Source organism: Mustela putorius, unplaced genomic scaffold (genome assembly GCF_011764305.1).
Source record: "Mustela putorius furo isolate JIRA1106 unplaced genomic scaffold, ASM1176430v1.1 tig00003983_pilon_pilon_pilon, whole genome shotgun sequence".
Lineage (NCBI taxonomy): Eukaryota > Metazoa > Chordata > Mammalia > Carnivora > Mustelidae > Mustela > Mustela putorius.
In genome coordinates this window covers 4,188,591-4,319,351 of record NW_025422123.1, presented here as the reverse complement: position 1 = coordinate 4,319,351, position 130,761 = coordinate 4,188,591, and the positions used below count along the sequence as shown (strand labels likewise).

The 130,761-nt window shown below is 44.3% G+C and overlaps 3 protein-coding genes across 5 annotated transcripts; 2 read left to right on the top strand and 1 right to left on the bottom strand.

Annotated features, from left to right (window-relative positions):
- Window positions 1–11,065: 11,065 nt before the first annotated feature.
- Window positions 11,066–86,343, bottom strand: TBC1D22B (TBC1 domain family member 22B). 3 transcript variants are annotated; one of them, XR_198536.3, is made up of 14 exons: window positions 86,147–86,343; window positions 71,091–71,147; window positions 60,710–61,017; window positions 58,053–58,232; window positions 57,447–57,517; window positions 55,931–56,059; window positions 54,690–54,755; window positions 51,176–51,290; window positions 34,742–34,848; window positions 34,205–34,280; window positions 31,591–31,718; window positions 31,225–31,320; window positions 12,726–13,104; window positions 11,066–11,800 (listed from the first exon to the last, which is right to left on the bottom strand). XR_198536.3 is itself a non-coding variant. In XM_004740018.3 (13 exons), the coding sequence occupies exons 1-13, from the start codon at window positions 86,200–86,202 to the stop codon at window positions 12,976–12,978; spliced, it is 1,518 nt and encodes a 505-aa protein (XP_004740075.1). In that variant the 5' UTR covers window positions 86,203–86,343; the 3' UTR covers window positions 11,066–12,975. The 3 variants fall into 3 exon arrangements, 2 of the variants coding, with proteins under 2 accessions (XP_004740075.1, XP_044926997.1); XM_004740018.3 differs by having other exon boundaries at window positions 11,066–13,104; XM_045071062.1 differs by lacking the exon at window positions 58,053–58,232 and having other exon boundaries at window positions 11,066–13,104.
- A 126-nt stretch (window positions 86,344–86,469) lies between these two features.
- LOC101689254 lies at window positions 86,470–125,999 on the top strand. Its single transcript, XM_013062833.2, has 2 exons — window positions 86,470–86,554; window positions 125,132–125,999. The coding sequence occupies exon 2, from the start codon at window positions 125,159–125,161 to the stop codon at window positions 125,711–125,713; it is 555 nt and encodes a 184-aa protein (XP_012918287.1). The 5' UTR covers window positions 86,470–86,554; window positions 125,132–125,158; the 3' UTR covers window positions 125,714–125,999.
- Window positions 86,481–118,343, top strand: LOC123386902 (transmembrane protein 217-like). Its single transcript, XM_004740019.3, has 2 exons — window positions 86,481–86,554; window positions 117,561–118,343. Exon 2 carries the CDS (start codon window positions 117,572–117,574, stop codon window positions 118,148–118,150), a length of 579 nt encoding a protein of 192 aa, XP_004740076.1. The 5' UTR covers window positions 86,481–86,554; window positions 117,561–117,571; the 3' UTR covers window positions 118,151–118,343.
- Window positions 126,000–130,761: the final 4,762 nt, after the last annotated feature.

The window sequence follows — 130,761 nt, the reverse complement described above, 5'->3', positions numbered from 1 at the left end:
GTGAATTAGTAGTTACTATTTATGAGTACCTATTATATGCTTCTTATATATTACCTTACTTGATCCTCACTACCATGCTGCCAGGTAGCTCCACTTACCTATGAGGAACCTGAGACAATTGGGTTGCACAAGATCTCCCCACCATAAGCTTCTTGAGAGTGATGTCTTATTTTCAGTTGTATTCCTGACATTTTTATTGACTGACTAAATGTAACTCAGTTCATTAATGGCAGTCCTGGGAACTGAAGCCAGAGTTGTGAGCTTTTACCTGTCTAGCCCCAAAGGCTGTACTCAATATGGCCCAGCAGTGGTCTTTAAGGTGGACTGGCCATTTCCAGAGAGTATACAAGATGAGCCATTTGCTTGTGGGAAGGATATATTTGGGTATCTACTTACGTTTTTATCCCATCCTTTTAAAAAAGTCCACTTTTGTGGATATTTTATACTTACATAAAAGGACAACACAGAGGATATATAGACTTTATACAAATAAATAAATATGCATATGTTGGGCTGTATCCTCAGCCCTTCTATTGTTGCTAAGAGTGCATGATCAAAATAGTTTGGAGATACTGCCTTCCAAGATTTGGGGGTTTTATTAACTCTGTCTCCCCTGTTTATTCCCCATTTTTAAAAAAAGATTTTACTTATTCATTTAATTGACAGGAAGAGAGAGAGATAGTGAGAGAAGGAACACAAGCAGGGGGATGGGAGAGGGAGAAGCAGGCTACCCGCCAAGCAGGGAGCCAGATACGGGGCTTGATCCCAGGACCCTGGGATCATGACCTGAGCCAAAGGCAGACACTTAACAACTGAGCCACCCAGGCACCCCTGTTTATTCCCTTATAATGGTGAATCTCATCTTGGGGCTGTCCCCCAGCCCCCTAGGACAGGTAGCAATATCTGGGAGCATTGCATTTTTTTTATTGTCCTGACAGGGGCAGGGGTGCTACTGCCCTCTAGTGATGAGAAGCCAGGGATGCTGCAAACATCCTACAGATCACAGGACAGCTCCACAACAAGCATCATCCAGTCCCAAATGCCAGTAGTGGTAAGGCTGAGAAACCTTGCATTATACCCATCTCAAGAGGGAACATGGAGGGGAAAGAGAGAGCAGATGCAGGGAAGGAAGTAGGGGTGTTTATTGTATCTGTGGGTCTGACACCTGTCTCACTACATACACTCAATTAATGTGAATTGAACAGAATGTTAGAAAGGGTTGACAGCAGAAAGGCTTGGGAAGTGGGAAAGGAAAAAAAGAGGAGGAGGAGGAAGCACAGGGCAGGAAAAAGGGAGGGAAAGGGAGGAGAGAACCATGGAAAGGCAGACTGTTTTCCAAGATAATTACAAGATCTCCCATCCCACACACTCTTACAACAGGACACTGACACTCCTCCCATTGGGAGATGGCATCTACATTTCCTCCCCTAGAAATGTGGGTGGGCATGCAACACCAGCAGAAATGATGTCATGCCATAAAAGATAATATGGCTTCCACCCAGCCTTTTTGGGATGCTCTTGGAACACAGTCCCCACTAGGAAGTGGAGAGAACAAACACACAAATGGGCCACAAGTAGATGTTCTGGCAAACAGCTCCAATCGAGGTCCCACCTGATATCCAGCATTGACTGGCAGACATGGGAATGAAGGTGTCCTTAGATGATAGCAGCCCCCAGTAGTGAGTCACCCCTAGCCTTTGAGTCTTTCCAGCTGAAGCTCCAGACCTTGTGGAATAGTGATCCCTGAATTGTCACCACTGTTGTGCCCCACCTGAGCTCCTGCCCCAGAGTCTGTAAGCATAATACAATGGTTGTGCTAAACCACTTAGTTTTGGCATAGTTTGTTCTACAGCAGTACAGAACTGGAACAGGAAAGGTGTGGGGGAGGGCAGTTGGACAGTCATTGGTTTATCTGTTTCTATATTAGTTAGGGCAACACTAGCTGCTATAACATACAAACCCCAAGTTTCAGTGGTTGAGCACAATAAAAGTTTATTTCTTACTCACTTAATTGTCCACCGGTGTTCCTGGACAGCCTTTCACTGAGTCGTTCAGGAACTCAGACTTCTTTTATCCTGGAGGGCTTAGAGTCCTCAGCGGTCTACAAAGCAAACCAGGGGAAGATAGAATGGGGAAGGCACACCAGCTTCTTAACTGTCTTGTCCCCTGTGTGACATGCATTTCCCTGGGCTCACATTTTCTTAGAAAGAACTGGTCACATGACCCCACCTAGCTCCAAGACAGGTTGGGGAACCTAATCCCTGGCTGATCAGCCAGTTCCCAGGAACTACTCTATTCCTTAGAAAGGGGAGCATGAATTTTGGTGGACAGCTAGGTCTCTCTGGCAGACTTTAGAACACGTGCTAATGAACAGAAATGATGATCATAACAAAGCCCTCTCTTCCTCTTCCTCTCTCCCACTTCCTTTCTTTTTATCTCCCCAGAATAGAGGTGGCGGGAAAGGGTGGAGTATAAGCGATCACATTTTGCTCATTTTGTGGCTTTTGTGTAAGGTCAGCCCTTAGATGAGTGGGAAACTTAGAGGCTCCTGGCAGTGGAGGTGTGTGGCATTTGGAGCCCGGTTGCCTGAGTTCGAATCCTAGCTCAACTACTTACTCGACAGGAGATGTTTGGCAGGTTACTTGTCTTCAAACCTCAGCTTCCGCATTTATAAGAGAAGGGCGATGATAAGGGTAACACTCAACTTGTAGGATTGTTAAGAGGACTAATCTGGTGAATTCCTATAAGGTAGTTTTGCTTGGTACGTAGTTAGTACCTAATCACTGTGAGCTATGATTGTAGAAGGATGGAGCACCAGCGGCTGCAGAGGCCACGTCCAGCAGGTATAAAGTTTCACTCCCTGGGTCTTCTCTATGTTCTCTGGTCTAAAAGATAGAAAACAAGGTGTCTTCTCCTCCTTAAATTGGTTTATTATAGAGTTAGAAATCCCTTCAATCAATTTTAGACTTCTATTACCCATCTGTAAGCAAGATGGGTTTTTAAAAAACATCTAAAGCAAATAGTTTTCTCTGTGAGCAAGGGTTGATCCATTTTGGTGGCATGGCTCTGCCCATTGATTTGAAGCGTGGTTCCCCTCAGTGAGGTTCAATAGAGGTGAGGCAGAACTTTTTCTTATTATGTTTTCAAAAGATCGAGCAAAGAAAGGACTCTTGATGTAGCATCTCTAGCGAAGTCCTTTGTTTCTTCTTTGGTACTCTCTAATCCTGAGATCACAGGCCGACTTTTCAATAGACTGTTGCATTTTGTCATCTTGGGGGTGGGGTGGGCAGTGAACACAAATGGGTTCTCTAGACTTGGAGGATTTCAGCGTGTCTGGGGGGAGGTAAGATCCCGGATGAAGTGATCCAGCCTTGGGGTGTGTGTGTTGGGGGGGGGTTCATGGCTCCACATTCTCACTCACTCTTCCTTTTTTCTTACTCATTTTTTTTAAAAAGATCTTATTTATTTATTTGACAAAGAAAGAGAGAGCAGGAGCGCACAAGTAGGGCGAGCATCAGAGGGAGAGGGAGAAGCAGATTTCCCACTGAGTTGGGAGCCCAGAACGGGGCTCAATCCCAGGACCCTGGGATCATGACCTGAGCCAAAGGCAGATGCAAGACAGATGCTTAACCAACTGAGCCACTCAAGAGCCCCTCTTGTTTCTTACTCATTCCATCATCTCTTCTCTGCCCATCCCCAGCTGTAAGACTCTGCGCTGAAGGAATCAGGGAACGACGCCTTTTATTTTTGAAAGGGAAATGTTTTAGAAAACCAGAAGTAAGTGAGGAGGGAAAAGGGGACCATCTGCTTTGGGCAGCTTGTGTATTAAGTGCTATTTTGTGTAAACAAAGCGCTTTCAGTACACAGTTGTAAGATATTTCTGATACCTTTAATCAGGTTTATTATATTTTGGAAGAAGGTATTATGAGTCATCAAGTTCATTCTATTCTGGAGATAGCTTAATCAGTAATTAAGGTGGATGTTTCAGGGTGCCTGGGTGGCTCAGTTGGTTGGGCGACAGCCTTCGGCTCGGGTCATGATCCTGGAGTCCTGGGATGGAGCCCCGCTTCGGGCTCCCAGCTACATGGGGAGTCTGCTGCTCCCTCTGACCTTCTTCCTTCTCATGCTCTCTTTCATTCTCTCTCAAATAAATAAATAAAAGGTGGCTGTTTCAGAGGTCCGTGAAAGTAGTACTGGAGGAAACTACTACATTCCTTTTTGGCTGGGCCTTGGGCTGTTACTTTAAGCGCCTGCATCCTTTAACTTGCCAAGGATCAGTACCCACTTCAAATATTTATTACCTGTCTGATTTTATTGAGGAGGAGAGGGAGGGAGGAAAGGAGAAGATAGGCAAGACGGAGGGAAAGAAGGCTGTGGGAATCAGGTATCAATAATTACTGCCTTGTTTTCTTCTCCTTACAGAGCTGGCTTCAGGCTGTTTATTTTGCAACTAATACTTGGTATCAGGTGCCTAATATAAAATAAGCTTGGGGTGACTTACAACTGAATCCTATCACCCTGCGCTGGCTATTTTTGGACTACAAAAAACATAGAAATCTCTAATTCAATTCACCTTTGTCTAGAGTTGGGGAATGGTGGGGAGGGAGTGGGAATGTTTCTTACACAGAGAACCTTGAGCTCTATAATCCAAGGTTATAATGCAATTCTCATCACATTTTTTTGACTTACAAATTTATTGCATTATCAGCTGTGATATTTATTATTCAGGACTTGTTGAAACGTGCTCAAGTTTATTTCAGCTAGCAGCAGGCTTCTCTCTCCCATTTCAGTAGTCACATGCAGAGCTGTGTTTTTCAAAATTCAAGTTAACACTCAGTAATGAGCCTTGATCAGCATTTTTGAAAAGTGGAATACAACAGAACAGGTCCTAGGCCAGCACACAGATGAAGGGGACATACTGATCGTGAAACATTCATTATTTGTGTGTCTGTGTTTGTTCTGTGCTGGGCTCAATGTAAAACGTGTTTTCAACTGTAGGTTGTGGACGAAAACCTTCCGAGGATTTCTGGTGTTAGACAAGGTGGGGTAAGCCCACTGAAATCTCTCTCTGCCACTAATGATGACCAAAAATGCTGGACAAAATAGAACTACCTGAGAATTCTGAAAAGTAAACAAGCAGGCAAATTAGGGAGAGACACAAAGCTTGAAGAAACTATCCATAGGGGGTTAGTTTCTCAAAATATTTCCGTCTAGTCTTACAGCTTTGACTTGAGAGGTGCTCCCAGGTAAGGGGGCCTCGCAGCAGCAGAGGCAGCAAAAGCTGAGAGACACCTAAAAGAATACCTGGATACCAACCAGTCCAGTGGGCATCCAGTTAGACTAATTCTGACACCACCTGGAACTAGCACAGAACCACAAGGGCTCAGTCCCTAAAGACTGCCCCTACTTCAGATGCCAGTCCTATCCCCCAGGTTGTCACTGCTATACTGACCAATTGGCTCTAAATTGGGGGGTTCCCTTAACCCCTTCCTTGGGTTTGATAATTTGCCACAATGGCTCACAGAACTCAGAGAAAGAGTTACAGACTCCCCATTGATGAGGGAGCCCAACTGGGACTCCATCTCAGGACTCTGGGATCATGACCTGACCGAAAGCAGATGTTTAGACCAACTGAGTCACCCAGGCGCCCCTCTTTGGTAAGGGCTTTTTTTTTTTTTCAACTAAATTTTTTTTCTTTGATTTTTTTTAAACATATAGTGTATTATTAGCCCCAGGGCTACAGGTCCGTGAATCGCCAGGTTTACATACTTCACAGCACTCACCATAGCACATACCTCCCCAATGTCTGTAACCCCACCACCCTCTCCTTACCCTCCTCCCCCAGGCAACCCTCAGTTTGTTTTGTGAGATTAAGAGTGGTAAGGGCTTTTAAGGGAGGTTTCATCACTTAGCCATAATTGATTATTAGCTCAATGTCCAGTCCCTCTCCCCTTCCCAGAGGATGGGGCTGAAAATTCCAAACTTATGAGGATGGCTTGATCTTTCTGGTGACCAGCCCCCCACCCTGAAGCTATCCTGGAGCTCACCATGAGTCACCTCAAAAGAGGAGGTGAACAAAAGATGCTCCTACCACTCAGAAAATCCCAAGGGTTTTAGGAGCTCTGTGTCAGGGACCGGAGGCAGAAACCAAATATATTTTTCTTCTTCCTTTTTTTTTTAAAAGATTTTATTTATTTATTTGACAGAGACACACAGCGAGAGAGGAATAATAAGCAGGGGGAGTTGGAGAGGGAGAAGCAGGCTTTCTGCCGAGCCGGGAGCCCGTATGGGGCTTGATCCCAGAATGCTGGGATCACGACCTGAGCCGGAGGCAGAGGCTTAATCCACTGAGTCACCCAGGCATCCCAGAAACCAAATATATATTTCTTATGTCACAAACCACATCTCTCTGACCAAAGGACTTGGGAAAAGTGGCCCTGGGAGCCAGAGTGTGTGTTGGGGGTGGGGGTTTACAATTAGTTCTTTTTCTGTCTCTCCCAGACCTGCCCCAAGGGGAGGACTCAATTATGTTTCAGTGTCAGCACTAGTCTGGGCAGTAGAAATTTCCAGAGAAGCACTGTCATTCTGGCTGACTAGGAAAGAAACAGAGCACCAGAGAGCCAGAGCATATAGGGGAAATCCTAAAAGAAGCCAGCTGGAGAAGGGGAGTCCATTCTGTGTATGAACTGGCACAAGTTTTGCATGGTCAAAACAGACCCAGCATAGCAAAACCTCTGAAAAACCAAAATGACCTTGGAACAATGGCCCACAGATGTGAGAAAACTTGAAGGTGGAACCTAACTGGGTAGATTGCCTATTAAAACAAAACAAAACAAAATGAAGTCAATGTTTTCTAGAGCAGAGATCAGCAAACTTTTTCCATAAAGGGCCAGATAGTAAATATTTTCAGCTTTGAGGGCCATCCAGCCTATCAGGACTACTCAACTGTGCTGTTGTAGAGTCAAAGCAGCCAATGACAAGATGTAAAGGAACAAATACTGCTGTGTTTCAATTAAACTTTCTTCATAAAAAGAGGAAGAGTTGGATTTGGCCCATAAGCCATAGTTTGCTGACCTTTGCTCTAGAGGATTTGGAGAAGACTGAGTTCTCACATGTACTATTCAAAATGTCAGGATACAATCTAAAATGACTCAACAAAGACCTAGGAAAAGTTGGTCCATTTGTAGAGGAAAGACCATTGAAAGATGCCAACCCCAAGATGACCCAGATGTTAGAACTGCCAGACAAAAATGTAAAACAGGTATTATAATTATGCTCCATGTGGCAAAAGGAAACTCACTTGAAATGAAAGGGAAAAAATAGAAATTTTCAGTAGAGAAACAAACTATAAAAAAGGATCAAATGGAAATGTTAGAACCTGAAACCACAATATCTGAAATAAAAATTCACTATGTGGGCTTAATAGTAGAATGGAGATGACAGAAAAGGAGTCAATGAACTTAATGAGAGATGGAGAAAGTCCCTGATTTGAAGAACAGAAAGGAAAAATAGTGAATTAATAGAACAGAATTTGAGGATCTATGGGTCCAACATTCATATCATTGAAATCCCAAGGGAGGAGTGAGATTGGAGCAGAGAAATATGTATATATTTGAAGAAATAATAGCTGAGGGACACCTGGGTGGCTCAGTTGGTTAAGCAGCTGCCTTCGGCTCAGGTCAGGATCCCACCGTCCTGGGATGGAGTCCCAAATCGGGCTCCTTGCTCGGTGGAAAGCCTGCTTCTCCCTCTGCCTCTGCCTGCCACTCTGCCTGCCTGTGTGCTCTCTCTCTCTCGCTCTCTCTCTCTCTGACAAATAAATAAATTTAAAAAAAAAAAGAGAGAGAGAGAGAATAGCTGAGAGCTCAAATTTGGGGAAGGACATAAAATTACTGATTCAAGAAACTCAAACCCCAAGGGGTGCTTGGGTGGCACAGTCACTTAAGCGTCTACCTTTGGCTCAGGTCATGATCTCAGAGTCCTGGCATCAAGTCCCCCATGGGCCTCCTTGCTCATTGAGGGGCCTGCTTCTCCCTCTGCCCGCCACTCCCCCTGCTTGTGCACTTGCCCTCTCTCTGTCAAATAAATAAATAAATAAAATCTTAGGGGGGGAAAAAAGAATCTCAAACCCCAAACAGGATAAATGCAACAAACTCCAAATACACAACAAACTCCAAACACAACTCCAAATACAAACAACACCCCCCCACACTCAGATACACAAAATCAAACTTCTAAAACCCAAAGAAAAAAATCTAAAAAGCAATCTGAGAAAAACCATGGCAGTTTCTCAGAATATCAAAAATACAATTACCAAGTAGTCCAGCAATTCTGCTTATGGGTATATACCCAAAAGAATTGAAAGCAAGATCTCTAAGTGGTATTTATTTATTTAATATATCTATTTTAGAGAGAGAGAGAGAGCAAGCGAGCAAGCACAGGCAAGTGGGAGGAGAGGCAGACTCCCTGCTGAGCACAGAGCCTGATACAGGGTTCAATCCCAGGACCTCGAGATCATGACCTCACCTGAAATCAAGAGTCAGATGCTCAACTGACTGAGCCACTCAGGCTCCCCGTTAAGTGATGTTTATATACCCGTGTTGTTCATAACAGCAGTATTCTCAAAAGCCAGAAAAGGAACTCATCTGACCATCAACAGATGGATGGAAAAAAAGTGTGTGTGTGTGTGTGTGTGTGTGTATGCGCGTGCGCACGTACGTGCATGTTCCAGAGTATAATTCAGCCTTAAAAAATGGAAGGAAATTCTGATATATACTACAACATAGATGAACCTCAAGAACATTATGCAAAGTGAAATAAGCCAGCCCAAAAGCAAATACTGTATTGTTCCACTTACATAGGTTACCTAGAGTAGTCAATTTCCTAGAGACAGAAAGTAGAATGGTGGTTGCCGAGGCCATAAAGAGAAGGAAATGGGGAGCTGTTGTTTCTTGGGTACGGTTCCAGTTTTGCAAGACAAGATGAGTTCTGGAGATGGATGGTGGTGATGGTGGTACAACACGGGAATGCACTTGAAACTGAATTGTACACCTCAAAGTGATCAAGATGACACGCTTTGTTATATACATCTTGTCACAATTTTTTGAAAAGGAGTCTGAGAAAAATAATGAGTTAAATATAGAACAGTGTGGCGTCAGGGTGGCTCAGTCAGTTTAGCGTTTGACTTCAGCTCAGGTCATGGTCCCAGGGTCCTGGGATCAAGTCCCGTGTTGGGCTCTTACCTCAGCAGTGACCCTGCTTCTCCCTCTGCCTCTCATCTCGCTCTCACACTTTCTTACTCTCTATTAAATAAAGTCTGGGGCGCCTGGGTGGCTCAGTGGGTTAAAGCCTCTGCCTTCGGCTCGGGTCATGATCCCAGCGTCCTGGGATCGAGCCCCACATCGGGCTCTCTGCTCAGCGGGGAGCCTGCTTCCTCCTCTCTCTCTGCCTGCCTCTCTGCTTACTTGTGGTCTCTGTCTGTTAAATAAATAAATAAAATATTTAAAATAAATAAATAAATAAATAAATAAATAAAGTCTTTAAAAAATAAAAAATGTATAGAACAATGATTTCAAAGGCCGTGGCGTGCTCATCAGAAACCGGAAGAGACAGTGGAACAACAGTTTTAAAGTGCCAAAAGGAAATAACTGTATCTAGAGAATACATATTTGGGACTGAAGGTGAAACAAAGACAATTCTCAGATGAAGGAACACTAAGAGAATTGCTCAAGAGTTTTCAGGCAGAAGGGAAATCAGTTTCAGACGGGAAGCTGGAGCTTCAGGAATGAAGGAGAAACATACATGGTAAATGTCTCCTCCGAAGTTCTTTAAAATATGTAGAACTGTCAAGAGCAACACTTGTTGATTTTGAGTGAGGCCTATGGCTGCCTGGACCAGACTAATCCTCCAACCTCCCTTTCAAATAGGTGTGACCTACCATGGGACTAAGTTCTGTCTGTGAGTTGTAAAAGGAGATTTTATGGGGCAGGTTTCTTGAACATTCCTTAAAACACTGACACTTTTTTTTCATTCCTTTTTCCTGTCATGGTCTCTTCTTTATCCATCCTGTTGCTTTGTCAAGTGGATGCAGTGGCTGGAGCACCAACTGCCATCTTCCATCTTCCCCATGAAGACCCAGAGAAGGAATCCAGGTCCATAAAGATTTTGTGATTCAGATCTACTATACTAGCCCTGGGCAACATCCTTTTGGATTTTAATGGGAGGGGAAAATAATTCCCCTGGTTTTCTTTCTTTCTTTTTTTTTTTAATAGAGATTTTATTTATTTGAGAGAGAAGGAGAGGGAGGAGGGGCAGAGGAGAGAAAGAGGGAGAAGCAGACTTCCTGTTGCGCAGGGAGCTCAACACAGGGCTCATCCCCGGACTCCAGGGTCATGACCTGAGCCAAAGACAGACGCTTTAACCAACTGAGCCATGCAGGCACACCACCCCCCTCTTATTATTTCTTTTAGGATTTTATTTGGGGGAGAGAGAGAGAACATGAGCAGGGGGGAAGGGCAGAGGGAGAGGGAGAAGCAGACTCCCCGCTGAGCCCTGAACCCCATACGGGACTTGATGATTCCAGGACGCTGAGATCATGATGTGAGCTGAAGTCAGACCTTAATGACTGAGCCACCCAGGTGTCTGGTAAATTCCTCTGCTGTGTAAGCCACAGTTACTTTTTGGCTTCTGCTGCATGTTGCTGAATTTAATTCTAATATAGCTCCTAATTACTGAAACCAAGAGACACTCTCAGATGTGTCCTAGGAAGAAGTTCTGGGTGAAGAAACCGCCCCAGCGGTCATCGCAGGGCTTGCCAGGCACATGGTGATGTGCTGTGTAAACGTTAGTGGTTGGGCACCACATGCCTTATTTTTTATCTCTCACAGGACCCCCTCCCCGAGTGGGGGCTCAGTCCTCTGAGACTGCCTTCTGATTTTCTGTTGGTGCTCCGCTTGCCCTACAGCAAATGCATCCCCCATACTCACTAATCTCAGCAAGAAAAAGCTGAGAAAAGGGGATGCCCTAGGTTCTAGATTACACAAACTCACGGGAGAAAAATCAGCAGTGGAGGAGGAAATACACTATTTATTTACAATCCTTTCACTTTATCCACAATTTCCATACAAACATAAAAACTAAAAAAATAAAACCACCATTTGGGAACACAAGTGTCTTTCTTTAATTAGTCCAGGTGAGGGGAGGGTCACAACCCTCTCGCTCTGTGAAGGAAACTATTGAGGCACACTGAAGGGGTAGGGGGTGGGTTAGGAAGAATGCCTGAGAAACAGCTCCAGATGAGAAATGGAACGTGCCAGCATGGTGGGGCTTCACTTGCAGACTCAAGGGTGTCACCCACCAGGGACACTGACCGGCTTCCCAGAAGGACAGCTGCTCGCCACCATTCCTCCCGCCCCCGCCCCTGCCACCTCTCTGCTATGGAACTCCTGAAATCAAACATGCGCCCCCCTCTCATGGGCTGTGGGGGGTATGATGGTGACAGCCGGGGACACTGGATGCCTCTCTTTGAGAAGAGCCCCAAACCCCAGGGAGACGCAGAAAACCCCTTTCCTTGGCACTGATGAATCAGTCACAGCTTCTGTCTTGAATAGGATGCTGCCCGGAGGAAAAAATGAAAAAACAAAAGATCTCCCCCAGCCTCCTGGGGGAAAGGGAGGGGCTGAAAACATGCAGGAGGGCTTCCGTCTCTGTGGGTACCTCTCTGGGAGGCTCTCTGGGGGACAGGTGGGGGGTTCTGTCTACCCAACGCGGGGAAGGAGTGGGGCAGATGCTCCACAAGGACCTAGGGAGAGAGTGGGGAGGGAAGAGAGAAAAACTCTGAGACACTGATGCTGGGAAGGCTGCCACCCATTGTCAAAGCAGGTCTGTCTGCTCATTGATGCTTGCTCTGGCAGACGCCTGTCCTCCCCTGCACAGGAGGGCACCCAGAACCCAACCTAGAGATGCCAGAGCCACCTGCCTGGCAACTTCGTCTGTGCTAGTGACCGAGATTGCTTTCACATGTTGATGCACATTATAAATATAAAATCATATCTGCTACAAAGAGGACATATATTTGTACATCTTTACCCATATACATAATAACACAATTTACACATAATATCTTGGAGTGGGTCATCATGGGAAAAGGGTTTGGAGAGGTGTAAATTCCCTTCTCCCTCCCCTGCCCTGATCCTCAAGGGACGCCTGTATTCTTGGTCACCAGGGCCCTTCCCAGCTGGTGGCGACTGGGCTAGTCTGTCTGGACACAGAAACTCAGACACGTGACTAAGTGCTGATGGGTGTGTATGCCCACATACACACACAAACGCAGGTGCACATACGCACATCTGGGGAGAAAAGGAAAAATGACATCCCTAGCCCTTGGGTGCAGGCCTCTTCCCAGAGTTACAGGCATCAGCGCTTCCTCTGTGTGAGAACAACAGTCTCAAGCTGCTCCTCACTGGCTCAGACCAGGGCAGAAGGGGAAGGGCTAGGAACTGGTGGCGGGGAGAGGGAGAGTGGGAGGGAGCAGGAGTCTTCTGAAAACATAAGGCGTTTTTTTTTTTGACCTGTGATCAAATCAAACTATGTCACAAAAAGCAATGGCATCAGTTGGGGCCGGGAGGTGAGAGACAGTCAGTCCATGTAGGGACGATGTGAATTGAGACCCTGAGCCTTCCCCTTCTTTAGTCCAGTTTCTTTTAAAGGGGCAGACAACCCTGTACCTCCTTTCCAGTCGTCTCCCAGAGCTGGGCCCATCCACGCATCACGGAATACTGACAGTGGTCCGAGAAACACATCCAGAGACATGGAGTGGTGGACAGGCACGCCGAAAAGTTAAGACCTGGGCGGCGGATGGGAGCTTTTTACAGCAGGAGTGGTTCCTGGCCGGAGTCCACGGCTCGCACGGTGGCCACAGTGATCAGATTGCCATCAAAGATGGGGACAGTCTGGGTCCCCCTGGGGAGACAGCACCTATCGGCGGTAGTGGTTAGGGGCATCGGCAAACATGTACTTCAGTCTGTAGGCCTCGGCGAGAAGCAGCCCGATCTCTTCGTTGCCCCAGTGTATCGTAGGTAAGTTTTGTAGCAGCATTAGGAGACCCTGGAACGCAAGAAAAGTTTGGTTATCCCAGGACTACAGACCAAGGGACTGGTAGGTCCCTTCCTCCTGGATCACACACCCCACAGGGTCAGGCTCCTTCTTCCCAAGCAGCACTCCGTCCCCAGCTCCCAGTTCACCTTCAGGAAGCCATGAAAAGCCTCTGTTGATTCTCTCATATCCACTAACACCTGCCTCTTTTGAAAATATTACAGAGAACGACACCAACATATTAAGATATTGAAAAAGAAAAATAATCACTCATCATCCAAATATACCTCTTTATTTCCAAGTTTTCCTTTTCAGTCTTTTTTTCACAAGCCTATTTCTTTAAATAGCTGTAATCATCATTATGATTTTTATATGCTTTTTAATCACACTCTTTTACTATAATTTTAGTGTTTTTCCATGCAGCCTTCAAAAATGACTATTCTCAGTGTTAGTACTCCATCATGTGGCTATACCCTAATTTACTCAACCATTTGCCTTTTGTTAGACACTTAATTTGCTTCCTTTAAAAAAAAACCTTATCCAAAAAAACGCACCTTTATTAAAAATAATCCCTTTATGCATATGCATAATTGCATATCCTTTTTCATTTGCTATATTTCTCCTAATGCCAGTGTTCACTTCTAATCACTGTTTTTAGCTGCTGCCCTATTCTCCAAAGACCATTCTCGACCTACCTGTCCAGCTTATTTCCTATGTTCCCAATGCACATGCCTTTCTAGTTAGGTCCATTTCAGCCAGATTTATTTGTGCCTCGAAGGTTTAATTTATATTGTTCCTTTAACTTAGGAGACCTTCTCTTTTCTTCTCTACCTATCTTGGTCCTATTCAGTTCTCAAAACCCAGATCCCTCAAACAGCTCCAGAGAGACGGCCTATTAAAGAGGATATTAGAATAAAAAGAAAATTGAGAGGTTGTCTCTGTAATTTAGTTCCCCATGCTGCTGCTGCTGCTTCATGTTCTTTATCTCTCCCCCCCCTTTTTTAAAGTCTATTTACTTACAATTTATTTTTAAGTAATCTCTATATACCTGGGGGTGCCTGGGTGGTTCAGTCAGTTAAGCATCTGCCTTTGGCTCAGGTTGTGACCCCTCAGGGATCAAGCCTGAACTAAGTTCCCTGCTTAGTGAGGAGTCTGCTTCTTCCTCTCCCTCTGTCCCCCCACTTGTGCTTGCTTGCTCTCTCTCTAGTGCTCTTTCTCAAATAAATAAATAAATAATCTTTAATTTTGAAAAAAAGTAATCTCTACACTCAACATGGGGTTTGAACCCACAATCCTGAGATCAAGAGTTGCATGCTCTACCGACTGAGCCAACCAGGTAACCCCCGTCTCTCTTTCTGAATTGGATATTCTTATTTTTCTGATTATAAAAGTTATAATAGCAAGACAAAACCCAGGGACATAAAGGAGATGGGTGGACTTGATTACACGTAACTTCAATATGTCAAAAGGTGCCAAAAACCCGGTTAAAGGATAAGAAACTGACTATAAGAAAATATTTTGTAACATCTTTGAAAAACCAAATCCATTATCAAAATGCTATCTGTACTCCAATACTATCCATAATAAAAAAGGAGCACCTACTAATCAGTGAGAGAAAGAAAGCCACCAGAGAGAAGAACAGATGAGTAATACGAACAGGTCACGTGCAAAGAGCCCATAGCCCATCCCCATGCTGGGAAGACTTTTAAAAAGCCTGCTCTGAGCTGATCTGGACGCTCTAGTGATGTTTTGCAGTTTTCAGTGGAAAGGTCTTGCATATCCGTTAGGAGATTTCTTTTCTTTTTAATGAGTCACATTTTTTTTTATTATTAACATATAATGTATTATTAGCCCCAGGGGTACAGGTCTGTGAATCGTCAGACTTACACACTTCACAGCACTCACCATAGCACATACCTTCCCCAGTGCTTTATGAGATTTCTTCCTCTGGAAACAGACACTTAGCTGTGCACACTGCTCCTGCCTGGGGCACCTCACTGCTATGGATGGCCAAAAGGATGAAGATACCAATTCGGGGACAGTGTAAGTTCTGGGTTCTGCCCTAGACCTCTCCTTCCCCACTTCCCAGAAAGTGGATATGAATGGAGGAGCAGATACGGTCATCCCAGACCATAAGATGAAAGCCGCGTGCCCGAGACAGCAGAGCAACAACATAGAGGGACACCTGGGTGGCTCAGTGCGTAAAAGCCTCTGCCTTCGGCTCAGGTCATGATCTCAGGGTCCTGGGATCGAGCCCTGCACTGGCTCTCTCCTCAGCAGGGGTTCTGCTTCTCCCTCTCTCTCTGCCTGCCTCTCTGCCTACTTGTGATCTCTGTCTGTCAAATAAATAAATAAAATCTTAAAAAAAAAAAAAAAAAAAGAAGGGATCCGCATCCCTGCTACTCTGGAGGTGCAATGTTAGCCGTGGACCACCTACACCTAGGCCAGGAATTGAACAAGTAAACAACTACCTAGTTTCAAGCCACTGCTGTTCTAGGGTCTTGGTTCCAGGAGACAAGTTTGTATCATCTCGACACACAAAGGCTGTCTCTACCAAAACGATAAACGTGCATGGTCTTTGATCCAGCGACTCTACCTCCGTGTCCCTGTCCTAAGGGAATAGTCACAGTTCTGCACGAAGGTTTTTGCTGCATGCACAGTGGCTTCAAATAGTGTGGACTTGTTAGGCATCCTGCGGTTATCCACATCATGAAATACAAGGCGGCAGAGAACAAATGAAGTGAGACTACACACACCGATGTGGAAAGATAACAAAGACATTTTTAGGAGTAAAAAAAACTGCTGTAGAAAAATATAGTATGAGTCCACTTAGATAAATGAGGAAACACAATATATTGGTATAAGTGTATGCACATGTGTATATAAAAACTTTAGAAGTTGAGGAGGTAAACTGTTAACACTTCGGGGGACTTTTATTTTTTTCCCATTATACTTATGTATCATTTGAGCTCTGTGTTTTCAATTTTTACAATTTTTTCAATTTTAACTTTTTTTTTTTAAGACTTATTCGTTCACGTCACAGAAAGAGAGTGTGAGTATGGGATGTGGGGCAGAGGGAGAGAATCCCAAGCAAACTCCCTGCTGAGCGCAGAGATATGGGGAAGGGACTCTATCTTAGGGCCTTGAGATCATGAGCCAAGACCGAGAGCCGGACACTCAACCAACTGAGTCACCCAGGTGCCCCAACAGTTAAGATTTTATATATTACTTGGGTGGTGGAACTTTTTCTCTAGAGAAATACACACTCTGTGGTAGTTTTTAGTAAAAAGTAAAAACACAGAAAATAAATTACCTATAACTTCATAGTCAAGAGGAAGTCACTTTTAAACACTTTGGCATATTTCCTTCCACTCCCTTTCGGCACATTTTCCACAGCTGAGATATTTTCTCTATATAATTTTGAATCTATTTAGCATTTATCATAAGCATTTCCTCTAATATTAAAAACTCCTTGTAGATACTTTCACGGCCAAAGAATTTCTCATGACGCAGATGTACCATAATTTACTCTACATCTTCCTGTTTTGAGTACTTAATTATTTCTGTTTTTTCATCATAATGAAATTATAATGAACAGCCTTGTGCATAGAGCCACATTTTCGATGATTTCCTTGGGCTGAATTCCTAGGAATGAAATTAGTGTGTCAAAGAACATGAACATTTTAAAGGTACTTAATGCTCATTCAGAAAATGCATTCCAGAAAAATGCTCATTTCCCTAGATCTCCACCAGCACGGAATACTCTTATTGAACAAATACTGTTCTTTGTAAACCTTTTCCCTGAGATCTACAGGCCTGAGAACAGAACTCAAAAGCCTTAAGTCAAAATGGTGGTGGACTCCAGGGAAGAACACAATGAGAAAGGAATCACGCTGCACTCTTATCTGTATGTTCATGCTCCTCCCCCACGCCCACCTTGGTGGCTGGCATCTGCCTTCTCTCTCCCAAACCCTGCAGGTAACCACCCCTCGCCATCCCATCGGTGCTACTGAAATTCATTTGACCAGACCCATCACTCAATTACTAGTGATAGTCACTCAACCCACTCAGATGCTTTTTTAAAAGCGCTGTTATCAGATCTAAACATCTCTGCAGCGTACTTTTCTCATGGTTAACAACCCTCTCTCTTGGCCTCTGTTCTAGGTCTACCTTGTTTGTTTTTGTTTTCAATCTCACCTTAAAAAAAAAAAAGTTGCCCTTGGAGCACAATATCCTCCCCCATGAACTCCTGGCCTCTGGCCCCTCTGACTCTTCCCTCCAGCTTCCGTTCCCTTCCCGCAAGTGTCCTCATCCCCACTGGAACGGGAAAAGGTACTGCATCTTTTTGCCAGCATCCTCCCCTGGAAGCCAACTTTTATTCTAATTCTGGCAGACTCTCTACTACAGAGGTCCTCACCCTTTCTGTACCTCAGACTCTAGCTATGGGGAGAAGCCTATGGATCCCTTCTCAGAATGATGGTTTTAAATACATAAAATACATAGCATCACAAAGGAGACCAGTTAAATCGAAACAGTCATTGAAATATTTTTAAACAAATTTATGATACCACCATAGATGTGCTTTATTAATATATTCTACAATAACATCTAATGGCAGATTAAATACCTACCGTTATTTCAAAGTAAGAGTGAACACAATGTTTTGAGCTACCTCTAACAACTTCATAGGATAGGAAAATTCCAGTAATAAGTGACAAAGGAAGCTACTGCAAATATTACTGTGCTCTCTTGGCTACATTCACTATTGTAGGAAATGCTAACTTTGACCTTAGGGTTATTGAAAATAAAGCTGAAATTATGTTTCCATTAACTTCTACGGATCCCCTAACTTCTAAATGCAGACCCTATGTTAAAGTCCTTTGCTCCTGTAGCTTCTCCTTCTTTTGATTCACACCACAGCCAACAAAAATTCTTATACTTCTGGGGCAGCTGGGTGACTCAATTGGTTGAGTGTCTGCCTTCGATTCAGGTCATGATGCAAGGGTCCTGGGATCAAGCCCCACATGGGCTCTTTGCTCAGTGGGGAGCCTGATTCTCCCACTCCTGCTCCCCTACTTGTGTTCACCTTCTCTGTCAAATTTTTAAAAATTCTTATACTTCCCTTTGGAGGTCAGTTTAACACCCAAGTATCCATATTAACACAAATACTACATTTTACATTACATTGTACATTGTAATGTACATTGTACATTACACTTTATTCATTGGAAAACATTTTTCTGTTTCTTTCTCTCTTCTTTTTTGGTACAAATTGCTTTTGTAATTAGAGTTTCAGTCCCATTTTCAATCAGCTTGCTGGGTGAGGTCAAACTGCTATCCTATTTCCTGAGGACATACTTCATTGACTCAGAATCAACCCCTGCCTACCATGGAAGGGGAGCTGAAGGAATGGTACGTGCATAGCCTCATCCAGAACATAAGCAAGAAAATCCTGGGAACTTGGGAGTCTCGACGAAACTCTTGGAGTTTTAAGTGTTGGTCCTACCTGTCCAACCAGGCTGCAAAAGCTGAATCAACTATAGGAACTCTTAGAAATACTTGGGCCCAAGCCTTATTCCTGGAGTTTTGGATTCTAGAAACCTGGGTGGGATCTGGCACCCACAATTCTTCAAGGTTTCCAGTAGCCAACCAGGTGGGGGATTAAAAAGCTCTTAAAGGAATAAAAGCATATTTGGGATGCAGGCCTAATAGTGAGATCCCAAGGTAAGAAACACCTAGATGCTATACGGACAGTGACCTTTCATTAAATAAATTAAGGTGAATCTATAAAATAAAATATCCTTTTTTAAAAGATTTATTTATTTATTTTTAAAAATGTTATCTATTTATTTGATAGAGAGAGAGGACAAGCAGGGGGAGTGACAGGCAGAGGGAGGAGAAGCACCCTGCTGAGCAGAAAGCCCAACATGGGGCTTGATCCCAAGACCCTGAGAACATGACCCGAGCCAAAGGCAGATGCTCAAGCAACTGAGCCACCCAAGTGCCCCAAGACTTATTTATTTTAGAGAGTGGGAGAGAAAGAGCACAGTGGGGAGGGGCAAAAGAAGAGAGAGAGAATCTCAAGCAGACTCCATGCTGAGCAGCAGTCTGGTGTGGGGCTCCAACCAATTACCCTGAGATCATGACCTGAGCCGAAGGCAGAGGCTTTAACCCACTGAGCCACCCAGGCGCCCTAGATTTACAGTTTTTGACATGATAGAACATCCACTGTATTTTGTAAAGTGAAGAGTACATAAAATGTTTGCATTAATGGCTATATACACAGAGCGCGTATTTATTTGTATAGATTTGCATGGTGAAATGCCTGGAAGGAAATATATCACCTTCGTGTGATAAGTATTCAGGTACTTGATTTTCTTTTTCTCTTTGCTTATTGATATTTCTAAACTTTCTGTAATGAATGCATATGCTTGGACAACTGATAACAAAGGAGTGATCTCTCTAGCAGAGGAGAGCATCTACCTGTAACTGCCAATTCCTCTAACCTTGCTAGAAACCTCCCGGAAGCCTTGAAATAATTCTAACGCTGGCCAAGGTAACAAACATCCCTGTGTGCCTCCAGGCAGTGAGGCGCACAGTGAGGACACACTCTGCCACCTAGTGGCTACTTCTAGGAACTGGATCCTGTATCAGTGCTGGAACAATGGGAAACACTGCCCAATGCATTGATAAATTTGGGATGGAAGAAACCAAATGGCTGTGGGAAGAAAGCATTAATCACAAATCAGGTGCTTTTCTATAGCGACAGAAAAAAGATACCGTTGGGGCAGGGAATAACTGAAGATTTGTTATAAAGCCTACTCATGGGAGCACCACGCATGACATGCAGCCAAACGAAACACTATAGCGATGACAAAATAGCTTATGGGGCAAGCAGCAGAGAGCAGCTCCAAATTAATGAGAAAGGACCAAAGAAAAGCTGGAAATGGCTAAAATAGCAGAAAAAAACAGCCCGACCTAGAAATGGGCTGAGAATCCGTAGATCCTAAAGGAAAAGGAATATGGCAGAAAAGGAACTGAAGGCATGGGGGGGGGGGCGGGACAATAATTAGATAAGGGGGCCAAAGGAGAGGGGATAGAGGTTATAACCAAAGAAACCCTGTAAGGAAAAGGTATGTCCAATAGACGGAAGAACTGAAGAGGGAGAACGTCAAGGACAATAATCATTACAGTGACAGCTATTATATACCAAGCACTTATGACATACCAGATGGGGTTTCAAGTACTTTACATGTGCTCTCTATTAACTCCTTTAATCTTCACATCAACTCTATGAAATGTGTAATATTACCTCCATTTTACAGATGAGGAAATCGAGGCCCAGAGATTAAGAAATCTGCCCCAGGGCCACAGAGTAGCTCTGGCTGGAATTTGAACCCAGGCACTCTGGCTTTAGAGCTTGCGCTCATAACCACTATAATATATACTGCTTGCCCTATAGTGAGAAGACAAGTGGGGCATATTGTAGCAGGATCAAAAGGAAAGGAAGTCATAGCAGAGGCTGTTTGAGGGAAATGTGGAAGACCTGCTTGATTTTATTCAGTGATGAGAACCCAGCACGACCAAAGACAGGACATGTAATGATTAACAGCAGAAGAACAGAAGAACTTAAAGACCACGTAAAATATACACTAAATAAGATACTGTGTGTAGAATCACTTAGCAATAATCAAACATCCTTTGTGAATGTAAAGTATATTCAGACATGTAAAAATATTTTCTTAGTCAAATAAGTAGTACTTTAAAACAACCCCCCCACTTTGAGAATCAGTGAAGTAGCAAAACAATTCCTCTGGCTACAATATAAGCTTTACAAAACATATCCTTGAATGTAAACTTTTTGAGTCGAACTTATTCACTGGTTTTCTCCCAAAGTGTGTTTAGCCAGTTTCCCATCAGAAAAGGCCATGCTGGGCGCCTGGGTGGCTCAGTGGGTTAAGCCGCTGCCTTCAGCTCAGGTCATGATCTCAGAGTCCTGGGATCGAGTCCCGCATCGGGCTCTCTGCTCAGCAGAGAGCCTGCTTCCCTCTCTCTCTCTGCCTGCCTCTCCATCTACTTGTGATTTCTCTCTGTCAAATAAATAAATAAAATATATATATTTAAAAAAAAAAAAAAAAGAAAGAAAGAAAAGGCCATGCTGAGTTCCCCTCAATGGCTTGTTTTATGTCTAGCGACCGTGCCCTTTCTTCTACCAGCTTGCTTCAGGTGAAAGATCTTTAGGTTCCCAGGGTTTCCTGTGAACCCTTCTGGGCAGGATTCAAACTGACAATTCATGGGATGTCTGTTAAAGATCAGGCCTGTGTTGGACAATGTTCCAAAACCCTACCCTTGAGTTCCTGCAGAGTGTGGGTGGGTGCCTTTGGGTTGAAGGGATTTACTTACAGTTAGTTGGTCATTTAGGCCTGGGACACCTCGTAGGCTTAGCACTGTTGCACTGAACAAGTCCACCCTGCCTCACACAAGACATTTTCAGAACCAGATCATCTCCAAGGCTTTTTTCCACAGGAGGAAAGCAGAGGATTCTCAGATCAGCCGCCATTTTGCTTTAGAGTCATCAGCTGACTCCCCGGTTCGTTTCCTTTTTATGTAGAGGAATTCTGATTATTAGTCCTTGGAGTCCCCTGCATGGTGCTTCTCAAAATCAGTCTGGAGTTGCCTGAGGCCTTGTTGGTCCCTGCCTGACATCTTGTGGGGCCCCAGGCTCTTCTGGTCTCTCAGATAGGCTGCTTTTCCTGAGAGGACTTTTTCAGGTGTGGGACGAGTGGGCAGGCATTTCCTCACTCAGGCCTTCTTTCTCTGACTCGAGCACACACACTTTTCCCAGACGTATTTCTTATGGTGGAATAGTTTTCAGGCTTCCTGTGGGTTACTTTACTCAGCACAAATTTTTTCTTTCTTTCTAATATAAATAAAGGATTTATTACAAAATACAAAATGCTGGTTTCTCATTATCAGGGATTCAAGAAACTGAGGCCATGAGCCCACCCTGGGTGGGGCTGGGGGCTGGAAGCCGGGCTCAGGAGCAGGCCAGAAGGCCCTGGTGTAAAACCCCCAGCAGAAGGGCACTCTCCAGAGTCGCTGCCCCGCTCTTACCTTACTGTCTGTATGCTGCATGCTCCAAGGCATGGACCCCCTGTGTCATGTGCATGCCCCTCTTGAAATGCTGGGGTAGGGATTGCAGAAGCCGGACCTTGACCGACAGACCAACACAGGTGGCCGTGGTGTGGTGCGGGAGTGGGGGCGTTAAGGCCACGCCGCTGTGTTCTCAGTGTGGCTCACCTGAATCTGGGTTTGCTCTACTACATTCCATTCTTCTAGGAGCTGCTGCAGCTCTGGGACGCGGATGGAGCAGGTTGGATCAAAGACCCCGGGCACACCACTGCTGCTGAGAACCTGCCTGTCCTCTTCACCCACAGTCACCAAGTGTCCCCCAGAGTGCTCACAGGCGAGGAAGGGACTGGCCACTGTGCTCCTGGCCCACACAAGTGTCCCGTATACACTTTTTTCCCCAAGTACCCACAACTCAGCATAACTCATGTTCTTCTGAATGCACACTGAAGTTTCAATTCTCGGATGTGTAGCCCTTCTCCGTCCTAGCAACCCTTTTTGTTTTGGTGTCGCGAACTGGTGGTGTGCACAGAGGGCCTGCCACATGTTCCCTCACTCACAGAACTCACTCGACCGTCTCAAGTCCTGCTGGGTTTCACGGGTTAATCTGCTCTGAGAAGCCTCGCCTAAAGTCAGATGCTCACAACCTGCCCTAGACGGTGTACTCTGCCACCGGGTGGAATAAAACCATGTATTGCAGTGACCAACTTCTGTGGCTCTCCAGGCTCTTTTAACATTTCAGCTTCAGCCTTGGCCACAGGGCAGGAAAGTCTCCTCTTGCTGCTATGCTCTGTTGTTCATCAGTGCAGCATACACCCCTGCGACTCCCTAGTTCACTCTGCTGCCCATCTGGGGTGGGACCGAAGCGTCCGTCCTCGTCCCATCTCCAGAAGGAGCTGGCAGTGCAAGTGAACATTCCTGGGCCAGGCTTTCGGGCTGAGGCCATGGATACGATGTGGAAAGGGAGTCCAAGTTTCCCCCTGATTTCAGGTCAAGCACAGTCTCCTCACAGCCCTCTCTTGCAGCCCTGTCCTCCCCCACTGTGCCACTCCAGCCCCACTGCCTTCTCTCTGCCTCTTCCCTCCTCTAATACCTCAGCCTCTGACGTCTGCGGGGTCTTTGCTCTGGCTGTTCGCCTGCCAGGAAAGCTCTTCCACGACAGACCTCTACGTGACTGGCTGTAGCTGCAAAGTCCTCTCCCTGCCTCACCGCCAGGGAGACAGCCCCCAGCAAAGCGCAGGCCAGGAGCAAGCGCTGAGAAGGGCTGAGTGGGCCTCCCACCGCCCGCAGACGGTCCCTGTTGCTCACTTCCTCCTTCAAAGGCCTGTGGTGGCAACAAGAGACCTCCACAGGCCTCCGTGGGCAGACAGAGCTCTCTCGAGGCTTGCAGCTGGGGGAGAGAAGCACCCAGTCCCCTCAGCAGGGCACGGCTGCGTGTGGCAGACCTGCCAGCTACGATTAAGGTGCTCACGTCCACAGCAGACCTCATTCTCTCTGGCCACCAATGAAGGGTGTGCCACCGTCACTGCCCACGCCCCTCACCCCCAGTGTCACAGGGCCTCTTGGAGGCCACGGCCCTTGCAGCCAGCAGTCCTAAATCCTATGGTCACCCTTTTCCCTTCAAGCACCCAGGAGGCAAAGAACATCAAGATCCTCACTTCATACCAAGATTCCTATGTGAGAATGGAAGCGTGCATCCATTTCGTTTGAGGTAATTTCTACATAGTCAACTGTCTATTTAGTAGAAGGATTTTAGTGTTAGTGTGTTTTCTCCATCATTTACTTTCCTCCCAACCTTTCAATGGAGGCATCACCGCAAACTGAATCACGTGCCCTTCTCCTATCATGCATGCTCTCTGCTCACTCTGCTGTCTTTTTTTTTTTTAACTTTTTCAGTGAGGCATAGCTTGCTTACGTAACTACACAAATCTCGAGTGTACAGCTGGACGATTTTTACATATGTTGCCACCACCCAGATCAAGCTAGACAACACTTCCTGGGCCCCAGAAGACTCACGTTCCTCCACGGTCAGTACACAACCTCCACAACCGGCGACCTGATATAAACCATGAAGTCTTGCCTGTTCTTGAACTTCACATACGTGCTTTCCTACGATCTTATTTCCAAAGTGATCACGGTACCTCTGAATATTTTTTAGTGGCAAAATACTGGCTTAAGGGGGGAGGGCCTCTTGGAGAATGGTTGATTCCAAGGTGGAGCAAAGCAAAAATAAGCTGGGAACATCTCATGGCACCAGAAAGTAAGGAAATGCTTTACGAATGATGGGATCATGGGGCACCTAGGTGACTGAATTGGCTGAACATCTCACTCTTGATTTCAGCTCAAGCTGTGGTCTGGCGATTCTGAGATCAAGCCGCGAATCAGCGTGAAGTCTGTTTGAGATTCTTTCTCTCCCTCTGCCCCTCCACTGCTGATGCACGTGCATGCACTCTAAAATAAAGAAAATCTTTAAGAAAAGATTCTATTTATTTATTTGACACAGAGAGAGAGAGAGAGACAGCACAAAGAGGGGGAGAAGCAGAAGGGGGAGCAGACTCCCAGCTGAGCAGAGAGCCTGACATGGGGCTTGATCCCAGGACCCTGGGATCATGACCCAAGCCGAATACAGACGTTTAACAGACTGAGCCACCCAGATGCCCCTAAAATAAATAAAATCGTTAGAAAACTGATGAGGTTAAAAAGACAACCTGAAGAAACACCCAAGGGCCAAAGCTGGGACAATCTGAATAGCAAAATAATGACAGTGTAGGATAACCCATGAAATAAAATAAACACCCATGAATCTATACTGATATAAATAAATACTTGCATGAATAAAGGGGAGAGCAAGGATAGCTCTCTGTTAGCATAGAATGGTAATTAATAAATACAGAAGAAGTGGTAAAAATAGAAAGTCTCCATTAGGCAAACATCACAGTAATGACTGTTACGGGCAAGAACCATTAATGGATATTAAGATTAGTGAATGAAAGAATGATGAGAAACAGCGAAATTATATAGTATCAAAGTGTTTCCCCAGAAGAAACCTATTAATTATCAAAGGGAAAATAGTAACTTTACAGTGAAGAAGCCTGGTAGACCCACCTCAGGCCAGTGATCAAGGGCAACAGAAGGGGGCCCTGGGTGGCTCAGTCATTAAGTGTCTGCCTTCAGCTCAGGTCATGGTTCCAGGGTCCTGGGATTGAGCCCTGCAGCAGGCTGCCAGCACCAGGTACCTCCTGACAGCATAGCCTGAGGACACATCACCTCTGCAGTTTCTTCCCCAAAACGCATGACCCTCAATTTCATCAGAAGGAAACATCCAACAATCCCAAAGTAAAGGACATTCTATAAAATAACTAATCAGTACTCTTCAGAAGTTTTGAAAATCTTCTTTGTCAAGGAAGACAAGGACTGAGGAATTGTCCCAGGCAAGGATCCTGAATTGAATCCTGGTCCAGAAAAAGGACATTAATGGGAAAACTGGTCTACAGATTACTAATATTTTATCAACCTGAAGTTCCTGGCTGGGTAATTATAGTATGGCATATAAGCCCTAAGTGGATATGGGTGGGCTATTTGGGAACTCGAATATTTCTGCAACATTAAGCATAAAATTATTTCAAAGTGAAAGAGAGAGACCACTTTTTTAAAAACCTTGTTTCAGGGCGACTGGGTGGCTCAGTGGGTTAAAGCCTCTGCCTTCAGCTCAGGTCATGATGCCGGGGTCCTGGAATCGAGCCCCACATTGGGCTGTCTGCTCCGCGAGGAGCCTGCTTCCTCTTCTCCCTCTCTCTGCCTGCATCTCTGCCTACTTGTAATCTCTATCAGACAAATAAATAAAATCTTTTAAAAAATAATAATAAAATAAAAAATAAAAACCTGGTTTCAGGGGAGTCCCCCCTCACCAGCCCCTCCTGAGGCTGACATTCAGCCCCTCCAGCGCTGGTGACTCTGTAGTCTGACAGCTCTCTCCAGGCCTGGGCGGGGCTCCAGGACTTCACAGACAGAAGCCCACACCCTCTGCTCCAGCAACTTGGGCCTGTGCCCAGATCTCCGTTGCCTTCAGGCCTGGTGGTCATTCGGGCCCCACCTTCCCACAGAGAGGAGTGTGGATGGTTCTGAGCCCTGGGAGGGAGGGCTTGAAAAGGAATGAGGAGGCCCCAGATCCTTCTGGCAGTAGAAGGACAAAAACCCAGGAGCCAGAATAGTAGATCAAAAGGAGGACCTTGGAGCACTTGTTTTTCAGTCTTAAAACAACCAATTTTTTGTTAAACATTTACTTTGTGAGAAGAAAGCCTGAGAGGGATCGAAAATGAAAGGTGAGGAGTGGTGCAGGGTAGAAGAAACCCTGAGAGGAGAAAGAAGAGGGTGAGTGTGGGAGGGGGAGAAGCTTGGGGAGGGGAAGGGGGTGTGGCAGATCCTTGCCTGGGATCCTTGAGTAGCTACTGTATGAATTCAGCTCAAGAGCCCCAGGAGGTGCCTGGCCAGGCCCCAAGGCCAGAGAGTTCAATGCCTGTGTGTGGCATGGATTCTGGGTGTCTACCACTGACCCCCTAGGTGAACTTGGGCTAGTTACTTAATCTCACTGGGACTCAGTTTGCTCATTTGTAAAATGGGGATGGGTAGTTATGACCTACCTTCTGGGACTATTGCAAGGATTAAATTAATAGAAATAAGCATTTAGATTAGTACTCGGAACACTAAAAGTGCTATGATTTAGTTACTATTAGATTGAACCTTACTTGACAGACAGAGACCACAAGTAAGCAGAGAGGCAGGCAGAGAGAGAGGAGGAAGCAGGCTCCCTGCTGAGCAGAGAACCCGATGTGGGGCTCGATCCCAGGATGCTGGGATCATGACCCGAGCCGAAGGCAGAGGCTTTAACCCACTGAGCCACCCAGGCGCCCCTAGATTGAACCTTATGACATTGCCAGTATCTGACCATTTTGACCCATAAAAACAATGCCATAAAACTTCACCCCAACATTTCATCATTATTCCATTATACCAGCCCAGGCTGAGGGCCAGAACTGCTGAGTACCACCACCCCCATACTCCCAGCGCTGTTAGAAGGTCTCATTCCAAGAAGCCCATAGCTCTTGAGCACCTGGGTGGCTCAGTAGTTAAACATCTCCCTTTGGCTCAGGTCATGATCCCAGGGTCCTGGGATGGAGTCCTGCATCGGGCTCCCTGCTCCACAGCCCTTCCCCCTGCTTGTGCTCTCTCTGCCTGTCTGACAAATAAATAAATAAAATCTTTAAAAAAAAAAAAAAGAAAGAAAGAAAGAAAGAAAAAAAGGGAGCCCTGGGCTCAGAAGTCAGGCCGTTCTGCCCTCCGGTACCTGTGCACACACACAGAGGTCTCAGGTTCCCATGCTTAGAGGACTCAGGAAGGAACCATCCGCAAGTGATCCTCCTGTCGCCAGTTCTTGGTCCCCTCTCCCAGGCAGTGTGAGCCCAGATATGCTCAGCCGGGGAGAAGCAGGTACCCTTCCTTCTGGGGGCTTCTGCCACAGCTGCGACACTGTTCTTTGCCCCTGTGCCCTCGGACATCCCCTCTCCAGGCTTTTTTTTTCATCCAGCTTGGCGGTTTCACCCAGGATTAGCCTAGCATGGTTTACTCAGGTATGTTACACACCACTCAGATGTGGGTTCCTAAGGCTTGGTCTTCACTTCACTGAGTACATTTCAGGGAGCAATAACAGTAGTGACAGTAAGTGTCCTGTTCTGAGGCTAAGGGCCAGGTACACCATTCTAACCACGTCACATGTATTAAGTGTTCAAGCCTCATAATAGCTCTAGGACGTAGCTACTCTTATCCCCATTTCACAGGTAAGAAAACTGAGGCATAGAGAATCAAGTCATTTGCTTAAGTTTGCACACCTAGAGAGGTGGCAGAGCGGGGATTTGACCCCAGGCATTCTGGCTCCACAGACTTTGGCTTACCCACTGTACTATTCTACGGAGTCCCCACCTTTAGAAGGAGGGTCTCTGCCTCTCCCTGATACTCCCCCACTGGCCGCCCCTTACAGGGGCCCTGTCCTCCCTGCTCTTTAAGGGAGACAAATGGCTAGTTGGCTGCAACTGCCGCAACCCTAACTTTCGTATCTGTGGTGACTTCACCTGGTTTTATTTTAGGTTGCTGCAGGGTTTTTTGTTTGTTTGTTTGTTTTTAAATATTTACTGGAGCACCTGAGTGGCTCAGTTGGTTAAACATCTTCAGCTCAGGTCATGATCCCCACATCCTGGGATCGAGTCCAGATCTCGGCTCCTTGCTCAGCAGGAAGCCTGCTTCTCCCTCTCCTGCTCCCCTTGCTTGTGCTCTGTCATATAAAAAAATCATATCTTTTAAAAAAATATTTATTTATTTGAGAGAGAGCAAGTGAGCAAGGGTAGGGGCAGCGGGAAAGAGAGAATCTCAAGCAGACTCCCTGCTGAGCACAGAGCCCTGGGATGGGGCTCCATCCCAGGACCCTGGGATCATAACCTGGGCCAAAACCACGAGTCCGACACCCAACTGACTGAGCCACCCAGGTGCGCCAAGTCACCGCAGCTTTTAGCCCTAAAACTTCTCTCACCCAGGCTGGGCCAGTCTGGCTTCCTGGGATCCCAGAGCTCCCACTTCTGTTCTTCAACCACTTCACACCAATTACAGAGATGCACAGCTCAGGTGACTTCATTCCAGGGGGCTGGTTAGCAGTCAGGCTGTACCTGCCCTCCTCCTCTGCAAAGCTCACAGGCAGCCTCTCACGATCTCCCACGAAGCTCCTGTGCCCTGCTCCCCTGACTGCACCACGCTTCTGTCTCCTAAAGGACACCACCTGCCTATCTTAACATAGCCAGGCATGTGTTTTCTTTTCTGAGCCATAAAATTGTGGAACGGTGGGGTTAGGAGGAACCTTGCAGATTATCCAGTTTAACTGCCCCTTCTATAAGGGAAGAGGCGACACTAGTCGAGTAGACCAACTGAGGTCTTGACACAGCAGCAGGCAGAAATCCTCAGGGTCATTCTGTGGGCTATTGCAAAAGGACCTCAAATCTGGCAGATAATCGTATATGTGACCCAGTAAACGTAGTTTCAAAGGCATCGACTATTATGGTCCTGCGCTCTGCCAATACTGGGAAGTGCTAAAAGCCATTCCAGGAATCACCTCCACCTCTCTGAGCTAATCTGGGAAGCACGTCTATCACCCATGACAAGGCCCTCTGCGCCTGGCTCCTGATAACTAAATTAGACTTCATGCTCTCGATATCCTGCTCCACCTCAAGTACATTATCAAAATTGATCGCTTACCCCAGCTCACAGCCATTCCAGCCCCTGGTGCTCATTTATCCTAGGACGTCACCTATGTTGCTGGGCAGCAGAAGCCAAGGCTTTTCAACAGTGGCCTGTGGCCCCCTTACCTCAGCTGGTGTCCACTCCCAGGAGCCTACCCTCCCCTCTTCCTTCCAAAGTCCTAACGGGCAAGTCGGGGCCTGTCTTTCCATCCACCCACTGAACAGACTTCTGTTCTTCAACCACTTCACACCAATTACAGAGACGCACAGCTCAGGGTCACGGAGAGCTGCTGCTGCTCTCGAGAACACCTACGTTATTAGCTAGAACTCCAGAGAACATTCGACCTTCCTTGACTCTTCCCCCCTACTTTTAAAAGACACATATGTCCATTAAAAAAGAAAGAAAAAGGAAACCCCTCCATTCAAAAATGTGCAAAGCAGAGAAAGAAAAGCCCCCAGCTGCCCCCAGTGAGAACGACCGTGAGCAGCTCCAGACCTGTCCCTGCCCGGCAGAGCCTCAGAGTCTGTCTCCACAATCCCCAAGTTCCCATTCCCCCTTCCCTGGGCCTCCTGGAGCAGCGGACAAGATTTCTACTGCCTGACACACGCCCTCAGTCTTCTTCACATCCCCAGCCCAGACTTCCAGGACGCTGCCCCACTCTCCCTGGCCACCCCCTTGGCCTCCTTGAGAAGGTGTGCCAAGGCTCAGGCCAGACCTCTCCTCTCCTCTGTCCACACCCACCTCTTTAGAGGGTTCATCTACTGTCCTGGCTTTAAGGACCATCTAGCCAGGGGCGCCTGGGTGGCTCAGTGGGTTAAAGCCTCTGCCTTCAGCTCAGGTCATGATCCCAGGGTCCTGGGATCTCCCTGCTCCCACCTGTGTCAGATTTAAGTCAGATCCTGTCCCTCCCTGCTTAAGGCCTTTTTAGGGCTCTCCGTCCACTCAGAGTAAAAGCCCAACTTTACAGCGGCTCTGAAGTCCTCTGTGATCTGGGTCCCTTGTGACTTCTCTGGCTTCACCTTTTCCTCTTCTTTATCTGGACCCCTGTGCTCCAGGCCACACTGGCCACCACTGTGATTCGATAAGTAGCCAGGCACACCGCTGCCTTCAGGCCTTTGTGCTGGCTGTTCCCTCTGCCTGGACACTCTCGCCCCAGATGTCCATGACTCACTCTTTCACCATCCCCGAGCCTTGGCTCAAACGTCACCTTCTCAGTGAGCCTACCCTACTTGTTTTGAAACTGTAAACTGTCTACCACCTAATAATCTCTTTATCCTGCTCTACTTCAAAAAAACAAAAATTAAAAAATCACTTAACAATTTGTTTAATTTACTATGTTCTTGTTTATTGTTAAGTCTCTTCCCAGCTAGCATATAAGCTCTGTGGGAAGAGAGATCTCTGACTTACTTCCCAGTACATCCTATGCATTCAGTAGTGCCTAGCACACAGCAGGCATTCAGCAAATGCTTGTCAATAAATGAAACATCCTGTCTACATGCTCTGCAGCGTTTCTGGCCCTATAAGACCCCACTGAAGAACTCTGGGGCCCACTGACTTGGCCATTCTGCCCACCAGGGCGGCAGACTCTTCTGAGCAGCCTGTCTGCTTCTCTCTTCCCAGCCATGTACCTGCCGTGGCCCCGTCTATCTGTGCAGCCCCATGGACGGGGTAACTCCCGCTCTGATGCTCATCCTGGCACAGGCTGGGCTCGTGGCCACTCACCTGGAAGTCCTCCTCATCCAAGATCTCTTTTCTCCACTTGATTAAGAAGGCTGCACACACGTAGAGATGGAAGTGGGAGAACCCTTCTGGTTCAGACTGGGAAGGGAAAGAAGAGTTAGGTCTCCAAGCCCTGATAAGGGGCCGGCTCTGGGCCTCTTGGTTTCGATCCTGCTGCAGCCCAGCACTCCTTTCATGTCTGGACACACACAGAGGCCCAAGCAGATCCTGCAGCGGCCCTGCCCACGAGACTGAGGCAGACACAGAAGGAGGTGGTGGGAGAACTCCCGAGGAGGACACGCCAGCAGGGTGGGGAGTGGGGCGCTCCAGGCACAGCCCGGCAGGGAGCAGGCTGGGGCCCCTTCATACCTGGTAGGTGTCCCACAGGCGGATGGTGCAGCGAAGGGGAAGCTCCCGCATGAGCAGGTTGTTCATCCAGCGGAAGGCAAACTGTAGGTATTCGACCTCGTACCTCCTGAAGTGATTATGTACCTGCTCTGAAACAGCAAGCGTCATTGGCCCGAAGGGCTCAGCCGAGGGGACTGGACCCTGAGAGGGTCACAACACAAAGGCAGTCTCTCTCCCTGCTCCTCCTGGGGACACCAGGCACGGAGGGGCCAGAATGACATCAAACCATCCCTTATGTTTGCTCCCACCATCTCACAGCCATGCTGCCTGGTTAGCGCAGCCCCACACACAGCGAGACCATTTCAACACCCATGTTCTGGGTACCTCTCTTCCCTCACAGGCCTGCTCTCACCAGAAAGCGGCAGCTGTGAGGTCCACTTGGCTGCTTGACCCTAATAACTCCTGAGAGGAGAGGCCAGAATGGAAAAGAACTGTGGGGGTCACCTTGACTTCCTCCTCAGCAACCCTACAGATGGCAGCCAGCAGGGACTTAAACACTGCCAGAGAAAGACGTTCACTGACTCCCTCAAGGGCAACCTCTCCCATTGATGTATTAAGTGATTCACCAGCAGGTGCTTCGCTGTGTTCAGTAGAAACTAGCTCCTCCTGACTCCCACCCTCTGTGTCTGTGCGGCGCACTAGAACAACCCCAAACCAACCGATCCCTGTTCTCATGACAGCCCTTTCAACAGTGCTCAACAGCATTAAAAAAAAAAAAATTATTATCCTTCTTGGTTTCCTAATCTATAAAATGCAGATAATCATTTATACCTCTGAAGGCTTGGGGGAGGACAAAATGAGAAAACCAAAGTGCTTACAACAGCACCTGGCATGTGGTAAATACATAATATAATTTTTTGAAAGAATAACTAATAACAGTGGTTATTTCTGGGGAATAGAATTTAAAGAAGGGGGAGGATGTTTATTTTTTATTTTGTGTTTTTCCAAATTGTTTTAATTTTTCTAATGCGTATTACTTCTATAACTCAGTGAAACAATAAAGACATAACATTTATAAATCCCATATCCTCAAGTACTATGCCTTTACTGATCAGATATTTGAGAGGGCAGAAAAAAACAAGGAGACGGCAGACGGTGGCAGAAACTGCAACTTCGGCCCTCTACAACCTGGGAGGAGGGATGCAGGAGAGCTGGATATGGGCCCTGCACTGGGGCTAACAGCTGGGTCAGGGCAATGAAACAAAGAGAAAAAAACATCCTATAGACAATGTGTTGGAAATAACTGCAAATCAGCAAACAAGACAGGAAGACTGAGATCCTAAGTCATAAAAGGAAACTGGAACAAATCGGGGAAGGTTTTCGGGAAAAGAGAAGCTGGGGAAGACAGAAAGATATACAGTTTATGATGGGGTTGGGGATGGGGGACATTGCTCTGATGAAGCACAAAATCCATGATAAAAAGCCAGGAATGACACGGGGTGGCTCAGTTGGTTGGACGACTGCCTTCGGCTCAGGTCATGATCTCAGGGTCCTGGGATCGAGTCCCGCATCGGGCTCTCTGCTCAGCAGGGAGCCTGCTTTCCTCTCTCTCTCTCTGCCTGCCTCTCCGACTACTTGTGATTTCTCTCTGTCAAATAAATAAATAAAATCTTTAAAAAAAAAAAAAAGCCAGGAATGACATTTCTTAGTTGTGTAGTATCTGGTGGAATCCTAAAAAAGCTTTACCACTTGGCTGGTGCTATAGAGCCCACTTAGCAGATGATCTCGATGTGAGGTTCTAGGCTATCTTTATGAAACTTAATTCTGAGGTCTCTTGCTGGGTCTCAATTTCATCAGGACTTCCCAAGTTGCCTTTTAGCTCTAGAGTATGTGATCCCATGTCAGAGCCAAGGAATTACTGTGAGGCTCCTGCTCCTCAAAGACACCCTACTTTAGAAAGAGCTATGTCTCCCTCCCTGCTCCCCACTCATCTCAAACAGGTCATGGGGAGCTGTGGAAAAGGCCTGCCGAGATATCTGCCAGACTTAAAGACCATGCAGCAGGCCTGGGAGTCCTAAGTGATATCACCATGTCAAGGACAAGGCTGGACTACAGGCTTGCTGCTAAATGAAAGCAATGGGGAGCCCCAGGAGGCTTCCAAGCAAGGGAGAGACAAGACCAGGACAGTGCTTTTGAACAATGAAACTGTGTGGCAGAAGGTTTGGAAGAGGAAAGAATGTGGAGGCAAGTTCTTCTAGAAGGAAGCTATAGAAATCCAGGCATGCTGGACCAGAGCTGTGGCTAGGGAAATGGAGAAGTAAGGGTGAATTTGGGGGAAAAAAAGAGGGGGTTGGTTAAGGGGAGAAAAGGGGGAGGAAAAAAGGTGAATGTGAAGGAAGATGCTGAAAGAGAATTAACAAACCTAGTGACAAAAAATAAAGGAGAAAGAACTTGAGGTGCCAGCAAGTTTTTCCCTCCCCTTCCCACCAAGATGCAGAAGAATGCAGTGCCGCCAACAGCAGAGTTGGGGAGGCTCGTGGCAAGGTAGGGGGCTGAGGAGAGGCCCCCGGCACCACTGGCTTGTGTCAGAATCATACTGTGCTACTGCCAGAGAGTTCCCCCTTCCCCAACCTACCATCAATCCGGCTGACAAGCTCTTCTAGCGCCTTGACCTTCTTCTGGATCCCTGGTTGTGCAAAGGTATAGTTATCCTGCAAATGATAGAGAGGCCAGGATGAATAGCGACTCCAAAGCATGCTACCATTCTCAAGTTCATTGAAACACGTTTGAAAAGCACAGGCGGTTTTTCCAAAGCTGCTACCAGTGTTCTGAGGAACAAAGGAATCGTCAGAACAGCAGGGTGTGGGGAGAACCTGACAGAGCCTCATAATATGGGGCACACCACCTGGCTCAGGGTGTAGAGTGGAAAGGAGTGGCACACTCTGAGGACAAAGCCAGGGGAACACAGAGACTTCCTCAGACTCCAGGGGATGCTAGGCCACTGCCTTTTTGAAAGCTGTAAAGCTAAAAAAGAGGTGAAGATGGGTAGACCGAAAGCAGGAAGAGCCATCCTGGATGGGCGACCCTGCCTGCTACAGAAGGGTAAGAAGGTACTTGAAGGCTTGTGGGAGCCCCTGGACCCAGGTCACCTACAAGGGCAGATCCGGCTCACCTGGATCCCATCTAGCAGCTTGCTCATGCACCAAAAGCTGTCAGCTTCAATGCTTCGAAGCATGTCCTGAGACAAGTTGGTCACATCAAAGTTCTCCACATCTTCTTCTGTAAAACAAAAGGTGAAAAAAGTCCAGAGGTCTTCTCTAAACAATGGGGAAAGACAGACTCTAGTATCTTCAACAGCGTCCTTAAGCCCAAGGGAGAACTAGGCTAACCTGATGCCCAGGAACAAGGACCTGCCCTCCTCCCCTGGTCAGGTGGGCAAGCATGTTCCAGGAAAGTTCTTGAGAAGCTCATTACAGCATGGAACAGGCCACTTCTCACACCAGTCCCACTGGGTCCAACATACTTTTCTCTTCTGATTTTGTTCATTCAGTTTTAGAAAAAGGCATTTCAGGCCTCATGTTCAATGAGCTATATCCAGACCCTTGGAGATGGTCTGGAAAAATTCTTTGATTTCAGAAATTCAGTAAGCTGTCTGGCATACTCACACTTGTATATATAGTGAGAAAGCTGGGAACCATATGGCCCCCCTAGTTCATTTCAAAGACCGAATCTCCATATTCTGACAAGGCAGACCTACTGTCTCACCACTCAGAAGTGAAGATGAGTGCATGGCAGCAGATGGCCCAAACCTGTGGGGGCTTCTGGGATTTAATTTCACCAAGTTGGTAGTTCTTAAACGGGATTCCATAAAATATCAAAACGATAGGATACTCCAAAACAAGGGGGTTCCACGGACGAATATGGTTGAGAAATGGTGTTTCACATATCTTCATCGTGTAGATTCCCAAAGATCATAGCATACAGAAGGACGTGAGGAGTTATAACAAATTCTACATTAAGTAAATTGGTTTAAACCTATTTATCCAACACTTCCAGGCTTCCTTAGCCATGGGACCTCTTGTAAAGAAGAGCATCTATTAGCTTCTCATGGAAACCCCATACTAACGGTAGTGAGAGGTAGTCTCTCTGGTCAGAGATCTAAGTGGGGACATCAAGAGTCTTCTAGAACCCTGAAGAAGGAAAAGGCCATGGGATGTTCCCTTCCTGCCACAGAAGTGGAAGTACTAAGAAAGGCTCTTTTGCCTGCCACGATGGGCCACCTTAATCCACAGGTCCTGTGTGCCCGGCCAAGGCCCCATGTGAAAATGCTCAGGCTTGAGTTCTGTGACAAAAGCAGCTTTTCTCCTTAAACCTAGAGCCTTGTTTTGAAAACAAGACATTCACTGCAGTCCCTGGTGCTGCAGAGACACAGGCATCTGACAAAATGTATTCAGAATCTAGCCCTTTTCATTTATGAGAATTATTACTAAGACCTACGACTGAACCCCCTTGAGACAATGTGTAACAATTCTCGGATTTTCATCCTGTATAAACAGCACTTTTTAATGGACATCAGGGGCTAGAAAAACCCTTCTGGGGAGGGTGGGCTGCTTTGTGAGAAAAGCTATAATGCTAGAAACAACCTAAAAGTCTGATTCAAAGTGCGGCCACAGTTAATCCATGCCGAGTGCTAACAGTGGCTCCTAGCACATAGTAGGTACAATACAATTTCTTTTAGGTGAAGTTTATTTAGAATTTGTAATGACACAGGAAAGTCACAGTTTTAAGGGAAAAGAGCAAGATGCAAAATTATTTATGGTATACTCTCAACTACTGTACATACAATATTTATGTGTGCTTATATAAGCATAGAGGAAAGACAACATACATCACAAGGCTTACAGTGTTTATTCCCTAGGTAGTAGGGATAAAAGATTTTTATTTTCTTTAAGCTTTACTAGACTTTTCAAAATTTCTACAATAAGCATAATTTTTACAGTCAGGAAAAAAAATGCACATTATTTTAGGAAAAAGGGGTTCACTACAATTGACTACACCTGCCTTTTATCACCAATAAAGATTTTGTAAACTAACACTAAGCTTGCAGGAACTAAGACTTCAGATAATATATAAAGGTCCACTAGAGAAATCACATTAAAAACAAAAACCTTCCAAGAAATATCTTTCTCCCTTAACTTCAACACTTACTGTGTGCCATATACATACTATGAATTTAGATAAATACCACTGAGCTCTAAGTCCCAGTTCAGAATCTTCCTTTTTCTCTTTGCTTCCGTATTACATTTCTGAGATGCTCCCATGGTGCTGTGCGTACCCGAGGTTCCTCGTTCCACACATGCCTCCACCACTTTACATATCCACCCCATCCCCACCCCAGGGATGGACTCCTGGGCACCTCCAACTCCCACTACCACAGACAAGCCTGACCCACAAGTTCCGCCAGCCCACTCTCCAGGGCCGGGTCAGCAGTGTGTGAAGACAGTGCTGTTTCCTTGAGTGACTGTGGCTGCTCCAACCCACCGTCCTAAGCAGCAGCCCCCTCTTTATGAGAGAAGAGGTTATAAGAAAACTGTGAAATCCACAAGAAAGGCTCCAGACAAAAACCCCTCCTGCTACTCCCACACACATTTCCCAAATGAACATCCAGCACTCTGTAAGAATTTGAGGAATCTTTTCCAACTTGGGCACTCTAGAATTCCGGAACACTGCAGTGGAAAAATAAAAATAAAACAAAAAACTGGGAAGGGCAACGAGGAAGAAAGAGCCTGGGTCCCTGAGAACAAGGACCAGTCCTGGCAGCCTGTGGGTTTTTTGTCAGGCAAAACAGTGTGGGGCTGAGTATAGACTCTGGGGCCAGACTCAGACCCTGGCTGTCACTCACTAAGTAATGGGGCTTCGGGCAAAGGACTTTTACTTTGGTGCTCAATGCCTCCTCTGCTAAGGTGGTAACATCTACTGGTAAGTTAATACACAAAGGTGCTGACAACCGAACCTGGCACAAAAGTAGCGTTGTCTAAATGTTAGCTAGTGTCACTGTCATTAAACAAGAAACAAATCATCTTCTATCTCTTTTTAAGCCCCTGTTATTTTGGATCTCTGTTATTTGCAGCCAAACCTAATCTAATCCCAACACGTACCTTAAAAAATAAGTAAATTTTCAAAGCTTTCCATCTCCACCAATTGGCGTAAAGGAGGAAAATCTAACAACGTGAAGTCTTAAGTCGGTAAGATGCCGCTCTCAGTAACTCTACCAATTCCAAACCTTGAGCTGTCCAGGGAGCAAAGGAACCAAGAGACAAGTTGCTGATTTGGAGGGCTCCTGTCTCCCCGTGTGCTGCCCTGATGCCTGGCTTGCCCATCAGCCCTTGGCTTTCACAGACAGTGAGTTCAGCAGCCTTTCAGGGAGTGGGAGGACAGTTTAGTTCTAGTGTTCTGCCTGCTGGGAGGATAAAATTCACACATTCAGTCAGAAACTGTGAGCTGAGTGCACCGGCAAAAAGCAGCCGAGAAAGGGAGGCCCAAATGCTCTCTGAAGAGCTCCATTCAGCATAAACAGTCTGTTCAGAAGGATCATTAAACATTCCACTTGAGAAAATTCAACATATAATTGAAGCAGGAATGGGAAACCATGCCAGCAAGGCAGTCTCGAATGAGGGCAGCGTCTTTGGTTGTCATTACAGAGCAAGCAACAGCCAAGACCCAGACTGGAGGCAATGAGATTTTAAGGATATTTTATGGCTATTTTAAAAGGCAAAGCATCCAAAAAGAGGAAGCCCAAAAGCCCTTTATAAGAATCAAATTGCCCACTCCGGGCTTGACGAGAACATGCCCATTTATTAGCGGTTATAATGTACTTGAGTGGTGGCTTCAGTCGAGTGTTTATTTTCCTGAGAACTCCATGTCCTGGGCCTGAAATCAGCCTTGTATATGCCTCAAGTACTCCCCGACAGCTCTGGGAAGAACTGGTTGTGCTTAAACTGACAAGAGTAACTTGTCTCTTTGCTGCTCTAGGCACTTCCTAGGAACCATCTGTGATTGTAGGGCAATTTCTAGATTTTGTGATCTGCTGGGTCAGAATGATTCAGCCCGACCGGCAGACAGGAGAAAGTTCGAGGCATCAGACTGCAGCCTGTGTCCCGAAGCCTCTGGTTTACCTGATTCCTATCTTTATTTTTTTAAGACTAGACACATAAGAATGCCTTATGTAATGTTTTCAGGACACAAAAGTAAACTGATAAAAGGAAAAAAATAAAATCAGGGCCATACATCTAAAGAACCTCATAAAATAAGAACTTAAATATCTCATCCAGGAAAACGCCGCTTTAAGGAAAGTGTCAAGGAATTCATCTGATCACCTGCATGTAATCATTTTTAAGTGCTATATAAATGTATTATTGGGGAGCCTAGGTGGTTCAGTCAGTTAAGCATCTGTCTGCCTTTGGCTCGGGCTGGGTCTTGGGGTCCTGGGATTGAGCCCCATATGGGGTTCCCTGCTCAGTGGGGAGTCTGCTTCTCCTTCTGCCTCTGCTCCTCCCCATGGCTTGTGATTTCTCTCCCTAATAGATAAATTTTTAAAAATGTACTATTGAGCACTGTTCATCTAGCATTTTCAGGTAAGTATATGATGGCAGCAGTGGGATGAGGACGCCACCGAAAACCCTAGTACAGAGAGGGTGTAAAGGCTCCCGGCTAATCCGTGGAAGGTCAAACTACCTGAAAGAGAAGAAGAGTGAAGAGAGTTGGTCTCCTCCAAGGAGAAGGTCAGGGGAAAGACTTCTGAGGCTCCTACAGAGCAGACACATGCAGGGAAGTGGTTCTGTTTCATGAGGATCGTGTTACAGACTATGAAAGAGGAAGCATGCTGTCTCAGGGCTGACCAGGGAGCCCTTCCTGACACTGTGCCTATCAGTCAGTTAGGTGACTACAAGGTAAGGACTGACTCAGAATGATATACGACCCCTGGCTGGGGAGCAGGCTCAGTATACATGTGTCATGATACCCTGGTTAAAATTATTCTTAAAAACTAACATATTGCCACATTTTCTCCATTTTCCTCAGGTTCCTGTATTACTCTTACTTTTATTTAGCAAACATTCATGACTGCTGGTTAACTCAGCCCCTCGGCACACGCTGTTGGACCCCATATTGTATAAAAACAGACCACAGGAGTATTCAGGTTAAAGGGTCAAAAGAAGGGCCAAGTCCAGCACACACTTCCTCTTCTAGGACCTGCCCAGAGACCACCCACAGAGACAGGTGGCATGGCACCAAGACACCGTGGATGTGAACAGGCTCTAAGGAGTCCAGGGCCCCCACTGTCAGCTGCTCAGAGGCTTTTCATCGAGGCTTAAACATCTTGAATATGTTAGCTCTCACAACTTGTCCTCGGTTACAGTTTCTCCCTTATTCTGGATCAGATGCCAGAGAGACAGAGCCAGCAGGCAGGCACGCACATGCCGCTCAGCTCACTGCCAGGGGGAGATCAGGCGGGGTCTGAAAGTCCCCCAGATGATAAGCTCGGAGAACTTCCCTCCTGCGAGACAGGCCATCCAGCCCTGGACATCCCAGCACATGCACACAGCACTCTCAAGTGTCAGCTGAAAGTGGTTCAGCTCAACCCTCTGGTGTCCCCAAGAGATGTGTGTCGCTGGGAAGAGCCTCCCACTGGCACTTACAAGATTACTTACTTTATCTATGAGGATGAGGCCAGGAAGCATCTTGAGGAAAGCATCTAAATAAGGGGAGTGCTAACAACTTCCACAACAACCACACTCCCCAATTCCCTCCAGACCAACAGCATTATGATAGAAAATGGAATATCATTACTATATGATTTAATTTATAGAAAGTTTAGAAACAGGCAAAACTAAGCGGGGTGTTAGATGTCAGTGAAGTAGTCACCTATGAGGGAGGAGGGACCAGAAGGAAACATGGCGGTGGGGGGCAGGGGGGAGGACTTCAGCAGTGCTAGAAATGTTCCACGTCTTGATACAGGTGCTGGCTATTCACAGGAAATATATTGAGCTGTGCATGTAGGAGATACGTGCTTTTTATTTATTTTTTTAAAGATTTTATTTATTTATTTGACACATACACACAGAGAGAGGGCACAAGCAGAGAGAGCGGCAGGCAAGGAGAGGGAGAGGCAGGCTCCCCACTGGGCAAGGAGCCCATGTGGGACTCGATCCCAGGATCCTAAGATCATGACCTGCACTGAAGGCAGATGCTTAACCGACTGAGCCATCCAGGTGCCCTGAGATATGTGCTTTTTAAAAAGTACATTATTCTTCAATATAAAGTTTATATTTTAAAAAGCAAACAAAGAATGTCCTTTAAGCCCATAATGAAAACCCATCATTACTACAGAGGTCTGTCCAGTTTCATCCTTGGCCTCCATACCTCACGAGACAGGGAGGAACAGGATGGGCAGGGTGGGTATCACACACAGAGTAGGAGATGAGGAAGAGAAGGAAGCCTCCTGGGAACAGAGAGCACGAGCTGGAGTACAACCGCAAGAGTCAGGGACCAAGACATGGTGGCAGAGTCCATGATCCCTGAGTATGGCAGGTCAGGGGGAGTTCTAACCAACAACTCCTTTTCTCTGAAAATCTGAGTACTATCAAAAAGTAACTGCATGTCTCACCCCTCACCTCTTTCAGGACTTAGCGCCACTGTCCTCTCCTCAGTGTGACCCTGGCTCACTGCCCTGTTTGAAATCTGCTCCTGTCGCCACTCTTGCCAACAGGGCATCACCCCTGCTTTATTTTTCTCCATAGCACTCGTCACAATCTGCCAAAAACTACCTGTGATTTTATTCATTATCTGTTTCTGCTCATCAGAAGTCAGGTTCTATGAAGCGATTTCTTTTTATGTATAATTTGCATACAGTAGACTACACATAAGTGCTCAGTCCCCTTTTATTTTTTGGAAGAGAGAGGGATCATGTGTGCAAGCAGGGTGGGGGAAAGGGGCAGAGGGAAAGAAAGAATCTCAAGGAGACTCCATGCTCAGCACAGAGCCCGATGTGACCCTGAGATCACGACCTGAGAGGAAATCAAGAGTCAGACATTTAACCGACTAAGCCACTCAGGTGCCCCCACAGTCTGTTCTGACCCATATATACATCTGTGTAAGAGACACCTCAGTCCAAATAGAGAACATTTCCAGCATCCCAGAAATTTCCTCATGCCCCTTCCCAGTCTCCAGCCAACCACTGCTTTGATTTCTATTGCCATGGATTATTTCTGAACTCCATTTTTTTTTCTTTTTTTTGTTTTTTAAGATTTTATTTATTTATTTGACACAGAGAGATCACAAGTAGGCAGAGAGGCAGGCAGGCAGAGAGAGAGAGAGAGAGAGAGGAGGAAGCAGGCTCACTGCCGAGCAGAGAGCCTGATGCGGGACTCGATCCCAGGACCCTGAGATCATGACCTGAGCTGAAGGCAGCGGCTTAACCCACTGAGCCACCCAGGCGCCCTGAACTCCATTTTTAAAAAATGGAATCACACAGGGATGCCTGGGTGGCTCAGTTGGTCAGACGTCTGTCTTTGACTTATGATCATGATCCCAGGGTATTGGGATCAAGTCCCACATCGGGCTCCTTGCTCAGTGGGGAGTCTGCTTCTCCTTCTGCCTGATGCTCCCCCACTTTGTGCTTGTTCTCTCTCTCTCTCTCTCTCTCTCTGAAAAATAAGTAAATAAAATAAAAACTTTAAAAAAAATGGAATCACACAATGTATACTTTTTTGGTATCTGACTTTTGCTCAACAGTGATTTGGGGATAGTTTCTTCCACACTGTGTTTATTGATAGTTCATTCTTTTTATTGCTGAGTACGAATCCATTGAAATTTTCCTGTTCCAGATTATTTGGGTTGGTTCCAATTTTTGTCTATACGAAAAAAGTTGTGGTCTTTAGGAAACTATACAGTCTTTTGGAAACTGTAAGCTTTCATTGAATAAACATCTAGAAGTAAAAGCCACTGATTTTTGTCTACTTGATTTACTTATGGTCATATCCCCAGTGCCCAGTATAGATGCTCAATGAATACTTGCTATCCATCTCTTAGAAGAGAAAAAACTTCTGGCTAACTCAGCAAAGCATCGAAATATTGTAATTCACTGCCATCTGGTGGCCAGCCCCAGCAAAGCCATACTAATCCCCGAAAGTCTTACAAAGTTACAGTGACATTTTCATTCTGTCATTCATCTAGACATGTATGGAAGGCCTGTTTTGGACATCAGACTAAAAGCACTGGGAATATAAGATATTTAAAGTAGTCTTTGGTATCAGAGAATCCTACAGTCTGGTGGCAGAGAGCAGGAAGACAACACAAACCATAACCAGCGTGGTGGTGAAGGGCTACAAAAGAAACGTACAGTGTTATGGAAGGAGCACTACAGGGGTGATGCAGGCAAGGCGAGGGTGAGGGCAGGCTTCCTTTTGTAAAGGATGCATGAGGATTTTCCCAGGGGAGAAGAAGGAAAGGGTGCAGGACAGGCTTTAGATTATACGTGTCAATTTGGGACGGCTGAGTTGAAGGGGTGGGAAAGGAGCAGATCCCACAGGGCCTTGTGTGAGCTAGTTAACCTGGCTGCTTGAATCTGTATGTGACAGGGTGTTACCAAAGGGCTTACGCAGAGGAGGTGCATGGACAAGTTTGTGTTTGAATGGTGTATAAGAGAGAAAACCGGAGGAGGGAAAACACGCTTGGTCATTTCAGCATCCAGGGCAGTCACAGGAGAATGGAGAGGGAAGCAGACTCAGGAAACACTGAGAACTTAAAATCATCATAGCTTTGTGACTCGTTGGATATAGAAGGTTGAAACTCATGCCCAGTTCTTACCATTTCTGACTCAGGATTCAGGAAATGTTGCCTATTAAGAGAAAAGCATGGCCGGGTGTGGGGAGAAAAGGAGTTGGTGAAACATGGAGGCTGAGGAGCCTCAGGGTAGCAGAAATTGCAGGCTGTCCACAAATAATTATTCCCCTCTACTTCTTGGTGAAGGGTACTGGCCACCCCGGTTTCCAGCCTCATTTGCTGCTAGCTATGGCCATATGACTCAGTGCAGACAGAAGAGATCCAAACCCAAGCACATATACAACCTTGGGAAGTGTCCTTAAATGGAATGAGTATGCCTTTCTTCCTTTCTTCCTCCATACTAGATGGAATACAGACGTGATGGCTGGAGCACATGCAGCTATACTGGATTGCAAGAAAGAAACCAGAGGCTGAATGAAAATGGTAGCACAATAAGACAAAAGAGCCTGGGTCCCTGATATCTTAGGGCAGCACACAAGCCCTGGACTACTGACCTCTCAACTTTCCATATGAGAGAAATACGCTTTTCTATCTTCTAAAGATACTATTATTTGGGGTTCCTGGTCACACGTAGCCACGCTAGCCCTAACTGATCTTTTACAACATATCCAAGTGGAAATGTCACGCAGGAAACTGGACTCAAAAGTCAGAGGTCTGGGAAAGACTTCCCTTCTGGGGGCTCCATGGCTATGATGTTTCTAAAAACACATGATTCAAGTAAAACTTGAAATGGAAATCCCACTATACCGCTTCCTACAGAAGAGACAAGGGAAAGTGATTTAATACTGTTTCATTTTTTACTGACAGAAACCAGCAGACACCACTCTGTTTTTGAAAACAAGATCACGAACTCTGCTCTTCTGCAGGATTGCTTCATATGTATCCCTTGAAGAGTTGCCATTTAGCCATTTATTTTTATGATGGCCACACTATCGGTTATACTGGACCACTATGTTCATAGCCAGATCAGTAATATCATCTGAGCCCGAAAGTTCTCATAGATGAGAGTCATCTGGAGGTCCTCTGCAGGCCTGGGGGTCAGAGGCCCAGTGTCTCCTTTAGCACCATCACCCTGGGCCCAGTGTGACCACGCTGCTGCCTTATCCGTAGGGGACCCACCTCCCCATGGGCAGGTGGTTTCAGCAGATAAAGAAGCTGCCTGGGGGCCAGGCTAGCAAGAGACAACTTCTCTGTCAACTCAGAGGGAGTTACTTTCACAACAAACATGACACACCACAAAATAAGGCCAGGTGCTAATTTACAGAAGTGACAGTGGTGGGACCAAGCAGATCAGGGAGAGAAACAGGAGAAGCTCTGATAGAGCAGATCCTCCATGCTACAGTTCAGGGATATGGGGCAGTGGGGGAAGGCTACCTGGTGGGACCTGCCCAGGATGACAGGGCAACAGTCTGGCTTATCCCACAGGCAAAAGATATCTGAGGTCCCCTGCTTAGAGAGTGTCACAGTAAGAGCCTTTACAGCAGCTCCTTATTAGGACATGACACCGTTAGAGAAGGGAAGAAAAGCAGCATTATTACCCAGACAGGAGAATTAGTCTCATTTTTTTAACATAAGCTCTATGCCCAACATGGGGTTTGAACTCATGACCCTGAGATCAAGAATCATACACTCTACTAACTGAGCTAGCTAGGTGACCCAAGAATTCTTCTTGAAGGCAACAAACAATGTTGCATCTCTGTTCAAGAAAGATCTTGAGGCTGAAGAGAAGTCTGAATGCCTTACTTCTTTAAAACTTAATTTATAAACCTCAACTAATGAATACATACATAAAATGTGGTATATCCATGTAATAGAATATGACCATCAAAAGGAAGGAAGTACTGACAGAGACTACAACATGAATGAATCTCAAAAATGTGGTTGGTAAGTGAAAGAAGCCAGGCACAAAAGACCACATACTGTAAGACTCCATTTATATGAAATGTCAAGAAAAGGCAAACCCATAGAGACAAAGTAGATTAGCAATTGCTTAGGGGTAGAGGGAATGGGAAGCTTGGGGGTGATGACTAAAGGATTCAGGGCTTCTTTGGAAGGTTGATGAAAATGTTCTAAATTGATTGTGGTGATGCTTACACAACTCTATATACTAAAAACTACTCAACTATACATTTCAGTGGGTGAATAATACGGTATATGAATTACATCTCAATAAAGATGCTACAATTTTTAAAAGCCCACAAAACTTAACTTGTAAGTTTATTGTAACTCCAATAAAAATTCTAAAAGGTTCCTACTTCTTGAATTTGGCAAGTTGATTCTAAAGTTCATGTGGTGGGCAGAAGACATAAACAGACATTTCTCCAAAGAAGACATACAGGTGGCCAACAGACACATGAAAAAGGCAACATCACGCACCACCAGGAAAATGCAAATCAAAACCACAATGAGATATCACCTCACACCTGTCAGAATGGCTAAAACCAACAACACAAGAAACAACAGGTGTTGGTGAGGATGTGGAGAGAAAGGAACCCTCTTGCACTGCTGGTGGAAATGCAAACTGGTGCAGCCACTATGGAAAACACTATGGAGATTCCTTGAAAAATTAAAAATAGAACTCCCCAGTGATCCAGGAATAACACTACTGGATATTTACCCAAAGAATACAAAAACAGAAATTAAAAAGCATACATGCACCCCTATATTTATAGCAGCATTACTTACAATAGCCAAGATATGAAAGCAACCCAAGTGTCCACCAATAGATGAATGGATAAAGAAGATGATGTGTATGTATATACACGATGGAATATTACTCAGCCATAAGAAGGAATGAAACCTTGCCATTTACAATGACAAGGATGGAGCTAGAGGGTATTACGCTAAGCGAAATCAGTCAGTCAGAGAAAGACTGATACCATATGATTTTGTTCATGTGGAATTTAAGAACAAATGAAACAAACAAGCAAAGAGAGAAAGGGGGCAGACCAAGAAACAGACTCTTAACTGTAGAGAACAAACTGATGGTGATCAGAGGGGATGGATGAAACAGGTGATGGAGATTGAGCAGGGCACCTGTGACGAGCACAAGGTGACGTGTGGAAGTGTTGAATCATTATATTGTGCACCTGAAACTAATATTAAATATAAATTTAATTATAAATGTAATTATAAATTTAATAAATTTAAATATAAATTTTAAAAAAGAAAAAGGTGGATACATAAAGTTCACATGGAAGAAGAGCCATGACAAGTTTTTAAAAAGGATGATGAAAGGGCCCTGGAATAATGACAAAAACACACTATAAATCTCAAAACCCCAAGCTGTGTGCTGCTTGCATAGAAATGGAGATAAATGGAACAGAATAAAGAAGTAGAGCTGTGTAAATAAAGGAATTAGTATTATATTATGAAGAGGCCTGTCATAGCAGCGAAGAAAGGATGGTTATTTATAAACTGTGCTGAAATAATGAACCACTGGGTTGCACAGGAACTTTAATCTCAACCCTCACCACACGGGAAAGCAAATTAATAATGAAATTTTAAAAGCTAAATGTAAAAACAAGCCCACAAGAGAAGAAAACACGGGAGCACATTTTCATAATACTGGGATGGGGAAGGAAAGACTTTCTTTTTTTTTTTTTTTTTTAAGATTTTATTTATTTGACAGACAGAGACCACAATTAGGAAGAGAGGCAGGCAGAGAGAGAGGAAGAGAAGCAGGCTCCCTGCTGAGCAGAGCCCAACTCTGGGCTTGATCCCAGGACCCTGGGATCATGACCTGAGCCGAAGGCAGAGGCTTTAACCCACTGAGCCACCCAGGCACCCCAAGGAAAGACTTTCTAAGCAAGATACTGAATCTCAAAACCGACAGTTTTTGAGCGCTGGTTTACTAGTCATTTGCCAGCCCCTCCACTAAAGGGCTGGGCCTCACTTGTTGGCTTGGTCTCTCTCCCGGGGCCCATAACAGGAGCTCATTAGGGGCGCCTGGGTGGCTCAGTGTGTTAAACCACTGCCTTCAGCTCGGGTCATGATCTCAGGGTCCTGGGATCAAGTCCCGGAATCGGGCTCTCTGCTCAGCAGGGGGCCTGCTTCCCTTTCTCTCTCTCTGCCTGCCTCTCTGCCTACTTGTGATCTCTCTCTGTCAAATAAATAAATAAAATCTTAAAAAAAAAAAAAAAAACAGGAGCTCATTAACACCTGCTGAATGGGCAGATTTGATTACATAAAATTAGGAAATTCTACATAAGGAGACACAATAAACAAAGTTAAAAGACAAGTCATGGTCCTGGAGAAAAATAATATTAGGTTGAGCCATATAAAATTCCCATTTTGGGGGAGTAGGGGTAAAAACGGCTAAATTTTAGCAGTATCATGTGGTGGGACCTAGTATTTTTCACACATACCAAATAAAGGATGACTATATCTAATTTACAAAAGGTTCTTACAAAACAACAAGACCAGCAATCCAATAGAGAAAAATGGTAAAGAATTTGAACAGATTGCAAAGAAACAAATGCTACTGTGCACCCCTCACTGGAGGAGAGCAAGTGGAACAAAAACTAAAACACAGACCATGGATAATTTGCCAGACTGGTGAAACAGAATTAATTTAGGTATCTAGTTTTGCTAAGGATGTGAAGAACAGTGCACCCACACATTAGTGGTTGGAGTACAAATGTCTTTGGAATGTGATTTAGTAGCACTGTTTGGCATGCTTTTAGGAAGGACTACCAGTTTTACTTCTAGGACTCTCTTTCAGAGAAACATGTATTTTTTTTTTTTTTTTAAGATTTTATTTGTCTGAGAGAGAGAAAGAACACAAGCAGGGGGAGCCTCAGGCAGAGGGAGAAGCAGGATCCTCGCTGAGCAGGGAGCCCAATGCGGGACTCAATCCCAGGACCCTCAGACCATGACCAGAGCCAAAGACAGACACTTCACTGACTGAGCCACCCAGGGCCCCGTTCTGATTTTTTTAATGAGCATGTACTTCTACCACATTTTTTTTTTTTAAAGGCAAAGGGCAGTAAGAAATGAACTGCCCTCTTTGGGGCACAGAATGGAGCAGAAGGAGCCATTAGAAGAATGGGAATTAAGTCAAAATACCACAAAAATCATATAAAGAGGACACGTATTAAGGTCAAAAGACCTGGGTATGAATCTGGAAAGCTCATTAAATCTCTGAGCCTTGGATTTCTCACTTGTAAAGTGAGTTGATACACCTACCTTAAAGAGATATTGGGGCCTACTGAATGAAATACAGTATGTCAAAGTGCTTTGCAAAACAGTAAGGTGCTTAAGAACCAGGGTGTTATGGTTGGCATGGCAAAGCCCCAGGCTGAAAACTGGAAAAACAAGGGCGAAAGCTACAGACTCCTAAGGGGAGAAGAGAGGGATGGGAACTGATGGACTAAGAGAGAGATTTAAGAGACACACCAACCAATTAGAACGTGTGGACCCAATTCAAACAAATTATTAAACATATTTATGAGAATCAGAAAAATATGAATGCTGACTGTATATTAGATTATACCAAGAAGCTATTATAACTTTTTAGCTGTAATAGGGCATTATGGCTGTGCGTTTCTTTAATCACTGTCTTCTAGAAGTACATACGGAAATATCTGTGGATGAAACAATACGATATCTGGTATTGCTTCCAAATAATTCACAAAGAGGAAAGGGTGGAAATGGACAGAGGGAGGGATGGAACAAGACTGGCTGGTGAAGCCAGGTGAGATATGGAGATTAGTGGTATGATATTTTTCTACCTTTACAAATGTCTGAAATTTAACCTATTTAAAGTTTTTATTAAAAAAAAAAAATGGGGACACCTGGGTGGCTCAGTTAGTTAAACAGCTGCCTTCGGCTCGGGTCATGATCCCAGCGTCTTGGGATTGAGTCCCATATCAGGCTCCTTTCTCTGCGGTGGGCCTGCTTCTCCCTCTGACTCTGCCTGCCACTCTGTCTGCCTGTGCTCGCTCTCGCTCGCTCGCTCTCTTTGACAAATAAATAAATTAAAAAAAAAAAATGGATGGACCTTCCTCAGTCTAGGAGGAGGTACTAAGACCCTTCTGAAGTCTGTCGCAGAAGTGAAACTGGGTAGAGCGTTGCCAAGACTGGCCCCAAGGAAGGGCGGAGAAGCCCATGCATAAAGACCATAGGTCAGCAGGCGGGCTGACAAGTACTAAGATCAGAATGCAGTCACATCTATCAAAGAAAAGCAGGGTGATGGGTGGGACCAACATCATTGTGCCTACAGGAAGAAGAGGAAAATTTGGTACAAAGTGTTAAGTGGCAGCTAACGGGATAATTAAATATCCAATTAGAACTGCAGCTGCTGCGGATTATTTGGAACTGGCTTGACACTGTTACCAGGATTTCATGCCAGCATCTACACTTCAAATGTCCGTTAGCGAATGGCTTAATATCTTCCTAGGCTCATCCTTTAATACTATTTCAGAAAAGTGTTATTGCAAGAAGCAACCCCCAAATCCCGACTGATCAGCTGCACTACTCTTAATAAAGTTAAACGCGCAGAAATAAGCTGTCTCTGAAAGCTGACCTATTAATGTGAAGGAAAAATGAAAAGGCCTCTAGCAAAAGCTTTATTTATATGCTTTTGGTAGATACATTTTAACTCGTCTTTCTTTTGCTTAGGATCCCCTGGTCGAGTGAGCAAGGGTGACCTAACTCCCAGGTCTGCCCTGGCTGCTGCCACTGAAGGGGACAAGAGACGGTGTCATTCAGTTGCCTTACTTTTCAGAGTGCCTCATTCATAAAAGACCAAAACACCATCCGCTGAGGCCCATCAGAAAACAAGGAGCGAGTTGGATCGAGTGAGATATTTTTACTTCTTCACCTTCCATGGGGCTCTACTCTGGTCTACTTCTCATTAGCCTCCTGCCCTCCAGCACTGGCTTCCTCCAAAACCCACAATAACCCACTGCCTCCAGAGCCTATCTAGTCTTCGCTCTGCCACCAATAAGGAGGCATGGCATCTCATGACCCATTGGTGAAATGAGGGGATGACACAATGGTGTTCTGAGGCTGCCTCCAATGTTCTGATTCCCCCAAGAGCTCCCCCTTAACTTGCTGAGAGAACCAACATGACAGATGGGTTTTCCGGTGAGTCTCCAAGCACAAGCAGTAGAGGAAACCAAACGGAGGAGGGGAAGATCCTTCACCCCTTTCAAGACTCCGCCTAATTCAGGCCTGGCTGGAGGAGGAGGCTGGAGGTATAAGAAAACCTAATCGCCCGCATAATATCTACTCATTTTATCCAAAGTGACGAACACCTAATGGGGCAAGAGGAGAAGGAGGAGGAGGGAAATAGAGGTCCAGGGGCTCTCCTAGGCCCTTTCTGCTAGCTCCAAAGTGAGCTGGATTCTGGTGCCCCCAGCTTTCCTCCCCTACGTGGCCACATCCCGCTGCTAAGATACAGTATGTGAACTCAAGTGTGAAAACCTCATGTACACTCTAAAATTTAGCTTTCGTGAAGGAGGGCCTGTGTTTGAGACAAGTTCAAAACAATCCCCAAATGGCCTCAAATAAAGCACTGAACCAGGTATCCATTTGGCCCTTCTGTGACAAAGCAGGTCCTTTGGGTGAGATCTGTGGCCATCTCAAGAGAGAAATGAATTCCAGGCTGCTTACTGCTGTCAAAATAGGTTTAGCAGTGTACTCGAGGGCCATGATCTCTTTTTGGCAAGACATGCCTCCTGGCTGCACTCTTGGGAAAAACAAACACACTGCAGATCAGAAAGAGCAATAGTTCATTCAACTTGGTACTCATGCTTCTTACCCACATATTCTGAGAGGAAGACGACAAAGAACGGAGTGACCAGGTCATTAATTCCCTGGACATACCCACTGGCAGGGTGTCGGATGGCCCAAATAAACAGAATTCTTTCGAAGATCTAGGAAAATGAGAAAGAAGACATGACTGTTAAATCATAGGGATACCCTCTCTCCCTTAAGTTACCTACCTCACAATGTACCTCAGGGATGAGGCCAAATTTTTATTAAATTCTAGAACTACTGTGGGACAAACCAAGTATACAAAAATGCAGAAAGTTTGTAAGAAGCTGGCTGTTTTTAAGCAGGGGTGGAACGTTCTTGCCCTTTATTTCTCTTTGCAGTAGGCAGTCACTGTGATCTACAAGTGAGAAAAGGCAGGACAATGACACGAAGGACTGAGGAGAAGATCTGCCATGTATGGACTAACCAGGACACCACGATCCCATAACCACTGGCTCTCCATATCCAGAAGCAAGATGGTAGAACATCTAAGTACTAATACCTTTTCCAAATTTTTTTTTTTATTATCACAGGATGTGGAGAGGAAACACCCTCTCCACCACACGCTCCTTTCTCCCCACTGAGATGGAAAGAAATGTAGGCCTAGATGTACTTCTAGCCCAGCCTAACTGGGAGCCAGTGACAGACCTTTAATGCTGGAAGTCACTTCGTGTATCAGGATGCAACCCAGACATTCACTGGGGACAGGAAGTCAAATAACCTAATCCTACAGCTGGGAACTTGGCAAACAGAGAAATCAGCCTGGGCCTCCATGGGAAAGCTGCTAGGGATAAGAATATTAGCCACAGGAGACCAGAACCTACAGTGGGGAGAAAAAAAAATCTTTCAGGTCCCTTTTCAGCGTCTGGCCCTGGCCCCTTCAGCTACACTCCCTCTGCCTTCATTAGGCCCTCTCAGTGTCCCCTACCCCGTCTTCTCTGATGCTACTTGTCTCCTGACTTCATCCTGGTGACTACAACTTCCCAATTCAATACATTCTTTACACTGGCTCTGACTGGGCTGCCTCATGTCTCGGGGAGCCACAGGAGAGGGATGGCAGAGCTGACAGTGGTCGCAAGCAGGGGGCAAGAGAGATAAGTGGGTCTCCACAGCACATGGGCTCTGGGGGCAGACTGCAGAGGGCCTTCTCTGAGTTTAGGTGCAAGGGAGAACCTCCCTCTCCCCCAGGGAGAACAACAGCAAGGAAATGCTTGTATGGTTTTAGAGTTGGTGAGCCAGGGTAGGAGAGAAGTGGAGAATCTGGAGTCACAGTAAAGGCCGTTTCCCAGCCCCCATGTTGCATCTGCCTTCCAGCTGGCAGAGGGAGCTGAGAAACACACCCACTGTCAACACTCCTGCCCTTACAGGCAGTGAGAACCAAGCCCTGCCTGGAACCGAGCTGGCCCCTCTGCCTCCACTAGACTTGCCCACTGGCTCTCTGAGGCCCAGGGAAGGGTGTGGCATCCTCATCTGTGTGAGGCCCAACATGCCAATGGAGGCCCTTTTAAATTCTTTCCTTCCTTCCTTGAAACAGAAGTTCAAACTGGACCCACCACATTCAGGAAGATCTAAAGGAGGCCCTGCCCTGTGGTCTTTGTCTGCCCGGGCATCTCTGTTAGGTCTGAAGGACTCACCAGGGCTTCTACTCAGTTCCTTGTGAATACACAAATCCCAACTGACTGGTTTTAACAGTGGCCAAGTACATGGAAGCCAGCGGTTCACAGACAGGAGACGTGTGAGAATCCCTCTCCAGTAAGGATGGGACAGCGCAGACACACAGAAGTGAAAATGCTGAAGACAAGGGAACTGAAGAGCACCAGGCCTGGTTACCAGGGAGACCAGGGAATCTTCATTACAGACAGACAGCCTGGGATAATCTTGCCTTGCAGAGAGGAGGAAAGAGGATAATCCCTAAAGGTTTTTCGTGTACCTCTTGTACTTGTGTGGGTAATTCTGACTTGCTATAGTCAATTCTCAAGTATCTTTCAGATATGCAAAGCAAGTCTTTCAATATTCAGTGTTAGTTCTCTGCTCCTTGGCTGGCATTTCAAGAATTAAGTCATACTCTTTGACTATAGCCTGCTAGATGGAAAGATGATTCAAGAAAAAATGGAAAGAATATACTTTGAGTTTTCGTCTTTGTATTCATGTTCCGCTACTAGGAAGAGTATTTTAAACAAACTACTTTCCCTGTCTCCAAGTTTACAGTAAGTATGCACAGGTAAAAGAGAAGTAGCTGAACATCTCCAAATTAAGTGGACTGAAAATAAATAAATAAATAAATAAATAAAAGTGTGGAATAAGCCAGGCTCAGCTGTGGGGAACAATGGAAGACATGAAAGGATCCTCAGTAGCTTTTTAGCTTCCCCTGAGCTGAATCTGGAGGTAACATAATGGTGTCACCTTCAAAATCTTCTTTATGCTATTGGTAAGTCATGAGGGGTCCCACCAGTAAAATTATGAATATACCCTAAAGTCAAAGAGACTATTATCTTGAGCCATATTATCACCATCCCTCTCTATATGAGGGTAAGTGAAAACAGAGTTCATTTCAGAGAGCACTTACACCCAGTGTCCTAGCTACTGCGAAGCTGTTAAGGAAATCCCTAATCTCAAGGAAGTAATAATTACTGCTTGGGTCAAAAAATAATAGTCCCAATGAGACCTTCCATGTGCTTCACTAATCTGTTAGGTCTTCCGATACCACTACTAATTCAACTTCCCGAACGGATTTCAAATACCCAAAAGGATTTAAACCAGGCACTCAAACAGGTGTGTGGACACGCATGTTCATAGCAGCATGATTCACCATACCCAAAAGGGGGAAGCAATCCAACTGTCTATGGATGGACGAATGGATTAACAACATGTCTTGTACACACACAAGGAATATTATTCACTTTTAAAAGGAAGGAAATTCTGACACATGCTACAATGCAGATGAACCTTGAAGATATTATGTCAAGTGAAATAAGCCCGTAACACAAGGACAAACATTATATGATCCTATTTATTTGAAGTCCCTGAAATATTCAAATTCACAGAGACAGAACGTAGGATGGTGGTCGCTGGGGAATGAAGAATTACTGTTTAATAGGTGTAGAGTTTCAGGTTGGGAAGATGGAAAGAAGTCCTCATGATGGGCGGTGGTGATGGTTGTCCAAGTGCGAATGTACTTAATGGCATCGAAACTGTGCCCTTGAAAATGGTTAAAACGGCACCTTTCATGTTATGTATACTTACCACAATAAAGACCCATGCCACCCCTGCCTGATAAAGTAGAGCAAACACAGGGCTAGGAATTCTAATGTGCAAGCTCAAGTCTCATTCTGTTACCAGGGAGCTGTAAGACTCTGGGTAAGTCCCTCCACTTCCCAAAGTTCCACCTGGCCCCTGGATTTGTTAAGAAGAGCCGGCGAGACAGCCCAAGAACGTGCCCTGCAAGCACCACAGCTCCATATCTGAACACAAGGCACTACAGGGGAAGAAGGGCCCAGAACATTAAGTGCTTCCCTCACCTCCTGTACAAGTGGCTGCTGGAACAACGGAATGAGTGGATTCGTCCTTGGAATGTCAATGTGAATCTGAAAAAGAGAAGTCAGGTCTAAAAACACAAATGCCGATTTGTTCTTTTGAGAAGTTATTTTCTTCGGAACAGGGAATCGAGTAAGAGTGAGACTCACTCGATTGAGAAAGCACTGACAGACACACCAAAAAAAGTCTAGAGAAGCCCACCTGTCCATCTGGAATACATTCCCATGACAGCAACAGCTCACATCAACTAGCAATAGGCTTCACAACCTAAGAGGATCAGCCTCTTTTTCCTGGTGCTCTGGAGTCTGTTTCACTCTGGGCTGGCACATACTCAACAGGTGTGATTGAAATGGGGAACTCTCCTTCAGAATCTTACTCATCAACAGTCGCCAAGGACTGGAAGGGCTCTGATGGCTGTGCTAATAAGCCAGGACGGGGAACCTGAGGAAGCTGGCCTTCAGTAACTGGCACTGCATGTCCTCACTTCTATCACCAAAGAAGTCACTATGGTCGATTTCTGCTTCAGGATTTCTCTGCACCCAGTCTAACGACCCCAAGGACTGTGTCAGTGGCAACAGAGGCTACTTCAGTTCCTGAGGCTTGCTGAGGACAGTTGCCAGCACCGGCCTTCCCCCCCATTTCCTTCCCTTCTCTTTTGGCGGGCTGTGGGGACCACTATGAGGGTGACGGAGCACTCCCTGCTGAGCTAGTCCTATAGACAGACAGACAGACAGGGGCCTGAGAGGGCGCTGCCGCTGCCAGAAGGACATACTGATGTCACACAGTCCAGAGGGCCTGGACTACTGAGCGAGCTCATCTTTCACTCTGTGCTCCAAAACCCTTACTATTTGCGATCTGAGGACCAACAGCCTTGGCATCATCTGAGAGTTTGTTCAAAGTGAAGGTCTCATCCTAGACCCAGTGAATCAGAATCTGTGTTTTATCATGATCCTTGGGTGGGTTTTTAATCAAGGTCCTAGGTGATTTGCATGCACAATAAAGTTTGAGAAGCACTGCCAGTGATTAATGCCCCCCCCAAAAAATCTATTCAAAATGGCTAAAATCAGAGCTACCCATTAGAAAGAGGGGAAGCAGTTCTGGGAATAAACTTAATTCCTAATGAACACACCAGAGCCTGTAGACTTGGAAATCCCACACTCCAACAGTACTCCTAGGAGACACACTGAAAATTATGACTAGTAACCAAAAAAGTTGATGACTGTACCTGTCGGTAGGTATCCTGGTGATGTTCCTCATTTCGAGAGTCATAATACTGCTCAATGAAGCCAAAATATTCCTCCCGCTTGCGCTGCAGGGTCAACTTCCTCCTCTCGGTGTTTGCGGGGAGATAGCCCTACAGACAGGACTGCTGGTCAGATGGAGACACACACTGGTTGCATGAATCTTTAATTTTTTATCTTAGCCTGAGGAGTGGCTTGGAAACTGTCAAAGGAGTGGAAGGACAACTGCCAAGAGGTCAAGAGTCCTCCCTTCCTGGGTCTGGCCACCCAGTGCTTGCCCTCTCCTCCTTCAACGAGCCCCGCATGTGGGCAGATGAAGCAAGGCCAGCCTTCCCAGGGTTAGTTACCCCCATGGCCCCGCACCACATGTGCAGCACATTCTGCTGGCGAGTACTGGAGAGCTCCCGGAGTTGGCGCAGCTGAGCAATGGATGTAGGTCAACAGGAGGGAACTGGACCCAAGTTGGGGCCTCTGAGGGCTGTATGTGTGCAAAGTAACAGGTCTGAGAATCCCAGCAATACAGCCCCCTCTGTGACGCACCTTGGTAGCGTGCCGTGGACGTCTGTGCCAGTCACATAACCTTTTTCATGGTAACAGTCAGAATTCCCAGCTAAGGAAGCTGAACAGAATCTGTGACACAGCAGTGACAACCCACAGACACAGAGCTCCTAGCAGCGACCTCCCGCCTTGCCAAAGCTCCGGGCCAACTTCCCTCCTCACCCCGGTCTAGACCCCACTCTCCATTCTTGCATCTCCTGCTCCCCTTCTGTTCTCACCAAACCTCCTCTTCACAGCACCTGCCCCTCCTGGAGATGGCCCAGGCAGTGGTAACACGGCTGCGGGAGGGGGCAGAACTCAGGAGAGTGGCCCTTCCTCTTGAGGACATTTAGGTCCTACATCCCACGGCCAGTGCCTAGAGAGCAGGGACAGTGTTTTATTCATGTCCTCGTATCCACACAGCAGCTGGCACCACGCCTGGCAAACAGCAGGCCCTTAACCATTCCTGACTAATGAATGAGCGAATGTGACCAGCTCAGGAAATCCTAGCGTCCCTACCCCAGGGGCTGGCCCAGTGCTCGGTCCTTAGTAAAAGCGGGACTAGTGCAGGCTTCTGCGGGAGGCCCACTTCTCAACCCCACGACTACAGAGCGGCTCTCCACTGCTCCGGTTATCCCTGCTGGAAGAGCAGGGAACTCCAGGGAACATGGGAGCTGGCCCAAACACGTGCTGGGATTCCCAGCTCACTACACTCTTTCTCCCTGGTGTTGAGAACGTGAGATTGTGACTACAGGAAAAGCTGTGCTCTTCTATACGTGTGTGAATAAGCTTGCGAGAGTGCGTTTATCCACGCACAGGAAAAAGACAACAGTCCCACAGATCTGCCGTACCCAGTGGGACCGGAGGAGTCTATGCAGTAAGATGAATGTGTCCAGACTAACCTCAGCAGGTAAGAAGGGCTGTGTGAGGCTCACGCTTCTCTACACAGTGGGTAGAACTCACCGACAGGAGTCTCCAGGTTACAGGTCGAACCTCCCTGGGAACCCCTGGCCAGCTACACTTCCTCAGTTCATCTGCAAACAGAGAACAGCTGTGTTGGATGTGCTCTTCCCACAGGGCCCTAAAACGAACCTCAGCCGGCACTGCCTGACTCCACCCACCATTCCAGAAAGACCGCCGCCACCAGCACCAGCGGCTACTGACAAGCACAGGGAAAAAGCCCCCAACAGCAGCCCTGAGCAGCACAGTGGCCAAGACACGGCTCCGCAGTGGTGAAGCGGTCAGCTCGGAGGTCAGACTTAGAGGGGAAAAGGAAGCCCAGTGAGTGTGGATTTCAGTCCGAATCGCCTTGAGGAAGGGGAGACCAAAGCCAGGAGAGTTGCACTATGGTCTACGGGCCACAGAATCCAGTCCCACCTAATTTGGTCCCTAATTCCTAGGAACATACTTCTGACTTAATACCTGCATGTCACTGCAATGGGCACCAGATCAGGAGATGCTGGAAAAGTAAAAGAAGGAAGAATAAAGAGCAATAGCTTCCAGGTCTCTCTGGGAGAGTTCCAGTCACCAGGAGCTCCTACCTCGCCCGGGGGGTGCCCAGGGACTCACCTAAGTCAGTGTTGTGGCTGGAGAGAAGCTGCCGAAATTTTTCTAGGCGGGTTTTCTCCCGAACAGTCATCGGGGGCGCCCCAGACGCATTCTGGTCAGAGATGCGGGCAACCAGGGGAATGATGGGTCGGAGAGGGAGGGACTGCTGTTTGTGCAGTGGGTTCCTCAGGCATGTATCACCTGCGATTGTGAAAGAGAGACCGGGTGGCATGTGGAGGATGGACAAGAACGAGCCTTACGCTGGCAGCTTGGCACCAGGCCCCCTGCCGAAACCGTGTCTGTGCTGCCTGAAGGTGCCCGCTGAGGGGGGCCGGACACCCAAAGGAGGAAGGATGGGCTGGGTTGTCGATCACCCCCTACCGAGGCGCCTTCCATGCTGTCAGAGACTCTGGATGACAGAGCAACTCTGAGCACTTTTGTGGCCACTCTAGAGGGCAAGCAAATGTTTTCTTTCTACCTCAACTTAGAATGTTCCTTCATGCCTAATGTTGCGTTTGGGGGGAACACAGCCTGAGGCCATGTTTGCCTTCCCTTTCCACATCACAGAGCACATGAGAAATGATGACACGGGAAAGCGTGTGTGATAAAAACAGGTGGCTGCTGGCCTGAAACCCCAACCCCCACGCGGGAGCCCCAAGGGCTGAGAGGAACAGGAGGAGTGGCACCACTCAAAACTGTTCTCGGCCCACCCACGTGCCCTGAACACCAGGTGAGAAGCTCTGTCCCAAGGCAATTCTGTCTGGGGAGGCTAAAGTTCCTCTGTGCTCCCACATTTCCCACCCAGAGGAACCAGGTTTTAAACCTGCTGGGATGTGACTGAAGGAACAGGAGCACAGACTCGAGCAGAACCATATGTCTGGTTCTAGACATTTCTAACCTAGTGGTACAGGACTGACACTGACTGAGTCCTCACTATGCATAAGACATCAGGCAGGTCACATTTACCTGCGCTCTCTTAGATTCTCACAACACACGGTAGAGAACTGGCACTCCTTTATGGAGGAAGAAACTACAACTCAGAGGGGTGAATGGTGATTTGCTAGTGAGAAGACCTGAGATGCCACTTTAGGTCTGTGTGCCTCCAAAAGCCCTTATTTATTTTACTACCCCAAAGAAAACTCAGTGTTTTTGTTTTAAATTCTGACTGTCCTTCCATGGCTGTTCCATATTCTTTAACTGTCTGGGCCTTAAAAAGCAGTAGCCACAACCAGAATTAAATGAGGAACACACACAACTAGAGGGTTGACGGAAATGCCTGCCACAGGGTATTCGGCTGGGGAGCCTCGTGTCACATGGGGCCTAGAAAATGCGCACCACACACTGCAGAGCTGAGAGCAATGCGCACTTCTGATAGCACGGATTTTTTTTTAAAGATGTTTATGTATTTATTTGACAGAGAGAAGACAAGCAGAGGGCAGCAGGCAGAGGGAGAGAAAGCAGCAGGATCCTCACTGAGCAGGGAGCCTGACTCGACAGGGCCCCTGGGATTAAGATCTGAGGTGAAAGAAACTGCTTAGTGGATTGAGCCACCTAGGTGTCCCTCTGGTATCAGACTACTGGATGAGGCTCACAGAAGGGACCATGAAAGGAATGTTCTGGACGGTCCCAGCTGCATATGCGCAGCACCTTCACTGGAGGCTGTGGCCGGGCCTTCCTCACACTGGGACCCTTGGAGACCCTCAGTCACAGCACAAAGACACTTCCAAGAGACTACAGCTATGGGCCTCCATCAGCTAACCACGAACACCCATGTGGGCATGGCCCTGAAGGTTCAACCTGGGGCCCGGGCCAGTGATGGAAAGTGGCTGTGGAATAATTTTAAAGGCATTACGGCTTAATTTCACGACCACGTGCTTATTCTGAAACTGCAGAAGTTGTTCCCTTAGAACACAAGTCAGACACACTCCAGGACTCAGCCGTTCCTCTGCTTCCTTTTCACCCTTTACCCGTTCCTCTGCTTCCTTTTCACCCTTTACCCGCCAGCTGTTCTAACTTTCACTGGAATGATGACAACTTCCCCCTCCAAGCTCAGAATGACTGGCTTCCACAAAACCCCTTAGGGCAACATTACATACAGCCATGGATGCTTAAAGGAGTACAGTGACAGTCCCCAAACATCAGATAAAGCCACCATCACCTGACCAGTTGCTGAAAAAAAGAAACAGGAAGGGTGTCTCCTCCCACCCCACCCAACCTGATGGGCAGGGAGCTGTGACCCAGAGCCTTCAGGCCCACCTTGCTCCATCCCTCGGGAACAGGGAAATGTCAGCCCTATGCTAGTGACTGCTCCCAGGGCTGAGGAGGCCAACCAACAGTGCCAAACGTCTGCAGCCACGAGCAGTTTTACATATGTTCGTTTATTCTTAAGCCTGACCATGTCTACAGCAATGTGAAGCAACCAAACTGCAGAAGTTTGGGAAAGGAAGAAGAGAATGGCAGGCAACTCCGAGGGTCAGGAACTGAAGCCCCAGGGAGCCATTAAGGTGGGAGAAGCAAAAACAGCCTATGACCTCTTAGGTCACTGATGTCTGAGGGACTCAAGCTCTCACGATTATCAGCCAATGAACGATCTGAGTGATGCCCTAAAGAAAATCAGTTTATTTTAAAGGCATTCTGCTGAAAGGCTGAAGCTCTAGAGGGGAGCAGGATGGACTTACTGGAATTTCTGGACAGCTGAGCGTCACTGCTGGACTTGATGACCTTGTAGCTGGCGGGAACATCGGATGTTGTCGACTGGGAGCGCTCTGGCTTCACCCTCAGCTTGCTGTGGTTTTCCAGGACTTGGGCTGCAGTTGCCAGAGCAACTTTCGAGTTTAGAGTTTGGAAAGAAGGGGAGGAAAAGTCCTCTTCCTCGTCATCGCCAATGTCCCAAGCATCACTGGTGTTCCGGGCAAACTCATGGAAGCTGGAGGCCTTCTTATTCTTCAACGGAACTGTGTTGACTTTGGAGCGTTCTTTGATGAAGCTTTAAGAAAGGAAACATTGTCACCAAGGAATGATCAGACACAGGACACATGTGACCACCTTCACTTGCTTAATATTAACAGTATGTCAAACTACCTCGTACACAGTCTTTTCCTTTCTCAAACAAAAAAACACTCGCACCCACTCCTTGCCTAGATGCATCTGGACCAGCACTATGCTCCAGAGGCAGACGCAGCAAAGACACAATGCTCACCAAATATCCCATGTGCTCCCCTACGATTCCCAGGCCCCTCCAACTGAGGGGAGGCCAGATGACTAGTTCCAGCCAAAGCGCTGAGGTGAGAAGTGAAGTAATCCCTGCCAAGCCGAAGCAGACAAGAAAAGTGTGAGTTCTCTCTGTAAGCTTTCTTCTACCATGGTAACGGGCTGGAGGAGGGGGGCAGAGGGTGGTTGCCTCCCTCACCTGGGAAACAGAGGGGCCGCAAGGAGCAGGGCCTGCCCCCTTCTCTCACTCAACTCTGCTTGGGACACGTAGCATGAGCAAGGAAGAAACGTTTGTTGTGTCAATACACTGAGATTCCAGAGTTAATCTGTTATGGCAACATAACCTGAACTATTGCTTAGAGTAGAAAAGAAACCACTGGCAGAACCAGAGATAATTTTAGGTAGGTCCGTATGCAGCACTAAACACTGAGCTCCAGAATGAATGAGCTGTTCCTTTTTTATTCTGTTAAAGCCCTTCTGCTAGCCTAGAGGAGATGGTCTCATTTGGTGCTACTTGGTCTTGAAGACTATTTTTTAACAAAGAGAGGGCAGCCTCAGGGTCCACATATTCGTAAGCAACGTCAGATAGCTTTGAATTTTATTAATAAGATTGTTTTGGGGTGGCTGGGTGGCTCAGTCAGTTAAGGGTATGCCTTCAGCTCAGGTCACAATCCCAGGGTCCTGGGATCAAGTCCTGCATCAGGCTCCTTGCTCAGGAGGGAGCCTGCTTCCCCCTCTGCCTGCTTCTCCCCCTGCCTGTGTTCTCTCTCTGACCAAAAAAAAAAAAAAAAAAAAGGATTGTTTTGTTTTTTACTGTGTTTATTTTTCTAAAGTTACTTTCCATTTTTGGCAAGTGATAACTGGCTCTCTAATTCTAATTTAAAGAAGTGATAGGGTTTACTTTAAAATACAAATCTGGGACACCTGGCTGGCACATTTAGTGAGTCATGTGACTCTTCATCTCTGGGTTGTGAGTTCAACCCCACACTGGGTGTAGTGATTACTTAAAGATAAAATCCTTAAAAAAAATAATGAAATATAAATCTAACTGAGTTTTTTAAAGAGTTCATTCTTTTAAATCCATTTGGTAAATAACAGTACAGACTGTGGCAGAAAAACTATAAATATGGTGCATAATTAAAGTTTGGGAAATACCACATTAGCTCACTGATGAAAGAGAGCCTAGCTCTAAGAGTTACGCAGACCATTACTACCTTCCTGACCTTTTCCTCTTTATGTCTCCCCATTAACATCTGCAGGCTCTTATTCTGGATCCAGGGGACTAAGTGGCTGGGACATTTCTTCTTCTTTTAAAAGATTTATTTATTTTAGATAGAAAGAGTGTGCACGTGCTCATAGGCACATGTAGGGGGAGGGGCAGATGGAGAGGGAGAGAGATCTTAAGCAGACTCCATGCTGACCCAGAGCTCAAATCAGGGCTTGATCTCCTGACCCTGAGATCACTATCTAAAACCAAGAGTTGGATGCTGGTTGGGACATTTCTAACTCAGTCTTGTCTAACATCTCTTGAATCCCAAACCCTGTATAAGTTTACACCTGGGGACTGGAATGCACTGGAGTAAAGACATCATTAAATGCCTCTGTTTCCTCTGGCAACGCACAGTGACTTTAGCAGGGAAACAAAGCTCTGCCAGAAGAGCAGAAGTTCCCCCATTTCCAGGAGCTGTTTCTTCCTCCTGGGCACAGTTTGGGGGCCTAATAAACCATCTCATCTCACTAGAGGAGTCCAATGCTTATTCTGAAAGATAATGGTTATTGATACTGATTAATACAGTCTGATAACTCATACAGTTCATCAAATGTCCCTACTATTAGCATCAGAAAGGGAGTAAGATTTTACTGAGGCATTATTTTCAAACACCGGTCTCACATAGAGTAAAGAAAGAAAAGACATCACACAAAATACAGGAGAGAAAACTAGATTACAAGACGTAGCAGTTTAAATGTGACGGAAACAAAATACCATTTTCTTTTTTTTTTTTTAAGATTATTTATTTATTTATTTGACAGACAGAGATCACAAGTAGGCAGAGAGGCAGACCGGGGGTGGGGGGGAGTGGAGCAGGCTCCCTGCTGAGCAGACAGCCCAATGCGGGGCTCAATCCCAAAACCCTGAAATCATGACCTGAGCCAAAGGCAGAGGCTTAACCCACTGAGCCCCCCAGGCACCCCAGAAACAAAATACCATTTTCCACATGCTCAGTTAGCAAAGCTCTAAAGAGCAGTTCTCCTCAGTGTTGACCATCTGATACTGCCGGATGTGAGGGGGTATACTGTACAGCCTTTTGGAAAACAATTTGGCAACATACCATACCATAAGCCCTAAAACGGTTTGTAATCTCTGATACTAACAAATAACCAGAGGGTCAAAGAGGCTTTAAGGCAGTTTATCATGGTGTTACTTATTTTGGTTAAAGACTAAAAACAACATAAACATCTAGAAATTGGAAATGATGAAATAAATCACAGTTCAGCCACCAGACGAAATGTTATAATGCCCCTGAAAAGCACATCTTACAGGCTATTTAATAACACTAGAAAATGATCTCAATAAAGTGAAAATTGGAACCAAAAAATATTTTTATAATCTCTGTATTAAGAAAAAAGTACATGCATAGAGAAGACCAGTAAGATAATAGATCACAATGGTAACAGTGCTTATCACTAGGCTGTGGAATTATAGGTGATATCTAATTTCATTTTTATAGGCCTCTGAATTATTCGTGTTTCCTACAGTGAGCATAATATTTTTATTTATCAGTGGATAAGATTGTTGGCTTTCAGCAATCACTAAAGTAAGGGTATTTATAAACTTACTGAATGAACAATCAGAAATGAACATGAGCTCAATTCAAAGAAAATAAAACTGGAGCAACACATTGTGAATATATGCTGTCAAAAATCCATCCGTGAGCCAGAAAAGGCAAATTACTCCTCTGCGGACCTGGTGAGGCTGTATGTTAAGGACTTGTCACCATGCCCGCTTCTCCTTTGTTGAGGGGGATGCAGGACCCACTGCCTGCAGTACACACCTCAGAAGGTCCCCTGTCAAGAACAAATAGGCAGGGGTCGCCTGGCTGGCTCAGTTGATTAAGCATCTGCCTTTGGCTCAGCTTATGATCCCAGGGTCCTGGGATGCAGTCCCCATCGGGACAGGCTTCCTGCTCAGCAGGGAACCTCCTTCTCCTTCTCCCTCTGCCTTCTAGTTCCCCTGCTTATGCGCTCTCTCTGTCCAATGAATAAATAAAACCTTAAAAAAAGGAGAACAACAAACAGGCAGATGTGCATCAATAAAAAAACTGCATAGGAGTCTATGGTTATTGTTGTTTTCCTCTTTGGAGGCAATGTTTACCTCAAGATTGCACATCATGAACCCAACAGAGTGATATGGAATGGTATGGATACCAAGGTAACTACTGTTTTTTCCTGGCTGTTTCCTAAATACTGTCTCTTGCTTTTTTATTTCATTTGTATTTGTATACTTATAACTATTATTTTTTTTGAGAGAGCAAGAGCATGCACATGTGCCTGTTGCAGGGCACAGGTTGGGAGAGGGGTAGAGAGAACTCAAGCAGACTCCTTGCTGAACGTGGAGCCTGCCACAGGGCTTGATCTCAAAACCCGAGATCATGACCTGAGCCAAAATCAAGAGTCAGGTGTCTAACTGACTGAGCCACTTGGATGCCCCCCCTTTTAAGTAGGTTCCACGCCCAACTTGGGGCTTGAACTCACCACCCCAAGATCAAGAGTTGAATGCTCTAATGACTGAGCCAGCCAGGCACCCATCCTAAATAGTCTTTTGATATTTTGAGGATTTTAAAAATAAGCCATTAAATCAAGAAGCTGAATTTTAACTCTGGCAAAATAAGTGGCTGGATGCTGAATGAACACTGGCTGAAGCATGCGCATACTCTGGCCTGGGTTAAAACTCCACACCGAGAGACGGCGTGTGGAGCGTTGGGCTTTCTATAAGAATGAAGAATGTAAATAATTTGAGTGGTGCGTACATAAGGGTGTGTTATATTTTTCTTTACACCTTTTTATGCATTTCAAGTATTTTATTATATATATTTTTTTAAATTTTATTTATTTATTTGACAGAGAGAGATCACAAGCAGGCAGAGAGGCAGGCAGAGAGAGAGAAGGAAGCAGGCTCCCCGCTGAGCAGAGAGCCCGATGCGGGGCTCGATCCCAGGACCCTGAGATCATGACCGGAGCCGAAGGCAGAGGCTTTAACCCACTGAGCCACCCAGGCGCCCCTATTTTATTATATTTTTTGAAGCAGATGAAGATTCAGTCTAAGTCAACTATTAAGATTAAGAATTGGAATTTTCTCTGATGAAGACTTTTGCAAATAGAAATTGGAAGGACATACTGCAGCACACTACAGAGCAAAGAAGGGAGGGAAGAATGTCATTCCCTGTGACAGAAAAACGGAAATTCCAAGCAGACCATTTTGAGAAATCACTTTAGGGATACCTATTCCACAAAACCCAAAACTCAACCAACCAGTTAAAAAAGTCAGCTCTGTCCTCAGGAAGAGACCTTCGTGGGGGAGGGGGTTCCTAAAGGGGTAGGAGTCTGAGGACAGAAGGTTGGTGAGAACCATTCACAGAACCAAAGAGGCATTTCAAAGTGAAAAGGTACCTAGGTTGCCACTGAGAGAAAGCAAAAAAGTCTAGACCAGCAACAACGGGGCTGAAGTGTTTTCATGTTTATCAATTCTGTTCTCTCTGGAGGAGATAATATAAATTTACACGTACCCAAAAGTTAACATGTATTGGCTATTTATGGGGTGCCAGGTTCTGTGCTACTATATACACCCATTTTCTGATGAAAGCTCATTCGTAAGGCTATGAAGTACTATTATTATCATTACTATTTCCATTTGCAGATAAGGAAACTGTGGCTTACTGAGGTTATAAGCCAATCTAGTCTACCTGACCTGGGAGCCTGCATACACTCTTTCTTACTAATCCGCCTAGAAAAAGAGGTCTAGTAAGCTCTGTGGCCTGGGTAGAGTTGTTGTAAAGGGAACTGAGCACATAACACCACAGCTTTAATTTCCCAAGTGTGCACAGCTGAGAGTCCCAATGTTCTCGTCTTGTAGTAATCACCTCTTGTGTACACAGAACAGGATGAGTATGTTGGTGGTCAGAATGGGAAGAAGCTACATCCAAGAATACAATCCTTGGAGAAGTCTCTCTCTTCCCTTTTGACATCAGGAGTCACAACCAGAAAACCAATCCAGGTAATGCTGGCTGAGGGTACCTCTGGATAAGAGGCTGCCTCATTTTAACAAGGTCCCCCAAAATTTATAACCAACCCAAGACACCATTAGGGTGGCTCAAAGTTTAGCCAAGATTGTTTAAACAGATCTACATTAATCTTACAACCCAGGTGGCCTCTCACAGAGACCTTCATTACACTCTTTCCCTGTTCAGCAAAGAGCTTGATTCTCTCTCTCCCTCTGCCTGCTGCTCTGCTTATTGTGCTCTCTCCCTAGCTCTCTGTCAAATAAATAAATAAAATCTTTTAAAATATAAAAAAAGAAAATTAAAAAAAAAAAATAGGGGCACCTGAGTGGCTCAGTGGGTTAAGCCTCTGCCTTCGGCTCGGGTCATGATCCCAAGGTCCTGGGATCGAGCTCCGCATCAGGCTCTCTGCTCAGCGGGGAGCCTGCTTCCCCGCCCTCTCTCTGTCTGCCTCTCTGCCTACTTGTGATCTCTGTGAAATAAATAAATAAAATCTTTTTCAAAATTAAAAAAAAATAAATAATAAGCACTTTTGAGGGCACCTGGCTGGCTCAGTCAGTGGAGTGTGCAAGTCTTGATCTCAGGGACATAAGCTTAAGTGCCATGTTGGGTATAGAGATTATATAAAGATAAAATCTAAAAAAAAAAAAATTAAAAATTAAAGGTACTTTCGCAAAGACCTCATTTAATCCTCACAACAACCCTGACATGAGTCTTATTATTTCTATTTTATAGATGGGGAAACTAAAGATCAGAGAGGTCGTAATTGCCCAAGACCATGGAGCTATAAGGTGGTGAAGAAAATGAGACTCAAGAAGGGCACATGACCCTGAAACTCAGAAAAATGTAACAAATAGCACATCTGAGAGAAACTTCAGTTGTTTGGTGAATGGTAACTTGTTAAGTGGGAACACAAGCCCCAAAGGATATTTTGAGCAAGAATGGCTGCAGGTCCTACTGGTTAGGAAACAAATGACCAATCACTCTGTAATCTGATGGATACTACACTGTTTTGCTGATAGGGTTGCTTGCTTAATAGAAACAGGATACGAGTTTATTTAGAAAAATAACATCTGACACTGGTAAGGGGAGTGAAGCAAGTGGGGGTTATTCAGTAACATACAAATCCACCCAGTCATCACAATAACTAGCATGGCTTCCTGTGAACTAGTGTTGTAACTCGGAACTAGGACCTATCATGTTCTAGCATCAATTCAGAAAACAATAAATTTAGAAGCTTGTCATACCATCGAGTGGCCAATGGGGCCACTCTGCAGTAAGACTAGTTTTATTTGAGCTGTAAAAATTACTGTAGGCAATCTGATCACTAATGGTAATAATTTGGCAAATTGAAGTCACTATATCCAGACAAGGAACGGTGTACTCGGCTTGTGCAGTTTAGGTGATTGAAGAGCCAGCGTAAAGGCTTCCGCTGTGATGGGGATTAACCACACAGTAATTAATGGCAGTCTGAAGTGGAACGATAATCGTGTAGTGGAGAAAGTAATAAAAATGTCCCAACAAAGGTACTAAAATAAGGGCGATAAATGTTTTATAGTAACAATCTGGAATTGTAAAATGGTCCGTGCAGACCTAGATGCTGTCCCATGTTTCAGAGCACTAATAACAGACCTCCATGTGCATGAAAAGGGGAAGCAATTTATTCAGTGACAATTACATTCCTCCCAAATCACAGAGCTAAGTGATTACTTCTATTGAAAGTCTGATTGCAACTCTGATGAATGATCAGGGAGAACATTGGTGGTTTTATATAACTAATAGGTGGGAAAACAAAAGTGGAGAAAATGTGTCTTGGTAGCCTGGGATATGGCAAAATTCCTCAAGACCTGGCCTCAACAGAGAATCAAGGAAAACTCACTCAGTAACAGATGCACACACGGTGTGGTGACTCTGACACGAACATAAAACAGGACAGTACACTCTGCTGTCTTACGTGTGAGAGGACAGACTGATTTCTAGGTTAGCTATGTATTTATCAAAGCCCATTATAAAATATGCTGGAATTGATCTATTACCGATCAACAAATCCTGGACATGAACAGAACTGGCTACAAGGAACAGAACACTCAACTACGATGCTGAAATTGTCAAGACCGTGATGTCAGGACACTCGGGCAGGTGTCTCTTCGGGTCTCTTGGCAGTCCCTCAGGTTACAAGGTAGCTGCTGAAGCTTTCAGCATCTCATTTTCCCATTACCACACTGGAAAGCAGGAAACATGCGTGGAGACAAGAAGAGGCTCTCTTCACAAAATGATCCCTCTGGTCAAACAAGAAAATCCTTCCCAGTACCTTCCTTCAGGAGACTTTCTTTTATATCTCACTTCCAGAACCAATGAGATGAGCCCACAGTAGGCCAGTCACTGGGATTACCAAGAAATTATTACTGAAGGCTTCAAATAATATGGATACCTACTCTATGTATGTTTCTCAATAGCTGAATAAAATTATGGTTCTTGAGCAAGAAACAGCAGGGGCAGGGAGACTGTTGAGTCATGCCTGCTTCTTTGGCCAACAGACTAGATAGTCTATTACTGGTAAAACCAAGAAACAGGATCCATTCTACTTAATGGGAATGTCACAGAAAACATGCTCCCCTACCCCGCCCCCAAGAATAGCAAGGTATGAACTAGAGGCACTGAAGTAAAGTCCATGGACTAAGTAAATGCAGTGATTTCACTCCTTCATTCCAGAAATGTTTACTCAGTGCCTACTAAGTGCCACATGCTGTTCTAGGTACTAACGGCAGAATGGTGAATAAAACAAAGTCCCTGACCTCAAAGAGTTTACAGTCTAGTGGTTTCTGGTATAAAAACTGTGCATTACAGAAAATAACAGCAGTCACACTTCCACAGTAATTCAGAGGACTGTACCTTCCACACACTGGCTAAATTTGCAAAAAGAATGAGTTTGGGGGGTGCCTAGGTGGCTCAGTGGGTTAAGCCTCTGCCTTCGGTTCAGGTCATGATCTCAGGGTCCTGGGATCTAGCCCCGAATCAGGCTCTCTGCTCAGCAGGGAGCCTGCTTCCCTCTCTCTCTTTCTGCCTGTCTCTATGCCTACTTGTGATCTCTGTCAAATAAATAAATAAATAAATAAATATTTTTATTTAAAAATTTTTTTAATTTTTAATTTTTAAAAATTAAAAAATTCTAAAAAGAGTTGACAGAATTACAGAAAGTTCACCACATATTCTGCTAAGTTACTTTTTAAAATATTAAAATACTGATAATGTACATCTGACACAGTATTTTTGTGGGTATTCAAAGTATTTTATTTTATTTATTTTTATTCATTTGACAGAGAGAGAGATCACAAGTAGACAGAGAGGCAGGCAGAGAGACAGAGGGGGAAGCAGGCTCCACACTGAGCAGAGAGCCTATTGCGGGGCTCAATCCCAGGACCCTAAGACCATGACCTGAGCCGAAGGCAGATGCTTAGCCCACTGAGCCAATCAGGTGCCCCCAAAGTATTTTAATATAATCTTTCCTCCTTCCTTGACTGTGAAGGGAAAAAGGGTAGGTACTATTACACAGTCCCCAGAAGGATGAAAACCTAGGTCTCCTATACCTCTCAAATCACCCAGCTTTCGTTAAAAACTAAGCTTTCCCAGAAATAAGTCTCTAAGATTAGCATACTCAGAGATAGAACCCAAAATTTTTAGAAAATCTGAGAAGATGACCCATCCCCTCATTTAAATTCACTGTGGCTGAATGACAGCCCATGAGAGAAAGGAGTGATAAAGTGATAATTGGGGGTAGGAATACACAGCCACACATCTTGGGATTTAACCAGCATTTCTACTGTGTTTGAAAATAATCCATTAGAATTTTACTAGAGAAATAACCCCCCGGGAGCTTTTAACTCTACTGTATGGCTGGGTTTCTTTGAGGGTGTCAGAGAAAAAGAGGACCTGAAGAATGCCAGCCTTCCAGTTATATTCTGTTTGCCCTCGTTCTCATAAAATGTAAGGAACAGGTGGCAGACCTACACATATTCAGAAGCAATGAACCCCAGAAACCAGAAGAAGGTCATCAATCGTCCAATTTGGGGACCATATTTAATCAATAAAGATCCTTCCACTACAACAGAGTCCAACACCAAACCCTCTATACACCAGCTTCCGATGTAGGAAAACAAAATCTCTGATGTGAATTAGTTTCCCACTTAGTAATAGACTGCTTAGAGATAAGAAGATTGCTTATCTTCTGATCCAAAACAGAGCAGGGCAGAAGCTAGAAAAGATCAAAGCAGAAGCTGTCATTGCGGGGAAAAAACAGGGGAAGCTTCAGGAGTTTTAAAAGAAGTATATGCCTGGGGACGCCTGGGTGGCTCAGTTGGTTGAGCAGCTGCCTTTGGCTCAGGTCATGATCCCAGCGTCCTGGAATCGAGTCCCACATCGGGCTCCTTGCTCAGCAGGGAGCCTGCTTCTCCCTCAGCCTCTGCCTGCCATTCTGTCTGCCTGTGCTCGCTCTCTCTCCCTCTCTCTCTGATAAATAAATAAAATCTTAAAAAAAAAAAAGTATATGCCTGAATGGAAAAATATCTTGACTTACTTTTTGGTGAGCCGAGGATCCAGAGGTGGGTGCTGTGCTCCATACACGGGCTGGATGCTAAAAGCAAGAAAAAAGAAAGCAACAAGTTGTCAGGAAGCTAAACATGTTGGGTAAATACCATCTGCGTCACAAAATTGGAAGGGACTTTGAGAAACAGGTTACCTCAAGACAACCATATCCACGCCAAAGGATAGCAAACTTTACGAAAAAAAAAAAAAAAGTCTCAGGGTGCACCTGGCTGGCTCATCAGTAAAACATGCGACTCTTGATCTCAGGGTCGTGAATTTGACCCCCACATTGGATGCACAGATTGCTTACCTAAATAAACTTAAAAAAAAAAAATCAATCGATCAATCAACTCTCTGGAGAATGTTCATCTTCCACTGGGGCCTCAGCGCCTTACACACCTGACCACTGGAAGTTCTATCTGTAAAGAAGGCAGCATGGAAAGGTAACAGGCTTTGGAGCTAGGGAGAGCATAGTTTGAATGCCAGCTCCGGCGCCCACCACCTCTGTAAACTGGCACGAAATTACATGACCACCTTGACCCTGTTTTCTCATCTGTGACATGGGAGCATCACCTACCCCAAAGGCTCACTTGGACTAAAAGACAGTGAAGCAACACAAGATACCAAGGGAAGGGTGACCCAAGTGACTCTCACTCATGGCTGGTAGGGGTATTAGGTGATATAGTTCACTTCCAAAAACAGTGTGGCCATATCCAGGAAGAATGAAATATGCATGCCCTGAGGCCCAGTATTTTCATTCTCAAATCTATACCTTTTTTTTGGTGGGCAGCAAAACAAGGTTTATTGAACGATGGTAAAGTGATAGTGCAAGGCTCCCGAAGAGGGAGGGAGGCTGAGAGGGCTGCCCTCAAATCTGTATCTTAAGAGAAATACCTACATGTGTGTGTCAGGAGGCATATATAAAACTATTTATAGCATCAGAGTTCCTTTTGTCATAAAGCGAGAAATAACCCAAGTGTCCAAGAGAAAATAAACCGTAATATGTTCGTATCATCAAATATTATACAGCAGCATAAACATACGAAGTCGGGCTGCAAATCGTAATGCGCATGAATCTTCCAAATGTCATGTTGAGCAAAACAAGCAAATAGTACAAAAGTGAATACTGTATGATTCTACTTATATACACTTCAAAAACAGGCAAAAGGATTTCTGTCATCTAGGGATGCACCCATAGTAGTAACATCATAAAGCAAGAAACAATGAACATAAAAGGATGTGGTTATTTTGGAGGGAAGGAGAGACATGTGATTGAGAACAGACACAAGTGTGCTTCTGGGGTGCCCCCTCTGTGATTATTCATCAAGTTACATACTGCATGGTTGTTCCACGTGATAGGTCACAGTAATAATAATAAAAAAAAGAGTGACTAGAGAATACAATATCCATATCCAGCCAAACTGTTGCTCAAATACAAAGGTGACAGAAAAATATGTTGCAACGCGTAAGAACTCAGGAAGAAGGATTTCCTTGACTCCTTCCTGAAGAAACTGCTAGAAGAAAAACTTCAATGAACAATGAGCTAAATGGAGAAACTACAATAAAAGGACTGGTGCAGAGCATTGAGCAGATTTTGTCTGACAACTAACTCTTAAATTTGAGGCTTTATGGTTAGAGAAGAGAATGTAAAAACAATGTAATTGGCAAAGGTGAAAATGAGACATAGGACAGAATGAGTAAGTATGTTGATTTCCTCAGCTTTCACTGACAAAGCTCAAAAGCTACTTAAAGCTGATAGCTCAAGAGAGGTGAGTTGGGGGATAGGGCGCCGGGGTGATGGGCATGAGGGAGGGCACATGAGGTAATGAGCACTGGATGTCATATGCAAAGGACGAATCACCGAATTCCACCTCTGAAGCTAATAATACACTACATGTTAATTAAACTGAATTTAAATTAAAAAAATTTTTAAAAAGCTGAATGCTCAAGTAATAGAAGCATAAGTGTGTTTTAGGATAGAAGACAAAACTAAGAGAAATAATATAATCAACTAAAAGCAGGGGGAGGAAAGGGCAGGAAATATACTAATTTCATCATTGATCATGGTAAGCAGTCAATAGATGTCTCAAGAAATATGGCATAAAATTATACTTACCGATGCAATCACTAGAATAAAAACAAATTTCCCCAATTATCAGTATAGACACATGCAACCCCACCTCCCAAAGCAAGTACAGTCTCCACGGTAAAAATTTTTCATTCATTCATTCATTCATTTTTTTAAAAGATTTTATCTATTTATTTGACAGAGAGATAGAGAGAACATAAGTAGGCAGAACAGCAGGCAGAGGGAAAGGGAAAAGCAGGCTCTGCACTGAGCAGAGAGCCCAATGTGGGGCTCGATCCCAGGACCCTGGGATCATGACCTAAGCCAAAGGCAGACGCTTAATCAACTGAGCCATCCAGGTGCCCCAAGATTTTTCTTTTAAAGAAAATATTAAAAACAGAATTACAATAAAATGTATCAGTCATCCCAGTAAATCGAAAAGGGCCAAACTTGCCTATTAAAAGAAAAAGGATTGTTACTAAGAGGGGACTGGTTAATTATGGTATATCTGTTAAAGGATGAGGCCTGTTCTATACCCACTGACATGAAGCAAACTCTAAAACACTAATAAAAGATGCAGAGCTGTGGGGCACCTGGGTGGCTCAGTGGGTTAAGCCTCTACACTCGGCTTGGGTCATGATCCCGGGGTCCTGGGATCCAGCCACGCATTGGGTTCTCCGCTCAGCGGGGAGCCTGCTTCCCCCTCTCTCTCTGCCTGCCTCTCTGCCTACTTGTGATCTCTGTCTGTCAAATAAATAAATAAAGTCTTTAAAAAAAAAAAGATGCAGAGCTGTATGCATAGCATATCACCATTTTTGTGGAAAATCATTACAATAAAACATATCTGCATACTTACATAGGTTTAGAGTATCTCTGAGCAAATACACAAGACACCAGTGGCAAGGTTTTGGAAGAAGAACTGGAGGACTACAGGACGTGGCAGCAGAGAGATGAGTTTTTACTAAGCACTTTTTTGTGCCTTTCCGAATTAGTATCATGTACAGGTAACCACCTTTTTAAGATATAAATAAAGCGATCTTAAGGAGACATCTGGATGGCTCAGTGGGTTAAGCCTCTGCCTTCAGCTCAGGTCATGATCTCAGGGTCCTGGGATCAAACCCCACATGGGGCTCTCTGCTCGGCGGGGAGCCTGCTTCCCCCCACCCTCCCTGCCTCTCTGCCTAGTTGTGATCTCTGTCAAATAAATAAAAATTTAAAATTAAAAAAAAAAATTTTTTTTAAGTGATGTTAAGAGGACTGGGAGGTTTAAATGAGACAATGGGTAAAAAGCCCTTTAGCCAATTCCGGGCAGGTAGTAATAGTAGCAGGTAATGAGATAGATTTGCAAACATCAGAATGTTGCCTGGTTCAGCGTCCAAGAAATGTTGGCTTTCCTCCTCCCTCCCATTTGGTAATTTACTCTTTACCCAACACTTAAAAAGTAGAACAAGGTTACCAAGTACTTTGTTTGACATAACAGATGTGATCCTAAAGTTGCTGTTAAGTAAAAATGCAGCCAATTCAATCATTTTCATTTTTATTTCTACTAAAATTCCAGTGAGAATGTTCTTATATACAATCTTTATGGATATGACCATATGACCATATGGATATGACCTTTTTAGCAATTAAGAATCTCTAACTCCCCAAACTTTTCCAAAAGGTTATTCAGTAATTTGCAAACAAACCATTACATACACTACTACAAAGATAAAAAAAATAAATACAACTTTGACATGTTTAAACAGTTTACAGAGTTGTGTAGGCAGAGGAAAAGAAGAAAGAAAATGAGAGATCAAAGAATAATGGGAGAGTCCGACTTACAGAAAGAAAGCTGAAACAAAACAAAAATGAAAACACAAACAAACCCAAAAGGCATAGATGCGTGGAACAGAAAACCCAGAAATAAAGCCACAACAATTCCATGGTCACTTAATCTTTGACAAAGCAAGAAAGAACACCCAATGGGAAAAGGACAGTTTCCTCAACAGATAGTGTTAGAAAAACTGGATGGCAACGTGCAAAAGAAAGAAACTAGACTACTTTCTTATACCATACACAGAAATAAATTCCAGATGGATTAAAGACCTAAATGTGAGACCTGAAACCATAAAAATCCTAGAAGAGAACACAGAACTCTGACATCAGCTATAGCAACTTCTTCCTAGATATGTCCCCTGAGACAAGGGAAACAAAAGCAAAAATACACTATTGGGACTTCATCACAATAAAAAGCTTCTACACAGGGAAGGAAACAATCAAAAAACTAAAGACAACGTATGGATGAAAGAAGATATTTGCAAAAGACATATCTGATAAAGGGCTGGTATCTAAGATATATAAAAAAAAACTTGTAGGGACGCCTGGGTGGCTCAGTTGGTTAAGCAGCTGCCTTCGGCTCAGGTCATGATCCCAGGGTCCTGGGATTGAGTCCCACATCGGGCTCCTTGCTCAGCAGGGAGCCTGCTTCTCCCTCTGCCTCTGCCTGCCTCTCTGTCTGCCTGTGCTCGCTCGCTCTCTCTCCCTCTGTCTCTGACAAATAAATAAAATCTTTAAAAAAAAAAAAAAAACTTGTAAAACTTAACCCCCCAAAACCAAATAATCTAACTTAAAAATGGTCAGAAGACAGGCACAGACATTTCTCCAAAGAAGACACACAGATGGCCAACAGACACATGAAAAGATGCCCAACATCACTTATCATCAGGGGAATACAAATCAAAACTACAATGAGATATCTCCTCTTACCCGTCAGAAAGACTAAAATCAACAACACAAGGGTCACCTGGGTGGCTTAGTCAGTTGAGTGTCTGACTCTTGGTTTCAGCTCAGGTTGTGATCCCATGGTCCAGGGACTGAGCCCGCATCAGGCTCCATGCTCAGTTGTGAAGTCTGTTTGAGATTCTCTCTCCTTCTCCCTCTGCTTCCCCCCTCAAATAAGTAAATAAATCTTGAAAAACATAAAATAATCAAATGAAATAAAATCAATAACACAAGAAACAACAGATGTTGATGAGGATGTATGGAGAAAAGAACACCGATGCACTGTTGTTGGGGGCGCAAACTGGCACAACCACTGGAAAACAGTTTGGAGTTTCCTCAAAAAGTTAACAGGGGCACCTGGCTAGCTCAGTAGGAAGAGCATGAGACTCTTGATTTTGGGGTCGTGAGTTCAAGCTCCATATTGGGCGTAGAGATTACTAAAAACAATAAATAAAAACTTTTGTAAAAAAAAGTTAAAAATAGAACTACCCAATGATTCAGCAATGGTACCACTGGGTACTTACCCAAAGAATACAAAAACACTGATTCGAAAGGATACATGCACCTCTACCTTTACAGCAGCATTATTTATAATAGCCAAGACATGGAAGCAACCCAAGTACCATCAGTTGATGAATGGATAAAGATGATGTGGTACATATATACCATGGATTATTACTTAGCCATAAAAAAGAATGAAATCTTGCCATTGGCAACAACATGGATGGAGCCAGACAGTATAATGCTGAGCAAATTAAGTCAGTCTGAGAGAGGAAAACACCGTATGACTTCACTCATATGTGGAATTTAAAAATCAAATGAAAAAAGAGGGGTAAAGAGAAAGAGACAAACCAAAAAAACAGATTCTTAATTATAGAGAACTGATGGTTACGGGGTGGGGGGTGATGAGTTAAATAAATGATGGGGATTAAGGCATGCATTGATGTGATGCACGCCAGGTGATGTGTGGAAGTGTTGAATGACTATATTGTACACCTGAAACTAATATAACACTATGTTAACTAACTGGAATGAAAGTAAAAACTTTTTTACAAGGGTCACTGATTTGCATTTTAATGTTTGCAAATACTCTTAGGATCACAACACTTGAGCTCTCCAAGTTTACAAGCGTCTTTGTAGCAAAATATAAAGATCAGAGGATAAACTCTGCAGGAAGGTTTCAACAGGCTGGTTAGGTGAATGGGCAGAAAAAAAAGAGAGGGTCCTTAGATTCTCTTTTTAAAAAGGGTATTACCACCTGCGAGTAATCCATGCAGAAAAAAGGCAATCCTAATTGTGCAGGCTTACAGGCCAAAGGCCTTAATTACTATCCAGGAAGGGGATCTTAAAATCACAGTAGACTGTTTCTTAGATATGTCAACCCCAACGTGCTGCACAGCCAGAAATGCCAAGATAAGTGATGGACTTCCTCAGCAAAGGTATCAGAGCCCAAGCTGAATTTAACCTACTCTCAAACTAAACCATGATGTATCTATACCTAGAACACTTTAATTAATCAGTTTACTGAATCTCAAAAAGGAGAGGAAAGACATTAGAAGAGAAACCAAGATGATCACAAAGATGAAATGAAGACAGACTAAAAGCCTGGTGATGAAGGTGGTCAATTTCCTGGAATTTATAATTCACCTGTCAGTCTGAACCGTTGCTACTCCTCCCAAACCACACTCGAGAGCAGGCTGGTCTCCACTCTGCCTTCCAAACGTATCTTAGCTACTAAATCAGGCTCTTCTCCCATTTCAGTATCATATCCAATCTGAAACAGCCCCTTCCAGATCTACACCCCTCAACCATGAGATCTTCCCTGACACTAGCCCCTAGCACTCACTCACCCATGCCTTCTCTGATTCCCTAAAATACATATAAATCAGGGCTTATACTGCCTTTTTTTTTTTTAAGATTTATTTATGTATTTGACAGAGATCACAAGTAGGCTGAGAGGCAGGCAGAGAGAGAAGAGGAAGCAGGCTCCCCGCTGCGCGGAGAGCCCATTGCGGGCTCAATCCCAGGACCCTGGGACCATGACCGAAGCTACAAGCAGAGGCTTTAACCCACTGAGCCACCCAGGTGCCCCGGGCTTATACTGCTTTTAATAAGTAAATAATTTTTTAAAAATAAACTCAATTTAGATCATAACATAAGACACACCCAGGTTGGTGTTCAACTCATACATACATAAGAAATGAGACATTATGAGTTCAAATGCTACACACCCCTCCCGCCTGCCCTCAGAAACCACTTTATTGCATCTGCCATTCCTCACCCTCATCTTTGTTTTTACATTATTTTCCATGTTTGTATCCCTAAACAATATATTGTTTTCCAGGTTTTTAAAACTTTATACAGGGGCGCCTGGGTGGCTCAGTTGGTTAAGCGTGTGCGTTCAGCTCAGTCCATGATCCCAGGGTCCTGGATTGAGCCCCAAGTTGGGTTCCCTAATCAGCAGGGAGTCTGCTTCTCCCTCTCCCTGCCCCCCACCCTTATCCCAGCTTAGGCTCTCGCTATCTATCACTATCTAACAAATAAAATATTTTTTAAAACTTTATAGAAACAGTACCACACTATACACATGACTTATTTTGACTAGTAATCATAACTGCGATTTCTTTTTTAAAGTAGACTCCACACGCAGGATGGAGCCCAATGCCGAGCTTGAACTCATGACCCTGAGATCAAGACCTGAGCTGAGATCAAGAATCACTTAACTGACTGAGCCACCCAGGTATCCCTAAATACTCCTTTAAATATTACTTAATTTCATGACTGGCTAACTGGTCTCTCCAACACAAAATTTAAAAAACATTTGATCCAGGGGTGCCTCGGTGGTTCAGTCAGCTAAGCATCTGACTCTTTATTTTGTTGTGATTTTAAGATTTTATTTATTTGAGAGACAGTTCTTGCTTTGGCAGCACATACACTAAAATTTATTTATTTGAGAAAGTACACAAGCAAGCGGAGGGGGAGAGGGAGATTCCCGACTCCCCACTGAGCAGGGAGCCCAACCCAGGGGTGAGGGTGGGGGGCTCGACCCCAGGACCCTGGGATCAATACCTGAGCCAAAGGCAGATGCTCGAAAAACTGAGCCACCCACGCACTCCTAAGCATCTGACTCTTGATTTTGGCTTACGTCATGATCTCAAGGTTGTGAGATCAAGCCCTGCCTTGGGCTCTGTCCTGGGCATGGAGCCTGCTTAAGATTCTCTCTCTTCCTCTCCCTCTGCCCTTCCCTGCCCCCTCTAAACAAAACAAAACAAAACATTTGCTCCACACAAGGGTAGAAAGCACTTTATTAACAAATTTAACAGATTTTAACAGATTTAACAAATTTTAACATGTGTCACATTTCTTAAGAAAATAAAGCATTGGGGAGACCCCTGAAGTCCTCACTGCAGTTTCTCCCCAGGAGATAACCACAATCCTGAAGCGTGTATGAACTCCTTCCCATCTGTTTTTATACTTTTATACACATTCACATACACATAAACACCATACAATACTGCTTCATTTTAAAATGTACACAAGAGATTGTGCACTACTTATCTATCCATATCTTGCTTTTCTCAACAGTGTTTTCACCCAGCGGCACTTTCCAGTTTTTTTCTGATTACAAAGTAACATATGTGTAGTGGAGAAACCAGAGAGTCAATGATACCCAGCATCCTCACCAGGGGAAGCCACGATGCCAAGCAGGTTTTCAGCTTCTAGAGAGCAGTGGTGACACCATGTCTCACCACCTGGCAGAGTGCAACACACCCCAGCAGGCACTTATTAACAACAGTTAGTGAGTGAAGACGGAAGCTCTACAAACCCCAGGCCTCTGCTCTGGCCGGCTAGTGGCTCGCAAAACCTCAACACTAGAATCAAAGCCCGCATCTTGGAAAAAGCACACAGCATATGAGGAGAAACGAATGCCACAGCAGATGCCACAGCAGAGACAAAACAGCAAAAGTCCTGGTCAGCCTCCGACATTCTCCTTAATAAAACCAACACCACGGGGTGTATTGGCACAGCAGGTTTGCACAGTTGGAAAAATCAACAGGTGTTTGTTTAGCGCTGACAAAGGATCAAATGCAAACACAGGAACAGACCTATCTGATTTAAAGCCAAACGTCCTGGCAACTGATTTGGGTTCACACACTCACTTGATGGAAGTCTTCCAGAGCTGGGGTTCTACCCTCTTTCGGTGATAATTTAGTACCTTCTAGTCACTTACTTTATCAGTAAGACATTTCCAAGGTAAGAATAGGTTGTAATATAACATGCTTGCCCAGACAGGCTGGGAGAATAACCATGAGTGCACGTTATGGAAAATAACCAAATGACAGAGGTTTTAGTTGAAAATCTACAGCCTCCTAATTTTAAGTGATGAGACACTTTTCTCAACTTCATTTAATGCTAAAGAGAGCTCCTTAACTTTAACAATAAACACTTTTGGGGCACCCTGCTTGCTCAGAGGAGTGTGACTTGATCTTGGGGTCATGAGTTCAAGCCCCAGGTAGGGTGTAGAGATTAAATAAATAAAATTTAAAAAAAAATAATAAACATTTTTGCTTAAAAAGAAGGAGAAGCCTAAGCAGGGGCACCTGGCTGGTCAGTCGGTTGAGCATCTGCCTTCAGCTCAAGTCATGATCTCAGTGTCTTGGGATGCCCCGTGCTGGGCTCTGTGCTTGGTGGGGAGTCTGCTTGTTCCTCTCCCTTTGCCCCTCCTTCCTGCTTATGCACACAGATTCACATGTGCGTGTGCTCTCACTCAAATAAATTAAATCTTTAAAAAAAAAAAAAAGAAGAAAGAAAGAAAAAAACGCAGAAGCCCTTCCCAGAAGTACTGGAAATCAAAATGTGGGAAATGAGCCGGGCTTTGGCTCACATCTGTCTCTCCCATTTCGGGTCTTATCTACATCTTTTCGCTGGAAACGCCCACACCCCCGGACTAGAGGAGGTGCTTCAACAGGTGTCCTAATCTTAGCAGAGACTGAGGGAAGGCAGAAGAAGTAGTAGAAAGAGCACTGGACCCAGAATCAAGAAATCTACAGGTCTGCAGTGTGATTTGGGGCCAGTCACTTTCCCTCTCTGCCTTTAGTTTCCTTACATGCAGTGGCCTTAAAGTCAAATTCTAACATTCCATAATTTCATGACACTGAGATGTTCACGGGACCAGCAACTCCTTACTTCCCGAAGCACAAGATAGAAAAGCCCACCTTCAGGGCCTCCATACCATCTACTCCTACCTACCACTCATGCCTGCTGTGAGTGAAAAAGCGAAGAGAAATATCCACTGATGTGAGTTGAAACTAGTAACTTTATATTTTTGTAGATTTCACTGATTTATTTGAGAGAGTAAGCGAGAGAGAAAGGGGGGGGGAGGTGGGGAAAGTAAGGCAGAGGCAGAAGCCCGTTCCCAGCTGAGCAGAGAGCCCCACGTTGGGCTCAATCCCAGAGACTCTGGGATCATGAGCCAAAGACAGCCACTTAACTGACTGAGCAACCTAGGCATCCCAGGGCAGCCAGAATATTTTTATAAAGGGGAATGTGATCGTGTCACAGCCCCCACCAACCTTCTAATGGCAACCTACTGCTCTTAGGATAAATATCAAAGTCTTTAACTTGGCCTCTCTTTCCAACACGAAGTGCCTAGAAGACTTGAGAGTTTGGAGTTCATTCTAATTACAAATGAAAGAGAGGTCTGCAGAGGGCCAAGAAGAGAAGCAGGAGGCTTCAGCAGCAATCCAGGCAAGAGAGGACTCAGTCTGATCCATGCAGTCGAGGTACAAGTGGTGAGAACGACTCAGATTCAGGGCCTAGTATGAGCAGCCAACAGGATTTGCTTTCGAACTAGGTGTGGCAGGAAGGGAAAGAAAAGAGCCAAATGTTAGGATTTTTGGTCCGAGGAATCTAGTGATCCGTGGGACCACTAAGTGAGACCGAATGAACGGCTTTGCAGGAGAGGGCAGATGTGGAAATCAAGAGTTCTGTGTGGATATGTTAAGTGTGAGATGCCTATCAGACAGTCAAGCAGAGATGCATGCATTATGCGAGATCCGTATGGCAAGAGCTTCCAACACAGGAACTCAGCTTTCTTTCCATTTAATTCAGGGCTCCTATCCCATTGGTTCTCAAAGTGCTGCGCCCAGGTTAGCGGCAGCACTATCATCTGGGAACTCCTTAGAAGCTCAAAGCCTCAGGTCCCACCCCAGACCTACTGAGTCAGAAACTCTGAATATGGGGCTGGCAATCTGCGTTTCAACAAGCCCTCCAAGTAACTCACTGAAGTTTGAGGATGACGGCTCGCAGTCATACTCCTTGTCCATAATGATCACCTGATAGCCACAGCTGCCCTGCATGAGGCTTCTCTGTGCCTCTGTTAACCCTCTGCCTCATGAACATTTAGGTGGTACTTTGTTTTTCTGTTGTTGTTGTTTTTTTTTTTAACCCAAGACTACTGGAAACCCCAGACACACCACTGATCAAAGTGTTTGAATTCCAGTTTCAGAAACTAAAGCAAGGGGGAGAAACGAAACGGGAACTACAACAATCACAACTATTGCTTTCATGAGAGCTACTATTATTGAGCACCTTGTATGCACTTTCTACGCATTATCTCATTAACCCTCCTAACAGCCTTATGGGGTAGGTACTCTGCTCCCATTTCACAGATAAGGAGATGGAGCAAGGCACAGAGAGGTTACAAAACTTGCCCTCCTGGGTCACACAGCTAGAAAGTAGCAGAACTGGGATTTGAACCCAGGGAGTCAGGTTCCAGAGTCTGCTTTTTTTTTTTTTTGGATATATAACTGACAAATAACATTGTGTAACTTTAAAGTTTACCATCTTAGCATTAGCTAACGCCTCTGTCAAGTCACATAATTATCATTCCTTTTTTGTGGTGAGAACAATTAAGACCCAGTCTCTTAGCAACTTTGATGTTTATAATACAGTGCTGTTAAGTATAATTACTATGTCGTGCATGAGATCCCCAGAACTTTTTTATCTATTAGTTGTGAGTTTCCAGAGCCAGCATGCTTAACCACATAGTATATAGTGTCCCCTATCTTTCTAAGCATCTACACAAGAACCACTTACTGTAATAAATAAGCGCATAAGGTTCCCATGAATAACTGAGAGAACTTTAAAAGATGCGAAATTCCATCAGGTTACCAAATAACCCAGCAATTCCACTCCTACGTTAACTCAAAAGAATAGAAAACACACATCCAACAAAAATCTGCACATGAGTCTCATAACATTGTTCACAATAGCCAAAAAGTGGAAACAACCCAAATGTCATCAACTGATGAGTGGATAAACAAAGTGACGTATAGTTGCACAATGGAATATTATTTAGACATAAAAAGGAACAAAATATTGATGCATGCTGCAACACAGGTGAGCCTTGAAAACATTATGCTTCATAAAAGAAGCCAATCATGAAAGGCCTCTTTTCACATTATTCCATTTATATCAAATGTCCAGAATAGGTAAATCTATACATACAGAAGGATTAGTTGCCAGGGGCTGAGGTGAGGATATGGACACAAGGTTTCTTTCTGGGGTGATGAAAATGAACTGAAATTGGTGGTGATGGTTGTCTGGAACTATCTATACTTTAAATGAAAATACAAAATACCCCTGAATTGTACACTTTGTACACTTTGAAAATGAACTGAAATTGGTGGTGATGGTTGTCTGGAACTATCTATACTTTAAATGAAAATATAAAATACCCCTGAATTGTACACTTTGAAAGGGTGCATTTTTATAGCCATGTGAATTATATCTCAATAAAGCTGTTATTTTTTAAAAGGAGGCTTAATTCATTTTAAGTTTAGGCTTACTAAATAGAATGCCTACCTGTTGTCATTAAGGTTGCTAGATCACAACCAAAGAAACTGAAAGTAACTTCCATCACTTTGAATTTTTACCTTTCAATCTGTAGAGAAAACTAGTTTCACTTCTAGGTTGCCATGGACCCAGAAACAGCCATGTATGTCATTTCCCCACCCAGGAGAAAGTTTTTCTTCACCAACACTGAAAGAATGTAAATGCCAAAGTTCTATCCTTGAGAAAATGCCCTAATCTTTTCCTTAAATCAAAGCACTTTCTATCTAAAAAAAACTTTTTCTCCCATACCCAGCAGCTGCTAGGGCTCCCCACTAAAAGCACAGAACTAAACAATAGTTCTCTTCAACCAGCAAGGTACTAAAGACTGTTATGAATTGTGGCAACATTTTAGTGCCTCAAGATAAACAAGGAACATAAATAAATAGTGCCCCAGTAAGGACTTGAGAAACATTCTTTTAAATGTTTACTTGCTCTAATAACAACAGGAATTCTCATAACTAGTATTTATCAAGCAACTATAATGTGCTAAATAAACACTGTCCTGGGTTCTTTACAAATAAGATGTTTAATTTGGTCCTCACAGTGACCCTGAGGAAGGTATTTTTAGTCTCATTTTATAGAAAAGGAAACTGAGGCCCTGAGAAATTGAGTAAGTCATTTGTCATTGATCACGTAAGTATGACAATCCAAGTAATAACTCAAGTCCTTCTGAATTCAAATGTTTTCTCCTCTATTCCTCAATATTCCTCTTCAAAATGAAAAAGGAAGCCAGAAACTTCAAGAAACTAAAAAGATTCCTCTTCCTATCTCACAAAAGTGATACTCTGAAAAAAGCGGGCTCTTCCTATAGTCCAAAACAGGAAATATAGAAAACAAAATACTGTTAATAACAACCAGCAGTCAGCAGGCACAAAAGACCATGCCATGTCTCACATTTCAAATGCTGCTTCCTGATTTAACAGTTTTCCCTCTTATTCTGATTACAACCTTAGGATGTCAAAATTTAATGATCTCACAATGGAAAGCCCCAGAGAACAGCAGTTGTGAGACTGGAGAGAGAGCTCACTAGACCAGGAAGGAAAAGGAATCAGTTGGCAGGAAGTGGTGCCTATCTAAAAACATAGAAGTCTTCAGCATTAATATTAACACTGTCATTCCATAGCACTTTAATCTGAAGCTATTCCTGCATTCCCTTGCATTATTTTAATACTGTATTACTAAAAGCTGATTCCCAATCTCCATATGTCTAATAGAATCCTAAGTAAAATAAGACTGCTATATAGCCACCACTGACCTTAATTTCTGTCTTGCTACTAAAAACAAAACAAAACAAAACCACACACACACACACACACACACACTCAAAGGATTATCCCTGAGGGAAAAGACCTGAATCAATTAGGAAAGGTAGCAAGTGGGGCACAAGCAAACGTGAATTTCATCACCAAGTAGCCTATGGCTAGTAGAAATCTTAAATTCACGAATAAAATACACATTCCTTATACTCAGGGCTCTGGCCAAAATAAACTGAAACTATAAACCAAGAGCGGACTGAAGGATGTACAAATGCTAAGCTCTCAACATACATCAAAAGGGTAAAGGGGGGTGAGTAGCTTAGAAGGTCTGCTCTCCAACTAAACAACTGAAGAATAAAGAATTTCGTGCATTTGCACAAGATGAGCTTGACAACGCAGGGGGGTAGGAGGTCACTTGGGGTTGAGCAAATCCACAGAAAAATGCTAAAGAAAGAACCTCGATTTTTGAGTCACTCTGTAGTAATTCCTAATGGGAAGTGGTCAACTCAAGATAAAGTAAGGTCGAGCTTGAGAATTTTCCTCACTTTTCCTGTCACCCTGGATAGGATTCCAAGCTCCCACCAGAACCTTTTGGGAGTCCAAGATAAAGATTTGCACGTACTGATCTCGGGGAGCAATGGAAGGGGCCATCCTTATGCAAACAACCACCTGTGCGTGGTGGAGACCCCCAAGAAGGAGTTCTATTTAAAGTGAGAGGCAGCTTTGGCGATGACCCTCCAAACCCAGGACCGACACTGGCTACTCACCCAACTCCAGTGTCCCTTACGCCCGGACTCTGGCCACCTCCCAGCTAAGGGCAGCGGCTCCAGCGCCCTCCGCCCCCAGACCCTGGTCTGCTCCCACACCCAGTCATTCCCAAAGCTCGCTGCCCGCTCCTTTGCCCGACAGCTGACCCGCCGCCACCAGGCAGTCCCAGCTCCCCCAGTCCAGGTTCCCCAAACCAGCCTTTCGGGGTTGCTGACGCCCCAGGGCCGCGGGATTTAAGGCTTAGGATCTGGAAGGATTTGGTCCAATCTCCTCTTCCTTTCGGCGTCCTGGGCTTACCTCCCCGGCAGCTTGGCGCTCCTCTTCCAAAACTGCTTGCTGTTCTCGGCGGCCATTGCTCTGGCCGGGGAAGGCCTTGTAGGCGGGCCAGGGGGGTACCCGGCGAGATGCCCCCAGGACCCCGCAATCGGAGGGCCAACCCAGGCCGCTTCCCCGCCGCCGGTCACCCGCTCCCAGCTCCTGGGGGCGCCATCTTGGATGTGGGCACCCTCCCACCCAGAGCCGCTGCCATTGGTGAGTTGCGCCGGCCGTGGTCAGACGGACGAATAGAAAGCCGGAATCCTGCAGGCCGCTGAAGCCTAACGGTGACGTCAGGGACTGGGCACACAGGTGGACCGGGAAGGCGGAGCTTGTGCAAGCAGGGAGGCGGGACTGAAAGTTCCCTAACCCCAGGAGTGGAAGAAGCAGGTAAAGAAAGGGACCTATGGGAAGGAAGAAAGGGTACTGTTTGGTTTGTGTGCGTGTGTGCTGGGGGCGGGGGAGATGAAGTTCCTGAGCCTAATACTTTTTGGGAAGAGACAGTATATGTATTTATGTACATCAATCTTTCACCTAAAAAGAAGGACCCATGTGTTGGTTGCAGGCCATCTTTAAGATCTCAGTCAACGACAATCTGATTATTATCTTCCCCACACTTTCCCGTTCCGTTTGGGGTCCGATTTTTTTTTTTTTTTTTAAATCTATGAAGGAAGATCAATACGGATCCAGTAGACCGGGGTTGCTAACTGTTCAACACGTGAGTAACGGTTGGTTCGTAAGGGTCTCCCACACCTCTGGTAACTGATCACATTAAAGGATTTATGTGCCGTGGGCAAAATTCAAATGATGTAATCCCTGTTTCACCATTAACTGCCACTTTCTGACTATGAGAACCAGATACTGACAGTGTTAAGGTATGTTCTTATTTTGTCCATCCGAATCAGACTACCAAGTCAACCTTTCTTGTGAGGACATAGTGTATCTCCAAGGCTCCAGTCACAGAGATTGAAGATACATCCTCAAACATCTTCAATGTCCCTTTTTAATCTATGACCCTTGAATTTATTTTCAATTTAGTTTTGACTCAGAATGAGATTTAATATAGCATTTTGAATCCTTTGAATGTTTTGTTGGTGTTTTTTGCTCTTTTTGAGTTTCTGTGGTTGTATACTACAGTGATCGTGATGGGAAGGAACTGCCGAGGTGGGCTGCTGTCCTCCATCCCCCGCTTTCATTTACTGCTGCAAGAGGCCCTTCCACTTATTGAAGAACATCTAACCACCCCCTGTCTGAAAGAGAACATATGCCCTCCAATGGCCTTTTTCTATATAGACATTACCCCCATTTCAAACTTCTTTTGTGCCCTAATTTTACAACCATGATATTGTGTGAAAGGGGCTGTTTTCGCTTTCTATTAATGTGGCAAGCTTCCAGAGACTTTCATCCTCTCTGATAGTCACTTTTATGGGCATCTAATCCACCAAACAAAAGCCCCTCTAGCCCTTTAATCATTTCATCTGCCTTTCTTTGCCTCTTCTTTTTCTTAGAATGTAGTGACCAGCACTGTTCCCTGAGCTCCAGGAGAAGTTTCCTGAGGTTTTTGTTGAAGCCGATGTTTTATCTTTAATCTGAACAGCCAGAACTGTTGCTGGCATTTTGGGCTTTACAAGAGCTGACATCTCAAAGAAATAGTGTACAGAAACTTCTAGATCCCTTTCTTTGGTGGCAACTGACAGGCAGTTCAGAGTTCATTATCTTTAAGGAATCATCGGAATTGTCTCCCCCTATGTGAGCTGCCTCACACTTGTCCATGTGGCAAGTCACCCGCCACTTTCCAGCCTACTCACATCGCTTTAGAAATGCTCCAGAAGATGCTCCCCATTGACTTGACATTTCAGTATATGGAAAGCAGAGTATAATTTGTGTACCTAGGAATGTCTCAAAGTATTCCTTTTTCCTAATCATTTGTGAAATCTTAAATAACGTGGATTCCCAGGGGATGCTGTTAGCATTGTTTAATCTGCTCTTTGTTTTCTACATCTAAGACAGATTCTTTTCCAAACAAACAAAAAAAATTCATCAGTCATCTGTTGGTAAATTTTTAAATAGTCTTTATTAAGGAAGCTGAGGTTGTTGGGTCCTCTCTCACCACCACCGCCATCATCACCAGAATCTAAATCAACCGCATTTTTATAGCAGCCTCCTGTCAGTCCTCCCTGCTTACACTCTTGTCCCCTTAGAGTCTATTCCCCACCCAGCATCCAGAGAGAGCCTTTTAAAATGTCAGTCGGATTGTGTCATCCCTCTGCTCAGTATCATGACTCCATCACACAGCATAAAAGCTTCTCAAAGACCCTACATGATTTGGTTCCACTCTCTTTTTGCTTCATCTGCTCCAACCATAATTGTCGGCCTTTTCCCTGCTTCCTGAATACTCCAAGCATATTCCCACCTCAAAGCCTTTGTATTAGCCACTTCCTATGCTTGAAATTCTCTCCCCCCAAATATCTTAATGGTTTGCTCCCTTATCTCATTTAGATATATTCCTAAGTGTCTTCACATGGGGGGTGCTGTCCATGACCACTCATCTTTTTTTTTAAATTTTAAAGATTTTATTTACTTATTTGGGGGGGATGCAGAGGAAGGGGCAGAGGGAGAGAATTTTTAAGCAGACTCCCCATTGAGCACAGAGCCTCACAACCCAGGAGATCATGACCTGAGCTGAAAACAAGAGTCGGACACTCAACTGACTGAGCCACCCAGGCACCACCACCACCACCCCCAACCACTCATCTTTAACAACAGTCTCCACCACTCTATTTTTGTTGTCTATCTCCATCACCTAAAATGTAAGCTCCAGTGAGGCAGGGCTTTTATGGGTTTTTTTTCTGCCCTTCTCACCTAGACTAGAACTTGGCATATAGTGCACAAGCACTTAACGTGTACTAAGAGAATGAAAAATGTAAATTGTTCTTGTCTTTTGGTTCTCTGTTGTTCATAAATTTTTTTTGTTGAAAAAGTTAATAGAAACCATGTTTTCTAATGGCTAGTAGGATGTGTCCACTTTACCAAAGATTCTGTAAGCTTGCCTATGCTCTTGGTTGAAGAGGAACCTTCTGATCTTGGAAAAGATTTCCTCTTAAAACTTTTAGCTTCAGAGAAATGAAGCTGCACCTAAAATGATGAGGGAGAAAGGCCACCCACCTAGTCAGCAGATGTCCATCAAAGGGGTGATAGCTGTAGGAGCCAAATCACTTTCACAGCAAACTGCCAGACTGGAAGTGAAAATTACTGGTTTGAGGCTCCCAAGTGGTCCCTGGAGCACTTTTTTTTTTTTTTTTAGATTTTATTTATTTATTTGACAGAGAGAGATCACAAGTAGGCAGAGACGCAGGCAGAGAGAGAGAGAGAGAGGAGGAAGCAGGCTCCCTGCTAAGCAGAGAGCCCGATGCGGGACTCGATCCCAGGACCCTGAGATCATGACCTGAGCCGAAGGCAGCGGCTTAACACACTGAGCCACCCAGGTGCCCCCCTGGAGCACTTTTTTAAAATATATTTTTTAAGATTTTATTTATTTGAGAGAGGGAGAGAATGAGAGAGAATGAGAAAGAGGGAGTATGAGAAGAGGGAGGATCAGAGGGAGAAGCAGACTCCCTGCCAAGCAAGGAGCTTGATGCGGGACTTGATCCTGGGACTCCAGGATCATGACCTGAGCCAAAGGCTGTTGCTTAACCAACAGAGCCACCCAGCCGCCTGCATGGAACATTTTTGAATGCAAGCCCTTAGTGTAGAGACTTGCTGTCTCCCTAGACCAGTCTTCTCATACTTTAGTGTACATGTGATGATGTTAAAAGTCTGATTCAGCAGGTCTGGGCTACAGTCTATAATTCTGCATTTCTAATAAGCCCTCAGGTGACACTGATGCAGCTGATTTGTGGACCTCACTTTGTAGATCTATTTCTAGCACAGTATGACCTGAGACCCTTGAATTTATTCCAAGGTTTTGATTTTTTAAAATTTTATCTTTTAAAGTAATCTCTACACCCAACATAGGGCTGGAACTCACGACCCAAAGATCAAGAGTCTCATGCTCTACTGACAGAGTCAGCCAGGTGCCCCAGGTGTGATTATTTTGAAAGTGTAAATAGAAGACTTTCAGTGTTACCTGCCTGCAAGTTTTTAACTTCTCCCTCCTTACCTTCATCTTCACTCAAAGGGGAGTAAAATAACTAATTGTGGACAAAGTAGAGTCAAGGGAATAAGTCACCTGTGGGTTGCATTTGAATTCAAAAGAGGTGGGTGTATCCCAGTCCTTTGAGAAAGCTCCTTGGAGGAGATAAGCTCTGAGTAGGGACTTACAGGGGAAAATAAGAGAGAGAGAGAGAGAAAGGCTTGAAGGACATTAGAAAGGAGCTCGATTGGGGAAGATAAAAAATCCTTTGGACTTAGTTACGAAGAGATCACTGGCAGACTTTAACCTCAGCAAAGGAGTGGAGTGGACACTATGGTACCAGGCAGGGTTAAGACAGGTGAGCAAGAAGCAGACCTCACACGGGGCGCCTGGGTGGCTCAGTCAGTTAAGCATTCTGCCTTTGGCTCAGATCATGATCTGGGGGTCCCAGGACTGAGCCCCATGTTGGGTTCCCTGCTCAGTGGAGAGTCGCTTGTCCCTTTCCCTCTGCCCCTCCCCTCCACTTGTACTCTCTCTCAAATAAACAAAAATCTTAAAAAAGAAAAAAGAAAAAAAAAGAAGCAACTCTCCAGTGCACCATGGAATGTTATGTTGGGTGACCAAAGGGATGGTGAGGTCAATCTGGGAACTAAAGGCAACAGAGCTTTCTTGATACCTAGACAACCTCTAGAAAGAGCGAAATGAAAGAGATCAGTTAAATTAGAGAAGGCAAAGGGATAAGCAAAAGACCGAAGAAACAAGAGGTAATTGAGTAAAGAGAGGAAGAGTGGTTACAGTTTGAAGGATGGAGGGAAGATTAAGAATTTCATTCCTAGGAATTTGTTCTAAGAAAGCCAAAAGGAGGGGGGTAGATCTCTGTGTACAAAGATGTTCTTTGCCTTGTGACCAATAATAAAGGGGGGGGTAATGAAAAGAATGCAAAGGTTTAAATATGATATGGTACTTACACAAAGTAGGATGTGTAGTTTACAAACCTGAACCATGCAATGTCATTAAGTCGTGCAAGTTTGAACACCTCATAGCACATCAGAAAGGTTTATGAAATGATGTACAGCAGGGGAAAAGCAGAATACAAGAATGTCTTTGCCTAGTTTCAATCAGAAAAGATGGGTTTTGTCAAAGATTGAAGAAAAAATGAGGAAGGTAAGGAAATTTTGGTAGGTAGTGGAAATATACGTCTTTTTATTTCCAGAATTTTTCTTTAATGCTACCACATCTTTCATTGTCTTGAAATATTTGTCGATGGGGCATCTGGGTGGCTCAGTCTGTCAAAGTCTGACCCTTATTTTCGGCTCAGATCATGATCTTGGGGTCGTGAGATCCAGCCCTGGGTCAGTTTCTGTGTGCCACAAAGGCTGCTTGAGAGTCTCTCCCTCTCTCTCCACCCCTCTCCCCACTCATCCTCTCTCTCTGAATGAATAAATAAAATCTTAAGAAGAAAAGTATATTGCATACTTAGCTAGAGGTAGATAAACTTTTTCTATGAAGGGCCAGGCTGTACATATTTTTGGCTTTTCTGGCCGTGTAATCTCTATTGCAACTTCTCAACTCTGCCCTACAGCATGAAAACAAGCACAGTCAATATGAGAATAAAATAGTTGTAGATGTGTTCCCACAAAACTTTATTTGCGGATGCAAAAATTTGAACATTATGTAATTTTCACAACATGAGATATTATTCTTTCAATTTTTTCCTCAACAATTTAAAAATGTAAAAACCATTCTTAGCTCACAGGCCATACAAAAAAAGCCTGCCAGATTGGGCTCATGGGTGGTAGTTTGCCAACTCCCGCAACAAAGAATAAAGAATAAGGGTGCAGGGGTAGCTCAGTTGGTTGAGCATTGGGCTCATAATTTCAGCTCAGGTCATGGTCCCAGGGTTGTAGGATTGAGCTCTGCCATGGAGCCCCGACTCAAGCCCCATGTAGGGCCCTGTGCTCAGCAAGGAGTCTGCTTGGGTTTCTCTCCCTCTGTCCCTCCCCCCCACTTGCACACACACACACTCTCTCTCTCTTTTGGAGAAACAGATAAATCTTTTAAAAAAATAAAGAAAGAATAAACATATAACAGCGAGGTTTAAAAAAAAAACAAACCTCTACAATAAAATTTAAGTCCCTTTTTTTGTCCTTCCTTGATCCTGTTCCCTTCCCTCTCTCCCTTCTCTTCCAGTAGAAACCACAATCTTGGGGCGCCTGGGTGGCTCAGTGGGTTGGGCATCTGCCTTTGGCTCAGGTCATGAGGCTGGAGTCCTGGGATTGAGTGCACATTGGGTTCGAGTGCACATTGGGTTCCCTGCTCGGTGGGAAGTCTGCTTTTCCTTCTGCCCTTCATCCTGCTGTGCTCTTCCTCTCTTTCTCTCAAATGAGTAAATAAAATCTTAAAAAAAAAAAAGAAAGAAAGAAAGAAACCACAATCCTGAGTTCTGTGTTCAGCTTTCTATATATGTTGCAAATTTTTACTGTATATGTGGCTATCTATAAGCATGTTTTTCATGTTTTGAAATTTTATAAATAGTACCACACCGTACATAAGCCTCAGCCACTAGCTTTTCTTGCTCAGTATTCTGTTGATAAATGGAGCTCCAGTTTATTTATCTGAGCTGCAATATTGAGTTCCATTCTATGAATATTCCTCAATTGTTGTCCCCAATTTTTTAAATTTCGAACAGTCTCAGTTGACATTATTTTTTTTTTTAAGATTTTATTTATTTATCGGGGGGGGGGGGGGAGAGTGAGCACAGGCAGACAGAATGGCAGGCAGAGGCAGAGGGAGAAGCAGGCTCCCCGCCAAGCAAGGAGCCTGATGTGGGACTCGATCCCAGGGCGCTGGAAGCATGACCTGAGCCGAAGGCAGCTGCTTAACCAACTGAGCCACCCAGGCGTCCCTCAGTTGACATTATTTTACCATGTGCAAAATTTTCTCTAGTGAGGTATTTTTACCTCAATTAGTCTGTGAACTGTTAGGGAGTTAAAATGAATTTGCAAGTTGGGACCTTTAATGAAATAAAATAGACAAGAACAGTTATACCTTAAACTTACACAATGTTATATGTCAATTATATCTCAATTTTTGAAAACAATAGGTGGGATTAGAAAAGATCAGAGTGTGCTGCATGGCATAAAGATAGGCCGTGTTTGATTTTGATGAAGTACCTGTGTTTGTTTTGGACAAGTGTCATTATTTGTAACATCTAAGCTTTTTGGATGTCTTGAGATGACAATGTATGATAAAATGTACAGCTAGTGAATCAACCAATTTATAAGTTTCTTTTTGTTATCATTGATAGAAAAGAAGCATCTTGGACATGGAATTGTTATGCTGTCTCAGAAATGTGAGGACTTACTAGGTTGGCAGCAGAGGGGCTGGAGGAAGTATAGAGGGAGAGCTGTATGCGGATGCGTTCATACTTACATTGTAATAACTGTTAATGTGTGTGCATCTCTTTGGCTGTACTATAGGAAAACATTAAGTGATTCAATGGAAACATACCCCGTTGCTAATATTTGAATAGTATAGATTGGATAATGAATTCTTTTAGAAGCATTATACATTGTGTACTCTCACTTATGTCTGTTTTAATTGAACATTAAGGGAATGCTGTATTTTAATGGTAACCCTGCCAGTATCTTTATCTAGAGGCCTGTTGCCATTTTTGTCCTCTCTGAAATCTTTGTCACCGAGAAAGGCGGGATTACACTTTTTTCTTTCAGATGGAGTTGATATAGTGTATTCTTGGTTATCGAAATACTCATAGTTTGGGGACTTTGAAATGGTAAATATTCATGGTGTGTGAAAAAGCATGATACATAACTACGATCTTAATTACATTAAAATGCTTACTTTTGTAGATACACACATGGGATCTAGAAGTCAAACTGTAAATTGCTTGTGATTATGGATGACTTTGTTCTTTGCTTCTTGTGTTTTTCAGTTTCCTTTTATGCACATGTTAACTTTCAAAAAATAAATTTTTTAAAACCTAAAAAAAAAAAAAAGATAGGCTGTGTTTGGAAAAAATTTTGTTTCAACTTCATACACACTTACATGGATATGTGTTTGTGTGCATGTGTGTGTGCTTGATTGTAATGTCAAATGTATTTCTTTTTTTAAATTTTATTTATTTATTTGATATAGAGAGAGATCACAAGTAGGTAGAGAGGCAGGCAGAGAGAGTGGGGGAAGCAGGCTCCCCGCGGAGCAGAGAGCCTGATGCGGGGCTCGATCCCAGGACCCTGAGATCATGACCTGAGCCAAAGGCAGAGGCCCAACCCACTGAGCCTCCCAAGCACCCCTCAAATGTATTTCCTAATGACAGGTGATTGTCAGAAAGTTTGAAAACTACTGCTTTTAGGTCTCTATGAAATACTTGGGAGAGGCACTTGCTAGATCACAGAATATGTACAACGTCCACTTTACTGTACATTGCAAAATGCTCTCCAAAATGGTTTTTCCAATTTATATTCAACCTAGAGGACTGAGTAGAGTTTTCATGTCTTCTTATCCTCACCTATGGTAGGTCTTTCTCATGGGATGTTAAATATAGCGTATACACAAGAGAATGTGTAAAACTAATACGTACAGTTCAATGAATAATAACATTTGCACTCCTGGATCCACTCCACACACTATGCAATAGGACATCGGCAGTACCTTAAAAGCCTCTTGCTGTGTGTGTGTAGGAGGGTGTTCCTTCCTTTGGACATTCCCCGCACTCCAGATACAACCACTTTGCAGAATTTTGTACTGACCTCAGGGTTCCTGGGTGGCTCAGTCAATTGAGCATTGGACTCTTGATTTTGGCTCAGGTCATGACCTCAGGGTCCTGTGATCAAGCTTCTGCTCAGGCTCCAGGCCCAGCGGGGAGTCTGCTGTCCCCCTCTCCATCTGCCTCTGCCCCTGCCCCTGCTCACATGCTCTCTAAAATAAATAAATCTTTAAGAAAAAAGGTATTTTGTACTGTCCTCTTGTTTTCTTTATAGTTTTCCACTTATGTTTGTAAACTTAATATTTATCATAATGGTATTGTAGCTATTCTGTTGCTTGCTGCTATTGGACAGCAATAAAGTTCTGAGATTGATTGATTGATTTTAAGATTTTATTTATTTCTTTGACAGAGAGAGAGAGACAGCATGAGAGGGAAGATAAGCAGGGGCAGAGGGAGAGAGAGAAGAAGGCTTTCCTCTGAGCAGGGAGCCTGATGCAGGGCTTGATCCCAGGACCCTGGGATCATGACCTGAGCTGAAGGCAGACGCTTAACGACTGGGTCACCTAGGTACCCCGGGTTTTGAGATTTAGCTATCATTCATGTTGGGGAGTATAGCAAGCATTCGCTCATTTTTGCTGCTGTATAATATTCCATTTTATAAATGACACAGTTTATCTCTACTACTACTGAGCAGCATTCAGTTGCTTCATATTTTGTGCTCCTGTGAACTCTGCTGCTATTAACGCTCTTATCCATGTATCCTGAATAAGTGGACAAGTGGAAGGGTTTCTCTAGGATATCAATGTTGGATTGGAAGTGCTGGTCTGGAGTACATGGAAATGTTCAGTTTTGCAGAATAATTTTTTATTGTGTTTCATAGTGGCTGTCCTACTTTATATTTCTACCTGTTTTGGTAAAACTTCCATTTTCATTTCCTATGACATGATTTCAAAAGTAAATAAAAACTGGGGGGAGAAAGATAGTTCAAAGCTAAAGCCTTCAAAATTGGGTTGAACAGGAAGCAGAAAAATAGTAATCTGTTCAGTCATATAAATCTTTCTTCTTTTCCTTTCTTATTTCATTTTTCTGTTCAGTCACATAATATCTGTTCAGTCACATCAATCCTCTTCTTTTCTTTTCTTCTTTCCTTTTTCTCCCCACTCTCTTGGGTTGAAATTTGTATTGAAAGCAAATGTTTTGCTGATTGGAATAACGGGGAGTTCCTGAAAAGAAATCATGGACTTGGGAATTAGTGGGCTTGTGATCAATAACAGGAGTGGCCCACCTTCATTTGAACTATTAAGAACCCTAGAAAAAAATCTCCTATGATTCTGTCAGTGGGGTCCTTCCTTGTTTCCTTCCTGCCTTTTTCCTTTCCTTCTTTCTTTTCTTCAATTTGTACATGTCGCCAATTCAAAGCATGCAGATAGGTGTGTTGTAGATTGAATGATGGCCTCTGAAATATATGTCCACACCCAAATCCCTGAAACCTGTGAATGTTATCTTGTTTGGAAAAGGGGTATTTGTGGAAATAAGAAAGTCAAGAATTTTGAGATGAGATCATCATCCTCTACTTGGTTGGGTCCTAAATCCAATGACCAATGTCCTAAACCCCTGACAAGATAGAAGACATGGACAGAAGAGGGGGAAGTGACATGACTATGGTAGTAGAAGTTGAAGTCACCCAGGACCCAGAAGAGGCAAGGAAGGATTCCTCCTGGAATCTTCAGAGAGGGCAGGGGCCTGCCAACTCTTTAATTTTGTTCTTCCAGCCTCCAGAACTGTAAGAGAAAGACTTGTATTGTTTTATGCCCCCAAATTTGTGATACCTTGTTACAATGGTCCTAGGAACCTAACATAAGATATCAAGAGAAAGTTGGTCTCTCTCATATCCTTCACCCTTAGATGCCCATTCATCCTTCCCAGAAGCATTCCCATACAGTTCCTTGTATGTCATCCTTCTAGAGATATTCTTACAGAGCCCCTTCATAGGTGGCAAGGACATTCAAGATCACTTTACAAATGAGGAGTCTGAAGCTCAGACAAAGAAACTTGCCCAAGGACCTCCAAATCAGTCAGTGCCAAAGAAGAACAGGAACTCAGGTTTCCTATCTCCTGGTTTTATCCTCCTTCGTTATGAAAGAAGTATTAAGGAGCAGATTTTGATGTCAGGATAGGAGGAGAGAAGAGGAGCATATTAGGTGAATGAAGAAAGGGTAATGTCGTGGAGATGATAAAGGAGCACAAAAATGGTTATTATTTAACCTCAGGTTGGTCATGGTTCAATGTAGCACTCCACCAGATCCTTGCCAGACTCTGTCTGTAGATAGAAATTAGTCATTCCATCCAACTAGCTTTTATTGGGCATCTACTATATTCCAGGCATCAAACTATATTAAGAACTGTGGGGGTGCCTGGGTGGCTCATTCACTAAGCGTCTGCCTTCTGCTCAGGTCATGATCCCAGGGTCCTAGGATTAAGCCCTGCATCAGGCTCCCTACTCAGAGGGAAGCCTGCTCTCTCCCTCTCCCACTCCCCCCTCTTGTGTTCCCTCTCTCACTGTCTCTCTCTCTCTGTCAAATAAATAAATAAAACCTAAAAAAAAAAAAAACCACCATAAAATACAGCTCCCACTCTCAACAAATGTATTATCTGGTAGGAGAGTCAGGCTCCTAAGTTAAGCAGTCTCATAAATAATAAAAATATATGTGTGCACTAAAGTCCTAAAAAAATAAGGTGGAATGTGGTCCTCTTTGTTTGGGGATATGGGAAAGGTCTTGAAGAAAGAGTAGGAGTTTAGCAGGTAGAGAGGGAGGGAAAAGCATCCTAGGCAGGATGAAACATTTACAGACCTAAGGGAGTCTACAAGAGAAGTTGCATTTGGGAAACCACATAGGAAACACTGTCGATGCCTCACCCATATCGCTCAACCTCTCTATATATGCTCTCTTTGCCCAAAGTCTCTCCTTTCAACTCTCAAAAACTATAAAACAAAACAAAATAAAAACATACTGCCCGTACTCATGGTGTACTATTAGTGCCTAGGAGTTAACTCCTCCTGGGAGTAGCCCTCAACCAACTCTCAGGAGTGGGTGTATTAATTCCCCAGCTCCTTCATCCCTCAGATGGGATAATTCTGAGGCATGTGTTCCACAGTTTCTTAATAGGATTAAACTCCTGTAGTTGGCTTAATAGCTCTCTCTTAATGGGCTATCTTCCTTCCCTGTATTGCTTCCTACCTCTTCTCCATTGGTGTTTCCATCACCTCCCAAATCAACTACTTGCTCCCAAGTCCTTGTTTCAGGATCACTCCTGGGAGAGTCCAAACTGAAATGAAACCTATGTAGCACTACTTTGTGCTTTATTGTTATAAAGAGTGTGAAGAATGGGGTGCAGTGATAGTAGACATTGGAGCAAGAGCCTACCTATCACGGTGGACTTCTAATGCCCTATGAGAGCTACAGGACCTTTCCCTGAGACAATGTGACAGTCACTGAAAGTTCAAGTAGGGGCATGGCATGACCATATTTGCATGGTAGAAAGGCCACGTCGTCACCTATCCAACCATTAAATGGCTTTCACTACACTTAGAACGAAATCCACACTCCTAACCATGCCCTAAAATACACTGCATGACCGGGTATCATGCCTGCTCCCCATCCTCTGAAAACTCTCTATTTGATTTGGCATTTGTAGAGTTTTTATGGACCCAGATGGCTCAGGGGGACAGAACCCCGTGAAGAGTTGTGGTAAACTGGACTATGGTTATCAGTTCTTTACTCCCTCTTGTTCTGTGACCTTGCAGTGCATGGCAGTGGATGGAGCATAGTTCCCTGCTAGAGTTCTGGCCAATGGAATGTGAGCAAAACTGACAGTATGCCTTAAGAGGCATCCCGTCTTTCTGTTCACCCTGCTGCACTCCTACCATTCACCATCCTAGCAGACCCTGAGAGCTGCCAGTCCAAGGAGGATAAGAGACATGTGTAGTGGACAAAACCCCAAACTGGAGCCTGGAACTAATCCCACTAACATGCAGCCTAAAGCATGAGTGAGAAAAATAGGTGCTAGTGGTTGCAAATCACAGGGGGCTTATAGACAACAAATTTATTTCTCACAGTTCTGGAGGCTGGAAGTCCAAGATCAGGCTGCCAGCATTGTTGGGTTTGGTAAAGGCCCTCTTCCAGGTTGCAGCCTGCCAACATCTTGCTGTGTCCTCATGTGGTAAATGAAGGGAGAATTGCTCTGGGACCACTTTCCTTTCTTCATGAGGGCTCTACCCTCATTACCTAACCACTTCCCAAGGACCCCCCTTTTAATACCATCACCTTGGGCATTAAGTCTTCAACCTGTGAATTATGGGGGGCTATAAACATTCATTCTATAGCACTGTCACTGCTGTGCCCAGCATTGCCATTAGAATAGGTCTAGGCCAGCCTGTTGGATGCTGAGAGACACGCGGCACTCGGCCAAGTCTCCCTGAGCTATCCCAGCTGAGGCCATCCTAGATGAGCCAACAACCAGTTGAACCTGAGACATGAGAATGAGCTCGGCCAAAATCAACAGAACTGTCCAGCCAACCACCAGTTGACCCCAGACACTTCAGTGAGTTCAGCTGAGAGAGCCCAGCTCAGCCCAGTCCCAGATAAGCCAAACCCCATGGACTTTTGAACTAAGTACTGTTCATTGTTAGCAAGCCACTGGCATTCTGTGGTTGTTTGCATGGCATTATTGTGGCAATAGATAACCAGCCCGCTCCACAATCTGTGAGCTATGCCTTTTCTGCTTAAATCAGGTGACAGTTGGTGTCTGTCTGTTGCTTTCCTTAACACAGAATGTAAATTAAGAATAGGGTCAAGGGAGATATTGAGGTAGGAGAGATTTTAACCTGCTTTCAGGCAGGGGATTAGAAGTAGGTGTATTTATCAGGACATAAGTATGCCTTCAAAATAACCATGCTTTAAACATTAGAGAAGTTTATAGTTTTTCTCTCTCACATAAAAGACTGAGCTAGTGTGGTAGCTGTGTTCTGTGAAATCTTCAGAGGCCAGGCTCCTTCTCTCTGTGCTCCACTATGTCCTTGCCCAGGGAGTCCAAGATGACTCCCAACTACATCGACGTTCCAACCACTGGGAAGAGGGAAAGGGAAAACGTGACTTTCTCCTTACTATCTGGTGCTTATACTCATTTATTCCCCTTTTTGGGGCACGTGTCTGGCTCAGTCCGTGGAGCATGTGACTCTTGATATCAGGGTTGTGAGTCAAGCCTCATGTTGGGTATAGAGATTACTTTTAAAAAAATCTTTTAAAAATATATTAATTTATTCCCCTTTCAACTCGTTCTTAGGAATTGTTCATGTGACCACACTCAGCTGCTGGGAAAAACAAACTTATTTTGGCCAACCATGTGCATACCTAAAAATTCTGCTTCTGTGGAAGAAGGGGCAAATAGATAGCGGTGTTTCCTGCCATGTTGGTGGAGAAGAAAAGTAATTAATGGAGCAAGATCTCTATGGGAGACTTTATTAGCCATTTCCTTTCTTCTCCTTGCTAAGGGGACTGATGTTTTGGAGGGGTGGGGCAACTGCGTTCTCAGTCTGGGCATCAATCATGGTATGGCTAAGCCAGTTATGGGAATCCTACTCAGTTTTGCCAGGAAGTGGCTTCTCCAGCCTCCTTGGCAAATATGGATGGCCGTGTGACCCAGTTCTGACCAGTGAGCTATAAAGGGCAGGCTTCTAGGAGATTCTGGGAAATGCTTTCCTTCCTGTGAAACAAACAAACATAAAAGACAGCTTACTGGCACAGTCCTGGTTGGGTTACTGGTGCAAGGCACCACAGCAGTCAGCTTATGACCATAAAAGAAAGGCTAAGAGAACCTATAGCCTGATACCTTTTTGAGGATTCAAATGACCTTAAGAGATGAGAGGGGATGAGCCAGGTGGATAAAGATATTTGAGGAAGTGAGTGCATTAAATATGAGAAGAAATGCTCAGAGAGGCCCCTGGAAAGTTGGATGGGAGTCAGACAGTGAGAACTTTGTATGTGGCAGTGTGATTTGTCAGCATTACCTCATGTAGAGTTGGGGCTGGTTTCCTTGCTTGCTGGCTGCTTCACCACTGAGGTATGACACAGGCATTTTCTCTTTGTAGGTTTAAGACAGCTGCCCATCTCTTTCTCCATTGGAGTGATGAAAGACTTGTGTTTTGGAAGCTCTAGGCTCTCAAAGGCAGAGACCTAGATTATGAGGGTGGATAGGGGATGTCAGTTTGAAAAGTTGAGGAAGAAGGGAGCCAGTGGGATTTCCCTACCCTTGGGAGGAGGAGGAGGTATCTGGTTCTGCCCACCATAGGGCCTAGGTTTGACTCCCTCCCAGACCCTGGGATGTCTGATGGGTTGGCTATGTGGTCCATGGGCTGGGGACTAAGCTCTAAGCCGAAGCCTTCAGGGCTATGAGCAGTGGGACCACTGAGGCTTGAACATCAAGCCTCCCACAGTAACCATACCAGCCTGAAGTCCAGACCCCTCCCCTGAGATTCCAGGTTTGGGTGAAATTGAGAGCTAGTTCTATGTGAGTCCAGCAGGGAACAGGGAGGAGGGAGTGGGCGGGGAAAAAAAACAAAACGAAAACCTGATTGATATAGAATTTTTCCCTAACACCTTGAGGAAGAAGGCTGAGTCCAATTTCATGTTATATTTTAAAAGGTTTTATTTTTTTATTTGACAAAGAGAGAGAGAGAGATCACAAGTAGGCAGAGAGGCAGGCAGAGGGGGAGGGGGAAGCAGGTCCCCCACCGAGCACAGAACCCAATGTGGGGCTCAATCCCAGGACCCTGGGATCACAACCTGAGCTGAAGGCAGAGGCTTAACCCACTGAGCCACCCAGGTGCCCCAGATTTTATATTATTTAATAATATTAATAATAATAAGGCTGCTTCTTACATGGGAGTGTTCAATTATGGTACAAATTAATTCTGTGTTTATAAAGCCATGGAAAAGGGAATGAGAAGAGATCATAAATTATCTCCATAGCTTTTTAAAAAATTGATAGTTTTTTTTTACAAGAATATATAGCTGTGTCTCTAGGAACTCCAGTTCACATATATACAAAGCATCCATTTTCTTTTTTTTTTTTAAATCTAATTAAATTGGCCTGATACTGGCAGGCTAGAAGAAAATCCAATCTATATCACTGGGGCTCCTCTGGCTCTCAAGGATGCCTCAGATTCCAAGTGTAAAACCTGGTGTCGGAAATAGGGGCCAGCCTCTTACTGGTGGCCATTGTGAGAGGTGCTAAGAGACACCTCATGCAAGCCCACAGAATGGAGCCTTGAAGCCCCCCATCTCCTGATCTTAGTCCCATGTGAGACATAGACTAATTCACTGAGGTGTTGAAAAAAGTTTTCACAACACTTGTAAAAGACTGTAAGGATGACTTCATTCAAGAGGGACCACTTTCAGTGGAGGTTTTGTAGTAGGAGAGAGAGATGGAGCCCAACTCTAAGTACAACAAGGGCCAGTAGAGACTTAGAGCTAAGTAGCAGGGTGGGGGTCAGTGGATGGAAAATTACCAAGGCAAAATCAAGGCTAGGGGTATTCTGATCAGATACCAAGGGTGGAGAATTCTTACTCAACTCACTTAGCAGCATTCTTACTAAAACTGGACCTAGCAGGTCAAGGACAGAGCCTAAGGTCAGGGCCTAGTCTAAAAGAGGAAGGGCAGCCTGAGTGGCTCTGTTGGTTGAGTGTCTCATTCTGGGTTTCAGTTCAGGTCATGATCTCAGGGTCATGAGCGAGTCCTAAGTTGGGCTCTGCACTTGGCATGCATGGAGTCTTCCTGAGATTCTTTCTCCCTCTCTCCCACTTTCCTCCTCCGGCTTGCCCTCTCTCTTTCTCTCTAAAATAAATAATAAAACAAATAAAATCTTAACAATGACAAAGAAAGAGGACTCAGGAGCCTGACTCAAATTTGCTAAAGGGGGGAGTTCTTAGTTTTTGAGGCCTCATTCCTCCCCAGATACGATACCCAGACATGCATCTTGAGGTCTTGCTCCCCTCCCGCAGCTCTACCACTGGAGATTGCTGGGTCTCAACAGCCACCCACCACCTACATGGCCACCTCTGTATTTTTTTTTTTTAAACAAAGAGTAATACCTTTAATATATATATATTATATATATAATATTCTTTAAAGAATTCATACAGAGCTCCCAGGTGGCTCAGTGGGTTAAAGCCTCGGTCTTCGGCTCGGGTCATGATCTCAAGGTCCTGGGATCGGGCCCCGCATCAGGCTTTCTGCTCAGCAGGGAGCCTGCTCCCTCCTCTCTCTCCCTCTGCCTGCCTCTCTGCCTACTTGTGATCTCTGTCAAATAAATAAATAAAATCTTTTAAAAAAAAAGAATTCATAAAAAAAAAAGAATTCATACAAATTTTTAAAAATAGGGGCGCCTGGGTGGCTCAGTGGGTTAAGCCGCTGCCTTCTGCTCAGGTCATGATCTCAGGGTCCTGGGATCGAGTCCCGCATCGGGCTCTCTGCTCAGCAGGGAGCCTGCTTCCTCCTCTCTCTCTCTGCCTGCCTCTCTGCCTACTTGTGATCTCTCTCTGTCAAATAAATAAATAAAATCTTTAAAAAAAAATAAAAAAATAAAATAAAAATTTTAAAAATAGCTTCTTAATACAGGAAAGTATTAGTAAAGGACATAATAACTTGTAAAAAGTAATAAAAATGCTTAATGAATACTTTTACAATATTTGACCTGAAGAGTAAAAAATTTTAAATAGGAATTTTCACCTACTATATAGATTGAATGGAAAGAATAAGTTAAAAAATTAAATAATAATAACAAAAAATTAAAAATTAAAAAATAATAAATAATAATACCAAATTATGGGGCACCTGGCTGACTCACTCAGTAGAGTGTGTGACTCTTGATCTCAGGGTCATGATTTCAAGCCCCACGTTGGGTTTAGAGATTATCTAAATAAATAAAACTATAAAAAATAATAATAACACCAAATGATGGCAAATATGTCCTAAAACAAGTATGCATATGTATTTTTGGTGGAAGCGTGAGTTAGTAATAATCATTTGGTATTTTGTTTCTACTAGTGTTTTTGTAATTGTTTACTGTCTTGTTTTAACCTTATGCTTTTCAAACACACACACATACACAGTTGTGGCAGGCATTCCAAGTTGGCCCTCAGTAATCCCTGCTTCCTCATTGAAATCAGTAAAGAAGTTGTCAAACTCTTACTTTTCACAGATGACATGATATTCTTTGTGGTAAACCTAAAAGATTCCACACAAAAATTGCTAGAACACATACAGGAATTCAGCAACACGGCAGGATATAAAATCAATGCACAGAAATCAGCTGCATTTCTATCAACTAACAATGAGACAGAAGAAAAGAAATTAAGGGCTCAATCCCATTTACAATTGTACCAAAAACAATAAAATACCTAGGAATAAACCTAACCAAAGAGGTAAAGGATCTGTACCCTAAAAACTATAGAACACTTAGGAAAGAATTTGAGGAAGACACAAAGAAATGGGAAAACATTCTATACTCATGGATTGGAAGAAAAAATATTGTTAAGATGTTTATGTTACCCAGAGCCATCTACACATTTAATGTAATCTCTATCAAAATACCATCATCATTTTTCACAGAACTGAAACAAATAATCCTAAAAATAGTATGGAACCAGAAAAGACCCCAAATAGCCAGAGGAATGTTGAAAAAGAAGTTGGTGGCATCACAATTCTAGACCTCAAGCTCTATTACAAAGTTGTATTTATTAAGACATCATGGTACTGACACAAAAGCAGACACATAGATCAATGGAATAGAATGGAGATCCCAGAAGTGGACCCTCAACTTTATGGTCAACTAATCTTCAACAGAGCATGAAAGAATGAGTATCCAGTGGAAGAAAAGACAGTCTCTTCAACAAAGGGTATTGGGAAAATTGGACAGCCACATGTAGAAGAATGAAACTGGGCCATTTTCTCATGTCATACACAAAAATAGACTCAAAATGGATGAAAGACCTAAATGTGAGAAAGGAATCTATCAAAACCCTGGAGGAGAACCAAGGCAGCATCATCTGTGACCTCGGCTGCAGCAACTTCTTGCTAGACACGTCTCCAAAGACCATAGAAACAAAGGCAAAAATGAACTACTGGGACTTCATCAGGATAAAAAGCTTTTGCAGAGTAAAGGAAACAGTCAACAGAACCAAAAGACAACCAAAGGAGTAGGAGAAGATATTTGCAAATGTCTTATCAGATAAAGGGCTAGTATTCAAAATCTACAAAGAACTTACCAAACTCAACAAAGGATCCAATCAAGAAATGGGCAGAAGACATGAACAGTCTTTTCTCCAAAGAAGACACAGAAATGGTCAACAGACACGTGAAAAAATGTTCAACATCACTTGGCATCAGGGAAATACAAATTAAAACCACAAAGAGATATCACCTCACACTAGTCAGAATGGCTAAAATTAACAAGTCAGGAAACAACAAATGTTGACAAGGATGCAGAAAAAGGGGAACCCTCTTGCACTGCTGGTACAAGCTGGTATAGCCACTTTGCAAAACAGTGTGGAGGGTCCTCATAAAGTTAAAAATAGAGCTACCCTATAACCCAGCAATTACAATGCTAGGTATTTACCCAAAGGATACAAACATAGTGATCCGAAGGGGCACATGTACCCCAATGTTTATAGCAGCAATGTCCACAATAGCCAAACTATGCAAAGAGCCCAGATGTCCATCAACAGATGAATGAATAAAGAAGATGTGATTGATATATATATTTATTTAATGAAATATTACTCAGCCATCAAAAAATCGAAATCTTACCATTTGCAACAACGTGGATAGAACTAGAGGGTATTATGCTAAGCAAAATAAGTCAATCAGAGAAAGACAGTTATCATATGACTTCACTCATATGTGGAATTTAAGAAACAAAACAGAGGATCACAGGGGAAGGGAGTGATAAATAAAACAAGAGGAAATCAGAGCGGGAGACAAACCATAGAAGACTCTTGACTATAGGGAACAAACTGAGGGTTGCTGGACGGGAGGTAGGTGGGTGGATGGGTTAACTGGGTGATGGGCATTAAGGAGGGCACATGCTGTAATGAACACTGGGTGTTCATTGTGAATCACTGAACCCAGGCGCCCCTAAATTAAATTTTAAAAAATAATCCCAGTCTCCTGCTATTTATACCCTTGTGGAGCCCCTTCCCCATAATTTCCTCCAGGGCTTGAGTGTGTGACAGACTGAATGCAGCTGAAAAAATTAACAAGGCAGTAAACAAGTGTTGGAGAGGATGTGGACAAAGGGGAACCCTCTTACGCTGTTGGTGGGAATGCAAGTTGGTGTAGCCACTTTGGAAAACAGTGTGGAGATTCCTTAAGAAATTAAAAATAGAGCTACCTTATAACCCTGCAATTGCACTACTGGGTATTTACCCAAAGATACAGATGTAGTGAAAAGAAGGGCCATATGTACCCCAATGTTCATAGCAGCAATGGCCACAATCACCAGACTGTGCAAAGAGCCAAGATGCCCTTCAACAGACGAATGGATAAAGAATATGTGGTTCATATATACAATGGGATATTACACCTCCATCAGAAAGGATGAATACCCAACTTTTGTATCAGCGTGGGTGGGACTGGAAGAGATTATGCTGAGTGAAATAAGTCAAGTAGAGAAAGGGTGCCTGGGTGGCTCAGTGGGTTAATGCCTCTGCCTTTGGCTCAGGTCATGATCTCAGGGTCCTGGGATGGAGTCCCTCGTCGGGCTCTCTGCTTGACAGGGAGCCTGCTTCCCCTCCTCTCTCTCTGCCTGTCTCTCTGCCTATTTGTGATCTCTGTCTGTCAAATAAATAGGTAAAATCTTAAAAAAAAAAAAAAAAAAGTAAAAGGTGCTCCTTGTCACTGTTATTTTCCTCCCCCAATCCAATAATGCAAGAGATCCAGCTGAAAGGAGCTAGTAACAATGTCTTCTGCTGGGATCAGAAGTCAAACAATGAGAGGAATCAAAAATAAAAAATTCTTACCATCACTGAGTAAATCTAAAATCCCATCAACTGTAAGATGTACTGTTATTTCAGGTACCACTAGAGGGAATGATACTGTGAATTAAATTATGCCTCAAAGCTTTCTTATCACTTGGAATTTTAATTTTCTACTCATCAGAATGATTTTTGCAGTGTCTGGGTGGCTCAGTCAAGTAAGTTTCTGACTCTTGATTTCAGCTCAGATCTTGATTTCAGGGTCATGAGTTCAAGCGCCACATCAGGCTCCATGCATGGAGCCTACTTCAAAAAAAAAAAAAAATTCCTAGACTTATTTAAACAAAGATTTTTTTTTAAAGATTTTATTTATTTATTTGACAGAGAGAGATCACAGGTAGATAGAGAGGCTGGCAGAGAGAGAGAGAGAGGGAAACAGGCTCCCTGCCGAGCAGCCGAGCAGAGAGCCCGATGTGGGACTCGATCCCAGGACCCTGAGATCTTGACCTGAGCCGAAGGCAGCGGCTTAACCCACTGAGCCACCCAGGCGCCCCTTAAACAGAGATTTTAAAATCATTTATCAATACTAAGAAGAATGCTCAACTTTAGGGGTAAGCAATAAAATGCAAAAAGATTCTTTCTTTCAGTGCTGATATGCCTAGCAGACCTGCTTTTGTCTTCATGCCTGTTGCCTTGTAGTAACAAAAAAGCTGCAGAGACTCTAGGCATCACACCATATCCAAGCTAAAAAGAAAAGGAAAATTGGGCCACCTGTCTGGCTTGGTTGGTAGAACATACAGCTCTGGATCTTGGGGTCATGAGTTTGAGCCCCAAGTTGGGTGTAGAGATTACTTAATAAAATGAGATATAAAAAGGAAAGGAAAGAGGAGGATGTAGATAGAGATGGTATCAGCCACATTACCCTCTTTTATCAGGAAAAGCACAAGTTTTCTTAGACTCCCCAGTGGATTTCTGCTTGTATGTTGTTGGCTAGAATTGTATCCCATACAAGCAAGCATCCAGAAAAGCAGATATTTTGCCTGTATCTAGGTTCATTGCTATCCCAAACAAAAAAAGACCTCTATTAGCAAAGAAAGAAATGGATATTGGGAATGAAGCTAATGGTGTCTGCTACAACACTGCTTAATAAATACTAGTTTTATATCCATAGTAAAAAGGAGTTATACTTTGGCATAAAGCAAAAAACAATGATAGCAAAAATACTTACACTATGAAGCTTACTAGGTTCCAGACACTGTTCTAAGTATTTTAAATATATTAATTCATTTAATCCCCACAGTAACTTAGAGGTAAATGCTGTTATTATCCTTGTTTTATGGATTTTTTATCGTTCCTCATATAATCACAGACTTATCATAATCCTTGGTTCATGACGTATTCCTCATTGGTTCAGCCATGACTCATTTTTTACTTTTTGAATATTAGTACCCTCGGGACACCTGGGTGGCTGAATGGGTTAAAGCCTCTGCCTTCAGCTCAGGTCATTATCCCAGGGTCCTGGGGACCCTGCTTTCTCATCTCTCTCTGCCTGCCTCTCTGCCTACTTGTGATCTCTGTCAAATAAATAAATAAAATATTTTAAAAATAAACAATAAATAAATATTAGTACCCTCAAATCTTCCAACCAAAATAAAACTAGGATCTTGTCAGTAATTTGGATCTGACTGCCTGGTCTGCCCAAACCATTTTGCTTCCTCCCCTGGCCTGACGTGACCATCGTCTAGAAACTGAAATCTGTCATTCCTCTGCTTTCCTTATATAGTTTCCTTAGACAGTTTTATAGTTTTATTGCACCTATATATATCATCATAAAATTTATGTGTGCATGTGTGTATAATATATACCTAAAGTTGTTTAGGATTTTATTTACTGGGGCGCCTTGGTGGCTCAGTGGATTAAGCCTCTGCCTTCGGCCCAGGTCATGATCCCAGGGTCCTGGGATCGAGCCCTGCATTGGGCTCTCTGCCCAGTAGGGAGCCTGCTTCCCCCCCTCTCTCTGTCTGCCTCTCTGCCTACTTGTGATCTCTGTCTGTCAAATAAATAAATAAAATATTTTTAAAAGTTTTTATTTATTTATGAGATAGAGAGAGTGGGAGCACTGCCAGGACCCCGGGATCATGACCTGAGCAGAAGGCAGACGCTTAACCAACTGAGCCACCCAGGTGCCTTTTTATAGCTATTTCTGACTGTGTATCTTCTCTTGGTACTTTTCCCCCTAAATGTTACATTGCTAAGATTCATTCATATTGTTGTGCATTGCTATGGTCATTCATGTTGATGACCACTTAACACACCATTGTATGAATACAGAGCAGTTATATTCATCCTCAAACCATTCTCTATTGGAGTACCTCTTACATGCTTATAGATTTTTTTCTTTCGTGATTATAACTGGTCTAACTCTATCACATCCATTTGCTAGTAGTTTTGTGGGATTTGAGCAATTTTTCTACATCCTTTTTAATGGCTCCATAAGATCCCGCCTCTTTCTGCAAGACTTGCAATCATGCTTTGCAAATGATTTGTCTCATGTTGTCAGTTATTTCCATTGGGCTACCAGAGAAAAGTGGACCAATAAAGACTTTGATTTGATGATAGGCTTAGCACACAGAGCCCTTAGTTTCATTCAAGAGGAATGTTGGGGAGATGGGAGAGAGGTGAAGGATGTTAGATCACTGCTGAATATTTCCTTGTTTTGATCACTTTTGCTTCCCTGGGCAACCTGGCAAATCTGAGAATTGGTATTAAGAGCCCCGGTATAACTGGAATCCCCCATTCCCAGGTAATTCTTTAACACTCCTCCCACAAGAGGCAGAATCTAATTCCCCTTCTTTCTTTTTCTTTAATTGTTCATTTTTTTAAAGTTCCGTGAATCTTTTTTTTATTATTATGTCATGTTAGTCACCATACAGTACATCATTAGTTTTTGATGTGTGTTTCATGATTCATTGTTTGTGTATAAACCCAGTGCTCCATGCAATATGTGCCCTCCTTAATACCCATCACCGGGCTAACACATCCCCCATCCCCTCCCCTCTAAAAACCTTTAATTTGGGGGCACTTGGGTGGCTCAGTCATTAAGCGTCTGCCTTTGGCTCAGGTCATGATCCTGGGGTCCTGGGATCGAGCCCCATATCGGGCTCCCTGCTCAGTGGGAAGCCTGATTCACCCTCTCCCACTCCCACCGCTTGTGTTCCCTCTCTCACTGTCTCTCTCTGTGTCAAATAAATAAATAAAACCTTTTTTTAAATATAAATAAATAAATAAAACCTTCAATTTGTTTCCCGGAGTCCGTAGTCTCTCATGGTTCATTTCCTCCTCTGGTTTCCCCCCTTCATTTTTCCCATCCTTCTCCTAATGTCCTCCATGCTATTCCTCATGTTCCACAGATAAGTGAAACCATATAATAACTGACTTTCCCTGCTTGACTTATTTCATTTAGTATAATCTCCTCCAGTTCCGTCCATGTCAGTGCAAAAGTTGGGTATTCATCCTTTCTGATGGCTGAGTGATAGTTCATCCTCTTTATCTGTTCATCTGTTGAAGGGCATCTTGGCTCTTTCCACAGTTTGGCTATTGTGGACGTTGCTGCTATGAACATTGGGATACAAATGGCCCTTCTTTTCACTACATCTGTATCTTTGGAGTAAATGAGTGCAATTGCTGGGTCATAGGGTAGCTCTATTTTTAACTTTTTGAGGAACCTCTACACTGTTTTCCCGAGTGGCTACACTACTTGCATTCCCACCAACAGTGTAAGAGGCTTCCCCTTTCTCCACATCCTCGCCAGCATTTGTTGTTTCCTGCCTTGTCAATTTTTGCCATTCTGACTGGTGTAAGGTGGTATCTCAATGTGGTTTTCATTCCCCTTCTTTTGAATACAGGCCAGCCTTGGTGACTCCAAAAAATAAAGTACAGTAGAAGCTATGCTTTGGGATTTAAAAGGCTCAGTTAAGAAAAGGTGATATAGGGACACCTGGGTGGCTCAGTTGGTTAAGCATCTGTTTTGGGCTTAGGTCATGATCCTAGAGCCCTGGGATCGAGTCCTCCATGGTCCTCCTTGCTCAAAGAAGAGCCTGCTTCTCCCTCTCCCTCTAGTGTTCCCCCTGCTGTGGTCTCTTTCTTTCTTTCTCTATCTCTCTCTCTGATAAATAAATAAAATCTTTAAAAAAAAATAAGTCTACATGAGCCCACATGGAGAGACCCCATGGAGGGGAACCCAGTCCCCCAACTGACAGCCCACAGCAATTACCAGACATGTGAGTGAATGAGTCTTCAGAAGAGGCCCCCTCAAGTTTGCTAGTGGTGTTAAGTCATCCTGGATGTCCCCTGTCCAAATTCCTCATCACACACACTGTTAAGCTAACCCCACATTGTGTCCAAAGTTCATCCACAGAAATCATGTGCATAATAAGTGGTTGTCTTGGGCTATTAAGTGTTAGGGTTTTTTATGCAAAGATTTTTTTATGCAAACTAGTAAAGGTTAGGTTAGGTTTTTTTATGCAAACTAGTAAAATTAGTTTAAAAAAAAAAGTAACAAATGTACCAATTTAAAGAAGCTGGGGATGCCTGGCTGGCTCAGTTGGAAGAGCATATGACTGTTGATCTCTGGGTTGTGAGTTCAAGCCCCACGTTGGGTGCTGAGATTACTAAAAAAAAAAAAAAGTAATAATAATAATGAGTTTTTTTTTTTAAAGATGTGGAAGTTGAGGCCTGGAGAGAATAAACTGTAAATGGAAAAGTCAAGATTTGAACTTTGACCATTTAACTTGAAAATTTGCTATTCTTAACCTTGATGTCTCCCAATTTACAAATTGTAAATCTGTTTCTTCCCTTGTATTTTCAGGATACCCTTGATAGCTCAGAATGTGACTAATTAACTTGCTCCCCCAATCCCGTGAACCTGGGAGGGCAGTGCTCCCCCGGAAATGTACTTGCTGATACCCTACATAAAGACCACTCAGAAAAAACTAGGCTGATCCACAGGTTGTCCAATAAGACTCTCTCAAGTTAAATAAAAGTTTAAAAGTTTAGTTCAGGGACGCCTGGGTGGCTCAGCTGGTTAAGCGGCTGCCTTCAGCTTAGGTCATGATCCTGGGGTCCTGGGATGGAGTCCTGCATCAGGCTCCTTGCTTAGCGTGAAGCCTGTTTCTCCCTCTGCCTGTTCTGCCTGCTATTCCTCCTACTTGTGCGCGCTCTCTCTCTCTCTGTTAAATAAATAAATAAAATCTTTAAAAAAAAAGTTTAGTTCAGGGACTAAAAAATGAAGAATATTTTTAAACATTATAAATGTTAATCAGTTAAAAAGGATAATGTTAAAATGAAGTGGAAGGATAAAAGTAATCTCTTTTACAATATTTTGTCATATTAATAATGTTTTATTTTTCTAGTGTATAAGTTCATGTAAAAATCAATGTGGAGAAATCTTTCATTTAAAAGCATTTAAAATGTCAATATTCCAGGTGCCTAGTTGGCTCAGTCAGTAGAGCATATGACCCTTGATCTCAGGGTCATGAATTCAAGGCCCACTGGGTGTGGAGCCTACTTAAAAAAAAAAAAAAATGTAGGGGTGTGTGTGTGTGTGGCTCAGTCAGTGACTCTTGATTTCAGCTCAAGTCATGATATCAGGGTCATGAGATCAAACCCTGTGTCAGGCACCACACTCTGTGGGGAGTCGGCTGGAGATCTTTCATTCTCCTTCTACCCCTCCACCCACCCTGCTTGTTCTCTCTTTCTCTTCTCTCTCTCTTCCTCAAATAAATAAATAAATCTGTTTTTTAAAATGTCACTATTCAAAGATGGAATTAGAATCACTTATAGTGGTGTACGTAGTTGAAATAATGTATTTTTTCAGAACATTTCACAAATAACAAAGACTTACATGATCATCAACTACTTTTCTTTTTTTAAAGATTTTATTTGAGAGAGAGAGAGAGCAAGTGTCGGAGCAGGGGAGAAGGATAGAGGCAGCAGACTCATTAACAGAACAAAAGACACCTTTATCCTTCTCAATACTTAGAAAGTACCAAGGGAGGGTTTGGGGATGAAGACCAAATATATATTTCTTTTTTTTTTTTTTTTAAGATTATTTATTTATTTATTGACAGAGAGAGATCACAAGTAGGCAGAGAGGCAGGCAGAGAGAGAGGAGGAAGACGGCTCCCTGCTGAGCGGAGAGCCTGATGCGGGACTTGATCCCAGGACCCTGAGATCTTGACCTGAGCCGAAGGCAGCGGCTTAACCCACTGAGCCACCCAGGCGCCCTATATTTCTTTTTTTTTTTTTTTAAGATTTATTTATTTTGGGGCGCCTGGGTGGCTCAGTGGGTTAAGCCGCTGCCTTCGGCTCAGGTCATGATCTCAGGGTCCTGGGATGGAGCCCTGCATTGGACTCTCCGCTCAGCAGGGAGCCGTCTTCCTCCTCTCTCTCTCTCTCTGCCTGCCTCTCTGCCTACTTGTGATCTCTGTCAAATAAATAAATAAAATCTTTAAGAAAAAAGATGTATTTATTCATCATTTTTGTGGGAGAGCGGAGCACAGAGAATCTTAAACAGAATCCATAGTGAGCATGGAGCCGGACATGGGGCTCAATCTCACGATGCTGAGATCATGACCTGAGCCAAAACCAAGAGTCCAAGAGTCGGATGCTTAACGGACTGAACCCCAGGCATCCCAAATATGTATTTCTTATAATAAATCACAATATCATACTTCGCTGTTATCTCTTCAAATATGCTACCCTGTTCTTCTCTTTTCCCTTCCTTTTCCTCCTTCCTTCTCTTCTTCTTCCTCCTCTTTTTCTTTTCCTTCTCCCTCCCCCTCTCCTCCCCCTCCTTCTTCTTCTGCTTCTACTTCTTCCTCTTCTCCTCCCCTTCCTCCTCCCCCTTCTTCTCTTTTTCTCTCTCCCTCATCCTCTCTCCCTCTCTCTCTCTCTCTCTCTCTCTCATCAGACCATCTTATTATATTCTTCCTATCTCTTAACTTCTCATACATATTTCCCACCTTTTTGTCGTTCTGTACTACAGTCTGGATAATGTCTCCTGACCTATCTTCTGGTTAATTATCACTTCATCTGTGTCTAATTTGCTATCAAATATGCCCACCAAAATTTTAATTTCATGTCTTAAGTTTTTCATCTCTTAAGAATTCTATCTGGTTCTCTTTCAAATCTGCTAGGTTATTTTCTATGATTTTCTGTCTCCACATATATTTTCAGTATTACCTTTTATTTATATAAATGTGATCAAAGGTGACACCAGGGGGCTCAGAGTCAGAGAGTCCCACACAACTTATCCAATTGTGTAGCCCTAGGTCTCCTCCCCGTCTGTGTGTGTGTGTGTGTGTGTGTGTGTGTGTGCGAGTCAGAGTTAGGTTTAGGTTCAGGGTCCACATCAGGGTCAGGGTCAGGCTAAGGTTTAGGTTTAGGTTTCAGGTGGATCACAGTCAGGTTCAGGTTCGGGGTCAGGGTCAGGGCTTGGGTCAGGTTTTTGGGCAGGCTCAGGGTCAGGGTCAGGGTCAGGGTCAGGGTTAGTGGTTACCGTTAGGGTTAGCCCCGCTCCTGGGTCATGGACCCATCTTTTCTGGGTCTCTGCTCGGCAGGGAGCCTGCTTCCTCCTCTCTCTCTCTCTCTCTGCCTACCTCTCTGCCTACTTGTGATCTCTCTCTGTCAAATAAATAAAATCTTAAAAAAAAAATTATGCTCTGATCTTTCCTGGCATTCCTTAGGCAACTGGTGCTGCCCCCTGAGGGGGAAAATTGGCTGCACTTGCCAGACCTTGAGTGCAGGTGTCTCAAGAGAAAAATCAGCAGTACAATAGCCCTGCCTGTGTGAGGAGTTGATGAAAACAGGTGGGCATCAGCCGGATTTCAGCAATCACTCCTGCACTCCATATCAAAACTTAAAGAATACAAAGAAAGGTATACTTGAAGGGAAATTTACACCTCGAGGATGGAGTAGCCTATAATAATAGAAAAGAAAAAGCAATAATGAGCTGTGTGTTCAGCTAAAAGACTTAAGGGGAAAAAAACACAACATTAGGAACAACAAAAAAATAGGAGAAAAAAATAGAGTGGAAATCATTGAAAATAGAGAGATTTCTGATTGGGTTATCAGGACCAACCTGCTGCTTAAAACAACTAAAAATGCTGGATAAAATAGTTTTAAAATATTCTTTTAAAGATTTTATTTATTTATTTGACAGACAGAGATCACAAGTAGGCAGAGAGGCAGGCAGAGAGAGGAAGGGAAGCAGGCTCCCTGCTGAGCAGAGAGCCCGATGTGGGGCTGGATCCCAGGACCCTGGGATCATGACCTGAGCCAAAGGCAGAGGCTTTAACCCACTGAGCCACCCAGGCACCCCTAAAATATTCTTAAAAGCACAGAAGAGCTGGCGAAGGAGGAGGTAGGAAGCCAATCTCGAGGAGACGGGGAGAGGTAAGCAAACGTGAGAGTCAAGTTTGCTCTGAGGACATGTACAAATCTGAGCAAGCTTTGCAGGCGTAGCATGAATGAAATCAAAGCTCAGGGCCCGCCGAGGTGTGGAGTCACAAGAAAGCTTCCTTGTATTAATCATGGCTCCCCAAAGGGCTGTGGTGAAAGGTGAATCAGAAGTAAACCTGACCCACAGCTTTCTCTCAAGAGACTCCAAAAAAGAGAACTTAGAACAACAACTGAACTTAAGGGGAGAAACTCTCCTCAGGACATTGAAACCGTAGCTAGACTTTTTGTCCCTTTGTAGCCCAAATTATATGAAGTATTCAAAAAAGGTTATAAAGGGCACCTGGGTGGCTCCGAGGTTAAGGGTCTGGCTCTTGGTTTCTGCTCAGGGTCTTAGGATCCAGCCCCACGTGGGACTCCACGCACAGTGCCGAGTCTGCTGGTTCCTCTCCCTTTCCCTCCCCCTCTCAAATAAATAAGTAAATTAAAATCTGGGAAAAAAAAAACCTCTTTAAGTTACAAATCTAGTTTAAATTAGGTCTGAACTGGCATTATCTCTAAGTTCCTGGCAGAAGCAAATGCAAATCCAAATCGTCTCTGGAGATCTGCATCTTTGTGCTGGTCCTCTCAATGGGAAGCTTGCTTCTCCCCTCCCACTCCCCGGGCTTGTGTTCCCTCTTTCGCTATGTCTCTCTCTGTCAAATAAATAAACAAAATCTTAAAAAAAAAAAAAAAAGATTTTTTAAAAGAGATTTTATTGGGGCACCTGGGTGGCTCAGTGGGTTAAAGCCTCTGCCTTTGGCTCAGATCTGATCTCAGGGTCCTGGGATTGAGTCCTGCATCAGGCTCTCTGCTCCTCAGGGAGCCTGGTTCCCCCTGCCCCTCTCTCTGCCTGCCTCTCTGCCTACTTGTGATCTCTGTCTGTCAAATAAATAAATAAAATCTTTAAAAGAATATTTTAAAACTATTTTATCCAGCATTTTTAGTTGTTTTAAGCAGCAGGTTGGTCCTGATAACCCAATCAGAAATCTCTCTATTTTCAATGATTTCCACTCTATTTTTTTCTCCTATTTTTTTGTTGTTCCTAATGTTGTGTTTTTTTCCCCTTAAGTCTTTTAGCTGAACACACAGCTCATTATTGCTTTTTCTTTTCTATTATTATAGGCTACTCCATCCTCGAGGTGTAAATTTCCCTTCAAGTATACCTTTCTTTGTATTCTTTAAGTTTTGATATGGAGTGCAGGAGTGATTGCTGAAATCCGGCTGATGCCCACCTGTTTTCATCAACTCCTCACACAGGCAGGGCTATTGTACTGCTGATTTTTCTCTTGAGACACCTGCACTCAAGGTCTGGCAAGTGCAGCCAATTTTCCCCCTCAGGGGGCAGCACCAGTTGCCTAAGGAATGCCAGGAAAGATCAGAGCATAATTTTTTTTTTAAGATTTTATTTATTTGACAGAGAGAGATCACAAGTAGGCAGAGAGGTAGGCAGAGAGAGAGAGAGAGAGGAGGAAGCAGGCTCCCTGCCGAGCAGAGAGCCCGACGAGAGACTCGATCCCAGGACCCTGAGATCATGACCTGAGTAGAAGGCAGAGGCTTAACCCACTGAGCCACCCAGGCACCCCAGAGCATAATTTAAACCACTTTTTCTACTCTGGGTTTTCCAAGCCTGGCTATCTATGCAAATCACTAGGAAGTTTTGAAAAATACTGATTTCTAGGTTGAACTCAGAGAATGTTCTCATTGATCTGGGGTGGAGCCTGGGCGTGGGTACTTGATGTGATTCTAACGAGAAGCCCAGGTTGGGAACCACTTCTCTCATTTATCCACTCCTTGCCCCCACCCCCAGACTGCATCCTCCCTCCTCCCCACTCACAGTCCCAAGCGATTTTAGAATCTGATGTCTTCCCAAAGCTGTTATTTCCTGGTTTCTGTCTCTCTCTCTCTATGGGATTTCCAGGGTGAATTTTGGGGCAGGAGGCAGAAACCCTGATCACTTACCACATCGGCAGGAACCGGAACTGTCCTGCATCCTGTTTGTCTTCACAGGAGGTCTCAGCATGAAACAGCAGCACTGGTTTGGGATGACTGCCAAGATGGGCACCGTGTTATCGGGGGTCTTTACTATCGTGGCCACTGACATGTACCTCATCTTCGAACAGAAGTACATAAAGAGTGAAGATTGCATTGAACATCAGGCACAGATCAACAGTGCAGGCTACCTGGTAGAGCACTTCTTTATCTGCTGGACCTCCAATGTTGTCTTCTTCCTGTCTTTCATGACCATTATCATCAGCTGCTTCCTCCTATACTCGGTCTATGCCCAAATATACCGGGGCTTAGTGACCTATATAATCTGGATTATTTTCTATGAAACTGTAAACATTGTAGTTCAAATCTTTACCAACAATGTCTCCGTCATTGAAGAGGTCAGGGTCGTGCGCTGGTTTGGCTTGCTGTCCCGTATATTCATGCACTGTTTCTGGATATTCTATGTCATCTCCTATGCCCACATTATCTATAAAGGTCAAAGCCAGGGCAACATAATCTCCTACAACAGACGTATTTCTTCAGGCAATGGAGAGTTCCTACGACGGAAATCAAAGATCATCGACTTTACCCACCACTATAGTGGATAATGTTTGCTCTTGTCTCTCCCCGACCCTTCCCCCCGCCGCAGGCAGGAATCCCAGGTTCTGAGGGTAGTTCTAGCTCCCTCTCTTTCACTTTTGCTGATCTGTTCTGCTCCTACTGCCACCTTTTGGTGGGGAACGTGGGGAGAAATGTCATTATAATCAGAAATGGGACCACCGGCTCATTGAGGGTGTTTAATAAAGGACATTGTTTTATATCAGCTCCTTGAGTTCCTCCTTCCTTTTCCAGTCTGCACCACCTCAGACTTCAAAATAAAGACAGCAAGGGAATGAAATGAAGCTGACTTGCAGGCTGGCAATCCTTTCACCTTGGCATATGTCTTCCTCCGCCTTCAACCCCCAGCTCTCTACTTCAGCTCTGGGGCAGGCAATCTGTAGCTGTATCTCAGGCAGCTGGGACACATGGGATACCGGTGGTGGCTTGGGATAGCTTTGCGCCAGTGTCTTTCCTGCTATGCCTTCTATGCTATATTCCAGATAAGTAAAAACATAAAAAATGGTGGAAATCATTCTTCATTTTCTGTCCTAAGTCCCTCTGGTCCCAGATTTGTCAAAGAGCGTGATATGCACTCGGTTCACCAAAAGGTATTTGGTTTTTTTTTTTTTTTTTTTAAGATTTTATTTATTTTATTTGACAGAGAGAGAGATCACAAGTAGGCAGAGAGTCAGGCAGAGACAGAGGGGGAAGCAGGCTCCCTGCTGAGCAGAAAGCCTGATGTGGGGCTCGATCCCAGGACACTGAGATCATGACCCGAGCCAAAGGCAGCGGCTTAATCCACTGAGCCACCCAGGCGCCCCAAGGTATTTGTTTAAACTGTCCTATGTCTGTCACAGTGTAGGCCTTGGTGGTAGGATACAAAAAAAGACAAGGTACAAGGCCCAACCTTGAGGATTTTACAGTTTAGTGTAAGAAACAAAATCACCGTTGATGACTTAACAAGCCAGTCATGCAGGAGAGCACAAGACTACACTTAACCATAGATCAAAAAAGGTCACTTTGCATTCTGTTTCAGAATCTGTCGGAAGCAGTTTAAGCCAGGATGGAAGACAAATTGAGCAAATCTCTACTTCAAACATGAGGCATTTTTAAGAAGATTTTCTCCACTTATTTGAGAGAGAGCAAGAGAGAGCACCAGAGAGAGAGAAAGCAAGCGCAAGGGGAGAGGGGCAGAGGGAGAGGGAGAAGCAGGATCCCCACTGAGCATGCTTCCCAATGTGGAGCTCAATCCCAGGACTCTGAGACCATGACCCAAGCTGAAGGCAGAGGCTCAATGGACCAAGCCACCTAGCACCCCATTAGGCATTATGTTAAGTATTTGTTTAATAGCTTTCTTGAGGTATAATTAACATATAATAAACTGAAATCAAGACCTGAGCTGAGATCAAGACACTTAACTGACTAAGCCACTTAGGCACTCCTAAAGATTTTATTTTTTAAGTAATTTCTGCACTGAACATGGGGCTCAAACCCACAACACCAAGATCAAGATTTTCACTGACTTAGCCAGCCAGGTGCCCTGAGAAGACATTACTGTCTTGTTCCTGATTTTAGAGGGAAAGCACTCAGTCTTTCTCCATTAATTATGGTGTTAGCTGTAGATTTTTTCATAGTAGCTGTCCCATATCAAGTTGAAAAAGTTCCCTACTATTACTAGTTTGCTAAAGGATTTTAAAAATCGGGAACAAATGTTTTGTATTGTCAATTTTTTTCCATGTGACATGATCATATGGTCTTTATTTTTGAGATGATTCATATGGTAAATTACTTTGATAGATTTTCAAACATTAAACTAAACATGAAGAGGTGCCTGGGTGGCTCAGTTAGTTAAGTGTCTGCCTTCGGCTCAGGTCATGATCCTGGGGTCATGGAATCAAGTCCTGCATCAGGCTCCCTGCTCAACAGGGAGTCTGCTTTCTCCCTCTCCCTGCTGCTCCCCCAGCTTGTGCTCTCTCTCTCTCGCTCTCTGTCAAATAAATAAATAAAATCTTTTAAAAAAACAAGCTTTAGGGGGTGCCTGGGTGGCTCAGTTGGTTAAGCATCTGCCCTCAGCCCAGGTTATCTCAGGGTCCTGGGATCGAGCCCTGCATCGGGCTCTCTGCTCACCAGGGAGCCTGCTTCCCCCCTCTCTCTGCCTGCCTCTCTGCCTGCTTGTGATCTCTCTCTCTGTCTGTCAAATAAATAAATAAATAAATTCTTTTTTAAAAAATTAAAAAATAAAAATAAACCAAACATGAATATACCCGGAATTGAATAAACTCTACTTGGTCATGGTGTATACTCTTTTCAATATATTGTGGAATTAGATTTTTTTCAACTTTGTTTAGAAGTTTTGAATCTATGCTCATAGGAGATATTAGTCTGTAGTTTTTTTATAATGTGTTCATCAGATTCTGGTATCAGAGTAATGCTTGCGAGTTTACGTACAGTTAATTGGTATTTATTTCTTCTTTCTTTGTGGGAAGTATTAAACTACAAATCCAATTAAAAAACATATATAAGGGCTGCCTGGGTGGCTCAGTGGGTTAAGCCTCTGCCTTCAGCTCAGGTCATGATCTCAGGGTCCTGGGATTGAGTCCCACATCAGGCTCTCTGCTAGGCAGGGAGCCTGCTTCCTCCTCTCTCTCTCTACTTGTGATCTCTCTCTGTCAAATAAATAAAAAATCTTTAAGGGGTGCCTGGGTGGCTCAGGGGGTTAAACTTCTGCCTTCGCCTCAGGTCATGATCCCAGGGTCTGAGATCAAGACCCACATCCGGCTCTCTGCTCAGCAGGGAGCCTGCTTCCTCCTCTCTGCCTGCCCCTCTGCCTACTTGTGATCACCCTCTCTGTCCAGTAAATAAATAAATAAATCTTAAAAAAAAGTCTTTAGGGGCGCCTGGGTGGCTCAGTGGGTTAGAGCCTCTGTCTTCGGCTCAGGGCATGATCCCAGGGTCCTGCGATCGAGCCCCGCATTGGGCTCTTTGCTCAGCAAGGAGCCTGCTTCCTCCTCTCTCTCTCTGCCTGCCTCTCTGCCTACTTGTGATTTCTGTCTGTCAAATAAATTAATTAATTAATTAATTAAAAAAAAAAAAAGACTTGAACAGAACACTAACATTTAAAAAAAAAATCTTTAAAAAAAACATATAAGATTACTGGGGTTATCTATCTCTTCTTGAGTAAGCTTTAGTAGTTTGTATCTTTTTTTTTTTAATATTTTTAAAATTTATTTGAAAGAGAGAAAGAAAGAAAGCACGAGTGAGGGAAGGGGCAGAGGGAGACACAGATTCCACGCTGAGCAGGGAGCGCAACATGGGACTCCATCCCAGGACCCTGGGATCACGACCTGAGCCAAAGGCAGACGCTTAACTGACTGAATCACCCAGGTGACCCTAGTTTGTGTCTTTTAATTTGCCCGTTTTATCTAAGTTGTCAAGTTTATTACCATAAAGCTATTCACAATACTCCCTTATTATCCCTTTTTAAAAAGATTCTATTTATTTATTTAACACAGAAAGAGAGAGAGATCACAAGTAGGCAGAGAGAGAGGGGGAAGCAGACTCCCCCTGAGCAGACGGTTCAATGCAGGGCTCTCTCCCAGGACCCTGAGATCATGACCTGAGCCAAAGGCAGAGGCTTAACCCACTGAGTCACCCAGGCAACCCCCTTATTATCCTTTTAACATCTGTAGAATGTGCAATGAAGTCACTGCTCTCATTCCTGATATTAAAATTTTTTTTCTCTTTTTCTTTTTCTGATCAGCCAGACTAGAGGCTTTAAGTTTTTAATGACACCAGCTTTTGGTTTCATTGATTTTATCTCTTCCTTATGTCTTCTGTCTCATTGATTTTCACTGTGATCTTTATTCTTTTCCTTCTTCTACTTACTTTGAATTTAATTTGTTCTTCTTTTCATATTTTTCTTGAAGTGGAAACTGAGGTCATTAATTGAAGACCTGACTTATTTTCTAATATAGGCACTTAGTACTATAAAATTTCCCACAAGTGCTACCTTAATGGCTTCACGAAAATTTTGATATGTTATATTTCATTTTTAGTCAGTTAAAAATACTTTCTAATTTCCTTTGGATTTTTTCTTTGATCTATGGGTTATTTACAAATGTGCTACTTTGTTTCAATATTTGAGAATTTTCCAGAAAGTTTTCTGTTAATTATTTGTAACTTAATTTCAATTCAATTCAATGGTTTGAATAATTTTAAATTTACTGAAAACAGTTTTATGGCCCAGAGTATGTTCTATCTTGATAAATATTCCATGTGCTCCTGGAAAGAACATTTCTTCTGCTGTTGTCGGGTGCAGTGTTCTCCAAATGTCAATTAGATCAAGTTGGTTGATGGTATCATTCAGTCTTTTAATATCTTTTCTAATTTTCTGTCTGCTTGCTCTATTAATTACTGAGAGACATGTATTGAAATCTCTGATTATAATCATGCATTTGTCTATATCTCTTTATAACTCTATCAGTTTTTGCTTCATATATTTTGAAGCTCTATTAGTGGGTATATAAATGTTTAGAACTGTTATATCCTTTGGATGAATTGACCCCTTTAACATTATGAAATGACCTTCTTTTTTGCTGAGATTATTCTTTGTCCTGAAATTTTCTTTATTTGATATTAAAGCAACCACTCCAGTATTCTTTTGATTTGTGTTGATATAGTATATCTTTTCCCATCTTTTTTCAGCCAATTTCTGTCTTTATATATAAAGTATGGTTACTCTAGGCAGTATGTAGTTGGGTCTTCCTTTTGTTTTTTTTTTTTTTAAAGTAAACTCTAACTGTTGGGGCACTTGGGTGGCTCAGTCCTTACGTGTCTGCCTTCCGCTCAGGTCCAGGAATCCAGCCCCACATGGAGCTCCCAGCTTGGTGGGGAGCCTGTTTCTCCCTCTCCCACTCCCCCTGCTTGCGTTTCTTCTCTACTGTCTCTCTCTCTCTCTCAATTAAATAAATGAATGGAAACGGAAAAAAAGTAAACCCTACCTGCAACAGCCCTGCAATCAAGAGTTGCATACTCACTTGGTAGGAAATGTGTAATCCAATGAAGATACAGGCTAAACTGTAGGCCAGCTAGTTTTCAGGAGAGAAGTGGAGAAAGAAATAGCTAGGAGAAGCTCTCTTCCTGGGGTCAGAAAAAAATACCAAACACTGACTTTCTGAAACTGTTCCTTAGAAGGAGCTTGAATTTGATTGAATTAGTCTGTAGAGCAACTTATGCCCTAGAGCATTACTGAAAATAATAAAGCAATCAGCCAGCAATTATTAAACCTGAGCAATTTAGGTATAATTAGGAAAGAGGGAAGAGAGCTTTTCCAAAATTCCAAAACCACTGTCAACCTAGAGTGGCTCTGGGCACACCCTAAGCTGCCCCTCCCTGATAAACAACATCAGAAGCTTCACACCATGGGACTCGTGGCTGGCTCAGTCAGTAGAGCACGCAACTCTTGATCTCGGGGCTGTAAGTTTGAGCCCCATGTTGGGTGTGGAGAGAACTTAAAAGAAAAAAAAAAAAGCTTCACCCTTTGGGGTGTTGAGGTACAAGGGAGAAGAATATAATTTACCAAAATAATCCAGCAAGTCACTAAACAAGGAGTAAATAACAAGCCTAGTGGAGTGGTGGGGGTGTCCCCTTAGCCAGAGTTGCCACAATAGTGGGGAATGAGGTAGAAGGACATTGAGGGCACCTGGGTGGCTCAGTTGGTTAAGCACCCTGCTGTTGGGTTTGGCTCAGGTCCTGATCTCAGGGGTCACGGGATGGAGCCCTGCATCTGGCTCCATGCTCAATGGAGAGTCTGACTGAAGAGTCTTTCCCTCTGCCCCTCCCTCTACTTATGCATCCTCTCTTTCTCTCTCTCAAATAAATATATGCTTCAAAAAATTATTTGGGACGGGATGCCTGGGTGGCTCAGTTGGTTAAGCAGCTCCCTTCGGCTCAGGTCATGATCCCAGCGTCCTGGGATCGAGTCCCACATCGGGCTCCTAGCTCAGCGGGGAGCCTGCTTCTCCCTCTGCCTCTGCCTGCCATTCTGTCTGCCTGTGCTCACTCTCTCCCCCCCCTCTCTGATAAATAAATAAAATTTAAAAAAAAAGTTTTGAAAAAAAAAATTATTTGGGATGAACTTGAAAAACATTATGGTAAATGAAAGAAGCTGGGCACAAAACGATAAATACTATATGATTGCCCCTGCATCTTGTGAGGGACCGAGAGTAGTGAAATTCACAGAAGGTAGAATGATGGTGAACAAGGGCTGGGGGGAGGGGCACAGAGAGTCAGCATTTGATAGGTACAGGATCTTTTCTTGGGGAGTATATAAAAAACTCTGGAGATGGATGGTGAGGATGGTTGCCCAACAGTGTGAAGGTACTTAAAGCTACTGAACTGTACATTTGAGATGGCTAAAATGGTAAAAATTTATGTTATGCATATTTTATCACAGTGAAACAATTGCTACCACCAAAAAAAAAAAAAAAAGATGCAGGGATGATTCCAGGCCCCTGAGGAACCATGCTAGTTTCCTGACATCAGAGAGACAAATATCCCAGAGAAGAGCCCAGAACTGACTTCCTTCCACTGACTCCCCAGCCATGAGTCCCATGGTGTGAAGCTTCTGATGTTGTTTATCAGCTCCTCATCGTTCCAGATGTAGGAGCTTTCTAATTCCCACCAGCCTGGCACCTACAGGAACACCCTTTTTGCCACTTTAAAGCACAGCTGCCTTTCAAACAGAGCTGGGAACTACCTAAGGAGTGTCCTGGGCCAATGAGGCCCTCACTTGACAGTGACGTGATCACCTATAGCTCGTTAGGTCCAAGCTGGGAGCCAGATGCCCTGTCCCTGGACCATGGGCCCATTGTCTGTCCACATGCCAATCTACTCTAAACTCTCCCATTTACATCAGTGGCTCGAGGAATTTATCGAGGGCTAATTCTACCATCTTGTAATGGACCTCCATTATTTTTATCCCCCTGCAGCATACGCCGTGATAAAACACGTCTAAAATGAAAGACAGAACGTTCTGCCTCGTGGTGGGCATCTTCTCTGCCCTGAACACCATCCAGTTCCTCATCATTGACCTGAACCACATTACCACCATCGGCTTCGAGGACAAAGTCAGCATCTACAAGGAAACAAAATCTGAGGTCGTGTCTTGGATGCTGACCCACAAGAAAAGCATCAGCTTTGTCTTAGGCACCCTCACCATCACCTTCAGCCTGCTGCTCATCTACTGTACCCACTGGAACAAGTACTTGGGGCTGCTGTGCTACACCACGTGGATCATTGCCTATGAGCTCATCAGCTTCTCCATGGTCATACTAATCCATGGCGTCATCGAAGAGCAGTTCAAGGAGCTGAGTTACCTGTACTGGATCTTCCAAATCTCCCGTATGCTCTTGCACTTCTTCTGTCTGCCTTTCCTCATTAGGCATGCCTACGTCCTTTACAAGGACCCCAAGATTTTAAGCAAAATAGCTCGCCGCAGGCATTCCTCCGTCAGTACGATGGATTCGTGGTCCCCTGTTGGGATGGGAACGCTGTACCGAAAGCTGAACTGAACCCTGCCAAGAAGAAGAGGAAGAAAGGGATGGCGCTCTTCAGCCATAGCTCCCTTCTCCCTAACCTGCCTTCTGTTGATTCCGCTCAACTTCTCAGCGTTCCTGAGTTCTAGGCGCTGAAGAGTATTCTTGGGGGAGGGTGGGTTGCATAGACCAATTACTGTGCACTTGTGTGTGAACTGTTTTAAACCTGTGTGTGACCTGTTTTCGCCTTTTACTAAACACCACCTCTGTTCTTGCTTAACCATCTCATGGGCATATGCTGTCACTTCTCATGATCCCCTTCTCTCTGCACATCCTTAGTTTCTTATTTTTCTCCCATTGGTAGGATTGTCCCACCAATGCCTGGTTCTGCTGACCCCTTGTGGGGCAGTACCTGTCCTATAGAACTTTCTGTGCTGATGGAAATGTTCTTTTTTTTTTTTTTTTAAGATTTTATTTATTTATTTGACAGATAGAGGTCACAAGTAGGCAGAGAGGCAGGCAGAGAGAGAAGAGGAAGCAGGCTCCCTGCTGAGCAGAGAGCCCGATGTGGGGCTCGATCCCAGGACCCTGAGATCATGATGACCTGAGCCGAAGGCAGCGGCTTAACCCACTGAGCCACCCAGGCGCCCAAAATTTTTTTCCATTTTGAGTAATTTCAACTTCCATGTCAATAGGCACATATGGCTGGCTCATGGCTACCATCATGGAGAGCGCAGTAACCTGAAGCCTCATTTTGCTCCTGCATATACTTGTACAAGGAATCCCTTTCCAGCTTCATGTATCACTCTGCTCCTCTCATACTCTTCCAATAGGTATGGTCATATCGGTCCATAACATGGCAAGAAGAATCCACATTTAAGGAAGCTCCAGGATTTTTTCCATTTAAGGACTATTGATGTTTTGGATGGGGTAATTCTGCCCTGTAGCGGGCTATTCCCTGGATTAGAGCATGTTTAACAGCATCTGCGACCTCTACCCACTGGACACCAGTAGCATCCCCTCACCCTTGTGACAACCCAGAATATCTCCAGACGTTGCCAAATGTTCCCTCGGAAGGCAAAATTGCTCCCAGTTGAGAACCACTTTTTTTTTTTAAAGTTTATTCATTATTTTTTGGTAATCTCTATACTGAATGTGGGGCTGGAACCCATGATCCCGAGATTAAGAGTTGCATGTTCTTCCAACTGAGCCAGCCAGGTGCCCCAAGAACCACTAGGTTAGAGCAATACACTCTCAGCATTGAGAGCTGGTATGCCGCTACTGTTAACAAAAGGAAAGCATCTTTTACTGAGAGTTCTTTTCGTTCTCTACCTGGTATTGTTTTAATTCTAATGCTCCCATTTTATGGTTTGGTGGAACTGAGACTCAGGGCACTTAAGCGATGTGATCGAGGTCACACACTAGCAAGATCAGCATTTGAATCTTGATCATCTGACTGTATACACAATATCCTACTTGGTCCCCTGAGAAGCGCTCTTATCTTGACCAAGATTTAAAAAGAGAGAGAGAGAGACTTCCTTTTAAGATATTTCCTTTTCATTCAAAAAATGTTGGAAGTGAATTCAAGGGACACATTTATTTTAAACACACTCCTCCAAACCACGAGCGTAATGACAGTAAGTGCCTGGCTATTCTAACTCACTCAACTCTTCGGCACCACCCTGTAGGTCCCAGATTTAGATCCAGGACAGTTCCTAAAGTGACCACCAGATGGCAGTCATCAATAAGCTTTTGCTTAACGCTGTTGCCTTCCCAGGCAGATCCTCTAGGGGTGGCAGATGAGGGATTTAGGGAGTCTCAAGACAACGATGGCTGAAGACTAATAGTGTGCGTCCCCGCCCTAGTCTCACAAGGCATGCCTTGACTGGTACCAGGAACAAAAAATAAAACATGGGCTGACTTCAGGCGCTAATCCCTCATCTCGGGTGGCGGGGAGGGGAAAGAGGGTGGCGGGGAGCAGAGGATGGGAGACAGGAGACCAGTGTGCAGAAGAAGTGGAGAGGGAAGCAGAGTTCCAAGAATCAGCTCAGCTAAGATACCTGATGCCAGGAAGCTTAAGATGGTCAGATACAAGGCTGTGCGCCCCTCTACCCTAGGGCTCCTCAAAGCATTGTCATCTACCAGCCTCCCCACCTCAGCTTCCCAGTGTCTCTAGAACCCATTCCACTCCACTGAGTCTGCTGTTGGTAAAGTGGCCTCCACACTGCCCAGTCCTGAGTTCAGCTTTCTCTTGCTGGACTGCTCCATGGCTTTTGACCTCCCTGACCTGCAAACAGCACTCGTTCTTTTGGTCTGTGGGACACCAGGGTGGTCACTCTCCATTCACCAACTGCCTCCTTAGCCCTTCTCATCTCCCTGACCTCCAGACATTGGAAATGCTGCCTGTCATCCCTCTCATGTCCCTCCTAACTGCTTTCCTCCCTCCTCCTGCTGCAGCCACACTGGCCTCCTTGAAGGTCCTCCTCCACACCCCAGCACACAGCAGCCTCAGGGCCTTAGCACCTGCTGTTCCTTCAGACTAGTATGTTCTCACTCTGGATACCCACTGGCTTTCTCTCTTGTTTCTTTCAGATGTCTGCTCAAAAGTCATTGGAGAGGTTCTCCCTACCAACTTACATGAACCGAGCCGCCCCCCACGTCATCCCCCTGTAACCTGCTTTATTTTTTTTTCATAACACATATTATCACCTGACTTACTACAGATAGTTACCTCCTCTACCCCCCCAAAATATGAGCACCGTATTTTCCTCATTGCTGTTTTCCCAGCACCTAGAACAACACCTGGCACATAGCATGTGTTCGATCAATATTTGTGAAACGAATGGACTCAGACCCGCAGCAGAATAGAACGAGCGACTATCGACCCTGTTCCACCTGGTGGTTATGGTCTACAGGCAAAGTCCTACTGCTCTTCGGCCTCCTCTTCCTTCTCCTTTCTTCTCTTACTTCTGGAGCCTGCAGAAAGTTACAGGTGGGAAATATTCACAAGGGATACAATTTCAGCTTCCTTGTCCCTCTCCTCCTTCCCTCTTTTGCTTTGCTCTGGCTGCTGACACTAGAAATACCACCTCGTCTTCCAGCTGCACCTCACCAAGCCTAAAACAAGCCTTTCAGGCAGTGCAGGTATTGCTGGGAAGGACCTATTCCGAGAGTTGTCACCGCCGCCCCCTCCTGCCCCAGCGCCGTGAAGATCTCCAGCCTTCCATCCTCCCTTGCTTCTCTAGGTTCACTGAGTGTCTGCTGTGTCACAGGCCCTGAGCGAGGAACTGGGGAATATCCTAGAAAGTAAGACACAGCCTGCATTTCAAGAAGCTCCCAGCCTAGGGAGTACTGAGTCACTCAGGGCCATGTAGACCCATATGGTGGGTGCTGAGGGAAGCACTAGGGGCCATAGGAGCAGTCCTAACTCTTGGAGATTGGAGAGTCAGGGAAGTCTTCCTGGAGGAGGAGACACCTAAGCTGTAGCTGGAAGAGCTGTGAGAAGAGAGGAAAAAAAAAACCCAGAAGGGTGGCAGCCTGAGAAGGTACAGATATACCCCTGGGATAGTAGAGCTACCTCAGGGTGAAGGAAGCAGATCTGCATGGGGGACGATAGTGTCAAGAGGAAGCAAGCAGACACAAACTTCCCCAGAGAGAAGAGGGTCTCCCCTTTTCCCACGGTCCCTGCTGGCTGTTCCCAGAGGCGTTTGCTCTTAAGCACACAACCACTAAATATTTCTAAGCATCTTTCCCACCCCACTGCTGTCACCTCTAACTCTGAGTTTCTCCTAGCAGCCATGGCTCATGGAGGGCAGACTTCATTCTGGATTCACATCTCCCCGCTGGTTTCGAGACATGTCAGATGTTTCCATCTGCTTTTCTTCTTTCTTCCTCAGGGCCTAGATGCCCATTTGCCCTGCCTCATTTCCCTCACAACTGTCCACATCAATTGCTACTCTCCTCAGCCCTTGAAGACCTCACTCGCTCTCTCGCTCTCTCTCTCTTTTTTTTTTTTTTTTAATTTATTTGTCAGAGGGACGCCTGGGTGGCTCAGTCGTTAAGCCAATGCCTTCCATTGAGGTCATGATCTCAGGGTCCAGGAATGGAGCCCCACATCAGCCTCTCTGCTCAGCAGGAAGCTTGCTTCTCCCTCTCTCACTCCCCCTGCCTGTGTTCCCTCTCTCTCTGTCAAATAAATAAATAAAATCTTAAAATAAAATAATTAAAAGTTTAAAAAAAGAAATTAATATTTATTTGTCAGAGAAAGAGCTACCATGAGCAGAGGTGGGGCAGAGGGAGACGCAGACTCCCTGCTGAGCAGTGAGCCCAATGCGGAATTGAGTCCCGCATGACCCTGGGTCATGACCTGAGCTGAAGGCAGAGGCTTAACCCACTGAGCCACCCAGGCAGCCCTCAAAGCCCTTTCTTTCCCTTTCTTTGGTGTCTTCCAACCCCTAGTCTTCACACATGGCCTGATGCTTTGCTGATTTTCCCAATCCTTTTGCCCACCCGATAAGAGGTTAATAAAGGCCTCTGAGAGCCAGCCCCTGACTCTTGAGACTTTCACGTGGGCAGATTGCTCAGTGAAACCCCCCTCAGCTCTGCAGGGAGACTGCTTCCTGCTCTCTCTGCCTACTTGTGATCTCTTTCTCTGTCAAATAAATTAAAAATATTTTTTAAAAATATTTGGGGTGCCTGGCTGGTTCAGTCAGAGGAACATGTGACTCTTGATCTTGGGGTTGTGAGTTCGAGCCCTACATGGGGTATAGAGATTACTTCAGTAAATAAAATGTTTTTTAAAATGCTTACAGGGGCGCCTGGGTCGCTCAGCGGGTTAAAGCCTCTGCCTTTAGCTCAGGTCATGATCCCAGAGTCCTGGGGGCCCCGCATCATCAGGGTCTTTGCTCTGCGGGAAGCCTGCTTCCCCCTCTCTCTCTCTGCCTGCTTCTCTGCCTACTTGTGATCTCTGTCTGTCAAATAAATAAATAAAATCTTTTTTTTTAAATGCTTACAGGGGCTTGTGTTCCCTCTCTCACTGTCTCTCTCTGCCAATGAATAAATAAAAATCTTTTTAGAAAATAAAA

Bases quoted from the DNA above. Each gene is read 5' to 3' on its own strand.
- LOC123386902 (XM_004740019.3), top strand. From the start codon at position 117,572: ATGAAACAGCAGCACTGGTTTGGGATGACTGCCAAGATGGGCACCGTG.
- LOC101689254 (XM_013062833.2), top strand. From the start codon at position 125,159: ATGAAAGACAGAACGTTCTGCCTCGTGGTGGGCATCTTCTCTGCCCTG.
- TBC1D22B (XM_004740018.3), bottom strand. From the start codon at position 86,202: ATGGCCGCCGAGAACAGCAAGCAGTTTTGGAAGAGGAGCGCCAAGCTG. The intron at 71,148-86,146 runs GTAAGCCCAGGA...TCTTGCTTTTAG, and splicing joins AGCGCCAAGCTGCCGGGGAG to CATCCAGCCCGTGTATGGAG. The intron at 51,291-54,689 runs GTGAGGGAAGCA...TCATTTTCCTAG, and splicing joins AGCAGCCACTTGTACAGGAG to ATCTTCGAAAGAATTCTGTT.